The 143,852-nt window shown below is 37.1% G+C and overlaps 5 protein-coding genes and 3 long non-coding RNA genes across 18 annotated transcripts; 2 read left to right on the top strand and 6 right to left on the bottom strand.

The window, feature by feature from the left end:
• Window positions 1-26,343: 26,343 nt before the first annotated feature.
• On the bottom strand, window positions 26,344-34,438 carry LOC145652595 (uncharacterized). 2 transcript variants are annotated; one of them, XR_014118856.1, is made up of 2 exons: window positions 33,734-34,438; window positions 26,344-28,302 (listed from the first exon to the last, which is right to left on the bottom strand). It is a non-coding gene; the product is annotated as an uncharacterized LOC145652595 (long non-coding RNA). The 2 variants fall into 2 exon arrangements; XR_014118857.1 differs by having other exon boundaries at window positions 26,344-28,299.
• Window positions 34,439-38,733: 4,295 nt separating this feature from the next.
• Window positions 38,734-44,082, bottom strand: ptgesl (prostaglandin E synthase 2-like). 5 transcript variants are annotated; one of them, XM_027030470.3, is made up of 8 exons: window positions 43,827-44,082; window positions 43,641-43,738; window positions 41,784-41,978; window positions 41,635-41,690; window positions 41,329-41,481; window positions 41,017-41,217; window positions 40,579-40,693; window positions 38,734-40,064 (listed from the first exon to the last, which is right to left on the bottom strand). In XM_027030470.3, exons 3-8 carry the CDS (start codon window positions 41,847-41,849, stop codon window positions 39,942-39,944), a joined length of 714 nt encoding a protein of 237 aa, XP_026886271.1. In that variant the 5' UTR covers window positions 41,850-41,978; window positions 43,641-43,738; window positions 43,827-44,082; the 3' UTR covers window positions 38,734-39,941. The 5 variants fall into 5 exon arrangements, with proteins under 5 accessions (XP_026886271.1, XP_026886272.1, XP_081559496.1 ...); XM_027030471.3 differs by lacking the exon at window positions 43,641-43,738; XM_081703370.1 differs by lacking the exons at window positions 43,641-43,738; window positions 43,827-44,082 and adding an exon at window positions 42,541-43,632 and having other exon boundaries at window positions 38,734-40,060.
• A 1,549-nt stretch (window positions 44,083-45,631) lies between these two features.
• snrnp200 (small nuclear ribonucleoprotein 200 (U5)) lies at window positions 45,632-77,707 on the bottom strand. Its single transcript, XM_035536329.2, has 45 exons — window positions 77,319-77,707; window positions 76,852-77,015; window positions 76,564-76,735; window positions 76,199-76,391; window positions 75,918-75,973; window positions 75,176-75,271; window positions 74,820-74,972; window positions 74,584-74,683; window positions 74,218-74,354; window positions 74,008-74,088; window positions 73,704-73,877; window positions 71,245-71,382; window positions 70,880-71,035; window positions 70,596-70,766; window positions 70,313-70,506; window positions 69,966-70,089; window positions 69,733-69,882; window positions 67,556-67,666; window positions 67,287-67,418; window positions 67,000-67,188; window positions 64,898-65,095; window positions 63,217-63,369; window positions 61,833-61,913; window positions 61,657-61,740; window positions 60,575-60,681; window positions 60,192-60,310; window positions 59,850-60,004; window positions 59,541-59,730; window positions 59,261-59,434; window positions 57,289-57,449; window positions 56,912-57,139; window positions 56,449-56,640; window positions 55,987-56,165; window positions 54,901-55,052; window positions 52,854-52,962; window positions 52,649-52,757; window positions 52,366-52,555; window positions 51,978-52,142; window positions 49,975-50,096; window positions 49,751-49,894; window positions 47,472-47,648; window positions 47,232-47,392; window positions 46,911-46,992; window positions 46,708-46,800; window positions 45,632-46,544 (listed from the first exon to the last, which is right to left on the bottom strand). The coding sequence occupies exons 1-45, from the start codon at window positions 77,361-77,363 to the stop codon at window positions 46,395-46,397; spliced, it is 6,411 nt and encodes a 2,136-aa protein (XP_035392222.1). The 5' UTR covers window positions 77,364-77,707; the 3' UTR covers window positions 45,632-46,394.
• LOC113590364 (uncharacterized) lies at window positions 56,983-64,109 on the top strand. Its single transcript, XR_003412098.3, has 2 exons — window positions 56,983-57,077; window positions 63,709-64,109. It is a non-coding gene; the product is annotated as an uncharacterized LOC113590364 (long non-coding RNA).
• Window positions 77,708-78,509: 802 nt separating the features above from the next.
• Window positions 78,510-87,280, bottom strand: slc20a1a (solute carrier family 20 member 1a). Of its 3 annotated transcripts, none has more exons than XM_027030473.3 (12): window positions 87,220-87,280; window positions 87,019-87,090; window positions 85,348-86,101; window positions 84,822-84,962; window positions 84,346-84,431; window positions 84,155-84,251; window positions 82,213-82,332; window positions 81,409-81,621; window positions 80,723-81,179; window positions 80,152-80,337; window positions 79,292-79,376; window positions 78,510-79,093 (listed from the first exon to the last, which is right to left on the bottom strand). In XM_027030473.3, the coding sequence occupies exons 3-12, from the start codon at window positions 85,694-85,696 to the stop codon at window positions 78,929-78,931; spliced, it is 1,899 nt and encodes a 632-aa protein (XP_026886274.2). In that variant the 5' UTR covers window positions 85,697-86,101; window positions 87,019-87,090; window positions 87,220-87,280; the 3' UTR covers window positions 78,510-78,928. The 3 variants fall into 3 exon arrangements, 2 of the variants coding, with proteins under 2 accessions (XP_026886274.2, XP_081559774.1); XR_014118914.1 differs by lacking the exon at window positions 87,220-87,280 and adding an exon at window positions 79,489-79,878 and having other exon boundaries at window positions 79,038-79,093; window positions 87,019-87,213; XM_081703648.1 differs by lacking the exons at window positions 80,152-80,337; window positions 87,220-87,280 and having other exon boundaries at window positions 87,019-87,213.
• Window positions 87,281-93,747: 6,467 nt separating this feature from the next.
• On the bottom strand, window positions 93,748-98,194 carry vgll4l (vestigial like 4 like). 2 transcript variants are annotated; one of them, XM_081703879.1, is made up of 5 exons: window positions 97,997-98,194; window positions 96,144-96,267; window positions 95,781-95,976; window positions 94,848-94,926; window positions 93,748-94,674 (listed from the first exon to the last, which is right to left on the bottom strand). In XM_081703879.1, exons 1-5 carry the CDS (start codon window positions 98,061-98,063, stop codon window positions 94,349-94,351), a joined length of 792 nt encoding a protein of 263 aa, XP_081560005.1. In that variant the 5' UTR covers window positions 98,064-98,194; the 3' UTR covers window positions 93,748-94,348. The 2 variants fall into 2 exon arrangements, with proteins under 2 accessions (XP_081560005.1, XP_026886266.2); XM_027030465.3 differs by having other exon boundaries at window positions 95,781-96,018; window positions 97,997-98,189.
• Window positions 98,195-104,272: 6,078 nt separating this feature from the next.
• LOC145643278 (uncharacterized) lies at window positions 104,273-108,856 on the bottom strand. Of its 2 annotated transcripts, none has more exons than XR_004777130.2 (2): window positions 104,555-108,856; window positions 104,273-104,434 (listed from the first exon to the last, which is right to left on the bottom strand). It is a non-coding gene; the product is annotated as an uncharacterized LOC145643278 (long non-coding RNA). The 2 variants fall into 2 exon arrangements; XR_004777131.2 differs by having other exon boundaries at window positions 106,052-108,856.
• Window positions 108,857-112,400: 3,544 nt separating this feature from the next.
• Window positions 112,401-143,380, top strand: syn1 (synapsin I). 2 transcript variants are annotated; one of them, XM_035536423.2, is made up of 13 exons: window positions 112,401-113,291; window positions 126,936-126,993; window positions 127,589-127,680; window positions 128,015-128,171; window positions 128,532-128,621; window positions 129,965-130,027; window positions 130,193-130,335; window positions 137,322-137,396; window positions 138,037-138,139; window positions 138,237-138,368; window positions 138,975-139,056; window positions 139,469-140,057; window positions 140,733-143,380. In XM_035536423.2, exons 1-13 carry the CDS (start codon window positions 112,987-112,989, stop codon window positions 140,761-140,763), a joined length of 1,920 nt encoding a protein of 639 aa, XP_035392316.1. In that variant the 5' UTR covers window positions 112,401-112,986; the 3' UTR covers window positions 140,764-143,380. The 2 variants fall into 2 exon arrangements, with proteins under 2 accessions (XP_035392316.1, XP_035392315.1); XM_035536422.2 differs by having other exon boundaries at window positions 140,695-143,380.
• Window positions 143,381-143,852: the final 472 nt, after the last annotated feature.

Here is a 143,852-nt window from a genome sequence, read left to right as displayed (position 1 = left end):
AGTGTGAAAAAGGTAAAGAACAGTTTCTAAGTAAAGATTCTTCTTATAATGCACTCCCTTTTAGTCTAAAACACATTCTCTTGCCCTGAAACAGTGTTTAAGGTGAATACAAAGATGTTTCATAGTGTGAAAAAGGTAAAGAACAGAGTTTCAAAGTAAAGATTCTTCTTATAATGCATTCCCTTTTAGTCTAAAACACAATCTCTTGCCCTGAAACAGTGTTTAAGGTGAATACAAAGCTGTTTCATAGTGAGAAAAAGGTAAAGAATAGAGTTTCAAAGTAAAGATTCTTCTTATAATGCATTCCCTTTTAGTCTAAAACACAATCTCTTGCCCTGAAACAGTGTATAAGGCGAATACAAAACTGTTTCATAGTGTGAAACAGGTAAAGAACAGATTTCAAAGTAAAGATTCTTCTTATAATGTAGTCTCTTTTAGTCTAAAACACAATCTCTTGCCCTGAAACAGTGTTTAAGGTGAATACAAAGCTGTTTCATAGGGTGAAAAAGGTAAAGAACAGAGTTTCAAAGTAAAGATTCTTCTTATAAGGCATTCCATTTTAGTCTAAAACACAATCTCTTGCCCTGAAACAGTGTTTAAGGTGAATACAAAGCTGTTTCATAGTGTGAAAAAGGTAAAGAACAGAGTTTCAAAGTAAAGATTCTTCTTATAATGCATTCCCTTTTAGTCTAAAACACAATCTCTTGCCCTGAAGCAGTGCTAAAGCTGTTTCATAGTGTGAAAAAGGTAAAGAACAGAGTTTCTAAGTAAAGATTCTTCTTATAATGCACTCCCTTTTAGTCTAAAACACATTCTCTTGCCCTAAAACAGTGTTTAAGGTGAATACAAAGCTGTTTCATAGTGAGAAAAAAGTAAAGAAGAGTTTCAAAGTAAAGATTCTTCTTATAATGCATTCCCTTTTAGTCTAAAACACAAGCTCTTGCCCTGAAACAGAGTTTAAGGTGAATATAAAGCTGTTTCATAGTGTGAAAAAGGTAAAGAATAGAGTTTCAAAGTAAAGATTCTTCTTATAATGCATTCCCTTTTAGTCTAAAACACAATCTCTTGCCCTAAAACAGTGTATAAGGCGAATACAAAACTGTTTCATAGTGTGAAACAGGTAAAGAACAGATTTCAAAGTAAAGATTCTTCTTATAATGCAGTCTCTTTTAGTCTAAAACACAATCTCTTGCCCTGAAACAGTGTTTAAGGTGTATACAAAGCTGTTTCATAGTGTGAAAAAGGTAAAGAACAGAGTTTCAAAGTAAAGATTCTTCTTATAATGCAGTCTCTTTTAGTCTAAAACACAATCTCTTGCCCTGAAACAGTGTTTAAGGTGAATACAAAGCTGTTTCATAGTGTGAAAAAGGTAAAGAACAGAGTTTCAAAGTAAAGATTCTTCTTATAATGCATTCCCTTTTAGTCTAAAACACAATCTCTTGCCCTGAAGCAGTGCTAAAGCTGTTTCATAGTGTGAAAAAGGTAAAGAACAGTTTCTAAGTAAAGATTCTTCTTATAATGCACTCCCTTTTAGTCTAAAACACATTCTCTTGCCCTGAAACAGTGTTTAAGGTGAATACAAAGATGTTTCATAGTGTGAAAAAGGTAAAGAACAGAGTTTCAAAGTAAAGATTCTTCTTATAATGCATTCCCTTTTAGTCTAAAACACAATCTCTTGCCCTGAAGCAGTGCTAAAGCTGTTTCATAGTGTGAAAAAGGTAAAGAACAGTTTCTAAGTAAAGATTCTTCTTATAATGCACTCCCTTTTAGTCTAAAACACATTCTCTTGCCCTGAAACAGTGTTTAAGGTGAATACAAAGATGTTTCATAGTGTGAAAAAGGTAAAGAACAGAGTTTCAAAGTAAAGATTCTTCTTATCATGCATTCCCTTTTAGTCTAAAACACAATCTCTTGCCCTGAAACAGTGTTTAAGGTGAATACAAAGCTGTTTCATAGTGAGAAAAAGGTAAAGAATAGAGTTTCAAAGTAAAGATTCTTCTTATAATGCATTCCCTTTTAGTCTAAAACACAATCTCTTGCCCTGAAGCAGTGCTAAAGCTGTTTCATAGTGTGAAAAAGGTAAAGAACAGAGTTTCTAAGTAAAGATTCTTCTTATAATGCAGTCTCTTTTAGTCTAAAACACAATCTCTTGCCCTGATACAGTGTTTAAGGTGAATACAAAGCTGTTTCATAGTGTGAAAAAGGTAAAGAACAGAGTTTCAAAGTAAAGATTCTTCTTATAATGCATTCCCTTTTAGTCTAAAACACAATCTCTTGCCCTGAAACAGTGTTTAAGGTGAATACAAAGCTGTTTCATAGTGAGAAAAAGGTAAAGAATAGAGTTTCAAAGTAAAGATTCTTCTTATAATGCATTCCCTTTTAGTCTAAAACACAATCTCTTGCCCTGAAACAGAGTTTAAGGCGAATACAAAGCTGTTTCATAGTGAGAAAAAGGTAAAGAAGAGTTTCAAAGTAAAGATTCTTCTTATAATGCATTCCCTTTTAGTCTAAAACACAAGCTCTTGCCCTGAAACAGAGTTTAAGGTGAATATAAAGCTGTTTCATAGTGTGAAAAAGGTAAAGAATAGAGTTTCAAAGTAAAGATTCTTCTTATAATGCATTCCCTTTTAGTCTAAAACACAATCTCTTGCCCTAAAACAGTGTATAAGGCGAATACAAAACTGTTTCATAGTGTGAAACAGGTAAAGAACAGATTTCAAAGTAAAGATTCTTCTTATAATGCAGTCTCTTTTAGTCTAAAACACAATCTCTTGCCCTGAAACAGTGTTTAAGGTGTATACAAAGCTGTTTCATAGTGTGAAAAAGGTAAAGAACAGAGTTTCAAAGTAAAGATTCTTCTTATAATGCAGTCTCTTTTAGTCTAAAACACAATCTCTTGCCCTGAAACAGTGTTTAAGGTGAATACAAAGCTGTTTCATAGTGTGAAAAAGTTAAAGAACAGAGTTTCAAAGTAAAGATTCTTCTTATAATGCATTCCCTTTTAGTCTAAAACACAATCTCTTGCCCTGAAACAGTGTTTAAGGTGAATACAAAGCTGTTTCATAGTGTGAAAAAGGTAAAGAACAGAGTTTCAAAGTAAAGATTCTTCTTATAATGCATTCCCTTTTAGTCTAAAACACAATCTCTTGCCCTGAAGCAGTGCTAAAGCTGTTTCATAGTGTGAAAAAGGTAAAGAACAGAGTTTCTAAGTAAAGATTCTTCTTATAATGCACTCCCTTTTAGTCTAAAACACATTCTCTTGCCCTAAAACAGTGTTTAAGGTGAATACAAAGCTGTTTCATAGTGAGAAAAAAGTAAAGAAGAGTTTCAAAGTAAAGATTCTTCTTATAATGCATTCCCTTTTAGTCTAAAACACAAGCTCTTGCCCTGAAACAGAGTTTAAGGTGAATATAAAGCTGTTTCATAGTGTGAAAAAGGTAAAGAATAGAGTTTCAAAGTAAAGATTCTTCTTATAATGCATTCCCTTTTAGTCTAAAACACAATCTCTTGCCCTAAAACAGTGTATAAGGCGAATACAAAACTGTTTCATAGTGTGAAACAGGTAAAGAACAGATTTCAAAGTAAAGATTCTTCTTATAATGCAGTCTCTTTTAGTCTAAAACACAATCTCTTGCCCTGAAACAGTGTTTAAGGTGTATACAAAGCTGTTTCATAGTGTGAAAAAGGTAAAGAACAGAGTTTCAAAGTAAAGATTCTTCTTATAATGCAGTCTCTTTTAGTCTAAAACACAATCTCTTGCCCTGAAACAGTGTTTAAGGTGAATACAAAGCTGTTTCATAGTGTGAAAAAGGTAAAGAACAGAGTTTCAAAGTAAAGATTCTTCTTATAATGCATTCCCTTTTAGTCTAAAACACAATCTCTTGCCCTGAAGCAGTGCTAAAGCTGTTTCATAGTGTGAAAAAGGTAAAGAACAGTTTCTAAGTAAAGATTCTTCTTATAATGCACTCCCTTTTAGTCTAAAACACATTCTCTTGCCCTGAAACAGTGTTTAAGGTGAATACAAAGATGTTTCATAGTGTGAAAAAGGTAAAGAACAGAGTTTCAAAGTAAAGATTCTTCTTATAATGCATTCCCTTTTAGTCTAAAACACAATCTCTTGCCCTGAAGCAGTGCTAAAGCTGTTTCATAGTGTGAAAAAGGTAAAGAACAGTTTCTAAGTAAAGATTCTTCTTATAATGCACTCCCTTTTAGTCTAAAACACATTCTCTTGCCCTGAAACAGTGTTTAAGGTGAATACAAAGATGTTTCATAGTGTGAAAAAGGTAAAGAACAGAGTTTCAAAGTAAAGATTCTTCTTATCATGCATTCCCTTTTAGTCTAAAACACAATCTCTTGCCCTGAAACAGTGTTTAAGGTGAATACAAAGCTGTTTCATAGTGAGAAAAAGGTAAAGAATAGAGTTTCAAAGTAAAGATTCTTCTTATAATGCATTCCCTTTTAGTCTAAAACACAATCTCTTGCCCTGAAGCAGTGCTAAAGCTGTTTCATAGTGTGAAAAAGGTAAAGAACAGAGTTTCTAAGTAAAGATTCTTCTTATAATGCAGTCTCTTTTAGTCTAAAACACAATCTCTTGCCCTGATACAGTGTTTAAGGTGAATACAAAGCTGTTTCATAGTGTGAAAAAGGTAAAGAACAGAGTTTCAAAGTAAAGATTCTTCTTATAATGCATTCCCTTTTAGTCTAAAACACAATCTCTTGCCCTGAAACAGTGTTTAAGGTGAATACAAAGCTGTTTCATAGTGAGAAAAAGGTAAAGAATAGAGTTTCAAAGTAAAGATTCTTCTTATAATGCATTCCCTTTTAGTCTAAAACACAATCTCTTGCCCTGAAACAGAGTTTAAGGCGAATACAAAGCTGTTTCATAGTGAGAAAAAGGTAAAGAAGAGTTTCAAAGTAAAGATTCTTCTTATAATGCATTCCCTTTTAGTCTAAAACACAAGCTCTTGCCCTGAAACAGAGTTTAAGGTGAATATAAAGCTGTTTCATAGTGTGAAAAAGGTAAAGAATAGAGTTTCAAAGTAAAGATTCTTCTTATAATGCATTCCCTTTTAGTCTAAAACACAATCTCTTGCCCTAAAACAGTGTATAAGGCGAATACAAAACTGTTTCATAGTGTGAAACAGGTAAAGAACAGATTTCAAAGTAAAGATTCTTCTTATAATGCAGTCTCTTTTAGTCTAAAACACAATCTCTTGCCCTGAAACAGTGTTTAAGGTGTATACAAAGCTGTTTCATAGTGTGAAAAAGGTAAAGAACAGAGTTTCAAAGTAAAGATTCTTCTTATAATGCAGTCTCTTTTAGTCTAAAACACAATCTCTTGCCCTGAAACAGTGTTTAAGGTGAATACAAAGCTGTTTCATAGTGTGAAAAAGTTAAAGAACAGAGTTTCAAAGTAAAGATTCTTCTTATAATGCATTCCCTTTTAGTCTAAAACACAATCTCTTGCCCTGAAACAGTGTTTAAGGTGAATACAAAGCTGTTTCATAGTGTGAAAAAGGTAAAGAACAGAGTTTCAAAGTAAAGATTCTTCTTATAATGCATTCCCTTTTAGTCTAAAACACAATCTCTTGCCCTGAAGCAGTGCTAAAGTTGTTTCATAGTGTGAAAAAGGTAAAGAACAGTTTCTAAGTAAAGATTCTTCTTATAATGCACTCCCTTTTAGTCTAAAACACATTCTCTTGCCCTGAAACAGTGTTTAAGGTGAATACAAAGATGTTTCATAGTGTGAAAAAGGTAAAGAACAGAGTTTCAAAGTAAAGATTCTTCTTATAATGCATTCCCTTTTAGTCTAAAACACAATCTCTTGCCCTGAAGCAGTGCTAAAGCTGTTTCATAGTGTGAAAAAGGTAAAGAACAGTTTCTAAGTAAAGATTCTTCTTATAATGCACTCCCTTTTAGTCTAAAACACATTCTCTTGCCCTGAAACAGTGTTTAAGGTAAATACAAAGATGTTTCATAGTGTGAAAAAGGTAAAGAACAGAGTTTCAAAGTAAAGATTCTTCTTATAATGCATTCCCTTTTAGTCTAAAACACAATCTCTTGCCCTGAAACAGTGTTTAAGGTGAATACAAAGCTGTTTCATAGTGAGAAAAAGGTAAAGAATAGAGTTTCAAAGTAAAGATTCTTCTTATAATGCATTCCCTTTTAGTCTAAAACACAATCTCTTGCCCTGAAACAGTGTATAAGGCGAATACAAAACTGTTTCATAGTGTGAAACAGGTAAAGAACAGATTTCAAAGTAAAGATTCTTCTTATAATGTAGTCTCTTTTAGTCTAAAACACAATCTCTTGCCCTGAAACAGTGTTTAAGGTGAATACAAAGCTGTTTCATAGGGTGAAAAAGGTAAAGAACAGAGTTTCAAAGTAAAGATTCTTCTTATAAGGCATTCCATTTTAGTCTAAAACACAATCTCTTGCCCTGAAACAGTGTTTAAGGTGAATACAAAGCTGTTTCATAGTGTGAAAAAGGTAAAGAACAGAGTTTCAAAGTAAAGATTCTTCTTATAATGCATTCCCTTTTAGTCTAAAACACAATCTCTTGCCCTGAAGCAGTGCTAAAGCTGTTTCATAGTGTGAAAAAGGTAAAGAACAGAGTTTCTAAGTAAAGATTCTTCTTATAATGCACTCCCTTTTAGTCTAAAACACATTCTCTTGCCCTGAAACAGTGTTTAAGGTGAATACAAAGCTGTTTCATAGTGAGAAAAAAGTAAAGAAGAGTTTCAAAGTAAAGATTCTTCTTATAATGCATTCCCTTTTAGTCTAAAACACAAGCTCTTGCCCTGAAACAGAGTTTAAGGTGAATATAAAGCTGTTTCATTGTGTGAAAAAGGTAAAGAATAGAATTTCAAAGTAAAGATTCTTCTTATAATGCATTCCCTTTTAGTCTAAAACACAATCTCTTGCCCTAAAACAGTGTATAAGGCGAATACAAAACTGTTTCATAGTGTGAAACAGGTAAAGAACAGATTTCAAAGTAAAGATTCTTCTTATAATGCAGTCTCTTTTAGTCTAAAACACAATCTCTTGCCCTGAAACAGTGTTTAAGGTGTATACAAAGCTGTTTCATAGTGTGAAAAAGGTAAAGAACAGAGTTTCAAAGTAAAGATTCTTCTTATAATGCAGTCTCTTTTAGTCTAAAACACAATCTCTTGCCCTGAAACAGTGTTTAAGGTGAATACAAAGCTGTTTCATAGTGTGAAAAAGTTAAAGAACAGAGTTTCAAAGTAAAGATTCTTCTTATAATGCATTCCCTTTTAGTCTAAAACACAATCTCTTGCCCTGAAACAGTGTTTAAGGTGAATACAAAGCTGTTTCATAGTGTGAAAAAGGTAAAGAACAGAGTTTCAAAGTAAAGATTCTTCTTATAATGCATTCCCTTTTAGTCTAAAACACAATCTCTTGCCCTGAAGCAGTGCTAAAGCTGTTTCATAGTGTGAAAAAGGTAAAGAACAGTTTCTAAGTAAAGATTCTTCTTATAATGCACTCCCTTTTAGTCTAAAACACATTCTCTTGCCCTGAAACAGTGTTTAAGGTGAATACAAAGATGTTTCATAGTGTGAAAAAGGTAAAGAACAGAGTTTCAAAGTAAAGATTCTTCTTATAATGCATTCCCTTTTAATCTAAAACACAATCTCTTGCTCTGAAACAGTGTTTAAGGTGAATACAAAGCTGTTTCATAGTGTGAAAAAGGTAAAGAACAGAGTTTCAAAGTAGATGATTCTCATAATGCATTCCCTTTTAGTCTAAAACACAATCTCTTGCCCTGAAGCAGTGCTAAAGCTGTTTCATAGTGTGAAAAAGGTAAAGAACAGAGTTTCAAAGTAAAGATTCTTCTTATAATGCATTCCCTTTTAATCTAAAACACAATCTCTTGCCCTGAAACAGTGTTTAAGGTGAATATAAAGCTGTTTCATAGTGAGAAAAAGGTAAAGAACAGGGTTTCAAAGTAAAGATTCTTCTTATAATGCATTCCCTTTTAGTCTAAAACACAATCTCTTGCCCTGAAACAGTGTTTAAGGTGAATACAAAGCTGTTTCATAGGGTGAAAAAGGTAAAGAACAGAGTTTCAAAGTAAAGATTCTTCTTATAAGGCATTCCATTTTAGTCTAAAACACAATCTCTTGCCCTGAAACAGTGTTTAAGGTGAATACAAAGCTGTTTCATAGTGTGAAAAAGGTAAAGAACAGAGTTTCAAAGTAAAGATTCTTCTTATAATGCATTCCCTTTTAGTCTAAAACACAATCTCTTGCCCTGAAGCAGTGCTAAAGCTGTTTCATAGTGTGAAAAAGGTAAAGAACAGAGTTTCAAAGTAATGATTCTTCTTATAATGCATTCCCTTTTAGTCTAAAACACAATCTCTTGCCCTGAAACAGTGTTTAAGGTGAATATAAAGCTGTTTCATAGTGTGAAAAAGGTACAGAATAGAGTTTCAAAGTAAAGATTCTTCTGATAATGCATTCCCTTTTAGTCTAAAACACAATCTCTTGCCCTAAAACAGTGTATAAGGCGAATACAAAACTGTTTCATAGTGTGAAACAGGTAAAGAACAGATTTCAAAGTAAAGATTCTTCTTATAATGCAGTCTCTTTTAGTCTAAAACACAATCTCTTGCCCTGAAACAGTGTTTAAGGTGAATACAAAGCTGTTTCATAGTGTGAAAAAGGTAAAGAACAGAGTTTCAAAGTAAAGATTCTTCTTATAATGCAGTCTCTTTTAGTCTAAAACACAATCTCTTGCCCTGAAACAGTGTTTAAGGTGAATACAAAGCTGTTTCATAGTGTGAAAAAGACAAAGAACAGAGTTTCAAAGTAAAGATTCTTCTTATAATGCATTCCCTTTTAGTCTAAAACACAATCTCTTACCCTGAAACAGTGTTTAAGGTGAATACAAAGCTGTTTCATAGTGTGAAAAAGGTAAAGAAAAGAGTTTCAAAGTAGATTCTTCTTATAATGCATTCCCTTTTAGTCTAAAACACAATATCTTGCCCTGAAGCAGTGCTAAAGCTGTTTCATAGTGTGAAAAAGGTAAAGAACAGAGTTTCAAAGTAAAGATTCTTCTTATAATGCATTCCCTTTTAGTCTAAAACACAATCTCTTGCCCTGAAACAGTGTTTAAGGTGAATACAAAGCTGTTTCATAGTGAGAAAAAGGTAAAGAATAGAGTTTCAAAGTAAAGATTCTTCTTATAATGCATTCCCTTTTAGTCTAAAACACAATCTCTTGCCCTGAAACAGAGTTTAAGGCGAATACAAAGCTGTTTCATAGTGAGAAAAAGGTAAAGAAGAGTTTCAAAGTAAAGATTCTTCTTATAATGCATTCCCTTTTAATCTAAAACACAATCTCTTGCCCTGAAACAGAGTTTAAGGTGAATATAAAGCTGTTTCATAGTGTGAAACAGGTAAAGAACAGATTTCAAAGTAAAGATTCTTCTTATAATGCAGTCTCTTTTAGTCTAAAACACAATCTCTTGCCCTGAAACAGTGTTTAAGGTGAATACAAAGCTGTTTCATAGTGTGAAAAAGGTAAAGAACAGAGTTTCAAAGTAAAGATTCTTCTTATAATGCATTCCATTTTAGTCTAAAACACAATCTCTTGCCCTGAAACAGTGTTTAAGGTGAATACAAATCTGTTTCATAGTGTGAAAAAGGTAAAGAACAGAGTCTCAAAGTAGATTCTTCTCATAATGCATTCCCTTTTAGTCTAAAACACAATCTCTTGCCCTGAAGCAGTGCTAAAGCTGTTTCATAGTGTGAAAAAGGTAAAGAACAGAGTTTCTAAGTAAAGATTCTTCTTATAATGCACTCCCTTTTAGTCTAAAACACATTCTCTTGCCCTGAAACAGTGTTTAAGGTGAATACAAAGCTGTTTCATAGTGAGAAAAAGATAAAGAAGAGTTTCAAAGTAAAGATTCTTCTTATAATGCATTCCCTTTTAGTCTAAAACACAATCTCTTGCCCTGAAACAGAGTTTAAGTTGAATATAAAGCTGTTTCATAGTGTGAAAAAGGTAAAGAACAGAGTTTCAAAGTAAAGATTCTTCTTATAATGCAGTCTCTTTTAGTCTAAAACACAATCTCTTGCCCTGAAACAGTGTTTAAGGTGAATACAAAGCTGTTTCATAGTGTGATAAAGGTAAAGAACAGAGTTTCAAAAGTAAAGATTCTTCTTATAATGCATTCCCTTTTAGTCTAAAACACAATCTCTTGCCCTGAAGCAGTGCTTAAGTTGAATATAAAGCTGTTTCACAGTGTGAAAAAGGTAAAGAACAGAGTTACAAAGTAAAGATTCTTCTTATAATGCAGTCTCTTTTAGTCTAAAACACAATCTCTTGCCCTGATACAGTGTTTAAGGTGAATACAAAGCTGTTTCATAGTGTGAAAAAGGTAAAGAACAGAGTTTCAAAGTAAAGATTCTTCTTATAATGCATTCCCTTTTAGTCTAAAACACAATCTCTTGCCCTGAAACAGTGTTTAAGGTGAATACAAAGCTGTTTCATAGTGAGAAAAAGGTAAAGAATAGAGTTTCAAAGTAAAGATTCTTCTTATAATGCATTCCCTTTTAGTCTAAAACACAATCTCTTGCCCTGAAACAGAGTTTAAGGCGAATACAAAGCTGTTTCATAGTGAGAAAAAGGTAAAGAAGAGTTTCAAAGTAAAGATTCTTCTTATAATGCATTCCCTTTTAGTCTAAAACACAAGCTCTTGCCCTGAAACAGAGTTTAAGGTGAATATAAAGCTGTTTCATAGTGTGAAAAAGGTAAAGAATAGAGTTTCAAAGTAAAGATTCTTCTTATAATGCATTCCCTTTTAGTCTAAAACACAATCTCTTGCCCTAAAACAGTGTATAAGGCGAATACAAAACTGTTTCATAGTGTGAAACAGGTAAAGAACAGATTTCAAAGTAAAGATTCTTCTTATAATGCAGTCTCTTTTAGTCTAAAACACAATCTCTTGCCCTGAAACAGTGTTTAAGGTGTATACAAAGCTGTTTCATAGTGTGAAAAAGGTAAAGAACAGAGTTTCAAAGTAAAGATTCTTCTTATAATGCAGTCTCTTTTAGTCTAAAACACAATCTCTTGCCCTGAAACAGTGTTTAAGGTGAATACAAAGCTGTTTCATAGTGTGAAAAAGTTAAAGAACAGAGTTTCAAAGTAAAGATTCTTCTTATAATGCATTCCCTTTTAGTCTAAAACACAATCTCTTGCCCTGAAACAGTGTTTAAGGTGAATACAAAGCTGTTTCATAGTGTGAAAAAGGTAAAGAACAGAGTTTCAAAGTAAAGATTCTTCTTATAATGCATTCCCTTTTAGTCTAAAACACAATCTCTTGCCCTGAAGCAGTGCTAAAGTTGTTTCATAGTGTGAAAAAGGTAAAGAACAGTTTCTAAGTAAAGATTCTTCTTATAATGCACTCCCTTTTAGTCTAAAACACATTCTCTTGCCCTGAAACAGTGTTTAAGGTGAATACAAAGATGTTTCATAGTGTGAAAAAGGTAAAGAACAGAGTTTCAAAGTAAAGATTCTTCTTATAATGCATTCCCTTTTAGTCTAAAACACAATCTCTTGCCCTGAAGCAGTGCTAAAGCTGTTTCATAGTGTGAAAAAGGTAAAGAACAGTTTCTAAGTAAAGATTCTTCTTATAATGCACTCCCTTTTAGTCTAAAACACATTCTCTTGCCCTGAAACAGTGTTTAAGGTGAATACAAAGATGTTTCATAGTGTGAAAAAGGTAAAGAACAGAGTTTCAAAGTAAAGATTCTTCTTATAATGCATTCCCTTTTAATCTAAAACACAATCTCTTGCTCTGAAACAGTGTTTAAGGTGAATACAAAGCTGTTTCATAGTGTGAAAAAGGTAAAGAACAGAGTTTCAAAGTAGATTATTCTCATAATGCATTCCCTTTTAGTCTAAAACACAATCTCTTGCCCTGAAGCAGTGCTAAAGCTGTTTCATAGTGTGAAAAAGGTAAAGAACAGAGTTTCAAAGTAAAGATTCTTCTTATAATGCATTCCCTTTTAATCTAAAACACAATCTCTTGCCCTGAAACAGTGTTTAAGGTGAATATAAAGCTGTTTCATAGTGAGAAAAAGGTAAAGAACAGGTTTTCAAAGTAAAGATTCTTCTTATAATGCATTCCCTTTTAGTCTAAAACACAATCTCTTGCCCTGAAACAGTGTTTAAGGTGAATACAAAGCTGTTTCATAGGGTGAAAAAGGTAAAGAACAGAGTTTCAAAGTAAAGATTCTTCTTATAAGGCATTCCATTTTAGTCTAAAACACAATCTCTTGCCCTGAAACAGTGTTTAAGGTGAATACAAAGCTGTTTCATAGTGTGAAAAAGGTAAAGAACAGAGTTTCAAAGTAAAGATTCTTCTTATAATGCATTCCCTTTTAGTCTAAAACACAATCTCTTGCCCTGAAGCAGTGCTAAAGCTGTTTCATAGTGTGAAAAAGGTAAAGAACAGAGTTTCAAAGTAATGATTCTTCTTATAATGCATTCCCTTTTAGTCTAAAACACAATCTCTTGCCCTGAAACAGTGTTTAAGGTGAATATAAAGCTGTTTCATAGTGTGAAAAAGGTACAGAATAGAGTTTCAAAGTAAAGATTCTTCTGATAATGCATTCCCTTTTAGTCTAAAACACAATCTCTTGCCCTAAAACAGTGTATAAGGCGAATACAAAACTGTTTCATAGTGTGAAACAGGTAAAGAACAGATTTCAAAGTAAAGATTCTTCTTATAATGCAGTCTCTTTTAGTCTAAAACACAATCTCTTGCCCTGAAACAGTGTTTAAGGTGAATACAAAGCTGTTTCATAGTGTGAAAAAGGTAAAGAACAGAGTTTCAAAGTAAAGATTCTTCTTATAATGCAGTCTCTTTTAGTCTAAAACACAATCTCTTGCCCTGAAACAGTGTTTAAGGTGAATACAAAGCTGTTTCATAGTGTGAAAAAGACAAAGAACAGAGTTTCAAAGTAAAGATTCTTCTTATAATGCATTCCCTTTTAGTCTAAAACACAATCTCTTACCCTGAAACAGTGTTTAAGGTGAATACAAAGCTGTTTCATAGTGTGAAAAAGGTAAAGAAAAGAGTTTCAAAGTAGATTCTTCTTATAATGCATTCCCTTTTAGTCTAAAACACAATATCTTGCCCTGAAGCAGTGCTAAAGCTGTTTCATAGTGTGAAAAAGGTAAAGAACAGAGTTTCAAAGTAAAGATTCTTCTTATAATGCATTCCCTTTTAGTCTAAAACACAATCTCTTGCCCTGAAACAGTGTTTAAGGTGAATACAAAGCTGTTTCATAGTGAGAAAAAGGTAAAGAATAGAGTTTCAAAGTAAAGATTCTTCTTATAATGCATTCCCTTTTAGTCTAAAACACAATCTCTTGCCCTGAAACAGAGTTTAAGGCGAATACAAAGCTGTTTCATAGTGAGAAAAAGGTAAAGAAGAGTTTCAAAGTAAAGATTCTTCTTATAATGCATTCCCTTTTAATCTAAAACACAATCTCTTGCCCTGAAACAGAGTTTAAGGTGAATATAAAGCTGTTTCATAGTGTGAAACAGGTAAAGAACAGATTTCAAAGTAAAGATTCTTCTTATAATGCAGTCTCTTTTAGTCTAAAACACAATCTCTTGCCCTGAAACAGTGTTTAAGGTGAATACAAAGCTGTTTCATAGTGTGAAAAAGGTAAAGAACAGAGTTTCAAAGTAAAGATTCTTCTTATAATGCATTCCATTTTAGTCTAAAACACAATCTCTTGCCCTGAAACAGTGTTTAAGGTGAATACAAATCTGTTTCATAGTGTGAAAAAGGTAAAGAACAGAGTCTCAAAGTAGATTCTTCTCATAATGCATTCCCTTTTAGTCTAAAACACAATCTCTTGCCCTGAAGCAGTGCTAAAGCTGTTTCATAGTGTGAAAAAGGTAAAGAACAGAGTTTCTAAGTAAAGATTCTTCTTATAATGCACTCCCTTTTAGTCTAAAACACATTCTCTTGCCCTGAAACAGTGTTTAAGGTGAATACAAAGCTGTTTCATAGTGAGAAAAAGATAAAGAAGAGTTTCAAAGTAAAGATTCTTCTTATAATGCATTCCCTTTTAGTCTAAAACACAATCTCTTGCCCTGAAACAGAGTTTAAGTTGAATATAAAGCTGTTTCATAGTGTGAAAAAGGTAAAGAACAGAGTTTCAAAGTAAAGATTCTTCTTATAATGCAGTCTCTTTTAGTCTAAAACACAATCTCTTGCCCTGAAACAGTGTTTAAGGTGAATACAAAGCTGTTTCATAGTGTGATAAAGGTAAAGAACAGAGTTTCAAAAGTAAAGATTCTTCTTATAATGCATTCCCTTTTAGTCTAAAACACAATCTCTTGCCCTGAAGCAGTGCTTAAGTTGAATATAAAGCTGTTTCACAGTGTGAAAAAGGTAAAGAACAGAGTTACAAAGTAAAGATTCTTCTTATAATGCAGTCTCTTTTAGTCTAAAACACAATCTCTTGCCCTGATACAGTGTTTAAGGTGAATACAAAGCTGTTTCATAGTGTGAAAAAGGTAAAGAACAGAGTTTCAAAGTAAAGATTCTTCTTATAATGCATTCCCTTTTAGTCTAAAACACAATCTCTTGCCCTGAAACAGTGTTTAAGGTGAATACAAAGCTGTTTCATAGTGAGAAAAAGGTAAAGAATAGAGTTTCAAAGTAAAGATTCTTCTTATAATGCATTCCCTTTTAGTCTAAAACACAATCTCTTGCCCTGAAACAGAGTTTAAGGCGAATACAAAGCTGTTTCATAGTGAGAAAAAGGTAAAGAAGAGTTTCAAAGTAAAGATTCTTCTTATAATGCATTCCCTTTTAGTCTAAAACACAAGCTCTTGCCCTGAAACAGAGTTTAAGGTGAATATAAAGCTGTTTCATAGTGTGAAAAAGGTAAAGAATAGAGTTTCAAAGTAAAGATTCTTCTTATAATGCATTCCCTTTTAGTCTAAAACACAATCTCTTGCCCTAAAACAGTGTATAAGGCGAATACAAAACTGTTTCATAGTGTGAAACAGGTAAAGAACAGATTTCAAAGTAAAGATTCTTCTTATAATGCAGTCTCTTTTAGTCTAAAACACAATCTCTTGCCCTGAAACAGTGTTTAAGGTGTATACAAAGCTGTTTCATAGTGTGAAAAAGGTAAAGAACAGAGTTTCAAAGTAAAGATTCTTCTTATAATGCAGTCTCTTTTAGTCTAAAACACAATCTCTTGCCCTGAAACAGTGTTTAAGGTGAATACAAAGCTGTTTCATAGTGTGAAAAAGTTAAAGAACAGAGTTTCAAAGTAAAGATTCTTCTTATAATGCATTCCCTTTTAGTCTAAAACACAATCTCTTGCCCTGAAACAGTGTTTAAGGTGAATACAAAGCTGTTTCATAGTGTGAAAAAGGTAAAGAACAGAGTTTCAAAGTAAAGATTCTTCTTATAATGCATTCCCTTTTAGTCTAAAACACAATCTCTTGCCCTGAAGCAGTGCTAAAGCTGTTTCATAGTGTGAAAAAGGTAAAGAACAGTTTCTAAGTAAAGATTCTTCTTATAATGCACTCCCTTTTAGTCTAAAACACATTCTCTTGCCCTGAAACAGTGTTTAAGGTGAATACAAAGATGTTTCATAGTGTGAAAAAGGTAAAGAACAGAGTTTCAAAGTAAAGATTCTTCTTATAATGCATTCCCTTTTAGTCTAAAACACAATCTCTTGCCCTGAAGCAGTGCTAAAGCTGTTTCATAGTGTGAAAAAGGTAAAGAACAGTTTCTAAGTAAAGATTCTTCTTATAATGCACTCCCTTTTAGTCTAAAACACATTCTCTTGCCCTGAAACAGTGTTTAAGGTGAATACAAAGATGTTTCATAGTGTGAAAAAGGTAAAGAACAGAGTTTCAAAGTAAAGATTCTTCTTATAATGCATTCCCTTTTAGTCTAAAACACAATCTCTTGCCCTGAAACAGTGTTTAAGGTGAATACAAAGCTTTTTCATAGTGAGAAAAAGGTAAAGAATAGAGTTTCAAAGTAAAGATTCTTCTTATAATGCATTCCCTTTTAGTCTAAAACACAATCTCTTGCCCTGAAACAGTGTATAAGGCGAATACAAAACTGTTTCATAGTGTGAAACAGGTAAAGAACAGATTTCAAAGTAAAGATTCTTCTTATAATGTAGTCTCTTTTAGTCTAAAACACAATCTCTTGCCCTGAAACAGTGTTTAAGGTGAATACAAAGCTGTTTCATAGGGTGAAAAAGGTAAAGAACAGAGTTTCAAAGTAAAGATTCTTCTTATAAGGCATTCCATTTTAGTCTAAAACACAATCTCTTGCCCTGAAACAGTGTTTAAGGTGAATACAAAGCTGTTTCATAGTGTGAAAAAGGTAAAGAACAGAGTTTCAAAGTAAAGATTCTTCTTATAAGGCAGTCTCTTTCAGTCTAAAACACAATCTCTTGCCCTGAAGCAGTGCTAAAGCTGTTTCATAGTGTGAAAAAGGTAAAGAACAGAGTTTCTAAGTAAAGATTCTTCTTATAATGCACTCCCTTTTAGTCTAAAACACATTCTCTTGCCCTGAAACAGTGTTTAAGGTGAATACAAAGCTGTTTCATAGTGAGAAAAAAGTAAAGAAGAGTTTCAAAGTAAAGATTCTTCTTATAATGCATTCCCTTTTAGTCTAAAACACAAGCTCTTGCCCTGAAACAGAGTTTAAGGTGAATATAAAGCTGTTTCATTGTGTGAAAAAGGTAAAGAATAGAATTTCAAAGTAAAGATTCTTCTTATAATGCATTCCCTTTTAGTCTAAAACACAATCTCTTGCCCTAAAACAGTGTATAAGGCGAATACAAAACTGTTTCATAGTGTGAAACAGGTAAAGAACAGATTTCAAAGTAAAGATTCTTCTTATAATGCAGTCTCTTTTAGTCTAAAACACAATCTCTTGCCCTGAAACAGTGTTTAAGGTGTATACAAAGCTGTTTCATAGTGTGAAAAAGGTAAAGAACAGAGTTTCAAAGTAAAGATTCTTCTTATAATGCAGTCTCTTTTAGTCTAAAACACAATCTCTTGCCCTGAAACAGTGTTTAAGGTGAATACAAAGCTGTTTCATAGTGTGAAAAAGTTAAAGAACAGAGTTTCAAACTAAAGATTCTTCTTATAATGCATTCCCTTTTAGTCTAAAACACAATCTCTTGCCCTGAAACAGTGTTTAAGGTGAATACAAAGCTGTTTCATAGTGTGAAAAAGGTAAAGAACAGAGTTTCAAAGTAAAGATTCTTCTTATAATGCATTCCCTTTTAGTCTAAAACACAATCTCTTGCCCTGAAGCAGTGCTAAAGCTGTTTCATAGTGTGAAAAAGGTAAAGAACAGTTTCTAAGTAAAGATTCTTCTTATAATGCACTCCCTTTTAGTCTAAAACACATTCTCTTGCCCTGAAACAGTGTTTAAGGTGAATACAAAGATGTTTCATAGTGTGAAAAAGGTAAAGAACAGAGTTTCAAAGTAAAGATTCTTCTTATAATGCATTCCCTTTTAATCTAAAACACAATCTCTTGCTCTGAAACAGTGTTTAAGGTGAATACAAAGCTGTTTCATAGTGTGAAAAAGGTAAAGAACAGAGTTTCAAAGTAGATTATTCTCATAATGCATTCCCTTTTAGTCTAAAACACAATCTCTTGCCCTGAAGCAGTGCTAAAGCTGTTTCATAGTGTGAAAAAGGTAAAGAACAGAGTTTCAAAGTAAAGATTCTTCTTATAATGCATTCCCTTTTAATCTAAAACACAGTCTCTTGCCCTGAAACAGTGTTTAAGGTGAATATAAAGCTGTTTCATAGTGAGAAAAAGGTAAAGAACAGGGTTTCAAAGTAAAGATTCTTCTTATAATGCATTCCCTTTTAGTCTAAAACACAATCTCTTGCCCTGAAACAGTGTTTAAGGTGAATACAAAGCTGTTTCATAGGGTGAAAAAGGTAAAGAACAGAGTTTCAAAGTAAAGATTCTTCTTATAAGGCATTCCATTTTAGTCTAAAACACAATCTCTTGCCCTGAAACAGTGTTTAAGGTGAATACAAAGCTGTTTCATAGTGTGAAAAAGGTAAAGAACAGAGTTTCAAAGTAAAGATTCTTCTTATAATGCATTCCCTTTTAGTCTAAAACACAATCTCTTGCCCTGAAGCAGTGCTAAAGCTGTTTCATAGTGTGAAAAAGGTAAAGAACAGTTTCAAAGTAATGATTCTTCTTATAATGCATTCCCTTTTAGTCTAAAACACAATCTCTTGCCCTGAAACAGTGTTTAAGGTGAATATAAAGCTGTTTCATAGTGTGAAAAAGGTACAGAATAGAGTTTCAAAGTAAAGATTCTTCTGATAATGCATTCCCTTTTAGTCTAAAACACAATCTCTTGCCCTAAAACAGTGTATAAGGCGAATACAAAACTGTTTCATAGTGTGAAACAGGTAAAGAACAGATTTCAAAGTAAAGATTCTTCTTATAATGCAGTCTCTTTTAGTCTAAAACACAATCTCTTGCCCTGAAACAGTGTTTAAGGTGAATACAAAGCTGTTTCATAGTGTGAAAAAGGTAAAGAACAGAGTTTCAAAGTAAAGATTCTTCTTATAATGCCGTCTCTTTTAGTCTAAAACACAATCTCTTGCCCTGAAACAGTGTTTAAGGTGAATACAAAGCTGTTTCATAGTGTGAAAAAGACAAAGAACAGAGTTTCAAAGTAAAGATTCTTCTTATAATGCATTCCCTTTTAGTCTAAAACACAATCTCTTACCCTGAAACAGTGTTTAAGGTGAATACAAAGCTGTTTCATAGTGTGAAAAAGGTAAAGAAAAGAGTTTCAAAGTAGATTCTTCTTATAATGCATTCCCTTTTAGTCTAAAACACAATATCTTGCCCTGAAGCAGTGCTAAAGCTGTTTCATAGTGTGAAAAAGGTAAAGAACAGAGTTTCAAAGTAAAGATTCTTCTTATAATGCATTCCCTTTTAGTCTAAAACACAATCTCTTGCCCTGAAACAGTGTTTAAGGTGAATACAAAGCTGTTTCATAGTGAGAAAAAGGTAAAGAATAGAGTTTCAAAGTAAAGATTCTTCTTATAATGCATTCCCTTTTAGTCTAAAACACAATCTCTTGCCCTGAAACAGAGTTTAATGCGAATACAAAGCTGTTTCATAGTGAGAAAAAGGTAAAGAAGAGTTTCAAAGTAAAGATTCTTCTTATAATGCATTCCCTTTTAATCTAAAACACAATCTCTTGCCCTGAAACAGAGTTTAAGGTGAATATAAAGCTGTTTCATAGTGTGAAACAGGTAAAGAACAGATTTCAAAGTAAAGATTCTTCTTATAATGCAGTCTCTTTTAGTCTAAAACACAATCTCTTGCCCTGAAACAGTGTTTAAGGTGAATACAAAGCTGTTTCATAGTGTGAAAAAGGTAAAGAACAGAGTTTCAAAGTAAAGATTCTTCTTATAATGCATTCCATTTTAGTCTAAAACACAATCTCTTGCCCTGAAACAGTGTTTAAGGTGAATACAAATCTGTTTCATAGTGTGAAAAAGGTAAAGAACAGAGTCTCAAAGTAGATTCTTCTCATAATGCATTCCCTTTTAGTCTAAAACACAATCTCTTGCCCTGAAGCAGTGCTAAAGCTGTTTCATAGTGTGAAAAAGGTAAAGAACAGAGTTTCAAAGTAAAGATTCTTCTTATAATGCAGTCTCTTTTAGTCTAAAACACAATCTCTTGCCCTGAAACAGTGTTTAAGGTGAATACAAAGCTGTTTCATAGTGTGATAAAGGTAAAGAACAGAGTTTCAAAAGTAAAGATTCTTCTTATAATGCATTCCCTTTTAGTCTAAAACACAATCTCTTGCCCTGAAGCAGTGCTTAAGTTGAATATAAAGCTGTTTCACAGTGTGAAAAAGGTAAAGAACAGAGTTACAAAGTAAAGATTCTTCTTATAATGCAGTCTCTTTTAGTCTAAAACACAATCTCTTGCCCTGATACAGTGTTTAAGGTGAATACAAAGCTGTTTCATAGTGTGAAAAAGGTAAAGAACAGAGTTTCAAAGTAAAGATTCTTCTTATAATGCATTCCCTTTTAGTCTAAAACACAATCTCTTGCCCTGAAACAGTGTTTAAGGTGAATACAAAGCTGTTTCATAGTGAGAAAAAGGTAAAGAATAGAGTTTCAAAGTAAAGATTCTTCTTATAATGCATTCCCTTTTAGTCTAAAACACAATCTCTTGCCCTGAAACAGAGTTTAAGGCGAATACAAAGCTGTTTCATAGTGAGAAAAAGGTAAAGAAGAGTTTCAAAGTAAAGATTCTTCTTATAATGCATTCCCTTTTAGTCTAAAACACAATCTCTTGCCCTGAAACAGAGTTTAAGGTGAATATAAAGCTGTTTCATAGTGTGAAACAGGTAAAGAACAGATTTCAAAGTAAAGATTCTTCTTATAATGCAGTCTCTTTTAGCCTAAAACACAATCTCTTGCCCTGAAACAGTGTTTAAGGTGAATACAAAGCTGTTTCATAGTGTGAAAAAGGTAAAGAACAGAGTTTCAAATTAAAGATTCTTCTTATAATGCATTCCATTTTAGTCTAAAACACAATCTCTTGCCCTGAAACAGTGTTTAAGGTGAATACAAATCTGTTTCATAGTGTGAAAAAGGTAAAGAACAGAGTTTCAAAGTAGATTCTTCTCATAATGCATTCCCTTTTAGTCTAAAACACAATCTCTTGCCCTGAAGCAGTGCTAAAGCTGTTTCATAGTGTGAAAAAGGTAAAGAACAGAGTTTCTAAGTAAAGATTCTTCTTATAATGCAGTCTCTTTTAGTCTAAAACACAATCTCTTGCCCTGAAACAGTGTTTAAGGTGAATACAAAGCTGTTTCATAGTGTGAAAAAGACAAAGAACAGAGTTTCAAAGTAAAGATTCTTCTTATAATGCATTCCCTTTTAGTCTAAAACACAATCTCTTACCCTGAAACAGTGTTTAAGGTGAATACAAAGCTGTTTCATAGTGTGAAAAAGGTAAAGAAAAGAGTTTCAAAGTAGATTCTTCTTATAATGCATTCCCTTTTAGTCTAAAACACAATATCTTGCCCTGAAGCAGTGCTAAAGCTGTTTCATAGTGTGAAAAAGGTAAAGAACAGAGTTTCAAAGTAAAGATTCTTCTTATAATGCATTCCCTTTTAGTCTAAAACACAATCTCTTGCCCTGAAACAGTGTTTAAGGTGAATACAAAGCTGTTTCATAGTGAGAAAAAGGTAAAGAATAGAGTTTCAAAGTAAAGATTCTTCTTATAATGCATTCCCTTTTAGTCTAAAACACAATCTCTTGCCCTGAAACAGAGTTTAAGGCGAATACAAAGCTGTTTCATAGTGAGAAAAAGGTAAAGAAGAGTTTCAAAGTAAAGATTCTTCTTATAATGCATTCCCTTTTAATCTAAAACACAATCTCTTGCCCTGAAACAGAGTTTAAGGTGAATATAAAGCTGTTTCATAGTGTGAAACAGGTAAAGAACAGATTTCAAAGTAAAGATTCTTCTTATAATGCAGTCTCTTTTAGTCTAAAACACAATCTCTTGCCCTGAAACAGTGTTTAAGGTGAATACAAAGCTGTTTCATAGTGTGAAAAAGGTAAAGAACAGAGTTTCAAAGTAAAGATTCTTCTTATAATGCATTCCATTTTAGTCTAAAACACAATCTCTTGCCCTGAAACAGTGTTTAAGGTGAATACAAATCTGTTTCATAGTGTGAAAAAGGTAAAGAACAGAGTCTCAAAGTAGATTCTTCTCATAATGCATTCCCTTTTAGTCTAAAACACAATCTCTTGCCCTGAAGCAGTGCTAAAGCTGTTTCATAGTGTGAAAAAGGTAAAGAACAGAGTTTCTAAGTAAAGATTCTTCTTATAATGCACTCCCTTTTAGTCTAAAACACATTCTCTTGCCCTGAAACAGTGTTTAAGGTGAATACAAAGCTGTTTCATAGTGAGAAAAAGATAAAGAAGAGTTTCAAAGTAAAGATTCTTCTTATAATGCATTCCCTTTTAGTCTAAAACACAATCTCTTGCCCTGAAACAGAGTTTAAGTTGAATATAAAGCTGTTTCATAGTGTGAAAAAGGTAAAGAACAGAGTTTCAAAGTAAAGATTCTTCTTATAATGCATTCCCTTTTAGTCTAAAACACAATCTCTTGCCCTGAAACAGTGTTTAAGGTGAATACAAAGCTGTTTCATAGTGAGAAAAAGGTAAAGAATAGAGTTTCAAAGTAAAGATTCTTCTTATAATGCATTCCCTTTTAGTCTAAAACACAATCTCTTGCCCTGAAACAGAGTTTAAGGCGAATACAAAGCTGTTTCATAGTGAGAAAAAGGTAAAGAAGAGTTTCAAAGTAAAGATTCTTCTTATAATGCATTCCCTTTTAGTCTAAAACACAATCTCTTGCCCTGAAACAGAGTTTAAGGTGAATATAAAGCTGTTTCATAGTGTGAAACAGGTAAAGAACAGATTTCAAAGTAAAGATTCTTCTTATAATGCAGTCTCTTTTAGCCTAAAACACAATCTCTTGCCCTGAAACAGTGTTTAAGGTGAATACAAAGCTGTTTCATAGTGTGAAAAAGGTAAAGAACAGAGTTTCAAATTAAAGATTCTTCTTATAATGCATTCCATTTTAGTCTAAAACACAATCTCTTGCCCTGAAACAGTGTTTAAGGTGAATACAAATCTGTTTCATAGTGTGAAAAAGGTAAAGAACAGAGTTTCAAAGTAGATTCTTCTCATAATGCATTCCCTTTTAGTCTAAAACACAATCTCTTGCCCTGAAGCAGTGCTAAAGCTGTTTCATAGTGTGAAAAAGGTAAAGAACAGAGTTTCTAAGTAAAGATTCTTCTTATAATGCAGTCTCTTTTAGTCTAAAACACAATCTCTTGCCCTGAAACAGTGTTTAAGGTGAATACAAAGCTGTTTCATAGTGTGAAAAAGACAAAGAACAGAGTTTCAAAGTAAAGATTCTTCTTATAATGCATTCCCTTTTAGTCTAAAACACAATCTCTTACCCTGAAACAGTGTTTAAGGTGAATACAAAGCTGTTTCATAGTGTGAAAAAGGTAAAGAAAAGAGTTTCAAAGTAGATTCTTCTTATAATGCATTCCCTTTTAGTCTAAAACACAATATCTTGCCCTGAAGCAGTGCTAAAGCTGTTTCATAGTGTGAAAAAGGTAAAGAACAGAGTTTCAAAGTAAAGATTCTTCTTATAATGCATTCCCTTTTAGTCTAAAACACAATCTCTTGCCCTGAAACAGTGTTTAAGGTGAATACAAAGCTGTTTCATAGTGAGAAAAAGGTAAAGAATAGAGTTTCAAAGTAAAGATTCTTCTTATAATGCATTCCCTTTTAGTCTAAAACACAATCTCTTGCCCTGAAACAGAGTTTAAGGCGAATACAAAGCTGTTTCATAGTGAGAAAAAGGTAAAGAAGAGTTTCAAAGTAAAGATTCTTCTTATAATGCATTCCCTTTTAATCTAAAACACAATCTCTTGCCCTGAAACAGAGTTTAAGGTGAATATAAAGCTGTTTCATAGTGTGAAACAGGTAAAGAACAGATTTCAAAGTAAAGATTCTTCTTATAATGCAGTCTCTTTTAGTCTAAAACACAATCTCTTGCCCTGAAACAGTGTTTAAGGTGAATACAAAGCTGTTTCATAGTGTGAAAAAGGTAAAGAACAGAGTTTCAAAGTAAAGATTCTTCTTATAATGCATTCCATTTTAGTCTAAAACACAATCTCTTGCCCTGAAACAGTGTTTAAGGTGAATACAAATCTGTTTCATAGTGTGAAAAAGGTAAAGAACAGAGTCTCAAAGTAGATTCTTCTCATAATGCATTCCCTTTTAGTCTAAAACACAATCTCTTGCCCTGAAGCAGTGCTAAAGCTGTTTCATAGTGTGAAAAAGGTAAAGAACAGAGTTTCTAAGTAAAGATTCTTCTTATAATGCACTCCCTTTTAGTCTAAAACACATTCTCTTGCCCTGAAACAGTGTTTAAGGTGAATACAAAGCTGTTTCATAGTGAGAAAAAGATAAAGAAGAGTTTCAAAGTAAAGATTCTTCTTATAATGCATTCCCTTTTAGTCTAAAACACAATCTCTTGCCCTGAAACAGAGTTTAAGTTGAATATAAAGCTGTTTCATAGTGTGAAAAAGGTAAAGAACAGAGTTTCAAAGTAAAGATTCTTCTTATAATGCAGTCTCTTTTAGTCTAAAACACAATCTCTTGCCCTGAAACAGTGTTTAAGGTGAATACAAAGCTGTTTCATAGTGTGATAAAGGTAAAGAACAGAGTTTCAAAAGTAAAGATTCTTCTTATAATGCATTCCCTTTTAGTCTAAAACACAATCTCTTGCCCTGAAGCAGTGCTTAAGTTGAATATAAAGCTGTTTCACAGTGTGAAAAAGGTAAAGAACAGAGTTACAAAGTAAAGATTCTTCTTATAATGCAGTCTCTTTTAGTCTAAAACACAATCTCTTGCCCTGATACAGTGTTTAAGGTGAATACAAAGCTGTTTCATAGTGTGAAAAAGGTAAAGAACAGAGTTTCAAAGTAAAGATTCTTCTTATAATGCATTCCCTTTTAGTCTAAAACACAATCTCTTGCCCTGAAACAGTGTTTAAGGTGAATACAAAGCTGTTTCATAGTGAGAAAAAGGTAAAGAATAGAGTTTCAAAGTAAAGATTCTTCTTATAATGCATTCCCTTTTAGTCTAAAACACAATCTCTTGCCCTGAAACAGAGTTTAAGGCGAATACAAAGCTGTTTCATAGTGAGAAAAAGGTAAAGAAGAGTTTCAAAGTAAAGATTCTTCTTATAATGCATTCCCTTTTAGTCTAAAACACAATCTCTTGCCCTGAAACAGAGTTTAAGGTGAATATAAAGCTGTTTCATAGTGTGAAACAGGTAAAGAACAGATTTCAAAGTAAAGATTCTTCTTATAATGCAGTCTCTTTTAGCCTAAAACACAATCTCTTGCCCTGAAACAGTGTTTAAGGTGAATACAAAGCTGTTTCATAGTGTGAAAAAGGTAAAGAACAGAGTTTCAAATTAAAGATTCTTCTTATAATGCATTCCATTTTAGTCTAAAACACAATCTCTTGCCCTGAAACAGTGTTTAAGGTGAATACAAATCTGTTTCATAGTGTGAAAAAGGTAAAGAACAGAGTTTCAAAGTAGATTCTTCTCATAATGCATTCCCTTTTAGTCTAAAACACAATCTCTTGCCCTGAAGCAGTGCTAAAGCTGTTTCATAGTGTGAAAAAGGTAAAGAACAGAGTTTCTAAGTAAAGATTCTTCTTATAATGCACTCCCTTTTAGTCTAAAACACATTCTCTTGCCCTGAAACAGTGTTTAAGGTGAATACAAAGCTGTTTCATAGTGAGAAAAAGGTAAAGAAGAGTTTCAAAGTAAAGATTCTTCTTATAATGCATTCCCTTTTAGTCTAAAACACAATCTCTTGCCCTGAAACAGAATTTAAGTTGAATATAAAGCTGTTTCATAGTGTGAAAAAGGTAAAGAACAGAGTTTCAAAGTAAAGATTCTTCTTATAATGCATTCCCTTTTTGTCTAAAACACAATCTCTTGCCCTGAAGCAGTGCTAAAGCTGTTTCATAGTGTGAAAAAGGTAAAGAACAGAGTTTCAAAGTAAAGATTCTTCTTATAATGCATTCCCTTTTAGTCTAAAACACAATCTCTTGCCCTGAAACAGTGTTTAAGGTGAATACAAAGCTGTTTCATAGTGTGAAACAGGTAAAGAACAGATTTCAAAGTAAAGATTCTTCTTATAATGTAGTCTCTTTTAGTCTAAAACACAATCTCTTGCCCTGAAACAGTGTTTAAGGTGAATACAAAGCTGTTTCGTAGTGAGAAAAAGGTAAAGAAGAGTTTCAAAGTAAAGATTCTTCTTATAATGCATTCCCTTTTAGTCTAAAACACAATCTCTTGCCCTGAAACAGTGTTTAAGGTGAATATAAAGCTGTTTCATAGTGTGAAAAAGGTAAAGAACAGAGTTTCAAAGTAAAGATTCTTCTTATTATGCATTCCCTTTTAGTCTAAAACACAATCTCTTGCCCTGAAACAGTGTTTAAGGTGAATACAAAGCTGTTTCATAGTGTGAAAAAGGTAAAGAACAGAGTTTCAAAGTAAAGAATCTTCTTATAATGCATTCCCTTTTAGTCTAAAACACAATCTCTTGCCCTGAAACAGTGTATAAGGCGAATACAAAACTGTTTCATAGTGTGAAACAGGTGTGGTGGAAATTCAGCAAACAAGGAGTCAGATGTGGTTAAGAAGATTTTATTGAGTTATTAGTTTCAAAAAATGAGCGTGCCTATTTGCTTCGCTCCCCTTTGGGTGATTTCCCTCCCCTTATATAATAGCCGTAGCGTTCGAGAGAACGAGGGAGGGTTTGCTTCTGCTGAGACCAGATAACTCCTTGGAAGGAGTGTATTTCTTCAAGGACGTTCTCTAGGGAACGTCCTGTTCTTCTAATCTTATGCTAAGCTTTCTCACGCTTTACAATGATAGAGAAAGAAACACAACAATATTTCCTTCACACTTCCCCCCTTTGATTCTTTGTCAATCATCAACATCATCTAGACTTTAATTTTCAATGAATAGTGCCTGGAGGTCATTAAATTCCTCAGAATCCTCATCCACCCCCTCTGGCAGTTCTTGCAACAGTTGATACTGTACACGAGTAAGATTAGTCACCCAGGTGACACAACAATTCATAATACATGGCAGGAAACACATAACCATCAATACGACAATGAGCACAGGAAAAAGCACCGTCACTGCCCAGTGTCCCCACGGGCCCAGCGCCGAGGTGAACCATGAGAACCATGAATTGTCTGCTGGGGACGGCTCCTGGATGTCCTGTTTCATATGTGTAATCAGGTCTGTTATATTATCATAATAATCTGGGATGTGAAAACAACATGATACATTTATCTTCTTACACACCCCACCTTCCTCGGCTAGGAGCAAATCTAAGGCCATTCTATTCTGCAGGACTACTTGGCGAATCTGGTGCAATTCTTGGTTTAGGAGTGTAAAAATCGTCTCAGTCCTATTGGCCAGAGTTAGGACTTGCCACGCTAAACCGTTAATCTTATTCAAGGCTGCAGTGGTGCCTCCTCCCAGAAATATAGACCAACCTATTGCCGATGCAGGGGTGGTCCATGGGTCGGCCAGGGTATAGCCATTGTATTTAGCGGGGTGCTGCATGCCAGTGCCTCGTTTATGTATGGTGTGTGCATGTGCCCCACATAGTTTGAAAATAGACACTGGCGGGGTTAGGAGTACTGGTGTGCAACATCCTGACCACTGGAACTCATAGTTCTTTCCAGTTTTCTTCCAATTACTGGCCTTGGTAATGGGGAGGGTGGAGTAGGTTTTTGCCCCACATGCCCACATCATTGCCCCTTGTGTAATAGGGTTGACTATACTGTTGCATCTCCCACTAAAGGTTTTTGTGGCATTCCTTAATTCATTTCTTCCCTGAATGGTACAGTTGTGCCCATCCTTATCTAATGCTATATAATTCACCTTACACTCGGTATGTCCTAGATAAGGGTCAGTGGGTTCCCCCCCCTTTTGAACACAAGCACCAGTCCCCTTGAATATTAGTTGTATCAAAAGTCATATCGGCTAAATGCATCTTTGTCGTAGTCTCGCAGACATTATTTCGATGTGCCACTTCTGCCCTCCCATTACCCGCCCAGCCGGGTATTTTCATTGAGCTTATGATTTCTCTAGATAAATTATAGAGCTGTCCTGTTAGCCTATTTAGTTCACATGTAGTCTTATTGGTCATCTGGGTCGCCATGTCGTGGGTGATGGGTATGGGCGTCCATGGCACCTGAAAGGGGTGACACACTAGGCAAGACTGGTTTGGCTTGGCAGTGGTTGCCGTCACCAATGCCATTGCACAAGCGATATTGCCTTTGCATCTTTCCTCTGGCAGGAGTTGTCGTCCCGCGATCGGGGCGAGAGTAGTGAGTAGGATAGTGACAAACAGAGAATTCATCATGAGTCCTCAGGTCATTCTGGTGCCTTCTTGCAATGAGTGTGGTGTATCCACGTTGCTCGTCCGTCGGTTTTGACGGCGGTGTTAGTCGTCAGCAGCACTTGGAATGGTCCTCTCCACCGCTTCCTTCTGAAGTCCTTTATCAGCACCCAATCACCTGGTTGGTGGGTGTGGAGTATCCGTCACCTCGGGAAGAACTGCCTTCACCTGCTTAGACACATGGGAGAGAGATTTGTGCAGAGACACAGTACTGCAAAAGTGATTCATTGATCAGGTTAGTACCCCAGTCCGGCGGACCCACCCCCATGTTGGGAGGCCGTCCAAACACTATTTCAAAAGCTGATAACCCTGTTCGTGCCTGTGGTCTGGTTCGACATTGCCACAGGACGAGGGGAAGGCATTTTACCCAATTCATGCCCGTTTCCTGCGTTACTTTAGCTAGACCTCCTTTAATGGTGCCGTTTGTCCGTTCTACTGCCCCTGCACTAGCAGGGTGGTAACTGCAGTGTTCTCATATCTACCCCTAGGTATTTAGTCAAAGCTTTTAGTCCTTCATGTACGAAGGGTGTCCTATTGGTCACTGGACACTCGTTGTGGTAACCCCCACCGGGGAATAATTTCTCTCAATAGCGCTTTTGCTACTGCCTCACTATCTTGTTTTCCCGTTGGAAAGGCCTCCACCCACTTACTAAACATGCACACACAAGCATGTATCTCTTTCCTTCAGCTGGTGTCAGTTCTACGAAATCTATTTGCCAATGTTGAAAAGGCTCACTAGGCGGCAGGTGTCCGGCGGGTGCGTGTTTGGTATGATTGTCTCCGTGTGGTGTGTTTTGTGCACATACCAAGCATCGGGAACAAAATTTACTGGTGTGTGTGTGTTTATTCCTGGTGCATACCAATATTTTGTTATACTTTCCACTATCCCCCCTTTGCTCATGTGACTCCTCCCATGAGCAATCTCAATTAGTCCTTTCATGTAAGCCATGGGGAGACAGGGTTTGTTTATCTCTGGGTGTACCCATATCCCGCCTATTTGTTTGCACCCCCCTTTTTTCCATTTCACATAATCTTGTGGAGTAGCTTGTTTTTGGATATCTTTGGTTGTTATCCTGGTTCCATTATCTATTTGTGCCATTTGTGTATGGACTTGTTGTGTGGCTGTGAGTTGAGCTACTTTGTCTGCATAAGCGTTTCCTCTCGACACAGGGTCCCCTGCTTTTGTGTGTGCTGCACATTTTATGATGGCCACTTTCTTTGGTAGTTGGATTGCTTCCAACAGTTCTGCTACTAGGCAATGGTTCTTTATCTTTGCTCCTGAGCTCGTAAGGAAGTTACGATGTCTCCAAATAGCCCCAAAGTCATGTGCCACTCCCCACGCGTACCGGGAATCGGTCCAGACGTTCACGGTCTTATCTTGTGCTAGTTTACACGCCTGTATGAGTGCAGCAAGTTCAGCTGCCTGCACTGAGTAATTAGATGGGAGTGATTCTGCTTTCACCACTTCTGTGTGTGACAGCATATGCTGCTCGATTAGTGCCTTGAGAGTCACGTTTAGCTGAACCGTCCACAAACAATTCCAGGTCCGCATTAAATATTGGTCCCTCCTTTAAATCTATTCTGGGGGATGTTGCAATTTCTACCACCTGTTGGCAGTCATGGGGCTCTCCCTCCTCCCCTGTAGGCAATAGAGTGGAGGGGTTTAGAGTTGTGCATCGTTTCACAGTAACATTTGGCATGTCTAGTAAGGCAGTGTGGTATCCAAGCCATCGCTGAGTGGACAAATGTGCCACTTTTTGATCTTGCAGTATTCTTGACACTGCATGAGGCACATATAGGGTAAGCTTGGCGTAGCCTACTATGTCTCTGGAAGCCACTAGTGCCTTCTCGGCGGCTGCCACAGCTCTTACACATAAAGGTAGGCCTGCTGCGACTATCTAATTTTCCTGAGAAGTAGGCCACCGGCCTTTGTTTGTCCCCATGTTTCTGTGTCAATACACTTGTCATATATTGCCCTTTAACGTCTACTGTTTGTTCAAATGATTTGTTTGGGTCTGGAATGCCCAACGCTGGCATGACTTGTAACAGCTGTTTCAGTGTTGTGAAGGCCGCCTCAGCTTCCGGCGTCCATTCCGGCTGTGAGGAATTTGACCCTTTCGTCGGTATTATATCTCTGAGTGGTCCCTCATGTTCTGCATAGGATGGTATAAATGTCCTACAATAGGAACACATTTCTAAAAAGGACAACAGTTGTTTTTTCATCATGGGCTTTGGTATAGTCAAAATGGCATTCACTCGGTCTTTAGTCAGCATGCGCGTTTGTTCAGTGATGTCATGTCCTAAAAAATGCACTTGCTGCTTACAAAACTGTAATTTGGATTTGGATGCCTTGTGGCCTTCCCCTGCTAAATGATGTAGCAGTGCCACCGTGGCTTGTTTACACGCTTCTCGTGTTCTTCCACAAATCAAAAGATCATCAACGTATTGCAGCAAGGCTGTTCCTTCAGGGAGTTCTAAAGCCTCTAGGCTTCGATGTAAGGCGGCATTGTAAATAGTTGGTGATTCACAATACCCCTGACAATCTCGTGAATGTGTATGGCTTTCCTTCAAAGGTAAAAGCAAACCAAAATTGGCTATCCTTGTGCACAGGTACGCTAAAGAAAGCGTTGGCCAAATCAACTACACTGAACCACTTACTGTCTGGTGGGATCTGAGAGAGAATGGTGTGCGGGTTTGGAACTTCTGGGGCTCTAGGGTGTACTGCCGTGTTGACAGCCTGCAAATCCTGCACAAATCTCCATTCATCTCTCCCTGGCTTTTTAACTGGGAAAATTGGAGTACGTACTGGTGAGTCTGGGCATGGTACGATAACTCCTGCTTGTTTTAATGATTGGAACACAGGCCTGATGCCCTCCACTGCCTCTAGTTTTAGAGGGTATTGGTGCTGGCGTGGTCTGTAATCAGATTTTGGGGTGATGTGGACAGGCTCACATCCTTTTATTAAGCCCACATCATTTTTTCCCTGTGCCCATAATCCTGCAGGAACTGTTTTCAATTCCTCCTCCTCTTCCTCTGAGAGGGCAACAGAGGCTGCCATAATTACTATATTAGGACTTACAAGCTCAACCCCCCTTTTACAATTTCGCCTATACGGGGTTGGCATTTTCCACACATCTATGCTTGGGCTGTACATGACTTTACACTGGGGTTCTTTTATCCAATCAGTTGTGCTCAACATGCGTTTTGTCCACAACCCTACTCTCTGCCAGTCTGGATCAACATGTGCGCTAGCCAGCGATGCATGAGGTGCTGCATGTGAGATTGAATATAAAGATTTCTGTTTAGCTGAGAGCTGCACCACTCCCGCAGCCCACTCGCAGTCCCATGCTATAGCTGTGATAATCAGACTGTCACTGCCCCCCCCCCCCCCCCCAAGTCAAATTTTTGTTCAAAATCAACATCAGATCCCTCATGGACCTTCATTGTACAGTGAATAGAATCACTTTGTTTAACTGTCAGCTCACCAGGTAGCACGTTAGTAACTTCAGTCATGTTAGTACTTCCCCAGCAGTGCACTGCAATTCATACACGTACAAAGGGACTCCTGCCTCTAGCTGGACTCCCTGTGTAGGTGTTTCCCACATAACAAATAACCCCTCTGGGTTGCTGCTAATTGTGCACCCAAGTTTACACATTAAATCTCTAGCCAACAAATTAATTGGACAGGTTTCTGACACCAAAAAGCTGTGTTTGAATTGGCTGTTTCCTAAACTACATTGGAGAGGCTCGGACATCCTTTCATCAATGGGATGACCCCCTACTCCGATTACTGTTATCCCATATCCTGTTCTCATTTTACATTCTATTAATCCTTCTTTTAACACTGAGTGGGTGGCACCACTGTCAACCAAAAACCTAACATTTTTTCCCTCTACTTTCACAGTTACTTCGGGGAGGCCTCTTGGCCCTTTACTAATCTGCTGCAATAGTTGGTAATTTAAATTTGTTACTTCCCTTTTGCCGTCTTCACTCAGTGGTCTGCTGCTGTCCTGCCTCTCCACCGCCCGTCATTCGTGGATAGTGGGATCCAGGTCTGTGCCCCCGCTATAAGAGTTCTCCTCCTCTGTGCAATCTCTGGCGAAATGTCCAAGCTTTCCACAGTTGTAGCATTCCTGCTCTTTCATCCACTCGTTTTTCCCTCCTCTTCCTTTGCCTCTGCCTCGTCCATGGCCACGTCCCCTTCCACGATCGTTTTCTCGTCCGAGACCTTTCCCTTGGTCTCCCACCGTCTGGACTAGCGTTAGCATTGCCTGGTGCGTGGTATCTGCTCGTTGACGCTCTCGTTTGGCGTCTTTCTTTCCCAGGATCGTCTCATGATGCTTGGCGTGCTCCTCAATAGTAGATAGGGGAGCTCTACTATAGCCTATGCAGTTTTTTCTAATGAGATCGCTGATGTCTTCTCATATTCATTAGGAAGCTATTTCTCAGATGAGCTTCCCACGCACCTACTTCTCCGGGTCCTGCTGCTCGTTGTGCTGGTGTGTCAATGCCACAATGGTCAGTGTGGACACGTGTCAGACGGACGAGAAAGTCAGCGATGGGTTCGTCATCTTTCTGTTTGCATGATGCGATCACGTCGGTGTTGATGGTGGTAGGATAGGCCGTTTCCACCCTTTCGATGAGTCCTCTTATCTCTCTGTATGGGCCATTTAGGTCAGGTTGGCCTTGGGGCGGTGCATTCCACTCCGGCAGATGGAGACGGACATCTCCATTCCCCCAGTTTCTGTGGATGCGATTATACTGTGGTCCGAGTCGAATCATCAACAACCGTCTCAGTTCAACCTGTGTTGGTCTGCAGGACTGCACAAATGCCATCAGTTCTTGTCCGAAGCGTCGTCCGCCGATATCACCTGGCTTGCTCAGGCCGTCGGCCGCTTTCATGATGTCGTCTGTAGTCCAGTGACGGTGGACCATAATCACTCCCTCAGGTCCTGACACTTCCACCATCGGGAACTGTGGGGCATAGCCTACCTCAGGCTCTGTGGAGGACTCTGCAGGGGTGTGGCTTGGGGTACGATGAGCCACTGGTGAGGTTATTGCCTCCAGTTGTCGCCTTAATTCGTCATATGGAGACGGCTTTGGTCCTGGTTGGGGATAAGGAGGTGGATTTGCTAGCGCTTGTGGTTGCTGAATCAGCTGGGGGGCTCTTGGTGGGGCGGCATCGAGGTCAGGATCAGCTAAGGAAACACACTGAGATACTTCGTTATTACATTTCTTTTGCCCTTCCTGTTTCTTCTGTCTTTTCTCAGCTTCTTCTAACCACATTTTTGCCTTTTCTAGCATATCCTCACTGTTTTTGTCAAAATATTTCCGTGCTTTCTTATCAGCTTCTCTAGGTTTGACCTCGACTCAATTTTAACAGGTATGCAACACGCAGCGTCCCTGAGGTATTAAACCCATAATGTTTAATCCAAAACGGGACATGTTTGTTTACATGTTCCCCATAATCTTTACTCATTTGAAAGAATAGGCTACTGGAGAGCTTGTCCTTACCGAACTCACTCCTTACTATTGCCTGCACCCATTTTTTTTTTTTTTTTTACTTTTGGATTCAGGCAACAAACGAACAAAGGAAACTTACCTACTCTCTACAATTTTCCTATTTTTTTTTTTTCTTATTATCCACACCATCTACCCCCGATATGGATTAGTTCCGCTCCAGCAAATCGTGCTAGTATACTGAGTCCACTCCTTTCCCTGCGGGGTGTTGTCGGCCCGGGCCCATTTCTTACACTAGTACGTCTACTCAGTGTGCCTATTCTCTTAGGCTGGCGGAGTCCCAGACTCCGGAGTCCTCTAGACCCTATTTTTAAGCCCTAGTATCTCATACTATGCTACTTTACAGACCCACCCCAGGGTAGACTCAGGCGGATCACTGTCACTTTCTTCTAGGATTAAATTACTGAACTTCACCACTTACTTTCTGTTCGTTAGATCAGGCGGAGCACACCACCGGAGTCAAGCGGGACGTCACTCCCTGGTTAGGTACTTTCCGGTATTCTTGTGGGTTTCCCTCTTCCTCCAGCTCAGTTTTCTCTCTGAGGAGCGTCCTCGAAGTTTAGTCACCGCCGCTCCGCATGGTGCCTCTCGCTGATCCTGCCGACTACGCCAAATTCTGTGGTGGAAATTCAGCAAACAAGGAGTCAGATGTGGATAAGAAGATTTTATTGAGTTATTAGTTTCAAAAAATGAGCGTGCCTATTTGCTTCGCTCCCCTTTGGGTGACTTCCCTCCCCTTATATAATAGCCATAGCGTTCGAGAGAACGAGGGAGGGTTTGCTTCTGCTCAGACCAGATAACTCCTTGGAAGGAGTGCATTTCTTCAAGGACGTTCTCTAGGGAACGTCCTGTTCTAATCTTATGCTAAGCTTTCTCACGCTTTACAATGATAGAGAAAGAAACAACAATATTTCCTTCACACAGGTAAAGAACAGATTTCAAAGTAAAGATTCTTCTTATAATGCCATCTCTTTTAATCTAAAACACAATCTCTTGCCCTGAAACAGTGTTTAGGTGAATACAAAGCTGTTTCATAGTGTGAAAAAGGTAAAGAACAGACTTTCAAAGTAAAGATTCTTCTTATAATACACTCCCTTTTAGTCTAAAACACAATCTCTTGCCCTGAAACAGTGTTTAAGGCCTTTACAATGCTGTTTCAATATGTTTAAAAGGCAAAGAACAGAGTAGCAATGTAAAGATTATATTTATTTTGCACTACATTTTACATTTTTTCCCTTTTAAACATATTGAAACAGCATTGTAAAGGCCTTAAACACTGTTTCAGGGCAAGAGATTGTGCTTTAGACTAAAATGTAATGTATAATAAATATAATCTTTACAGTGCTACTCTGTTCTTTGCCTTTTAAACATTGAAACAGCATTTCAAAGCATTGTAAAGGCCTTACATTTTATTCTAAAGCACAATCTCTTTCCCTGAAACAGTGTTTAAGGCTTTTACAATGCTTTGAGAGGCTGTTTCAATGTTTAAAAGGCAAAGAACAGAGTAGCAATGTACTTATTGCAAATCATACTACAGATTGTTTTCACTTAAAATAATTTTAGAAAGATTTCTTATCATGCTTTACAATTTAAACTAATACACAATCTCTTGCCCTGAAACAATGTTTAAGGCGATTACAATGCTTTGAAACGATGTTTCATAGTGGGTAGAAAAGACATAAGAGTTGCAATTACTTACAATGTGCAATTTGCAAACTATTTAAAAGATCTTGTTGCCACTGGCATAAACTAATTTCACTTGAAATACCACACACAACAGTTTGCAATACACTGAAAAAGTCTAAAATTCAATAACAATGCTTGGAAACAATGTTTCATAGTGTGCAGAGAAGAAATAATAGAGCTGCAAGTACTTATTATAAGGTGGTCTCAAACCCAGATCAGCTGGGTGATGACACCAACAGCCTAGTGGGTGAGCAATCATGCTCCAACAACACGGGGGCCTCTGTGCAGAACAGTTAGATCTTGGATCAGGTAAAACAAAAGGAAAAAACTAAAACACCACACTAAGCGTGGAAAAGGGGAGATCAAAGGACATCACAGGAAGAAGTGAGAACTCCGATGCACTGGGCAAAACCAAACTAAAACTTCCCAAAAAGAACCAGAAAACAGGGAGGAACTTGAATGGCTAAGGGAAGCCTCAAGAGGGAACACTGGAGAGGAGGCGTGTAAAAACCCAGACACCCTCGCAGCACAGAAGTAAGTTGTAGCACAAGGGGGAAAACTAGAGAGAAGAGGGAATGTGTAAAAACACAAACAAGACCCACAAGGGCTCACAGACCTCAATACCAGAAGTTACCAGCTAGGCACTTGGCTCAGAACTTTGGCAAAAACCCAGCACTAAATAACCTGGTCACTGGGCTTATATAAGGTCTAGACCAGCTGTTGGGTATTAAGCCTGATTAGTGGTGTGCCTGACTTGAAGCCTCCCTCTGGTGGCCAGAGGGGGCCTCGGCCTGGTACCAACCCTTACAGAAACAGTGTACAAGTCGATTAGAATGCTTAGAAACGCTGTTTTGTAGTGGGCAGAAGTGAAAGAATAGAGGTGCACTTGTAATGTGCACATTGCAAACATGTTAAAACAGCATGCTTTTCCATGCATAAACTATTTTCACTTGAAATATGTGTTACATAGTGTTTTCATATCATGAATTAGATTTTGCTTAAAACAGTATGTCTTGCACTGAAACAGTGTATAACTCAATTACAATGCTTGGAAATACTGTTTCATAGTGGGCAGAAGTGAAAGAAAAGAGGTGCTATTACTTGCAATGTGCACTTTGCAAATGTGTTAAAACATCTTGTTTCCACTTGTAAAAACTAATTTCACTTGAAATATGTTTTCTGATCATGGTTAAAACAGTATGTAATACAATGAAGCACTGTATAAGTCGATCTCTGATCTCGCACTCAAAATTCTACACTTGCTTACTAGATTCACTGCCCACATACTTTCTTAAGAAAATCCCACCTGAAGTAATTGAACCTTTACTAAATTTAATAAACTCCTCCTTGAACTTTGGCTACATTCCTAAATTATTAAAATTAGCAGTAATCAGACTACTTATTAAAAAATTTAACCTCGACCCATGTGAGCTGTTAAATTGCAGGCCGATCTCAAACCTTCCATTTATTTCCAAGATCCTAGTAGCTCAGCAGCTAAGCTCATATCTGAATCAGAACAGGATTCATGAAGTCTTTCAATCAGGGTTTAGGCCTAATTACAGTACGGAAACAGCACTAATTAAAGTAGTTGATGACCTGTTGTTGGCGTCTGACCAGGGTTATGTCTCTTTGCTTATATTGCTGGATCTGAGTGATCACAGCATTTTACTAGATAGAAAATGTGGTTGGGAGTAGAATAGCACTTTCCCATTATAAATCTTATCTAACTGGACGCTACCAAATGGAAACTTCTCAGCATACAACAAGGTTATCTATGATGTCCCACAAGGATCTGTTCTATGGCCTTTGCTTTTTTCTTTATATTTCTTTATATATAATGTTGTCTAGGTGACATTATACATAAACATTGTACTAGTTTCCACTGCTATGCTGATGATACTCAGCTATATGTCTCAGCCAAACCAGAGGACATATATCAGCTTAGTATTATTGACAAATGCATAAAGGACATCATGTTATCTTAGTTTGTTTAATAATGTTTTCCTTTCTTTATTAGTTACTAATTTCTTATTGTTAGTGTGTATTCATCAGAATTTGCTCATCACACCTAATATCAAGCTGTCACGGTACGGCCTCTCCTCCCAAATGTCTCCCTGTGTGTGTGTGTGTGTGTGTGTTTAAGTGTGAATGTTGTTGATATTTGAACCCTGTTAGCCTGCAAGCCACGTAGTCATCCTTGTTGTGTGTTGCAATAAACATGTCATTGTGTTTTACATGACTTGCCCCCACATTCTGCTCTGCCTCCTCGCATTACAGAAACATGGACCGCCAAAGGTCCATGCCGGGAAAGAAAAATAAGAATAAGAAGGGGAAGAAGGTGCCCAATGAGGACAATCCCTCCATGAAGGCTTGCAGTCCCAGAGCTCAGGTGCCTACACCTAAGCTTCGTAAAGGTAAGAAAGCAGCATCACCAGTTTCCACCACCGAGGCGGACAAATCAGATGGCGCGTCTCCGGATGCGCGTGCGCTTGAAGCCAGAGCAACCGTCGCCACACAAGCCAGCAAAGGAGGATCCTGTCCAGCTGGGGAATCTCAAATCTACCGTGGTTATGTTCATATAATTCACCTTTTGTTGCAACATGTACTGGATCATTAACAGTCTGATTATGCATGACATTCTGCACCAATTTGTATGTGAGAGATAGTGTGTCATCTTTGTGACAGAGCCTGACATACTCAGCAATCACTAGTAAATGGTGATGCCTCCTTCTGCAGTACAGCCAAAGCACAGGCCATATTGCCATGACATTGTGATATCATGTCTTGGGCTGCTATGGGTGTGTTCTGGGACTATACGTGTAGTACATATATTTTTAAAAAAGAAGACATTTTGTACAACTGTTTATTAATGAAACGTGTGGTCCATCACATTACTTCTTTTGTAGGGACTGGAGGAATGTGACAATGACTTTATATAGAACTATAACCAAAACATGGCAAATACAGAATTCTCAGCTGCATAGGACAGTATTCAGTATGGTCAAAATCTATACTATACTAGCTTACTTTCACACACAAAAAACTTTAACAATGTAAACATTTATTTAACAAAATGTATTGTCCATTTGTAAAAATCATATTACAAACCAATTTCACAAATTTGGCACAGTAGCCGACATCGTGCTTAAATGTGTCTGAACTAATGTAGCAATATTGAAAAAACAAACAAGATTCACTTATGCATTAATCTTTTGTTTTCGTATTCTTCCTAGGAATCAAACCCCTCAGGCTCCAGAGCTCCGTTTTCTTTGTCACTACTTTCCAAAATCGCTGCAACTTCAGCATCTGTAAATGTTTAGCATATTTTTGCGAACCAGCTAGCTAGATGTCAATAGAACAAGGAAGTAAATGTTTCTGAAAATGAAGGGTAAATCCTTAGAGATTTCATGATTGTTTATTGGTTAGTTTCATGCAAACTGACACACATTCAATCACGGTGATTAGATGGAGAAGACTTGAGTTACACACGAACACAGGATATTAAAGTAAAAAGATAAAATTCACAAGTTACAGTTATATTAGAACATAGAACATATGCTTAAATAGTACAAAAGTAACAGTTATAATAATTACATAACTCTAATTAAACTAACTGTGAAAGCAGCACTTATCCTGGACTGATATTTTAATGAAGAAATTATAAAATCTAAATTACATAATTGTTTCCACCCCAACAGTAATCTGACCATTACCTTGTTGGCTCCAGTATTCTGTATGCACATGCTGAGAGGCAGATGACGTGCATCTTAACCTATATCTAATCTCTCATAGGCAATTAACTCTTACTAATCAACAAAACTGACAGGGCAGACTCTACAGATTGAGGAAGTGTTTGAACCATATTTCTGCGTTGCATTAAAGCAAGGATATTAATAAAAACATTTAGAATGGATCACTAAAGAATAAATAAAGAATAAAGAAAATAATAGATATACAGATAGCAATAAACAAAATAATCATTTCCAGTTTTATTTTTAACATTGTATAATCACACTAGCACTAAGGACTTTATTTTTTGCATAAATCAAGATATTTAGAGTGTAACCAATGCTACATGCATCAGTTTGTCCGATGTTTTGTTTCACAGATATATTTAGTCAAAGACTGTTCCTGCATACTCTTCTGTAAAATACTAAATGAATCCTTGTTTTTTTTTTTTTCTTTTTGCAGCAAGAAACTTTTCATAGGCATTAGAATCAGTAAGGTAGTCATAACCCAGTTTGCAAGGCACATATTAAATCTATGCCTTAGACATATTTTCAAGAAAAGTCACTAGGAGAATAATTTATCATTGTTGAGGCAATGCTACTCGATGGAGGAAAACTGAATACCATTCCACATACCAACAGTTGGCTATTGTCACTTTACAACAACAGAAAAAAAAAAAAAGGATTCAATAGGGGTACAATAAGGGTGTTACCTGACATGAAATTAAGGGGATTGCATTTGTAAACCAGGAGAAACCTTCTGTCTTAAATTCAGCATATGGTACATTGAATTACATTGCATTTGACCCTGCTTGTATCATATGCCACTAATTTCCCATAAAGGAAAGGTCTCAAACTCGAGTACTTGAATTAATTTTAATTGCAATTATGATGTACAGTTTCCTCCATGCACCTGTACCATTTCTTTACTTTAGTGTTCTCCATCATGTCGTTAAATGCTTGAAGACCTTCCATAACTCTTAGAACACCAAACACTGCCTGTGCAAAAGAACAACATTAAACGCTGTTCAAATAATGAATGTAAAATTCTCATTAAGCATACAAATATATACTGCAATAAGTGTATGGTTTAGTAAGAGCTATGCCTTAGTAAGAGCCATTTTAGACTTACTTTTTCCATACTGAAAGTAAACAAATAAAATGTGGAAAGTTCACACTCTTGCATCAATAACAATCTGAGTCATCTCTATACATTATGGATTATTATTCAAGATAAATTTAATCAAAACTAAATCTCAAAAGGGTTTTTGTAATTAAAATAAAGGACAAAAAAGTGGAAAAAAAAGTCATAGCAACATACAAAACTAAATCAATAAATAACATGCAGTGCTCATAGTGACACTGGAATGTCAGGTGAATTAAGCATCACGTTCTAGTAGGGCAAATTTCAAGCGGAGCATTGCATTAGTGTTTGTCTGTACATTCTCTATGACCTTAAATGATCTTTATCAATCTTAAATAATTCCTCTCTCAAACAAGCAGAAAATCCTACCAGATCTGCAAGGTTGGGATTATCTCCCCCCATGAATTTCTTCTTTCCAATGGCTGCTATCCATTCATTGACAGCCTTATAGAGGTCCTGTCTCACATCATCATGTAGGTTATGTCTATGTTATTGAGAAGGGACATGGAGATATAACAGAGTCAATAACCAAGGACAATTAATAATACAAATAGAACCTACTAGTGTTCTAGAAGAACTACTCTGTCTAGTTATAAGTTCAAAAATTTGAATTATTATTATTATTATCATCATCATTATTAAGTTGCATTTATATAGTACCAATAGAATTCATGTACAGCACTGGAGTAGGCATCAGCACAATGATTATCAGTTTTACTGATTAACACATCAGAATACTTAAATCTGAATAGTAAAAGACACCAAGATACTATCATATTTAAAGTAAGTGATAAGTATTGCTCTAACCTATTTCTGAGCCTTTTTGAGATGATCCACATGGCAGCTGCTCCAAAATACTTGGCAAAAAAACCTTCAAAAGTGCCAAACTTGCCTTCACTGACTATGTAGTCAAAGGAAGCTAGAGCCTCCATTGGCGTGCGGTATACATTAGGAGAAATAAGGTGCACAAGCCAATCATCTGCCCATTTGCGCCATTTAATTTCCTCTCTGAAAATAAATATAGACATCAAGTAGCCAGGGTATGGAATGTGGTCTATCAAACATAGTATAAACTACAACATGTCTGCAGTCCTGTCCATCATCAACCATGATACTTACTTTCTGGAATCTTTTTCCAGATACATTTTCCCACTTTCTGCATCATCCACCATCACCCAGTACTTGTTGCCGAATTCTGTCACCTCTTTTCCAATGTCAGTTTTTGCTTTCATTTCAGGATAACAAGCAACAATCTGTGGAATTGTCTTCTCCCTAAGAAAGGGTTTCAAGATTGTAACCCCTCACATATATTATGAAATTCGTTTTTGTGTGTTTTCTACAACAGATTAACCCAATTTTTGCAGATGTTTATCATAAAATTTAATTCAGATTATAATATCATGCAACTATGAAGTCTATACTTACTTGCTAATCAGGTAGGTCATCAAAACACTAACGATGACAGATGAGTCATTAAGTTGCTATAGAAATGGAAGAAAGAAAAAAATATTGACATTGGCCGTTTTTGCTTGTTTTGACACATTGCAACTCAAAATACTAAAAGAACTACTTACTATTTTTCCATTCACCATCAGGATGGGCACTTTTCTGTAAGTAGACCAATTTATTTCCTGCCGCATAACAGGATTAACTTCCACAATTTCATATGGAAGCCCATGGTAGTCCAAAAACACTCTCACTTTACTGCAGAATGGGCAAGTTTTGTACTGATACAGTGTCAGCTTAAGATCTGTTCCAAGATCTGGTACCTATAGAAGGATAAAAATTGCAGCTGTTAGAACAGTCTGGAAGCATGTCTGAAAAAGGAGGCTTAAAGAAAACTCGAACTGACACTTCAAGAAACAAAATCTTTCTGAGCCACTGAAGTTTCATGCTTTCTCTACTATAATACAAATAACTCATGATGGGTTTAATAATTTAGCACAGAACACCTGCAGGGCAGGAAAGTCTCCAAGACTGTAGAAGGGTAATACCACACTACAATCTGCCTACACGTCAGTAGTAGTGATGCCAATACTTATGCATATATACCTAGCCTACAGACGCAAGAAGCATTGAAAAATACTACGAAAGAGAGATGTTTAGAAGCTGTCTGTAGGCTTATATCCAGTGTTCACATGACGTAAACCTTTTTTTAGTGGGTTATATGGAAAATGACACCTTTAACTCTTGAGAAACTGATATTCATGAAACTGTTTTGTATCAAGTGCACAGTCAGTTAAAGTAGTCTAAAAATTATTATTATTGTTATTATTACTATTATTATTATTATTATTATTAACAACAATCAGAATAATTATTATTATCTACCTTAGACTCTTCTGCAAGGTGCCGCTGAAAAGTAAGGTTGATTGTGTGGTACAATCCGAACCCACCACCGATGAAGAACGCACAACCTAAAACTTGTCCGCCACGCATTAGTGCAGGTCTACACTGCAAAAGTTTAGATCTTAACCTTTCACCGATAGTTCCATAACTCCTTCCTGGGGTTCGTAGAGAGATCCGTGTAGCACATATGGCTGCATTACCTGGGCGGCAATATGGGGTCTCATAAACGATTCTACCGACCTTGTAAATTTTTCGAGCACAGGCCGCAGCCATTTTGGTTTTATAGAAAAAAAAATGAAAAGGGTACCGCTGCAGCTCTGAGCACTAGCAGAAAGGGTAAGTGTGCCGGGTATCTGCTAACTATATTTCAACTGCAGCCAATGAGATACTAGATTTTTTTTGTCAATCACCTTTTATTAGCCAATCGACAACAGAAGTTACTTGTCTATTATTTTCCACGATAGCCACTCATCTTGACAACTCTTCTACAAGAAGGCGGTTACTGCGGTGCAAGTGGTTAAAAAGCTATCGTGTGAAAATACTGTGAAAGGTCAGTAGCCCTGTGAAACACCGTTGAAGCAGAATTTGTAGGTGTATTTTGCGAAACTGTATAAACACTTCAAACTACTGTGCCACTTAGTTTGTACTGTAAAAAAGCACGAATGTATAATATATTTTCATAGAAGGCTGCACTAATGCAATGCCCAATGCAAATAATTTTTCGATTGTGGCAGTCAAATATAGTGCAACTACTGAACCAATTGACAATTTTAATACAGTTGTCACATGTTTTGGTTCCTTCTTCCAATGAAAAAGCACTCCGAAGGAAATGATCGCATGTGATTCTATATTTAAATTATTAATTTTCTCTAGTACCTAAAGTGGAAAAAGCGTAACTGTCTCGGAAAATTGGGTCGCCCAATTACCTAGTAGGCTTCTGGCCATGCGTGAACAGTACGCCTCATGAGGCCTTTTACGCCGCGTTCGTAGGTTTACTCGGTGTATGGAGTTATACCTTTTTTTTTCTTCTAATCTTTCAACTAAAGCGCTCGTTTTACATAGGGGGGTGGTAATGTAATTACCAGCGTTCCTCTATGATTTTAGTCCCGTCCGAATGCGCAGTCAGTCATTTTTACCGACTGGCCATTCCCGCATCAGTAAGATTACGGACTTTTACATTCTGTAAAACGAACCATAAAATCATTTATATGAATTCCACAAAATAGATTTTATGAATCTCAAGTAGGGAGGCGGCTGAGGAAACATACAGTTTCGTTGTGCGTTGCACAGATTTCTCAGGTCGTTGAAGTCTGTAGCAAACCTCTGGTGTTGTAGCTACCATATCCAGAAGCCAAAAATCTCAGAAGCACGATGTTTCTGGCAGCTTCGTGTAGCATCGCCTATAGCCTAAAGACGTGTTATGAAAGTGTAACCTGCTAAATTTCAAACTAAAATTTAATGATTACTATAAATGGGTTATAAGACTGGTTGTCATCCTCTACTTTATCAGTGGTCACAGGACGCTGTTGGCTGGATATTTTTGTCCCCCAGGGCTCAGTATTAGCCCTAGCCCTTTCTATGACCTCATAGTTTCCTTTGAGAGCTCCCTGGTATCACCATCTGAATCTGCTCATAGCCTGGGCATAACTTTGGACAACCAGTTGTCATTCTCGACTCATATTTCAAATCTGACCTGGTCTTGCAGACTTCTCCTTTGTAACATACAAAGGATTCAGCCCTTTCTCTCGCAGGAAGCTGCCCAGGTCCTTGTGCAGTCTCTTGTAATCTCAAAGATAGACTCCTCCAACTCGCTTCTTGCTGGTCCTACATGCTACATGCTAGGTTAGGTTACTGAGGTCCCCTAACCAAGGGCTTTTAGGACTAAGTGAAAATTCAAGTGTGACCATGCCTTTCCAAATTCCTCCAACATACAAAGCTCTCAACAGTATCCAGAACTTGTTGTATAATACTGTGGACATCTGAATCTGTCCTGATGTAAACTCATTGTAAACTAGATAAGGGCATTGTGAGTTAGCTATGGTATCCCAATTAGTTCCTATGGTCTTACTAGGTGATTTCTTTGTTGTCTCAGGTAGTTCCTAAGATGTTACCTAACTAGATTTTGAAGAATTTTGATCTTGGATTGGATTCTTTTTGAGGTCATCTTTCAAAGTTACGTCTGTGCTGTAAGAACTTAAATAATTGAACCTAATCAACATTGCCTCCAACAGCTCCTGTGATGTGTTATATTCTGCCCGACAACACCGGCCTATGTGATAAAAACGCTCCAGTTTACAATTTTTAAATTATACACTGAAAATAAAAAACAATACATTCAGTGGTGATTCTAGAAGTTTCTATTTCTGCATAAAGTTGACCAAAAACTTCATAAGACTGTCACATAAGTCCAAGAAGTAGTTTAAAGAGAATCAAACAAATTAGAAAACACATTACTCAGTCATTCCTTTATTGAGGGAAATTATTCAATATTATACATCGGAGTGGCAAAGTTGTGCAAACCTTTGCTTTCCGTATCTGGTATTACCCCTTGTGCAACAACTGCAACTAAACATTTCTGAGGATTGTTTAGACCTGCACTTCAGCTTGGAGGAATTTTAGCCCATTCCTCTGTACAAAATTGATTCAACTCAATTATGTTGGTGGGATTCCTCCCATGAACTGCTGGCTTCAAATCCTTCCAAAACATTTCTGCTGGCATAAGGTTACTTAAAAAAGACCACTCCTGGGAAAACCAATACTGGCCTTTAATTTCCTCCATTTGAACATAACCTGTGTGCCTGTGGATCACCCACTCACACTTGATAGTCATCTCATTGAAAACATCTAACTAAAAGCTCATCTCGAAATTATTTGCTAATCTTAAAGGTTCATATAGTTTTGGCAGATATGCAATATTAGATCATTTCCCCTCAATAAATGGGTCTAATTTGTCCCATTGGTTCTCTCTACTTTTAGCTCTGGTGTGACAATCATATTTAAATACAGCCATTTTTAAAGGGTTCACAAAGTTTCAAGCACCGCTGTAAATAATAAGTGGACTAGAAACCAATAATTGTAGCCCCAACACAAATTACCCATTTTATTAACACATTTAGGTACATGGTCACAACACATCTACAAATCTGGTATGAATAGCTATAAAACCACAGAATTTCACCATATGAGTCCACGGAGAAAATGAGATGTGTGTGTGTGTGTGTGTGTGTGTGTGTGGGGGGGGGGGGGTTAAAATGGGTATAGACTGGGAAAATAGGACAACATGCAAGAAACCCTGGACTTCATAGTGCTAATACACTTATTTTAATTGTAAAAAGTTTTCTTCCAAATGAACATCCATGACACAGAAGTAGTAGTTTCGACTTTAGATCAAATTAGGACAACTTACCCACTTCCTGACGTAGCATAAAAGTTGTTTTGTTTCTTCGGAAACGCAAATTATATTGAAATGTGACATGTCTAAGCATATCGCACCCCCCCCCCCCTTTTCTTACAAAATTGGACAGATCCTTTTAGCCATCAACCAAGATCATACATATACAAAGCAATTATAGAGACAGTCAAAATCAATTGTTAATTTATAGGTTAATGTTCATTTTCACACAATTTGTCAAGAGCGATTTTTATCACATTCCTTGCATTTTTTCACTGAGCAAAACCAACAAAAAAGAAAAATAGAAATGAGAAAATATGTCTAAAAAATGCTATGGCTTGCCACATATTTAGAATTATGCTCATTTCACAATAATATGAAATATGAGAAAATCATTCTGCTCATTAATTGGTTTTAGCAGTCTCCAACATTGATACCTTTCTGATCAGTCTGAGTCACTATCTCTATCGCTGTCAGCCTCTTTGATGTCCACACTGAATTTGTACTCCTGGTCACAGCCCATGTATGCATCACTCATGAAATACAGTGTATAGTTATGGACTCCAACAATAGGTGCCACAAAGTCCAGTTTCACCTGATGAAAACAAAGATTAAAATTAATTTTTAAATTAAAAAGAGGCGAAAACCCTCAAACACAACATACCCATGTCTCAACCCTTGGAGTACAATACTGGATCACAAGTTTAATATTTGGCCAGTGTATTGTTCAATCATAGATAAAGTAAGTGTAAACCAACCTTGGCTTTCTGCTGCAGAGTCAACCTCTTAATGGAGATGAGACTGTTAGATTTGGGGTCCCCAATCACAACCCACCAGCCCTCTTCACGCTTCTGCACCAACACAGAGTGGCCAAACAATACTTTACACATTAATTTCTCAAAGAAAAACATAGGGGCCAAAAATAGTACTGCTGTTCAGTAGAGTAACAGATTTTACTTGCCTGAGGAAAGAGTGGAGCAATCACAGGTCCTGTAACCTCTTCCTCCCTCTCCAATTGCACTTGAACCAGCACTGGACTGCCACTGTAAATTAAGCACATTACTTTAGCTTTTCCAAAACTCACTCATGCAATACATACAAAGTCTATTTTAAATATGGTGAATATTTTGTAAAATGACATTCTTTAAATTCTTTTAAAAATGCTACTAGTGTGAATGCAGGCTCAGACAGAGGAAGCAAGCTCCTGTCCTGCATAAAAAAAGGTCACTGACAGCAGGGTTGACTAATGAAATTGCACGAACAAAAACACAGTAGTACTCACCTCTTAATATCATCTTTGTCAGCCACTTCGTAAGACAGCTCAATGTTGGGGTAGCGGTTACAAAAACGTGCCACGTCAGCCATCTGAACATCTGACAGTTGCAGAAGAGCAGTACGGTCCTCATCCTCCATTTCCATGATATCAAAGATACTCTCCACACCCTACAGGAAAAACAGTAAGACATGCAAATCCACAAGTAGTAAAGTCCCCACACCACCAAACCATATAGCTGTTTCTAACCTTCTCAGTGCAGCGTTTGATGTGCTCTGATGTGAAGTGAGGCAACTGCTTGAGATATGAATCTTTAGACCACATGGCCTGGGTCACCATTTGAGCCAACTCCATAGCAGCCAAAGCAGGACTTAGCCAACCATTACTAGACAGCACATCTACACAAGCCTGGATTAGACGCACAGCCTGTAGATACAAACAAAATGGGGGGGAACAGAAAGATGACATCCATTTCTGATAACATTAACAGATATAACCAGATGCAAAGTCCAAGCAAACATTTCACAAATAAGACCTGTCAATGACTGGTATTAAAACACTTAAAACAAATGCTCACCAGTCTTTGGAGACTGAATTAACAAGGTATGAACAAGCAGTTTGGCAAAAACAGCAATGAATAAAATTTCACAGAAGTTGTGCACTACAGTTTCTAAAAAAGCAATTTAGCAGTCATATTATTCACATTTGACAAGACTGCAGCCTATAGCACTCACCAGTGATTCAAACCAAATTTAGCATGCTTCCACAACTTGAAACTCCATACAATGCATTCCATTTTGGTGACAGTCTGATACCCATAGCCAAGTTTTAGCCAGATCTCACCATTTAGCCTTCTGGAGGCGTCATGGGCTTAATTCAGCAAAACACCACCAAAGGGAGATGCCTGTATGACAAACCCTTGGGAAGAGCTTGTGATGTGGTTTCTGGTATGAAGTGAGTGGGCTGGGCGCTATGTGAAATTTTACTGGTTTTGCACAGAATATTTGACATCCTGGGAATAATTAAAATATTTTTTAAAATAAAGTCTCAGGTTACTGTAAATCTTTACAGTAATGCAAAATGAGGAAATGCAAATGACATCTATTTGGCTATCAGTACCAAAAAAAGTTATGACCAAATCATGTACTGGTGCGATTGGCTGCAATCTGAAGTACTTGACTGAAGACAGTGGCAGCCCAGTGGTTAAGGTACTTGACTAGGAAGGCTGCCAGTTCAAGTCCCACCACTGACAGGTTGCCACTGTTGGGCCCCTGAGCAAGGCCCTTAACCTCAATTGCTCAAGTTGCATTCAGTCATAACTAAGTCGCTCTGGATAAAAGTGTCAGCTAAATGCCATAAATGTAAATACTGGATTGGGCAAAAATTATAGGCCTACTGCAAAAAGTTTCATTTTATGCAATTATCAAAATGTAAAATGCAGATTAAAAAACAAAACAAAACAAAAAAAAGCTTCTTTTGCTTTTATCTAAAAATAGATCCATAAATAATGTTGAAAAGGTGGAAGTACACTTGAGCAACATTTAATTTTTAGAAGGAGCACAACAGTAGTGCACCCCGAGGCCAGTTCTTACCAAAATGAGTAGATGTCTTCAGAGCACAGACAGTATGCATGGAAGTGGATTAACACGACAGTGGGTGAAAAGTGAAGCCACTGTATCTGATGCTCTCTAGTGGTTGGCTGCAGTACAGCCTTCAACCCTGCACATTTCCATGCTAGTGAATGGCTCAGATGCAAATTTTCAAATTATACACATCTAATGTTTGGGGGAACTGTTCTATAAACTCCTCTGGTGTGTTAATCTCTGTCAGAATATATTTATTATGATGAATGGGTTTTACTTGGTGAGATTTAAATATATTTAAAGTGTAGCAATGAGATGACTGACAGCTAGTATTGGTCAAATTACAGGCAGCTGACAACAGCAGCTATACTAACCATTGCATGACTTTTTATCCTTTGAATGTGTTAACTGACTGTTCGCCTTGACAATTCTCAAGTAAAACAAGCCATTGTTCAACAGAAAACTGTTCTAATAGACCCTCAGTGTTAAGTTCTTTGCAGTGTCAGAAAAATAGTAGAAAAAATGCAAATATGACAAATTTTGTGCAGGACTAGTTTGCAGAAGTAGGTTTTGCATATAATGCAAATTCATTAAAAAATTCATCATGACAAATTGAGGGACAAAGCCTCAGAATTCTGAGTCTGTGACCAATATGGTTCAGAAGGCATGTGCTAACATTTAATATTTTGCATTATATTGCTACCTTCAGGCCAATAAGGGTGTCTGTATTTGAGTGCAGTTTCATTTCACCTTTCATCCAAGTTTTCTGCTCCTGGACCTCATGGTTTGGTCTGCATGATTGTGCAGATGGTTTCTTAAACTCATTTAGTCTCATGAAACCAAACACTAGAGAGTCCAACATTATGTGCCTGAACTCAAATAACCGCCCAGTTAATAAAAAGGTTTTCAGTGCTGTTAAATATTTGGGGTCTTTATCTCCCTCACCTTGCTGAGAATCTCTTCAGTGTCAGATTGAAGTTCAGCACTTAGCTGCATGCGAGAAAGATGGGCCTGCAACAGCAAGTTTGTCTTCACGTGCGGGTCATTAAACTTGGGATTGTTCAGCTTGTGAGGCACCTTCTGGGCCAGCTACAAAAAAAAACAAAAACATTCAGTACTGTCTTTAAAGTGAACCATTATAAGTTTTTGAATTTCTGCATGTGATGCACCTGACGAAGTAGGGTATCTTCGTGGTGTCTGATGGGAATGTTCTTGTACTCAGCAGCATTTGAGATGATCTCAATCAGGCCACGAATCTTAGTCTTGGCATTCAGAGACATGCTGAATAACTCTGTCAGAAATAAAAACAATCTTCAGCCATGTCTCAATCCATAGCATTTTGCATCATATATGCACCAACATCATGTGCTCTTTCAGTTCTTAAATACTACCCATTTTAAATTCTAAAAATGAGGCAGCATTATATGCATCCTTTAAAGCTGAAGTAATCCCACCCTGTAACAATAAGCTTATTTAAATAATTTTATTCAATGTGGTGAATAGATGAACACAAGTCATCTTAAAAAGTTTTCATTACAAGCATATTAGCTATTCTGTGGCTCCAGATATATGGGGAGATTTTGGACAGTTACCGTTAGAGAGAATGTTTGACTTAGCTATTTTGCCTGCAGGGTCATTTCCCCTCTTTCCGAGCAGAAAGCTTTGTAAAAAGCAAAAATGACTCGTGATGTAAATACTAACTAGCCCAACTCAGAAACATGTCTTTATGTACCCTTATGTGCACCTCCAGTTAAGTTCATTGTAGCTACACAGTATTTTCCACTGGGCAGGCACAAACCTACTAAAAGTGTTCAACAACTTACTAAAAGACAATTTTATCTTCATTATAGCGTTATTGTTAAAGGCTAAACAATTTTAGCTTCATTGCTATTAGGCTAAAGGTTATGCTGGGGAAATACTGCAAGCACTGTAATACTGTAATGAAAGTCTATTCTCTCATTTATACTTACAATTTGCAATCAGAATTACAAATTATTCCAGAAGTGAATGGATAGTGACTTATGACTGTGTGCATTTGGAGAGGTTTTGGTTACTTTGGAGATGTCTTGGACGCCTAGAGAATATACTGTGCATCTCCTGAGAAATTTCATGTATATGCTCAAAATTGTTCAATTTATATGACAAGACCCTGGTGAATCAGGAAATGTAGTGCATGACTGAAAATGAATCTTCAGCATCCAAATACACATTATACACCCCAAAAATAAAAGGTGCTTTTTGTTTTTCTTCTGCATTAGATGAGCTCAAATAGAACCTAAATGATGGAAATGTAAGCCTGGATGTGAATGGATGTCTTGGCCCAAGTGTCTACTTTATTTTGAATCCTGAATGATCATTGTACTTTGTGTACAATTTTAGATAACTAGTGTTAAAGTGAACAAGTACAAATTGTTCAAAAAGGAAGGTGCACTAAGGGTAATCCAGCTCATATCTAGAGGTTGCTAAAACAATCTCTCCTTTCTCTTTTTGCTTCATCCCTTGTCCCTTTATTAGGCAGCTATTCTCAACCAATTCTCAATTATCTGTTAGGTTTCACTTGGTTGCCTGTTAGGATTGTTATTCTAGTGAACTTAATACTCCTGGTCATTAATAGAATTCTAGTCAATGATTATTGCGCATGTTTTTCCTATCTATGCTTATTCAAAAAAACATACTTGTATCTAACAATATATTAAAATTATTAAAACCACTACAAATTCAAGTCTAGCCTTTGAATGACTGAGTATTATTTAGGTGGAAGACCACAACACTAATGATGCCAGTGTGACAGTGACATAGTAGTGGGTATTGTTGAGCAGAGTTGCTGGAATTTTTACACGTCACTGTTGGATTGCAACAATGCATTACAGCACCACATCTGCCTTCACTATCACTTCTGTATTGGGAAATACCCAGCCACATAATGTTAAGTCAGAAGTAATATAACTATGGCCAGTAATGAAAATGGGAGAGAATGGGTGAACTGTGCAAGCCAACAATTAAAAGCTACTTTTTGTAATCTACAAAATAAAGATTGATAAAGATCCGCTATAAAGATTCTGTTGCAAAATGCACCTAAACACAACAATCTAATGAAGTGGCCACTGAGTGTACATACAAGATATGTGCTTCTAAAGTGGCTGGTGTATGGAGAAATACTGATCTTTCTTACCAATGGTGGTATAGTTAATGTAGTAGTAGGCTGCAATCATGCCCAGATTGAGGGGAGCCACGTCCATCTCATCCTCAATACTGATGCACTTCGACTGCTCTAGATCTTGCAGTGTGTTCTCCACCAGCTCTGATAAGTGGTCAGACAGGTGCCTGTGAGACATGCCTGCCATGGCAAAGGCATTAAAAATAGGGAAGTAATAAAGGTAAATACATAGGTAACAAATCCATGATGTGCACAAAACTGATGAAAAAAATGCTGATATTTTATAATCAAGAACTGTATTAAACACATTTGTTTGTTTACTAGAGCACTGCATTTCTGTTGTTTAGCCATCAGCTCTGATTTTTTATTTATTTATTTATTTATTTTTACAGCAAAGTCTCACCCTGCAAATTGTAGTAATTAGGGTTCTGGGTCATGCGGCGGTAAAGGAAAGTCCAGGTCAGATAATCCACAGCATCCTGCTTGTTCTCCACCGTTTTGGTGACAATCTCAGCATTGAAGTGGTCATGTAGACAGTGGTCCAAGTGAGATTCAACCGGCAGAGGCTCATAAAGGAATTTCTTAAAGAAGTCCTTAAGGAAAGAGTGTCAGGGGGATGTAAATTGGGAAAATTATCCAGAACTGCAAAAAGGAAAAATGTTTAGTGCTTGAGATCTTGGCTATACCTTTTTGGAGCCCTGGCACATGATGACACAGCGCCCCTCATCATCCTGTAAGGGGCGATTGGCCTTTCCTACCATCTGTAGTACGTCATAAATTGGGTAGTCAACATAACTAAGGAGATGAAAGAAACATCCATTCTGTAAATTCAATGAAGAACTATGCCAATTTGTTTGCCTATGGAATAAGAAGTCGTGCAGAAATACACACGCATGAATTTTGCCATTGTAGTATTGCGTGTCCATGACGATCACCAAGTGGGCAGAGATGTTTGTTCCCCAGCAGAGGGAACGAGAAGCCACCACAACCTGAATGGCACCTTTTATACAAAAGAGACAAGTTACACAAGAATGCTGGTATAAGCCAGTAGTCTCAAAATGTTAAGAAGTGTTCCCAATACCACGTCAGCTACTGCCGTTATAACACACTATTTGTTACCAAACATGATCTCAGATTTTGCAGGTTAAGTACACAGTTTCCAGATGAACCAAACATTTCGGACAGAAGTCCTTCATCAGATGTGCAAGCAAAGTGCCTCTGAATTAGTAGTAGGAGCCAGTTTATATAGGAAATAGTAGATCTTTAGAACCCCATGGAATGAATGTTATGATTTAAAGTTCCAAGAATGTAGAGGAGTTTGAGGTTTCCTAATTTAATTGATGTGATAGCAACAGCTGGATATGCAAACATATGTCAATGCCGTTTCCTTTTTAATACTAATGGACACTGCACTTTGCTTGCACAGCTGACAAAGGACCTCTGTCTGAAACATTGTTTTGTGTGTGTGCGCGCACTATATATATATATATATATATATATATATATATATATATATATATATATATATATATATATATATATATATATATATATATATATATATATATATATATATATTTTTAGGGGTGGGACTTTAACACGTTAATTTTGATTAATTAATTAGAAATTAGAAAACAACGAAATAAATTTAACGCATTTTAATCACACTTTTGCACCGTGGAACGTTTCTCAGTGCACGAGTTCCAGGCATACAGATTATATTGACGCACAATGTGATGAGCATGATGGAGATGATGGAAGAGGCTACGCTGGTGGATGGGAAATTTAAATACAAGAAACTTCCAGATGGAAGTACAAACAAAAATGTTGTTATTTGCACTTTATGCAAGAAGGAGTTTGCTCATCACAGGAGCACTTCCACCCTTCGTTACCACTTCAACGCAAAACATGTTGGGGCTAGCGCGCAGGTCAGTAATGTTAACTTGGCTGCTAAATGTGATAGTATTCCTAGTACGAGCAAACAGTGTCGCCAGTCAACACTTGACCACATGTCGGGGTTCACATTCAGAAACAAAATGTCAAAGTCCACGTCAGACAAATTGACCAATTCACTGGCGAGATGGATTGCTGTGGACTGTCGACTGCACTCTGCGGTCGAAGATAAAGGGTTACAAGAGACGCTGCAAATTGCGTCAGCTGATGCAAGTTACGAACTGCCGTCCAGAAAGGCAATGTCCTTCCCTGCCCTGGCCAGATATTTTCTGGCCAGTCCTGCCAAGTCTGTTCCTTGTGAGAGACTTTTCTCACTTGCTGGTAACATAGTTCAGAAGAAGAGGGCAGCATTGACCTCTGAAAATATCGAAAGGCTAGTTTGTCTCTGTAACTGGCTGAGGAAGCAGTAGATGTTATCATAAGGCCAATGGGTTTGTTACTGACTTAACTAAATGTTGATCAGATTGACATGCTCCATGTTGTTGTTGTTTAATTTTGGGAGTTTTGCTCAGGATATTGGAAGAATAAGAAGAACTGAAGTCCATCAGAGGATGTTTTTTAATACCATTTTAGATGATGGTAGACAACATTTTATCCATTTTATTTATAATGGGAGCAGTTGAAGTCAATCAGTACTTTTTGGTCAGAATTTCCAGTGTTCTGAAAACTGTTTGCTCTATGTTTTCTGCACTCATCTGTTGGTCTGTGTAGTAGACTGGTGGGAAAATAAACAAGCTTAAACTTCAAAATCTTATGTTCATTGATTCAATCATCATCCAAACTTAAATTAATATTTCTCATGTTAAATATTGAAATGTGATTAAATGTGATTAATTTCGATTAATTACAAAGCTTCAAATTAATTAGATTATTTTTTTAATCATCAAGTCTCACCCCTTATTTTTTTTATATATATTATATATATATATATATATATATATATATATATATTTTTTTTTTAAATAAAAGGTATCCATATTCTTACCTGAGCTGAAAAGCTGCTCGACAATTCTGCGTTCTGTGGTTGAGAGCCCCTCATGCAGGTAGCCTACACCATTAGAGAGCGTCTCCTTCAACGTTGCGTCAGATAGCTTCTCCAGGAATGGGGCCAGGTCCTTCTCAGAACAGTGCAAGAACCTACAAGGCAATAAAGAATAATAGAGTACTGTTGAGGATATAAAAATATTTTGTAGGGTACAAATTACCCAGGTGATCTAACCAGATGTGGCCATCACAGTCATCATCTCAGCAAGTTCAGAGCATTTTCTCTGTTTACATATTTTGTAAAATTCACTTTAAAAGGTTCTTACATATAGCAAGGTACCAAAATGTTTTATACCAAAGTTTTTCACATCTCAGCTCTTCCTAATGAGAATCACTTGACCTAGTACATGCCAAAGAAATATGGCCCTAAAGCTGAAAATATGATCAATATATGATCAGATGCGACAAACATGCATCAATACATCAAGTTTCATGTATGCAAATGAAAAATGAGCATTACAATAACTATAGCCAAAAATGGTCTTAAAAAACAAAACAGAAAAGTCTAATCTGCACATATTAGTGATCAGTATGGCCAAAACATACCCATTTTTTTCCACTTAGGACTTTCACTCATCTATACTGTTCTTTCACATGCACACACAAAGTTAGTATCAATCTGCTGCACTTTCAGCAACTGTAAACATTTTGCATAACATTTTAGCTAGCTACCTGTTGATTGAACAAGCAAAGGTTTGTGACATGAGGGGTAAATCTTTAGTAATTTCATGATTATCTATGAGTCCGATTCACACAAATTGCCACATGAATCCACCAATCACACGAGTCCCAAGTGACATGAATGACATATGGGCATATTTAACCTCTCTTCATTGACCCTTAACTCCTACTATTGACAAAATTGAAAGGCGGATTCTACAAATTCAGGCAAGGTTTGAATCATATTTCAGCACTGAACCACAAACATTAATAAAAACAAACACTGAGAAGCATCAAAGCAACAGATAAGGAGGAAGTGGGACCAATGACGTGACTGCTAGCACAAACTGGGGAGCTCTCAACATACCTCTGTGGGATTACATCAGCAGCACAGAATGTAAGGATATCAATGGCAGTGAGGCGTGTCTGACGCCGAGAAGGAACAAACACCAAGGTTGGTTTGGTAGGAGAGTGCTTCATGATGGCATGGTACACAGGTTTAGCCATAGACAGCAGACGGGTCTGTGTATGACTCACATTAAAGCCCTGAGAAAAGTGAAGGAACAGACAAGGAAAACAAAAGGTAAAAAGAAAAGCAAACAGGTAAACAAATGAAATAATTTGCAATTATTTAAATAAACACCCATAAATAGGTTGCTTTAAAAGTAAATTAAAACTCAGTTCACTCAATGTGGATATGACAGCAAGTCCTTCCTCTGGAATTTGGATGTGCTTACAATTTCAAGAATTCTAGAAAGAGTTTCATTTCACTGCGTGTTATACTGTGTATGACTATGTATGTGACGAATAAACCGAACTTGAAGAGTACCTGAATGTGCAGCTCCAGTAGCACAGGTCTGACATTGGGATGGAAGTTGAATGTGGCAGTAGTGCTGCAGCCCAGCCAGTGGGCTACATCTTTAGCATTGGACAGAGAGGAGCTAAGTGCCACAATGCGGATGGGCCGCTCAATTTGAGAGGATATGTACCTCATTCTTGAGCATATCACTTCCAGAACAGGCTAGAACACAAATTCAAATAGAATGAACATTTACTGAGAGATCTTCTTCTGCAAGAGGTGTTATCACAAAGGAGCTTTGCAGAAATCAGGTTTACAGAGAATCCAGGTCCAGGCTCAAAATGAGCAAGTCACAGGCAGCGATGGCAAGGGGGAAAAAAAAAAGCTCCCTAAGCATTAGAGGAAAAATCATGAGTGGACACAAGGGAACCCATTCTCCTCTGGTTGACACTAAATGGCAAACCAAAAACAATGAATAAATAAATGAGCTTACCCCATTTTCTCCTCCAATGAGATGAGTCTCATCCACAATGAAGAGGCTGACATTTTGAACATTTTTTCTCTGTTTCCAGCGGCGTGACAGGATGTCCCACTTTTCTGGGGTGCTGATGATGATGTCTCCTTTTCCCAGTAGCTTGAGATCAGTACTGGTCTCTCCAGTGAGTATGACCACCTTCTTATTCAGAGCATCTTGAAACTTCTGGTGCCAATCTACAAACACCTATACAGGATAAGTATTACAAACATGTTCAAATATTAACCTATGTAAAGTGTGATGGTGTTGATTATTGGGTCATGAGATTAATAGAGATAAATGGGTATAACTAATGATATTTCCTATATATTATTGTAGTACATCTTAGGGCATACCTGCTCAGCTAGAGCCTCCACTGGTGTAATATAGACACAGCGTCCTTCTGTGTTGTGCAGCAACATCCTGAGAATGGCAAACTCTGCACAAATTGTCTTCCCACTGCCAGTGGGGGCTCCCACAAAAACATTGTCATCACTGTTGTACACTGCATTGAACACTGCAAGGACGGAAGAAATGAAATTGACTCATCTGGGACAGAAACTATTGGACACCTTTTATACACTTTGTTGTGGATTTGATTTTGAACAGACATAAGACTCATTTTTACCCATTAAGTAAAGATTGCTCACCCACAAATTAAGTGAAACTATGCTTTTAGAGTTTTGAAAACTAATTGAAAAAAATAAAATCAAACCCTGAAATCTCTAAGCCTACATTCACACAGCAGGTACAAGTGGCACAATTCCAATTTTATCACGAAATCAGATTTTGTGCTCGACTTTTTAATGATCTAGATCTGACATTAGTCCAAAGAGATCACACACTGAACTGAGTCACATCTGCAAAACATCAATTCTTCAGGTAGCACACTAAAGAGGAAAACAGCAACAGCCACTAACCTAAAGATATTACTCATCTTAATCTGAAAATGCTCGTATCAACCTGCAGTAGAGGCTGGATGCAAATTTGGAAACAAATCATGGAAGCATGGAGTGGTTGCAATATGTGCCTTCTAGTTTTTGGGTTTTTTTTGTACAGAAAAACATCCCAAATTTCTCTGAGGTTACTTCTATGAGGATCTCTACAGACAGTTCCTTGGACTTCTTGGCTTGGCTTTTTTTGTGATAAGGTCCTTCAATTTATACTGCATTATGTCCAATATATTCAAGTTGCAACAGGCAGACTCCAGTTCAGTTCTATAGACATCGCACAGATAATTAAGCCAGAAACGTAACTGACCACAATTTATAGTGCCACAGCAAAAGGTCTGAATTTTCTGAATGAGATTTAAATTTGTTTTTTAATCAACTTTATAAATGCTCTAAAAACATGTTTACACCCAATTATGGGTAGGGCCCTACCAAATGTATGGCTATGAAAACGGATTCGCAGACCGTTTCCAGTGAAATACGATTCTGTGAAATGCAGGAAACTTTAAAATGTTTTTTTTTTACTAGTTGCATGCAGAATTATATGCCAGACCTCACTTTTTTCTGTTGCTATGGAGACCAGTCTGAGATTAACACATGGAGGATTTATGCAAAAACAGTAAGATAACATTATACATTTTTGACCCGTGTTGAAAATATTTTTCCAAGGGAGAGTTAGGAGGCGAAGATACATATTTATTAAGACAGGGACTATGAGCACTTATAGACCCAGTCTAAGTTGACAGTTTGTGCAACTACACTTTATAGTATACAGATGTTACTCATCCCTACTGGGAAAATGTCTAGGAGTTCAATGTCCAGTAAGAGAAGAGGCAAGTACTCCAATCAATAGTAACACAAATATTGTATTTTAGAAGTTGTTTGAGGCTTAACAACTTTCTAAACTGGGATGTGTCTGGCACTGCATATCAAAATTCAGCGATATTACCATGTTTAAACATAGACAAGTGTTGTTTTAATCATCCCATTGAGCGAGAAAGCCTTACACCACCTCCTGATGTTCAGTGCTGTTGGTTAAGATTGTCTATATGGCAGGCTAGCGTGGTGAAGCATAATTACTATTGTAGATATGCAGTTAAATATGTTAATAAATACTGAAATGTAGCATGCATCTTAAAATATATATATATTTTTTTAAACCTAGGGCATTAATTTATGTGAATCTAGTAGGGCTTTATTATGGGTGATTTGATGGTAGGCTGATGGGTAAAAATGATATCTATTGAAAATAAAAATCAAATTCACAATACCTTGCGCAACAAGTAGAGGGTTTAACACCTTAATCCACTGCATCTAAATGTGTGTTTTGTGAAAGTTTATACTGGTGTAGGTTTGTATAAGTGAGCCTGATCCACACCTTGGGTCTGAATGGGGTTGAAGAAAGGGAACTTGTTTTGGTAGAGGCTCTCAAAGGCAGCATTTCTCAGGGCAGATACAGGCAGAGGCTGCAGGTCTAGGAGCTCGGTTGGAGGAGGATACTTCTCTGGGAGGATCAGGTGTCGGAATGATACTGGGAGTTGAGTTTCACATGCTAGATGAGTGACATCAAAAAAAAAATTTCACAAGGAATGTGAGTTAACATATTTGAGTGTGAATGACAAAGAACACAGATACATGTAAAGCCTCTTGTAACTTACATAGCCATCGGTCTGAGACCACTCTGATGAAGTACTGTGGAGGTAATGGCTCAAACACAGGCACAAAGAATGTAACCAAGTGCTCATCCTGAGCATACTTGGCCTTGAGCAGAAAATACTCATGGTGCAGAATCACCTCACTGTCAACATCCTCCACCAAAATCCAAAATGCCTCTGATGAGCCATGCACCTGAGAAACATTTAAGAAAAATAAATAAAACCAGATCTTATATCAATAAAATGAGAATCATAAAGATGCCAATGTCTGTTTTTGTATATTACACAAGGTGTGGTATAAGCCAGACTGACCTTGTCATCCCATTGGAAGTCTGGTGTGATTGTGAGCTCCACCTTAAGTGTGGAGCGGGTAATGGGCTGCAGGTGCACAGACAGGTCAAGTTTGGGGAATTGGTGTACATACTTATGAACGGTTTTCCCCATCTTTGGCATGCGGATCAACTCACCTGACAGAGAAGAAGTCACATTAAATGCAAGTAATTTGATAGAGGAAAACGTATGTTACTATTGATCTGGAAACTTTGTGTACTTCACTACAATTTTGAAAAGAAAAATAAATAAAATGTGAACACACATACATACAAATATATTCAAAAAACACACACTTAAAAAGATACTAAGTATAACACCAACCAATTTCATTGTGGTTCAGATCATACAGACGCTCAAAGGGGAAGCTCTTTTTCTCAATCTTCTTAATGACTTCTTCAGGAAGTTTACGGAACTGACGCAAAGGAGACATTGACAGCCACCTGAGAAAAAAAAATAAATTGTGGCTTAGATAAGTCAAACCAAATCTATTTATATAGTGCTTTTTTACAACAGACGTCACAAGCAACTTTACAAATGTCCGAGGCAAAGCCCCCAGTGAGAAAGCCAAGGGTGACTCAATGGGGGGGGGGGGGGGGGTACCCCAACCTCCTCTGGCCGAAAAGTATGTTCACAAATGTAGTAAACTCTTCCTTTTCAACCTGATTTTAAATATTCAAATAAAAAAAAGATTCTAAATTACTTACATCCTTTTGTCAATCATCTTGCAGAGATTCATTGTCTTGTCCGTGAGCTGTGCCCAGCCACGGCCCAGAACAATCTCAAAGATAGCCCTCATTAGCCGACCAGCACTCTGTACACAAAGTGAAATTATATTTGATCCAAGATAGTATGCAGAAATGACAACATTGCTCATCCATCATTTATTCTCTTGGACATCATAGAAATGTGTACTCAACTGCAATGTTTACTCTTGCATATTTTACTAACTGTCATGTCTAATCTAATCACATTTGTGATTAAACAACTGAAACATGCTTGGATCCATCACACTTTCATCAAATAACGTTGCTTGCTAGTTAACATTAGCTAGATAAAAATGTGACTTTACAAGCTGGCTGTAAACCATCTGTAAGTGTACAAAACGTACCAACACATTTAGTTATATAGCAGATGGTCTAAATACAGCCAGTGTGTAGCTACTTTCACATGCACTGGACAATACATACTTAGCATACTTTCAATGACCTCTATTCTCTGCAACTACTGGCAAACGACGCAGGTTGGAAACAAATGCAGCCGGTGCATATGCATCGCTCACTGCTTGTTGCGCTGATACTGATAAACTGAAATGTGGCTATGTAACTATGTACATAACATTGTACATAACTATGTACTAGTGCTGGATAATAAACAGTGTCACAATAAAATGTATGTGGAATAACTAAGCTTTTGACATTCTAACTTGATATGGATAGCTGTAACAGCAGAAATAAAAATGACAACAGCCAATCGGTCAGTTTTGGCTTGTATGTCAAAGTATACAGGTATTTTCTACTGCAAAGCTTTGTTTCACCTATATGAGTGATCATATTTTTGCCACATCGCCCAGCCCTACTATGTACATAAAATATTAATCTAAGTAAACAACCCATGTGTCAGTTCAATACTGCCGGTATTTATATAGGTACAAACACATTCATTCCACAGTATAATCTTGCACCCCTCCATTTAACTTAAGATATTACAATACAATGAGTGTTGGAGCAGGGAAATTGAAAATTAGATCCTTAAAGGCATTAATAAAGAGTTCATATTGTAAACTTGCCTGTGTGACATAGACCATGTCAGCCATTAGAGCAAAGCCCTCCAATTTGAGCTGGGAGATGTATGCTTGCAGTAGAACATTTATCTAAGAAAGAGACCGCAAACTGTAGTTCTAAGAGAGTTCACATCACTAATAAGTGTCAAAAAAATTCTCTCGCAACATGTACACCGCCCAACCTTAGCACTTGGCTCCTCAATGCTTTCTTTCACTGGGATGGGTACCCTCTCCAGAAGCTTCTGAAGCTCTAGTTTCTCCTCCTGTCAGAACAAAGATTATTATTTCACATATACATTTTATGGATAATTTAATGTAGTGCCTTCAACTAACTGTCAGCCATCGACAGAATGTAGCCACTGCTGATTAAGTTGTGGCTTTTTTCTTTTTTTTTAAACAGTCGGCTAAAGTGGCAAATGAGCAACAGTGACCAGCCATGAAGCTGTCATCTATGCATCATATCAACTGCAGAAGTTTAAAATTATTTCTTATTATTCCATCAGCCAATGGTAGAAAACTAGGAAGTAAAATTACCATCCAAACTGAAAACCTGACAAACCACATGGGCCATAAGGGCAAAGCTCGCCAATTTGAGCCGGGAGAGCTTATTTTCTGGCCACCTGCATCATGCATTACTGCTTTTAGTATATTACTTATAATATAGAACAGTAAATCACTGAATTTCTTTACTAGGTAACTGCTTTTATTTATTTTATTTGATCCTTTCCCATTCTTTAGGAATGATCAGTGGGAAAGAAAGTCATCTTTTTTATACACAGATATACAGTTTTTTGTTAACGCATGCTGCAGCTCCAAAAGAAGTTACCAGCCACTGGCCAGTCACCCTTGTTTTATTTTTTAAATTGTATTTTTTCACTAAAGGAAACCTTAACCCACAGGTCAGGGGTTAAATGGTGACTAGTGAGGTTAACATGGGACCCTACATAATGGTGCACACACGCAGAAAAAAAGTACCCCCTTCAGGTTGGTAATGTGAACATAGCCTTAAGTTTTAATTCAATACTGGTTTATTATGAGCATGGCTTTTCCCACAATATAATATTCTGCACAAAGCAAAATCTATATGAACAGGTCCACTTGAGTCCTTATTTTTCTGTGGCCAATTTTAGATCTAATGTAAAGTTCTTTGCAATATAGCATACTCCTCATGATGGCATATCACGAACCTGACTCAGAACTTAAAAGTACATCATCCAGCAAAGCACAGTGAGTATCAGAAGCCAGCCGATAACAAAATCTGAATAGCATGACAATGAAAAGCTACACTTGACTGAATCCATATGAGTCAAATGGAATGCAGCCACAGGAATGCATTAAAAGGAATGAAATCCAATCATTTATAGGGCTGATCAGTGAAAAATTGTTTAGCGCTGCTTTAAATGTCTTAAATGAGAAGAGGAACAGAGAGGTCCATTTTGATTTCAGTATGTCTTAAAAATCCAGTGAAAATGCACCAGGGAATGCTGCTTATGACTTTAAAGAGTTAAAAAGCATAAAAACTGAATGAATGCAATAGAACAGTATTCAGTATAGCAATGCAAGTACCTCTCTGACAGTGATGTTCCTGAACTCTGAGGAGAGAGAGAAGACCCTGAAAAGCTCAATTTCACTCAGCGTAGGCTTCAGCAGTTGGTTGTAGGTCATTATGGAATCATGGGTGATGTAAAAATGACTGGCAATGCGGCCCAAATCAGTCACCTATGGAACAACACAGCTTAGAGACTTTGGCCACACACACATCCTTCTTGAACAAGACACAAATGAATAAACATTAAAAGAAACATTTGACTGAATTTTGTGAAAATTAAAACACTCATATATAGTGCAATCTATATACAGTACATTTACGTCCCCTCGCCAATCATTTAGGTTCCATTTGAGCTCACAAGTGAGTTGTATACATTTGTAGCTGAGGGAGCACTGCTTGTCAGAACAGCTGTCAATCACTCCATGTGCGTCTAGTAAACACTTGTGAAGTAAATTGATTACTTTGGCATGGGTGCAGAATCAGGTTAAGTCACTCTTTTTGTACTGCAGGAGGAAACCAGAGACCACGAAGACGCAGACACAGGGAGAACATGGAAACTCCATGCACCAGAGACTCAATGTGCCAACAATCAAGCCACCATACTGATTTTTCAGAGTGTACAAGGGATGTACACTTCTGTTATATACTGCATTCTTATACATCTCAGTCTCCCTACTTGTATCATTATATTCAGCTCTACCTGAGTAGCACAGCAAGGACCAAGTCATATCAAATCTTGTAGTGCGAGTACCATTGTGGCAAGTAGTAGGAAGTAGCTATGTACAACAGCCAAAGAGAATGTGAGAAAACTCAAGCACATGTCCAACTGATGCATGTGAATATATAACTGTCTTACACTTGTGTATAACTTTCTTAATTAACAGTCGAAAATTAAAGCTTTAAAACGGAATCATTTGTGTCAGTATGATCTGGGAAAGCATTTGTGAAGAGAGATATTTTTTCTTTTCAGGCATTATGCTTTTTTTGTATGCCTCAGTCATAAGCATCAGAGGTTTCATTTTAAACACTGCTCAACTGTTGAATGATATGAACAAATGGGCTTAAATTAGTCGAAAAAATAATTGTACATGTTTCTATAAAACTTAATAGCCCTATTTTGGGGTCTCACACACACACACTTTTTATATATATAAATAATCAAACATTTTATTGCACTATTTACTGCCAGCTCTCTAACGAATAGACATTCCTTGCTGCCACAACTCCTCCACAATTTCCTTTGCTTTTTTTCTCCCCCTTGTTTCTGTATAAACTAGTGCAGAAACAACCACTATAGCCAGTTTTTCAGGTTTCATCTTGACATAACTACAGTTCACATGTGTATTTTCTCATACATAAATAAATAAGGTCACAGCACAGGTGATATATTGTGTAATCTGGTACAATGATTGAGATTTTCACATGGTGTCCACTTGGCATTAGTTGAATACCAAAGGGTCATTTAGCTACAATGGTAAATTTAATAATAGACTATAATAGAAAAAGCTACATCTATTCTGTTAATAGTATTGATAATAGTTAAAAGTGTGTCTTAATTTTCTTCATTAAAATTCTGAAGCATAACTTGCTGTGGTACTACTTCAGGGTACATTCTCCAATATCATAGCACCACCAACCCTAATCTACAGTATAACCCTGTATTTGCAGTATGCTGCAACTGTTTAGACTAGGACTTGCCTGGAAGCTGCCAGTCCTCTTGTCATATTTGATCAGGTTGTTCTTCTCCAGTACAGTGGCAGCAGTATGCACCAGGTCCATTCTCCGTCGCTCCAAAAGGGGGTCTGCACTACGCTCATCATGAGAAACTCCATACAGTGTGGGGTTTCGCAACATTCGCACATACAAGTAAGTGTAACCCATCCAGTTCAGTGCATCCTGAGATCAAAAAGGAGAACATGTGCATAAAATCAGGTGTATATGGTTCTAAAGTTGCAACATACATTAATAACTAGATTCTCACACAAGCATTCAGTGCAGTCCTTAAGTATTTGAACTGACATTTGAGTTAGGAGCTAGGCCTATAAGAACTGTGGGGGGGAAAAAAAAGAGCAATGGGATACTCAAAGGAAATTCCAGCACTAAATGTCAAACAAAAAATTTACCACCACCCACATTTTATTGGGTACACCTGTTCACCTGCGTCTTAATGCAAATATCTAAATAAGAATTACATGGTACCAACTCAATTCATTTAGGCATGCAGACATGGTCAAACCAAGCACCAGAATAGGGAGACAATGTGATTTAAGTGGCTTTGAATGTGACATGGTTGTTCGTACAAGAAAGGCTGGTTTTAGTATTTCAGAAACTGCTGATCTACTGGGATTTTCACATAACCACCTGTAAGGTTTACAGAGGATTGTCCGAAAGAAAAAATATCCAGTGTCTGGCAGTTCTACAGGCAATAATGCCTTGTTAATGCCAGAGGTAAAAGAAGAATGGCCAGACTAGTTTGAGCAGATAGAAAGGCAACAATAAGTCAAACTTGTTACAACCGTGGTAGGCAGAAGTACATCTCTGAACGCACAACACGTTGAGGCTTGAAGATGATGGGCTACAGCAGCAGCAGACCACACTGGGCGCCAACCATGTCAGCTAACAACAGGCAACTGAGGCTTTGCACTGGCTCAGCAAAATTGGAAAAATATTGCCTGGTCTGAAGAGTTGATTTCTTCTGCGACATTCTGTAATTTCTTTGGCAAATACCCCTCATAGCGCTAACTAAAAAATACCTCTCATAGCACTAAAAAAACAATTATGTTGAATCAACGAGGACTACTAACATTACTCATTAGAAAAAAAATTATTGATTATATAATCAAAAGAATATCTTTCAGTTTTGATCAAAAACAAATTAAATTTCTCGACCTGGTCAACTTTAATTCCCTACAACAGTAATCTTCTAAACCCATCTTGAATTCGACACATCCCTTTTAAGAGCTATAAACCCCCCAGAACAGCCACCAATATTTAATAATCTACCTGGTATGTTTCAGAATAATTTGTACATATACAAATATTCCATATAACTGTCTTTTCCACAAATGCATACACACACCAAGTAATGATGCTAATTATCTAAAAATTCTTTAAAATGTTTAAATGCCAAATATGTATACAAATTATTTCCCCCTCCATGTCCTCCATCTTATTGAAGATATTATGCAGTCAATATGTTTCTAAAATAGGTTTTATTAATAAAAAAGTACTATGGGTCTTCCAAAAGGACCTTAAAAAAAAAAAACTAATAAAAAAATAAAACTAAATTTAAGACACACCTATTCATTCAATCAACACTACCACACCTATATTAACAACTAAATTACACTGTAATGCCAACTACCTGTATCAGTTTATTAAAAAGTAATATTTACTACATGTTTTTCTTGTACATTTGTTTTTCCTTCTTCATGCTTTATTAAACTTCTGTATTTTAATTCTTTGTAAAGCAACCATTCTTTGTAAAGCAACCAAAAGGCGCTATGCAAATATAATGCATCAGCAGTAGGTTCTAATATTTTTATGGTGACTAACATTGTGTCTAATGGGTGATTGTCTTTTGATGTAAAATTGTGTATTTCATTGTACAACAAAGTACTCAAAGATTGTTATACAAATAAAGATGTTCCTACTAATTTTAAGACTTAATTTTAAGATTCGGAATTATGTTTAGATGTATAAAAACAGCCAGGTTTTTGTTATTTTATAGCCAAAAACAAAACTATCAAGATTCTGCTACCTGCAAATGGCACTATGTGCCTCAGGTGTGGGAGCCCTACCTTAGTATTCTGGATATTGCCCAGCACAATCTCTGCATTGAGCATGTCGGGCAGTTTGCCCACCATCTGGCTCTCTATGGGCAGCTGCTGGTTAAGCAGAGACAAATAATACTGCAACTCTCCATGAGATGTGATCAGAATTCCCTCTCCTTTAGTGTCGTACTGTGGCCGTCCTGCACGGCCCAGCATCTGAAATACAGGAATGGCATGATACAATGCAAGAAATAACCAGTCAAAGAACATTTGAAAAATAATCAATTAATTTTAAGTCGGAGTAAGTGACCAACCTGCAGAATATCCAGAGCTCCAAGCTCAGTCCATCTGCCTTTCTCTGGGCTGTACACCTGCGTGCCTTTGATGATGACAGTGTGTGCAGGCAGGTTGACACCCCAAGCCAGTGTAGCAGTGGACACCAGCACCTAAGGTAAAAACCTTTGTAGAACTTTAAACAAGCAAGACTAATAGTCTACACAGGATTATCAAGTTGTTGAAAGTGACAAGGATTAAGTTCTGTCTAGGCTGGCTATAAAATAGTGGAAGAGATCACTTTACTTACCTGAATGTGTCTATCAGCAAATAGATCCTCTACCAGTGTCCTGTCCACTCTGGTCATGCCAGCATGGTGGATAGCAAAGCCATATGGCAAGAGATCCTTCAGCTCCAGATTCTAAATAATTTATCGGAAAAGAAGTTTAAATTGTAATCAGGATCCACTTGGGCTTGTGGCTCTCCAGTAATAAAATTTATTCTGGTTTTAGACCCAACATGCACAACTTTAACTATGCTGTCAAGATATGTGAGCATCAACACTACAACTCTGCAATTTGCATATAATGTCTAAAGGCTGGCTCATTAGCATGGCTGCAAAAAAAAATGCATACTTGTTAGACTAATGATTACAAAATCACAGCCCTTTTGGATTAACAGACTAATCTAACAGATACTCCTAGTCTTGCGCTCACTCACACACACACACACACACACACACACACACACACACACACACACACACACACACACACACACACACACACACACACACACACACACACACACACACACACACACACACACACACACACACACCTGATCCATCCAAGTTTCAGTTTCAAATGGTAGTTCAATCTGGTTTAGTGGCTAGAGCAAATTATAGCCATACAAATCACATTTGGGGATTTGGTTTTCCTTTCATCATACTGACATTTACTCTCCACAGCTGTGCGTTTTTGCATTGTTTTGGCCATTCTATATAAATCCAAATTCTATATAGAGCCAAACTGGTCACTTAAGAAACCATTGCTCAGTCTGCTTCTTAGTATGGCCAAAGAATACAGGAAGGATACCTTCTAAGGATACTCAAAGCTTAAAATGCACAAACAAAACTGACCTTAATGTTGAAACACTTTTGTGCAATGTCTGTTTTGCTGGCATACAGTATGTGCGCACACACACACACACACACAAAAAAAAAGCATCTGACAAATCTGTCTCCTTATGCTGGGTTCAGTGTACACAAATTCAGTCTGATTTTAACACAAGTTTGGTGTAATATCCATCATGGGGCCCAATTATGAGCATTGGCAATGAGGAAAGGGTGTGTCAGGGGAAAGTGTGTCATAATCGAAGAACACTGAACGCCCCACGAAGACCTGATGAAAAGTCCAGCATGTCAGAAATTAAGATTCTCATGTAGTCTGACAACTACAATCTTCCTTGACATGCTCTTGGTCACACATATGTTAACACAGCGAAGAGAAAGAGGAATGCTGCTGCTGGTGATTTCAGTTATAGTGATTATGAAAACACATGAATTTAAAACGCATCCATGCATCTTCATTTATCAAAGTATGTAATTCCCAAAAGGCAATCATTTTTTTCCTCCACCAGTGATTTACATACATGGAACCTGGAAGCCAGCTGCATTTATATAATGTTTTAGACGTTATTCATTATCTCTCGTTCTTTTTAAAAGGTTAGAGAAACCATGCTGTTCTTTTCATGACAAGCAGGAACAGGTCCAGCTTAATTTTTTCTTTCATGAACACAAAACTGAAAGGATCACACATGGCACTGACCCCAATACATATTACAACAGCTCATATTGAACTATGCAGGTTTATATTTAAAGGGGTTTTTTTTGTTTAATATTACAGCGCATCAATTGCTCCGTCACAAATGAGTTTAGAAACCTTGTTCCACTTTTTTTCCATAAAAAAAGTCATTTGTGTTTCTGTGGTAGTTGTAATTCATTTAAGAATCACAGGGTGTCAGTAGCAGTGAGTTGATTCTCACTTTCCAATTGCTATACACATGAGCACAACTCCAAGAGCTTTGGTTCACTGTATCTGAACTAATGCAGTTGTATCTGCATTCATTTCATGAATTTGAACGCATAGCCACTATGTATAGTTTATTTTATTGTTACTTGCAATCACAGAATAACACTATCCACAAAATAATGATCTGTGAAATCTGATGCATTGTATTATGTACATCAGTAAATATTATAGCAAACGCATTGTTGATTGTCTCATGTTTCAGTTTCACCTTTCCTTGTGATGTGAAGAAACCTGTGGACAAGAGCTAATCTGCCTGTCAAGTTGTATATAGCGCATATAAAGGGGACAGAACAGCAATAATTATCCAGGTTGATACAGCATAATTGACAGTCCATGATGCTGGTGATCTGAAGTGTGTAGTGTATAAGTGTGCTGTGCAACAGTTACGGCTGACCTTGCACTGCTCTGCTTCAGTCCTCAGAACCTCCGTAGATGCGGACCCCTCTCGGAGGAAGAGTCCGAGGGTGTCTTTCTCTAGACACATATCTCTGATCGCCCGTGCAGTCTTCCCGGTCTCTTTTCGTGAGTGTACAAACACCAAAACCTGACAACCACAAGCAAGATTTTCTTCTTCACATCTAGGCTTCATCCAAATACTCTAATAGAACCTTTGTAGTATTCAGTTACCTGGTTCTTTCCAGCATGTTCCATGATCTTTTCATAGACAATCTCATTCATGATCTGAAAGCGCTTGATAGCCTTCTTCTCTGTGATCCCCACATATGTCTGCTCCAAAGGCACAGGTCGGAAACTGCACAAAAGGTAAAAAAAAAAAAAAAAAAAAAAGAGCAAAGAGAATAAGAAAATAAAACCACCAAGTTAATACCAAATAAAGTATTTCCAAATTAACTATATACAAAACGTACATATAATTTTACCTTCTTTATGAGACCCAGAGCATTCAGACAGTTCTTCCAGGAGTGTGTTAATACACATCCCCCTCCCCCCCAATCAGCAACTAACAGCACCCTTACCTGTTGTCAAAATAGAACAGGCCCTTAGCAGGATCTACACGCAGACATGTGGCAACATCCTCGTAGTTTGGCAGTGTTGCACTGAGGCCAATGAGGCGCACATCTTCCTGGGTCAACTCCACATTCCGTATAGTACGAGCGATGAGAGACTCCAGCACTGGCCCACGGTCGTCATGTAGCAAATGGATCTCATCCTGCAAATGAAAAAAGACTGGAGTCTACTGCACATCTTTACAAGACCACTGTGCAAATATTAAATGAATGCATTCCAAAGTTTACTTACAATAATTATGAGGCGCACTAATTGGGTATATGTACGGTCCCCTCCCTTGCGGGTAATGATGTCCCATTTCTCAGGTGTGCACACTATGATTTGGGTGGCGTTTATCTCCTCTTTGCAGAGCTGGTGATCTCCAGTCAGCTCAGACACTGTTATTCCATAACTTGCCAAACGCTATAAACAACAATCATTACAACATGGGAAACTATTAAAAAAAAAAAACAACATCAGTATAAAAGAACTGGTAAAGACTAGTTTCTTTAACCTTCAGTCCTTGCCACTCCTACCTTTCCAAAGCTGCCAACCATTTCCTGGACCAGTGAACGCATAGGAGCAATATAAATTATTTTAAATTCATCTACATTGATGGTGCCATCCATATTGATGTGCTTGCCAATCTCTCGTAGCATTGCCATCAAAGCAACATTAGTTTTACCAGCTCCCTGTGAGTCAAGTAGAAAGGTAATAAAGTTAGAGAGAAAAAGAAAAAAAAAAAACACAAAAAAAAAAACACAGCAGATACAAGCTTGAAACAAATGCCACAAACAATAGCAAACATTGACTGGGTAAGTTGTGTCTACATTTAACTGCACTAGGAGGACTTCATCTTCAATGATTTCTATTAGATATAAAAGAATGCTATGGTCCTTACAGTGGGAGCACACACCAACAGGTTGCCATCAGTTTCCATCGAGGTTTTGAACAGTTTACTCTGGATGCGGTTTAAGGTTTTAAACCCTTCAAAGGCTGCCTGAGCATATTTTGGCATCTTCTCAATAGCTACTAGTGTCTGAAAAAGAGTAACAGTTTGTAATAGACTGGAAAAAAAAAAAGTGATCTGATTGGACATACATATTTGATAAATTTTCAAAAGGTTATATATATGGCACGTAGAATGAAAATGTAAGCACCCAAACAGTGAAGTCAAAATAGTTTTCATTCCTCAATAAATATGAACATGCGGCAAAAGTACATGAGATTTTTATTTAAAGATATTTTAAGCCTTGTTTTGTTAAGTTACTTGTGTTAGATTCCAGATACCGGCCGCTTATATTCCAAAGAAACTTCACAGTAAATACTGTTAACATGTAAATTAAACACAGAAAAGAACATTCACTCATATCATTGGACAATGGAGAGTACATCAGCAATATGAGGAAAGGCTGGAGTATTCTCTACCAACTGTAACAAGGTCTGACTTAACAATTCTAATTATAAATAGGTATTATGGAAACAGTTGATTAAAACAGATATATGGTAGTCTTAAATGCCTCCTGCCATGGCATGGGATTACAATAGAGCAGATATCCTACCTGAATGTGGATTGAAAAGGTAAAAATACTGAATCCAAAATGGGGAAGATTTGCACACACTGGTTAAAGATGCCATTTTAGAGAGTGTTTGTTGCAATATAATAAACTTAAACATACACATTTGGGGGGAGGGGATCATGGCTAGATATTACAGGCAGACCCTACAAATGAGCAAATCACATTAGTCAACAGTACAACATCCAAAAACCTGAACTCCTCAAAAAGCAAGAGGTCCAGATTGGACATCAAAAAACAGTGGGCCTTGGTACAGATGGTGCTGCTGTGATGGTAGGATGACAGTGTAGGGACATGGTTTTGGATCTTGACAACATGAAAAAAAGTAAATAAATCTGAATTTTCTGTAAAAATCTGTCTCAAGTAGTTGATGGTCTATCAAGCATGTTTAAATCATATTGATCCAAGGTAGTGGAGTTAATAAAAAGGTCTGTACAGGCAGTAAGCACTCCCCCATGTCTAGAGAGACCTTAAAAGTCTCAACAAAAGTCTCCCAGAAATCTTGGGGGTACCCAATAACTCATACACTTAGAACTAACGTAAAACACCACAGAAATGGGCAGTGTTAGCTAAGTGGTTAAGGTACTTGACTTGTAATCGGAAAATTGCTGGTTCTAGCCCCACCACTGCCAAATTGCCCCTGAGCAAGGCCCTTAATCCTCAATTGCTCTCAATCATAATTGTACGTCACTTTAGACAAAAGTGCCAGCTAAATGCCATAAATGTTATCCAAACAATTCAAGGCTTGCAATGGAATTAATGTTAACTGCTGTCTGTTAAAACTACTACGATTTCATCTAATAATAGTAATGTTTTGATGTATTCAAGTGCTAATATGATTGCCAGGGCAAAGCATGCTAATGGCCTGACTGACCATAATCAGCTGTTGTTTACTGTCTCAATTTTTAGCGGGCTAGTGTTTAAATGAACCAATAATCAGGTACCAGGTACCAAACCAACTAAAAGCAGTGTTTAGAAGAACTTTAACAAACTTAAATATCATATCATACCAGATATGATGTATAGGGAAGTCTTGGTGGACAGAAAATATAGCTCCTGGTGAAATAAAGGTGTTCAGAAAGGAAGCTATTGTGGACAGGGAGATAAACACAGCTTCTGGTGTAACTGAAGTGTGCAAAAATGCAAAATACTGTGTGAACTGGCTAACACCACAGCTATGTCAGTTGCTGACTGCATAGCATCAGGCCACAGTGTTATAGTTAACAACAACAACTTGCCTCTTACATTTCCTGAATGGCAACAGCCTCTACACAACACACACACACAAACATATGGACACTCCACTACGCTCACAATGATTAGGTGTTAAGAAGGTGCCAAGAATACAGTCATTGTAACAATTTAAATGAAAATCACTTGTCAGCCTGGAAGACTGTCCTTTAATCTTGGAAATGTAATAGGCACAAACAGTTTATCCATAATTTTAGCTTCACTATATAATTACTCACTCAAACATTTTATTGTGTACGTTTTGCATAAACTATTGATAAAAGGAGGGAAACCAAGTGAATGTAAAACCTTTTTAGAGATATTATGAACAAAAGCTGTGGGTTAAATTGCACTAATAGCTCTGTCAAGCATTACACCCAAAGCTCAGCCAAGTATACTAACATATGCTTAACTAAAACAAGGCCTCCAAAATACTTCAACAATCAAAACTGACAAAAATAAATTACTTAAATGTATACACAAGCTGTAAATCAAATCCTGCACGTGACAGCTTTGGATGATTCTTAAATACATTTATGAATAGAACACGCACCTCATCCTCAGCAAATGGCTTAGGTTTAAGGGCAGGTACATGCACCTCCTCGTAGCCTTTTCTTTGTTTACGGAAGGACCCATCAGGCAGCTGGCAGCGCTTATTTGCCATGAAGTGACTTCCTTGAGTAAAAGCAAGGTCCTCCAAATCCAGCATCTGCCGTGCTGCCACCGACTGAAGAGAGAAGAGGAGAAAATCAACACCTACTTCAGTTAATCTATACAAAAAGCAAGTTATCAAACTATTATATAACCAAAACAAAATGGCAAATGTACAGTAGTCAAGGTTTAAACTTTGACTGTACCTCTCCATGATCAATGTCCATAGACTCCAGATCATTGTCTACTCGAGACTTTCTTACTCTTTCTCTCCGTGATCTCTCCTCCTGCAAAATAGTTTTGTTAAGAATGTAATGTTACAGAGCAACGCTGAATATTACTTACGATTTTTTGGCATAAAAAAAAGATTTATTAATTATTACCAAGTATACATTAAGCAAGATAAGAGTGCTCACTCGAATAATGTCCTCTTTCTCAGTTTCCTGCAGCTGGTAAAGAACTTTGGACAAGTCCTGATCTGCTTCCATTTTGCTGATGATCCTTTCTTTCTCTGCCTCACTCTGAGCACTGGCCAACATGGTGCAGTAGAGAACTGAAAGGAGGCACAAAACAATTGCAAAGTGTCCAGGTCAGGTCACCAGGTCAATTTTAAATGACACTTTACAAATACCTTACAAAGTTCTTCATAACAACAGTGAACAATATCAAGAACCACCACTAAATACAGTTGTAAATGATTATAAAAAGGTCAGCACTGACATATCTAAACCATGTAAATAGCATGGAAAAAATTAATGAGAATGCGTTTGCAGGGCACGTACTCATGCGTCGGTGTTGGCGTAGAACTTTGATGAAGTCGAATGTGTTGAAGCCTAGCAAGAGTACCAACTGATTTTCACATTCTCGGTCATCACTGGCAGTCTATAAACAGGAAAATCTACAAGTTAAACCTACAAGTAATATATGGAATTCAAAGCAAGTAAACATGAAGCACTCTGGAAGAGGAAAATAAGGCTTCCCAAAAAGCTCCAGCAATGAGCATAAACAGTCTCATCACCTTGAGTATCTCCAGTACTTCATCTGCTTTCTTTTGAGACACAATGGCATCATCGTAGAAACGGCTGAGCTGTCGCTGAAGCCAAAAAGCATCGATGTCTCTTGGGTGAAGGTCTTTCTTTTTGGTCATCATCACATCTCCTGCACTTCCCAGCTACAGAGAAAACAGTTTGAATAAAAGGTCCCCAGGATGGGATTAAAACTAGCAAGACATCTTTCTTTTCATGCTCAAACATAACCTAAGAAAAGTATCTGAGCCAAAACATTTTATCTACTAGAAGAAAATTATAGCAATTGGTGACCTCCCAAAAACTTTATAATTATTATTTTTCACCAGTTGGACTAAAGACGACTTACATTAGCAGAAAGGGTGCATCCCACATCTGCTTCCTCACCCTCACTATCATCAGAGCCTTCCTCCCGCACCTCTCCATACTGGTCATCATCACCTTCCTAAAAACACATATGCCAGACTTTGATACTCCATATTTTACTTAAATGTAATACGGTAACAACTTCTCCTTTACATGGGAGGTTCACTTCATTTCACATTTGACACCTTCAATGATTTCCATTTTCATTTATGGAATTTAGCTGACGTTTTAATACAAAATGACTTAATCATGGCTGAGTACAACTTGAGCAACTGAGGGTTAAGTGCCATGCTCAGGGGCCCAACAGTGGCATCCGGCAACCTTCCGATAAGTCAAGTAGTGAAAGTTAACCTGTCCTTTAACTCTTAATGGAAAACATCCATGACACATCTCATGTTGTTGATTTCCAAAAGAGCCAACTAGCAACAGAAAACATCACCCGGTAATACAATTTACGTTTTTATGATAATCAAGAACTAGAGGAGTTTGTCAACAAAATTGTGTCAAAGAGCATTTGATTATAAATTAGTCTTTGGTGGTGGGGAAAAAAACCCCCTCAAAACTACAAACTGACGAATTGTTTAACATTCAGAAAACATTCAAGGCAGATCTAACAGGCATCCGATGCAATTTTGGGTGAACGTCCATTGTAATAAAATGATATAGCACAATGTATTCCATACATAATGTGTAATAAAAGTCCCACACAGTGCCCCCCCACTCACCTCCTCATCTGATTCAAACTGCACATTTACTCCATATGTTTCATCTATATTATCATCTGTTGTGGGGGGAAAAAAAATCACCACTGTAACGATTGCATCAGTCTTGATACAATATAAATAGCCTCACCACAAAGTAAGCATAATTAAAAACAAAACATTAGACCAATATTAATATATGGACAAAGTTATGAACGTACATTTCAAATCATTCAGAAAGCTTAGTGGTGCAACAGTTACGAGCTTCATTTTACACATGGCAGTAACAAGGTTCATAGTTTTACCCATATTTTGGAGCTCCTTATCTCCTCCATAATCTGTAATCTTCTTGCCCAGGTTGACCAAGACATGGTAACGCGTATCATCTGTAGAGCCAAGCAGCTGTTCGACTTCTCTTCTCCTTTCCTTATCTCTCATTTTGTCATTCTTTAGGACAGCTAATACCTCATCAGCAGCACCACACAGGATGTCTCTTGGCTAAGACAGACACAAATGCTTCATTTTTAAACTCTTCTACTACTAAACACAAGCCGCATAATTTCTGAAAATTTTCTGAATATTTCTGCCAACATCTATTACTATTTATCTAGCAGCATTGAGGAGCAAGCTGTTTAGACAAAGTGCATGTCACTGTCAATATTGGAAATACCTGGTCTCCGAGAGCAGCCTGAATGAAGCTGAGGAGGATTTCATATGTCTCTCTGGTCTCTTTGGTCTTGGGTTTGTATACAATGCCCACCATCTCATCAATACCCTCAGACAGCAGTGTGAAGCCTTTCATTTTATTAATATCATGTCTGTCCTCATCCCTTTTTCTTCTCCTACATCACACAGGCATAAGTTAAGCACTACAAGAAAAACTTGTGCAAAAACCTTCATTTTGTTAACATTTAGAAGTTAAAAGTCATTTATACCTCTACTAACAAAATATACTTACTTTGCCCTCTTCTCTTCCAACATTTGAGGCTTTGTTCTTTGACTCTTGTCTCCCATTTTGGTTCCCTCCAGCTTTCCAACCAGTGACAAAACCTCGCCCGTGGGCTCATCTCGCCGAGTGCGGTCGATGAGAGAGCGGTCGGCTTGCAAGACCAAGTTTGAGTTCTACGGTGCAAAGACAATAATACAACACTCAACGACACACAAACTCCCACGAACGTACGCAGTTTCTTGCATTTATTTCTAACAAGTACAACAATTAGACCAAACTGTTAGAGTGCTTATTAGTTCTTTGACGAAATCCAGCAAAAGAGCTGCAAGTTAGCCAGCCAGCAATTTTACATTTTCGTTTAGCCCAGTAGCAAGTTCAAAGGCTCTAGCAAAACGTGCGCCAAAACACAGCAAAAAGACTTAGCATGATGAGCTAGCCTAGGTAGATACTGACAAGTCGTTACTTGTAATACTTACCGCTTTATATTCATACTGCAAGCTACGCGCTGTAACATCTGCCATACTTCTATTCTAAAAAAATATAAAAAACTGAAATCCTAAACCCAGATACAACTCAAACACTTTAATTTAGCTAGCTAGCTGACTAGCCAGCTAGCTAGCTAGCAAATAACTTGGCTACAATGTTAGCTGTATTCGGACACGTTCAGCTAAGCAACTTTATTTTGCACAAACCAAATCGTTGTACAAAACACGTAGATCGCACCGACAGTCGAGGTGGTAGACTGGGATCTATAATAGAGCACTCAAAATAGATATGCAATATAACAAATTCCGTTGATTTTAGCCAGCTAGCTTTGCATGAAACTAATCAGTTCCAAGCGTGCAAAACGCTGCTACAACGACAGGCATATGATGATAATTTCCGGCTCCAGGCATTTCCGGCTGTAGGGGGAAATTATCGACGCCATGTGGCGTGGCTGTCTCTCAACAAGAGACTTTTTAGAGTTAAAACAAATCCACACGTCGTGCACGTGAGTGAAACACCTCAAGACGAGATTCACACCGCAGTGGTAGTTAACATAGAACATAATATACAAGAAATATACAAACATGTGACACTATATATATATATATATATATATATATATATATATATATATATATATATATATATATATATATATATATATATATATATATATATCACGTTTGTATCACACTGCGGAGCAAGCAGATTTAGCGGCAATACCAACAGTTAAACTGATATTCATTAGCAGTATGCCATTTTTCATAATAGACTTCTGTACAATTGAACTCCATCCACTCGATATCCATTTATGCTTGGGTGAAAAAAACAATCTAAGCTTAGTAAGCTTGGTAAGATTGGTGTCATGTCAGACAGATCCAGGATGAGGGGAACATGACATCTCAAGTGGGACCAGGAGCAGTCTCTGGTTCAAAAAGGGCTGCAGGAATGAAAACCTGTAGCCATACCAGCTCTTTGTGGGTAGGACTGACTGTGTCAATGTCAACTGGCTCATTCTGTATTTATATACATGAATGAGAGAGATTCAAAATTGATTTTGATGAAGGACTTCACTACAGTTTTGAATCTCTCTCTCTCTCACTCTGTGTGTGTGTGTGTGTGTCTCTCTCTCACACATACACACACACACACACACACATACATCAAAATATAGAATAAAACAACTTTTCAAACATTAGTTTTTATTGTCATGCAAGCGTAGATTCATAAATAAAGCACTGCCTTATGATGGCCTAAATCACTTGTTTGTGGATACATTTTTATGTGTGGAACTCCTAAGTGCACTTAATGTATAAGAATATATACACATTCTCAAACGTCAGGAATCATATAGCTATAATGAAAATTAGATATACATTGTCATGGAGATAGTTCTACTAGAAAACCCTATTCAAATATAATGATGCACATAAAATAAATATCTAAATCACAGATCAAATATGTCTACCTAATCACATATTGCACATCAAACAAATTTTATAGTCATAATGAAAACCAGAGTTTTCTGGAAAAAAGGCCCTCTTTTGCACATACAGTATTTCTTAAAAGCATTTAAATGAAAACAGCTCTAGGGAACCTTTTAGTTTACTGGTAGAAATGCATAATAGAATAGTGCCATAATGGCAGCACTAATAAGACCAGAAATTGGCACAGTCACAAACCAGGCAATAAAAATATTCCGAAACAAATGCCAGTCAACAGACTTCCTGGAGCGAAGCCAGCCCACAGCCACTACAGATCCAACCTGTTAATTTAAAAGCACAAAGTGGCAGAGACAAATACTATGTAGCTGAAAGCAACATACACAATTTAACCCTTAACTACTCAAATTTACCAATGGCAGATTGCTATCAATTAAGTAATTGATATTCCATGTTTCTGAAAACTAGTGCTCTAGTGAAAACTAGCCACTGCATATTTCTGTCTGAATATGACAATTCACCTTGCAATGAGTGGTGCTGACTGGAAGACCAATGTTGGAAGCAATCACTACTGTCACAGCAGAGGCCAGTTCAATGCTGAATCCACTATAAAGAAATGATTACAATATCAGTCATTTTGTGTTTTACACAAAGGTCCATGAGAATTATATTAATATTGACAAACAAAACAAAAGACAAAAACCCAAATATGACACACAGTGGAGCCCTCAAATGGTTCCCATGGTAATTGGAGCACTAAGGGATGTGACCGCTAGACTGGGAGAGTGGCTCCAACAGATCCCAGGAACAACATCTGAGATCTCAGTCCAGAAGAGTGCAGTCCTGGGAACGGTTAAAACTCCATGCAGGACCATAGAGCTCCCAGGCCTCTGGTACAGTGGTACAGTACCTGAGCTTATAGGAAAAAGAGACTACCCAGAAGAGGGAAAGTGGGGAATTTTATATTTTTGATTCCAGGTGAGTAACTACAGTGTACTTTAGTAAAAGATGCAGAGATGGTCAAGATTGCAGTGAAGTACGGAAGTACACAAGGTTTCCAGGAAACAGGATGTTTTGGACCTTCCTCAGCTGTGCAAGAAAAATGCTTCTGAGGACGTAATAAATGCTTATTACATTATTTGACACTCAGTAAGATTTCAATTAAGAGATTAATTTTGTGGTTAATTATTCAGTAACATTTTATAATTTTAGGGTTAAGATTTTTCCTATTTCTTAAAATTGCATGTATTGAAGTGCAATCTAATGTCAGCAATATAATGGTTAACAGCCACCCTGCTATCTAAAAATCAGTATTGGCATCAGCACTGGCAAAACCTATATTCGCCAACCACTATTCGAGTGTAATTGTGTTACCTCTTACCTAGAAGGGGTAATGGGGGTCAGATCTTTGCCCATAGTTTGTATAACTCTCCGGCCCCAAACCCACAGCCCAGTGCAAATACCCACTCCCCCATAAAGGAGTAGCCAGAGGGGTGTTGGGGCTTTAGAAGCTACAGAGGCACTTTCATACACCAGCCAGAGAGCTACTAAGGGTCCTATTGCATTGCTGGAAAGGGAAGAGGGAAACAAGGGAATTTAATAATTATAATGTATTTATGGTTTTGTATGCTCATAAATGTATATAAGGTGCAATTTAGTAATGCCAGTACCAGTGACTAGGAAAATAAATCCTTGTTTAACTTTATATGGTTAACTGCCATATTTACCTTATATGTCTTAAACAGAACAGAATTTCTAAACAGAATAATTTAGGCAGTGGCCTAGGTTTCATTTCAACAACACCACTCACATCACCCAACCTAACATATTATTTGAGTAGTGTGAGCAGGAATTACTGGGAGGGACACGTCTCACCACCCCCTTCAGAACTATGTCTATGCATTTAGGATTCCTATTGCTAAGTGAAAAGCTTACCAACCAGAATTACATACCTGACATCATTCCCCCCATGAGCAAAAGATCCAAAGCATGCAGTGAGAATTTGCAGAAACTGGAAGAGCATTGACACCTCTGGTTTATCAATCTCTAGCTCATCCACATCCTCTTCCTCTAGAGGGTCCTCTCCACTCTCTCCATCACCCAAATCTACAGCTAGAGCATCAACACCAGCAGCATCTAACACTGCTGTACAGTAGCTGTTGTAACTATCCATGCGTGAACGCCGTTTCTCTCCAGTCTCTCTAAATCCGTGGATACCATAGATTGCCATGGTGTAGGATGTGTAGCTGTTGTTGCGGCGGATGGGTTTATCGTCACTCTCACCCATGCATTCACCCATCTTAGTGAGATGCAACTTGAGCAACAAATCTTTGTAGATGCCAGAGTCTTTGTGCACTGTATGGAACTGACTCCCATGCAGCTCTGCAATTACTATTCCTTCATTTAGCACTGTAGTTGGCATACAAGTTAAGATACATTAAAGAATATCATCTTGCACAAATGAGCAATAAAATATTACACTTTTTTGGCCATTACATTACATTATTTTTTTTAGCAAATTCGGCAATTTTACCTTAATTAAATTTTGATTTAATATTTGAAATAAGCAAGATATTTGCAAAAGAGCTAATTTAAAGTTTTAAAAGAATCTCATTTTCAGTTACTCGAGGAAACTGACCATTGCTGCACTCCAGGCCTTTACTGTCAAAGACCTTAGTATCAAGGTCACCTTCTTCTGAGCCCCCAATGTCAAAGGCCACATTCCTATCAGCAGGAGGTGTGCAGGGAAGAGGTAAGTAGGACTGAGGTGTTATATGATGTTCCACTGGTTCATCTGTGGGGGTACTCTTCTCAACCAGTGATGTATCACCATGATTATGTGTAATTACACCTAATGATAAGAAATACAAAATTGATTCCATTTTGCAAACTGAACGATTATGTGATATTGAGCAATAAGAGGTGCAAATGTTGAGAAGAGTGAGGTTTGTTAAGGGCAAATCCATAATCAGTCATTGGGACGGTCAATGATAGAAAAGCCAGAGTAATCAGTCATAGAAACAAAACTGGAATACATAGCTAACAACCAAACAGAACACAAAAAATAAAACATGACAAAGAGAAAGCAGGAATTAAGCACACAAACATAGAACCACACTGGTATGGAGAACACTGGGACATGGCACATAGTACTTCCAACAAAGTCCTTCACTATACAATGATCAGTAACAAGACTGGGAAAGCGTTTAAATACAGTGTTTAAATACACAGACTAATGAGGTCTAATGTGACACAGATGAGAACAATAAGGGGTGAAGACCAGAAACAGAACCAAAACAAAGGAACACATGGCAAGTTGCTAAGGGAACCACACCACCAGATGAAGGGAACCTATTTATAAAAATTCTATAAAACAGAAGATTAAATAAGTTTAAAGAAGACAACAGAGGTTAAATGAGAAACAGATGATGCTGAAACATACTTTTCATCTTCTTCTTTAAGCGAGGACACACGACAAACCATACCACCAGAGCAGTCAGGAGAGAACAACCCAGTGAAATGAAGAGAGTGCCCCACCACGGTATTCTGTTGAAGCCCAGCACTGTTCAAAAACAAGAGGGAAAGATGTTTGAAATCCTGGCAAGTCTAGGCTTTCTGTGCTCTGCAGCTATACAGGGGCGGAGCTTGCATTTTCAGTATATGGCTTCAGCTAAAAAAGCCTAGATACAAACTACAAAAATTGTATAAAGCCTATATGAACATAAATGTACATATTTTCAGCAAATATCTGTGCAATCATGCAGTAAAAATTGATGCTATTTTATAAAAATAGATAACAGTGTGGTTATATGGACATTAATGTGTTTATCTTATTTTGTTGTTCAACCAAAAATGTTTTTAATGCGACACCAAGCAGTACTTGGACGTGATTTATGCATCAGGCATATTCTAATCGACTCCTGAAAATGTGCGGCATGGTTCCATGGAAACAGCCCATTTAGCCTAAGCAGCATGTTTGCAGGTGTTTGTACTTTAATGAGTGAAAGTAGAAATGAAAATGATCAGAAACTCATGCTTCATGCAGAAATTCATGCTTTCAAACACTGCACAAATACAAAAATAGACATGATGATTAGATAATGATTAGATAAACGACGCTATTAAAAATCCAAACCTATCAGCACTTTTATCCAGTGGCAGTGCTGGCACAATATTAGACCTGCAAGACCTTTATCCAATATTAGACCGACAAAACCTTTATACAAATGTCTTGAACCATAATGCACTTACTTGCCTAAAAGGTATGTTTCAAATTAGAACTTAACTGTCATCAGTCTGCATTAACCTCCATACTTGAAGTCAATTTACACCTCAAGAAGTTTATTGTCTGTTAGAAATAATTAAACAAAACTCCCCTAAAGGGTGCAAAGAAAAATATTCAGTATATAAACTGCTGAATCTATTTTTACCAATGTACAACCATTTTTCAAAGTTGTGAGTCATATTTAGTGAGGATGAATAGGAGTGAATTTCTGGTGAAACCAAGTTTCAACAAATTTTTTTAATTTCCTTGAAGCAGGACAGTCCATTCTAGAGACAGTATCAGGCATGTTCATGTGCATGGTACAGCAGATAATGAGAGAAAGTAATTCTCTGCTGTTTAATGATTAGAAAATGAAGTCATTAACTGTGAGTTAGCATGTTTTTACTTAAGCCTATCTCTCTGTGTTTTGAGAATGTGAACATAATATATTAAGTTAGATGTTATATTGCTAATCTTACAACAATTTTACAAACCAAAAAACAGATGGAAACTATTGGACAGATTTGGTTGGAAATCAATATTATTTTTTGCTGATTATGATAGTCAAACTTTGCTCTGATAAATATCACCTATGGCAAATATTAGCAAGCACCTAATTTGTCTGCTCATGGCTTATGATCTTGGTAACATCTTTTTAAAAATGTGTCCATTATGTGTGTGCAACTGTGTGTCTGTGCACATGCAAGCTAAAGAAGAAAATATGTGAATGCAGTAGGGGGAAATACTGAAAGCTATATTGATGTCTGTGTGATACTTTTTGTATTTTGTGGTTAATAATTGCTGACAAACAACAGCCCTCTCAATTAGGTCAAACTTGCAAAGTGAGAAGGTCAAAATGACCTGCTTAATAAACATCTCTCAACCAAACTAAAGTCAAGACAAACAAGCTGAAAACATGGCAGAAGATTAGGAGTGGGAAATACCTGCTGAATTACCAAGAGTCAAAAGAATATGAAATGACAAAGACATTCACCATTGTCAGACACAAAAACATACTATTCAAACTGGGTTTAAAATATTCAAATAACTTACAAAGGTATGTCTAATGTGAGCATGGTTATGTGTGCATGCATGTGCATATGTGCAGGACTGTACTTACTTGGTGCTCCAGTGAACATAATGGAGAACAGATTCATTCCCATGGTAACAGCATAGAATACAGGAAGGGCTTTTAGACCATTGGGCAATGGGTCATCCTTGAATGCATAAAATAGTCAATGTAAATCACAACCAATATTTAATAAAACTCCATATTTGCACATAAAAATTAGCAGTAGGTTTTTATTTTACCTTATTTAGGATAAACTTTCGGACAAAGTAAAAAAGAATGGCAGACATGATGCCTGACAGAAGAGGGGAGAGGAACCAGGAAGAAACTGGAGAAACATAAACAAATAAACCCAAAACAAACTATTAAAAACTCTAAGTTTTATTGTGTTATATTTATTAAAATAATTTGAAAATGGGATGTTCTGGGTATATTTCTATATAGAGATCATGTTATTAGATGATCTCAAGTTTATTAAAACTCAAAGCTGTGTGTCCATAAACTGCCTAAATCACCTGATAAATTTAATGCATGTAAACACTTTTCATATATTTACATTTCTATCTGCAGTCAAACTGTATTGTTCCTTAAATAAAGATATAAGTAACAAACAAGATATCTTCAAATTAAAGAATTAAGCCTTGATTTGATCTAAAAGTTTATTGCCATGATATATTTTTAAAGTAGGTTAGATAAAGGCATATTAAAAATGTCTTACCAATATGGAGAAGTTCCAGCCATTTTACCCCTTGATAACCCCTAGCAACTATGGAAAAACCAATAGTGGCCCCAACAATACAATGTGTTCCAGAGATAGGGAGCTTCAAAAATGAAGCCACCAACTGCCAAACAGCTGACCCTGCAGTATAAATACATGTTTTTGATATATCAGTTTGATATAAGGCACATTTGACAGGATAAACTTCCAGAAAAAGTAAAAGAGAATAGCAGATATGATGCCTTAGAGCACAGGGGAGATGAACCAAGAAGACACTGAAGCAAATATAAATGAATTAACCCAGAAAAACAAGATATTAAAAAGCGAGATGAACTGTTCTATGATGTTGAATGGTAGCAATTAAACAAATATATGAGGAAAAAGTAAATATACAAACATATGTCTATAAACATATGAAGTTGGTAGCTATTGTGCAATAGGGAAAACCTAATTAACTTTGGGTCAAAAATTTAAAAATAAAACAAAAGTAAATAAATGCAATTTAAAATTATAAACACTTTCTTACCAAACATGGCACTGATGGAGCCAGCCATTAGCAGTGGCTCAGAGCCATTGTACATGTGAATGTCAATGATGCCAGATCGAATGGTCTCACTGACTTTTGCCCCCAGAAGGATAGCACCCAATGTTTCAAATATGGTAGCAAGGATGCAAGCTTGACGCAGTGTGACTACTTCAGAGCCCACTGCTGTGCCAAAAGAGTTAGCCACATCATTGGCTCCCACAGAAAATGCCAAGATAAAAGCAATGATGAAGCCCAAAACCAAGAGCCATAGAAAGGGAGACATATCGGCTTTGGTGACTAAGGTTGCTGTGGTAACAGCTACTAGTGATGCTACTGTGGTGGACTCCATTGCAGTTATTTGAATGTACCTTTCATCAAACTGCTATGATCTAACTTTTAGTTATTAAGATATAAATATATATGAATGCATTACAGAATTTATGCAACATATGGGCAAAATAAGATATTGTTTAAAAAAGGTTAATATATAGTCAAAATACAGATAACAAGGTTGGTGATTTACAAAAAAGTAGTTTATATGAGGGAACTTTAAAAATGTAATATCATTGTCAAACTAAAGAAAATCAGCAATGCCCTTTTCCTTTCATCTCTCTGTCTGGGAAATGAATGGAAGTGGCAAAAAGCACATGCTAGCTGCATATACTAAGCTTAGCTTTTGCTTTGTTTTGGCCACATACAGCTACACACACAGAAAATGCCATTGCAGAGGACATCTTATGGTGAACAGCAAATTCTGAAAAAGAAAGAATTGAGCAGAAATGTGGCATTTTAAGTAGGCCACAACATTATAAAACAGAAAACACCAAACACACAAATTTGCTTTTTATATTCTAAGGTTATTTCAAAGTAATTCCAAAATAATTTCTTCCTTGGCAGAATATTGCAGTTAACCATTCAGAAGGCAATATATTAAACATTACATATCAAACATATATGCAGTTGTAAAATGAAAATGGTTCATCAAATATGCTGAAGGCCCTCTGAATGAAACATTCTCTTTCTTTGAAAACCTTCTGTACTTCACTGACATTTTGGTATAATAATAAGGAAATTTGGTATACTACTACTACTACTACTACTACTACTACTACTACTAATAATAATAATAATAATAATAATGAAAATAAGGCATTTTCTTAAACAAAGAGTGGTTTTCATTACCAGCAAAACAATTTTAAGTTTTTGCCATTTGATTCAAATATGAAAATATGAATCTTGCTATTATTAATCTTACTATTATTCACGTAGGTAAGTAGCTGTAAAATAAACAGTGGGCCGATGCCAGGATATAATTTGTTGAGGGGAACACTTTTTCACTAACAGTTTTTTTTTTTTTTGAAGGTGTGAAGTACAGCGTTGGCGGATTAGATAATTGTCACGAGACATAAAATTGGTACTTAATTTGAAAATGACAAGAGTACTGAAGTAAAAGTGTATACGTATCTTACTAATAACAATATTTTAACAATTTTGCATAGACACTGTAACAGAATACTGGCCTACTGAAATAGGTATGTTCTTTTGAGTTGTAGTGACTTTCAAGTCCCGTTTGCGCACCCTCTTTTTGCAAAGAAGGTGTTAAAGCACTAGAAGAAGCTCCGATAGGTCAAAGCACAATAATGTATTAATTATAGCAAGTAGGCTACTCACCAAGGGCGTTATCGGTGTAAAAGGTACATCGAAATGTTCATCAATCACAGAGTGGCGCCAATATTTGAAACGCTAATTTAAACAGAAATACAGCCTATAAATAAACAAAACACAGCTATTGCAAAAGAAACTATTTTAATTAGTGTAATTGCCAAACATTCACTCAAAAATCTACTCGGATATATTTTCATGTGATCTTACTTGGCTCCCTCATTAGCTCTGAGGCTCTGTAAATATCCAAGGCTGATTTTATATGTGTGTGTGTGTGTGTGTGTGTGTGTGTGTGTGTGTGTGTGTGTGTGTTTTGTTTTGTTTTTTTGCTTCAGAGGAGGCGGTCAAACGGCTGATTAGGACACACCTCCGTAGCAATGTGGGTTGTTTGAATCACAGGAAACAGCTTTTAATATTTAGCTACTGGTGAACTATTTTTAATGTGCTTTTTCGTAGTAGCTATATTTATATGTTTTCAATGTTCTGTACGGTGAAATTGTTGTAAGGTGCGCCTATGTATTGAACTGAATGATTTTAAAACAAAACATTTTCTTAACATTTGCCTATTTTTTAAATAAAACATTATAGCTATATTTCACATAAATGTTAAACCTCTGCTTACAATTAGCAGTTTCCTTAAAATAGTTTTAAGAAATCTTCATCAGTTTTCCAGTGAATGTCCATGGCCACAATAAGAGAATATTATTATGTCTTGAAGTGAGAGAGATTTAAAATCTAACATAAATTAAAAACAAGCAAAAATATAATATAATATAATATAATATAATATAATATAATATAATATAATATAATTATTTTGTGATGGAAAGTTATTCTTGCAAAACACTGCATAAGTACCAACTTCACAAACACAATATTTTTAAAATATAAAATAAAAAAGCTGATCCCTCAACATCATCAACTTTACGCACAAAGAGGAGATGCTACAATGCACACAAAATTGCTGACAGCCTTACACTGTGTAATTATTATTTACAAGTTACCTTGTCTTGAGGATGGAAAAGGTTTGTTCAGCATAAAGTTACCGGATTCAATTTCTGGAGAACTTTTTGTACTCCCCATTTGAAGGGAATAAAGAAGAACACCAGGGAACATATTGTTTTAAAGTTTAAAATGTTATGAAATTTGTTATCAATCCACAATCCTCAGATAATGCTCGGAAAGAAACCCACTTTTTGTATGTCAGTGGATTTGTTGTGTTGCTTTAAAAAACTGATCACTGGAAATTATTTTAAGATCTCTTGAAGTTCATATTTAACTCTGAGGTAGCTGTCTTTTGGATAAAGAGATTACACATTTGTTTTCAATGACACCTCTTACAAGAGAGTAATAGTTAAAGAAATAATGAAATGATTACATGATTACATGATTAAATGATTAATGATTACACAGTAGAAGACAAATAACTCCAGTGCTAAATCCAGGACATTTGCATGTGGACTTAAAGCTATGGAAACTGGCAAGTTGGCTAAATTAGCTTGATGTTATGTTTTTGTGCTATTAAAATTCATTCTGAAATATTGAATTATATTAGAGCATAATTTACCAAATATTACACTACTATAATATTATACTACTGAATCTCATACCTCAATAAAGCTCAAAATTTTGAACTATTGCATTATCCAGCTATTAAATTGAGTTCCAGTGAAATCAAATGTATGTGGCTTGAAGAACTGTTAATGTTTAGTACTCATTTTCTCCTTTGTTTCCTTTAAGAACTTTTAGGAATGCCAAAAATAATTTCCCTGCCCATAAGCATACAGTGGTGGCATTGCTTGCTTGTGGCCACATCTCTAACCCCATATTTAAGGGTCACATCAAAACAGGAAAAGAGCTTTCAGACTAAACTGTTTTGTTTTGTTTTGTCTCACTCACCTGAGTTTACCTCTGTTAAAGCCTTGCCAGTGAGATGCAGAATGACAAGACACTAAAAAAATGTTTTCTTTCAGTTTGTCTAAGGCAAACATATTTCTGAAATGAGGTCTGTGCAGCATAGCAAATAAATATGGCATAGGGATTGGTGCTATGCTGCACAGACCTCATTTCAGAAATATGTTTGCCTTAGAAAAACTGAAAGAAAACATATTTTTTTAGTGTCTTGTCATTCTGCATCTCACTGGCAAGGCTTTAACAGAAGTGTAGATTTTATTGCCTGTTTTCACTCTCAAATAACCTCACATGATAATTAAACAATTTTGCCCTATTATATTTTTACTTGTGATTGTTGAAATAACATTTTTACATTACTTTAAAAAGTTCACTAAATAACTAGTTTGCACATCTGCATTTCCCCCACATTTCTACGTCCACATGTTTAAATCCTTAGTTTAAACCTGTTATCTACAAATATACTTAATTGCACAAGGTGCAAAGGAGCATTTAGCTTGTTTGTTTATCAAATGCAGTAGGCATTGTTAAACATAGCATTGTTGAGCAGTCTAAATACATCATTCCCTAGACTACCGTCTGTCCAATGCAGTTTCATAGAACCTTATATAATTATATAGACAATCCACACAGCAGCAAACTAGAAAGGACAACTTTACATATTAAGGAGAGGGTGATGTTAAAATTCTCCTCTACCCAAAACATCACTTACATAAAATAGTAGTGATAATGTGAGAATAATTGTAGGAGGGATTAGAACAGATAGTGATAAATGCATTGAGGAGACAAGTCAAAGAAGTGTTGTCCAAGTTTCGCTGAATTATATATACAATGCAATCTGCTGAGAAGAATAGCAATAGTGCATTGTAAATATATAATCAAAAAGCACAGAAAAAAAACATATGTACTGTGAATTTCTGTTTGGTCTCTTACATAATAACATCTTACATAATATTCTGTACATAAGACCACACACAGACTAAAAAAGCAAAAAGGAGAAATACACCTGCAGACTTCCCATAGAACACAACCTTAAGAAATGGCAAACATGCTCATGGAGGTAAGAAGACAAAACTCAGAAGCAAGCTTGAACTTGCTAAAGGCAGGGAGATCTCTGCCTTGGAGATATTTCCCATAGGCTACAACCTCTTGATCAGTGCCTCTTTTCAGACAAGACCCTTACACTGCATCCTAGAAATGTATTGTCCTTAAATAAAATCTATATACCCTTTCATTAAATTGAACTATAATGTTTTTAATAAATGACGGGTGTTTATAAAGTTTGCTAATCGTCTTAGTCCCATAGTTAGGTTTCACAGTAGGGGATTGATGTGTGCAATGTTATATGAGGAAGCTGAAGCCATGAAATAGATCCATATATTTTACTTTATTGCCTCCAAACTAAAGCAGACTATTGTAATGCCAAACATTTCCTGACTCCTGATAAAACTATTGCACAAATTGGAAGATACAATGAAAAGATGCAGAGCTCCCCTAAAACAGTAATATTGGACTGGAAAAAAAAGTAAATACAGATACATTTGAGATAAGAGAATTATTTACTTTAACTCTTTTAATGCTTGATATTGCATTCAGTAACTACATCAAGAAATTGCAGACACAGTTGCTATGATTGCTGTATCCAAATTCATTATTTTAATGCTTCACATTTTTATTAGCTTCTGAATTGCTTGTTTTTATATTATAGACAGTTCTTATGACACCATTACGGTTTATATATGATAAGCACCATAGGCAAAACCTTGGTTCTGTTAGTAGGTTACAGTTTACACTGTCTATATAACCTAGACTGTAATATTTAACTTAAATGATTTAAGGCTAATGGGCTAACTCATGGCTATTCAGTAACTGCTACCTTATCTTCACTTTTAGAAATTACTTCAAAAGATCACATGTGTGCGAGCAATAGCAGCACTGAGAGTAAATACAGATTTTTATTCTGTATACCTTAATACTGAAATACATTACATTTCATATAATGACCACTAGATGGCAATAACCTATCAGTCATTATAGTAAAAAAACATAAATTTCAGTTGCTGAACCTACATTTGAAATGTCATAGTAATTCACATTGATAAGGTGGTGGTCTATTTTCTATAGCTTTAATGCTTCTTCTGTGTAAAAGGATAAACATTTTATTGTACATAGTTACATATTTAAAGGGTGCCATCTTTATACAGAAAGAGAAGACAGTTGATTTAAATCTGTGTAAATATTCCCATACTTGATTTTCCAGATAGATAAAACAGCTTGCAAATCAAGAACTGCAAAGGCAGAATTCTAAGTGAACGCTTCTGTGCTGCCACAATTAGACAAGACACAACATGTAAATGAACCTGTGAAAAATGACTCCTTCATGAGAACAGGCTCTTCTTTGGTCCTCCCTTATTCCTGCTCTACTTATTTCTAACTCCAAGTAACCCTCCCTTATCCATACTTTCCTTAGCTCTGTTCTCTTGCCAAACAGGATCTGTAGGATCCTTCACAAGCATTTCTTAGGAGAGAGGAATGTCTGTGAGTGTATGTATGGGTGTGTGTGCATCCTGGAGAAATATGAGGTCTCTGTTTTTTATGGAAAAACAAAACTAGCAATACTTGTCTACAGTAAACACAAGTATTTATCTCTCGCTCTCTCTCTCTCTCTGTGCGTGTGTGTGCATGTGTATATGTGTGCAGTATGGATATGAGGTGCATGAACTTGCTGGGGCCTGCTTATGCTGTTTCACTTCTTCATTGCACCCCCATCCCCCACTGAACCTCATTACATCTCTCAGAGCAGGACTTGAAAACTATAACTCATGCGTCATGTCTTTTGTGTATTGATTTCTGTGCCAGTGGCCCCTGTCCATGTGAATCAATCCCACAGATGTTGCCTGGTCTCCTAGATAATGTGGCCTTCAGGTTGGGAGAAGAGCTGCCAACAAACAGTGTGTCATCACATTAGTTTGTCTAGTGCTCTGACATACATGTCTGCAGATACTCTGAAGGTGGGAATTTTAAGGTTTGGTTGAAGATAGTCTCAAGATTTCATCCTGTGGAAGTGAGTCATAGTAATTTACTAGAATCCAACAGGGAGTGTTTATTGGGGTTTCAAATTAAACACACACATATATATAAATACATTTATATATATATGTATGTATATATATATATATATATATATATATATATATATATATATATATATATATATATATATATATATACATACATATATATATAAATGTATTTATATATATGTATATATATATATATATATATATATATATATATATATACACATATATATAAATACATTTATATATATATGTATGTATATATATATATATATATATATATATATATATATATATATATATATATATATATATATATATATATATATGAATATAACTTTTTTTAAAGAATGGCTGAATACCATGCATAATCATGTGATACAATCTATGCTAAAATAAAACACATGTAAGTATAAGTGGTATATGTATAAGTGGTATATGTTTATGTTTTATTATAGGAATCTTAAGGAAGGCATGTGTCTGTTAAGATAATTTCTAGCTAATGACCTCTAGACCTGAAATAGTTAAAGTGATGACTCAGGAAAAAGGGATGTGTTTCAACAAATGTACACTTTGACATGTGAAGAAGGTGTGGCCTCTGCAAACTGGCTTGTCCTCCCATCAACAAGATTGTTTCAAACACCTATAAACTATGAAGTTTTTGATTATTTCTTAATAAGGCTTGTAAGTTAACTATTATATCACCACAAAGGTGATATTTTAACTTAGTGAAAGCCCCTGAATGCTCTCCTTCTGTCCATGTAATTACACATTAGAACAACATGATAGACTACAGTATGTATAGCCTGAGGGGCAAGGCTCGGTTGCAGCGAAGCTGACAAGCAAGATTTGTAGTGGGGCAAAGTGATGGTAATTTCAGTTTTTAGACACAAATAATAGCAAGATGATCCATCCAGCTCCACAGACCTTGCTTCTACATTGCATGTAATGATTAGTATCTTTTTTTACAAAAACAAACCACAAACTCAGTAAAAAAAAATACTGAAGCAAAAAAATAAGTAAGATTAATTAAACCATTGCATATGCACTGGCAGGTTTACAATCAAATAATAGCAGTAGTAATAGTAACTATTTCTTTCAGTTCAACTTGCCAGTAAATTAATCACCGTGTAACTGGATTGGACAATGGTGATGTCATCTCTAATCTGTTTTTCATGTTCTTTAGAATTACCCAGAAGTGTCCACATTCCAGGAGGTCATCATGTTACAACACCACCTCCAGTGCTAAGCAATGAAGTGGGAGTTATTTTTTCACTAAGTAACAGGAAACCATCACAAGAACAATGCAAACTGAGCCTAGAACTAGAGTTTGTCGGTGAGGAGACTCCTTTGAACCTTTTCAGTTGTTCTACAATATTCATATGCCTACAGTTATTTGTTCAAACCAGTTTTTACTGTGCCTTCATATGATTGACAAGTTCTGCCTATGAAATTTACCTGCATTTTGTTTGTTTTTGTTGTGTTTGTGAACAATTTGATTGCCATTTCTCCTGTCCGAATAAGGTCATTCTACTGATAATCAAAGGTTGTTTTCTTTCTCTGTAATCTGTAATGTCTGCATGTTTCCATGTTTTAGTCTGTTACCACCCCTTTTTTTTATCTAAAAACACAGTGTTACTTTAAGCAGGATCTTAGGATTAAAGTTAACTCAGTTTTGTATGTAGTGGATGACAATGTGTTATGGAAAACATAAAACTTTATTTTCAATAAAATGCTAAACAAAATCCTGAATGAACAGACTGAAGTTTATTTACAAATATTTACAGTAGCTGATCCATAACTCATCTTGAAATCCAAACAGAAATTGAAATGAACAGATGTAAGACCTACTAATGCATTTGATGTTTTTTCTTTGCATGGTACCACTACTGGAGTACTGGACATAAACACATAAATACACATTTAGTATTAGAATACAGGCAAATACTGCCAAATGAAATGGTATTATTTATAATCAGTGCAATCAAGAACCATAAACATTCATCAGTGGCACATGATGTAAGGCATGGGAAAAAAACAAAAAAACAATAAAGCTTAACCGATTTGACCTGCTCTAACAGTACATAGCCATCATGAAATTATCACATCCTTGAAATTAGGACATAGTATGGTTAGCTCTTCCAAAGAAAATCCCCATGTAGAGACACCCAAACTGGTAGCGATTCAGCACCAAAATGTTCAATATTGCTTCACTATCCCATCACCCTGTCATTGAACACTCTGATTTTGGCATTTTTGTACAGCAGGCAGTGGTTATGCATAGCATGGTTCTTTGTATAAGCCTTGTGCACTGAAGTCCGTTCAATCAAAATGTTTCTCCAACAGTTTCATTTCTCTGACCACAGGCTGGGAGTGGTTGTGGTTGGGCTGACAGAATCTTTGCTGACCTGTATTGGATTCTGACCGTAGCAAGGTGAATGGACGAAGGTTGGACTGCTAGGTGGAGATGAAGAAGATGATGATGGTGATGAAGAAGAGTTGCAAGAAGAGGATGACGCTTTGAGCTGAAGCCACTTCTCTCCGAGGGCTTTGGCAAAGTGATCATCGACAGACACACTAATGGAGAGCTGCTTGGAGGAGCCCTTTTGGTAATTCACTCCAAGACTCCTCTGGAAATGCTCCTCAACATGGTCATAACTGCGCTGTGTCATAACTATGCAGAGGAAATCAACATAAAATCATGCTCAGAACAGACCCCAAAACAGATTTAATACCGTATTATTTGTAGTGCTTTGATTTTTAATGTTGTAAATAAGCTGCGAGTGAAGAGAAATGCTATGAAGGAAAAATGTAAATCACAGACTGCTAAGTTTTAATGTAACATACCACTGGAATGACTGCAACAGACTTCAGCTTTGTGGGCTGACTTTATTGATGAGACACAAGTGATTACTGAGGGACGAACCTGCAAGACACACAGTGATTAATGATTCATTAAATACTACAGTACAGAAAAGACCAATTCTTTAATAAATGTTTGAACTCTAGAAAATGAGTGCAACACTAAAACCAAAGTTAACAGACAGTCAAACCAAGCAGATTCAGGTCTCAAGAAAGCATATTCTAAAGGAAGAGGATATCAAAAACATAAACATAACTTAAACCCTATGAATTTAGATTTTTCAAAGCTCCAGACTGCTCCTTCAGTTCTGGTGCTATTAGCAGGTCAACAACAGAAGTGGTGTGTTGGGACTTGTTGACAGCATTCCTCCGCCCATTGCTCACATTTCTCCCTGAATCCGGCTGGATTGCATATCTAAGACAGGCAGAGGCCTGTTTGTGCCCTCAGAAAGACTCGTTCAGGAATATGGACAGCCTTCCTGCATTCTGCTGCTACTCACAGATAGTTGAGATAAGTAGACTTGAGTAGGCCCTGGAGAGATTCTGAGAACTGGGGAGCTATACTACGTGTGTTCAGCAGCCTTTGCTATAGGTTGGGCAGGGTTGATGGCACATGGCCCAAATTGTTCTTTTGGTTGTTGGACGAGTCCTTAAGTTATTTGTGTAGGAGTGTAAGAAATCAAAAAGGACAACATTTAGGTTCTTGGAATTCTCTGGAATGCTGTGAAGCTTTTCTTCTGTATCTTTTAAAATGCCACTTTTATTTATATATATTTATATATTTTTATTTATATATTTTATGGCAATGTTTTTGCTGGGTAAAAAATTGGATAGTCAAAGTCCACTTTAATGTCACAGTAACAACAAAAATTAAACACATTTGTGATGTTTAGCAAAGAACACTTTGGAAACAATTACCTGTATGTGCCTCACTGCAGTTGTTTTGCTTTTATCCTCTGTCTTCTCTGGCTCCATGCGGGGTTTCTTGATAAGGGCAAGAGGCTCATCCATAACTGGTGCTGAGTGGACTGGGCTAGGAATGAGGTGAGTGGGGCTGGCTGTGGGGCTCCAAGTAGAAGTAGGACTTTCTGGCACACTGAACCCTGATGGTCTCCTAGCAGTAATGGATAGGCTCTTACTCAGAGCCCTCTCTCTCCTGGAACACACAGACTGTTAATCTTCAGGAAACTATAACTTTTCTATCAGTGACAAAAATTGGTTGTAGCATTTGATAAACTAAAAAAATTACTATAACAAATAGCTGATGCTCTTTTGGTGTACCTCTCCTCCAGTGTTCGCCCTCGTTCTGAACTGTGCTTGCGCTTGAGTGAATGAGCAGGGATTACTCGGACTCTGTCACTGGTCATATGGCGGAATCTGTCCTCACTCCTCAGGTTAGGCTGACCTATGAGGCAACATCATAAATAGAAATTTAATGAGGAAAGTCACAAATATATTAATTGGTGTGTAGGTGAATTAACTGACACAGGTAGGCCTCACAGTCATATCACATGACCAGGCACTGTTTACAGGGCCAAACGGTGAAAAGGAGTGGCAAACACGTAAACAACCATCTTACTGTTAATCTCTACCATTTCATCACCACCTGTATGACTTAATTGTGGGAAAATGTTGCTGTGCCACCGTTAAATGTAAACTCCGTTAAGCAGCAGAACAAGATCAACTGGCTTTTAGTACTACTGTGGAACCCAGCTGATTCACCACTAACGGTAAATGTCATTCACATACAAAACACAAAAGCAATATTTGTCACATGAAAACACATTAAACTGCCTGGAAACAAACTGAAACATTATTAGCCATTACAGACATGTTTGTTTCTCCTGATGGCTAAGAACTTGACATTTGTGAAATCAGACCTATGCCATGTCATAAAGTGTAATGTTTAGATCATGTGTTTACTCAACATCATGACAATGACAGGAGGCAGGACAGACTAATCCAAACATAAATTAAGCAAAGATGGTCTAATGCGAACAGAAATAAATTTATGGTGTAATTAATATACATTAGTCCAATTCTGCTAGGTCTACAACACTGGCAACTTTTTCACACTTATCATACAAACATTGAAAAAGGTATCTTGGACAAATAGTTCACAATTAGTTTAGAAATCTCAATCATTATATAACAGAGATATGAAAGCTTTAAATTATCACTGTGGCGTATACAATTCTCTGAGGCATTTCAATTACAACAGAGCTGGTATAAAGCACACTAATGTCAACTAAGAGAAACCTTTACATGAGATTGGCAATAATATTCCTAAAGGCCAATAAAGCTCCTCAACTTCTACAAAAAAAAATAAAATAAAATAAAAAATTAGTGAATGAATGTGGTTATTTTTTACAGACCTTTGAGGGAATGTAATCATATCAAGCATTCAACACTCTAAAAACGCACAAGTGGTTTGGGTAATGAGCAGCATTGTTGGTGAATTGAATGTACCCCCTCTCCCTCACACATACAGACATACATACAAAGCATATCCCCTATGCAGTGGAGTGTGACAAGATGACACGGTCTGGCAAAAGACAGGGGACCGGGTGTAAACCACACCTTGCAACTTGAGTGGTTTTCTAGTGCCTGAGGGAGGGTTATTTTTCTTGATTGCTCAGACACAAAAGCAGACCCTCCTAAGGGCTTCTTCCATCACTTATAGTCATTACCCAATAAGTCACTACCCAATAATTAACAAGCCTCTTCCACCTGATACATCAGCTCCAGTGGTATAAAATGAAGAAACCTACAAAATGACTATAAGTGAAAAATAATCTCACTCTCCTCCACTTTTAAAGCTAGAACAGCATCAACATGGTTCTTTTTTGTGCAGTTTACATGACATCAATTAATGAATTGTGGGTTTAAGTAAAACATCTTAAAATAGCTTAAAATCTTATTTGTGTTTTATGAGGCAAGATATCTCATTTCAGTTACACCTACTGCTGGGCTCCTGTTACACACAAATGCACCAGGTATTGGTCTTATTTTTCACTGACAAATATGAAACACAAGTTGCTGGTAGAAGATCACCTGTAAGAAAGCTGCTAGTAGAAGACCTATTGAAGACTAAGTAACTAGTAGAAGACCACAGAGCACAGAGTGATAATTACCCTCAAGGATGTAAACTTTGAAGCCACTGCTCATCCGAGTGATGTAATGGAAATTAGTGACAGCCATGATTCCAGATCCTTACTTTCTAGTGGTTCAGGCCCCCTTGGCAGCTGCTTGCAAGTGAAATCTACCTGGGCTGTTTGCTAGGACAACTGAAATGTGAAGCTCTAACCTGCTTTGTATCAGGACTAAGGACCTGTGCTATGTGTTGTTCAACATCTCCCTCTGAGTACCCATTGGCTCTTTCAAGTCCAACCCCTTCTCCCTACCTCCCTGCTCTTTGTCTGCTTCTGTTTCTAAGACATTAACTTCCACAGGTTCCTTATGGGAGGAGCCGGTTGAGGGACTGTGAATTTTCTCTGTTCTCCCCTCCCCCTTTCCAGCATGGAGTCAACAGAAACATTTACCTAACTTGCTTTGGTAGAGTTATATTTACTATGTTCGGAGAATATATATTTGGCATATTCACTAAAGTGGAGAAAGATGCATGCAAATGCTGCTTTGAAATCTAAGTGTACAATTCCTGTATTTAACTGGATTTTTTAATCCACAAACAAGTCCTGCTCTGTCTTTGGTTCCATTCTAAGACTCAGCACCTGTCATCAGCCCCTCCTTCAGGGCTAATCTAAAATCTCGCTTGACTGCATTTTTTTTTGAGTGCTTAGCCTGCCTGAGCTGCAGTCATTCTACCAGCCTGCCCATACATGCAGCTCTGTGTAAGTTCCCCTAACAAGGTTTTTTTCTTTGTTTCCTTTGCTGAACAAAGGCTTAAAGCAAAGAAAAGATAGCTGTGCTTTATGTGTGTAATTCTGCCTAAGCATGCTAATGCATTTGGATCCATAACCACACTGTGTCTCTCTCACACGCACACACACACACACACACACTTAGGACACACAGTGTGAACTCATTAACCCCATTGGGGAAAATGTATAGAAATTATTTGAAAATATAGTAAACTCAAATAAGGTTTGAAGAAGATAATATTGGTGCCTGTCAATCACCATCTTTATATTCTTCAATACACTTCCTATCTGGTGCAGTTAATGCATTTTCTTTGTAACCTAATGAATGTTTTAAAGCCTTTTTCCTTATCATTACACTCTCCATTTCAATCAAATTAAATCAAAAGACAATTAAACTTGTCCCATACTGCAAATCTGCCTAAATTAATATCTTGCCCAGCTGCCATACATGTGGTTGTATGCCATCTATTGTAAATACATGTCAAACATACTGTCCATCATTAATGGTTTTACTGTTTACTATGTCAGAATGTTCAATGGGGATTTATACTTTATTGCAGTAATCTATATGCAATAACAATATCTATGGATAATCAAATTACTCATAGACATCCGAATAAGAAAGAGCTTTCAGAGATAGGTGAAGAGTGATTTAAGTTTTTTGTGTACCGTATGCATACTGTATTGTGCAGGGTTTTTTGGGGGGTGTGAGGTGGGGAGCAATATGTATATCTCTCTGATGTATCTCTCTCATAACCTCTCTCAGTTTAAATAGCATGATATATAACCTCAGTTTATTTGTAAACAGTGACCTCTTGAGTCTAAAGTCTGTTAACAATAGGTAAGCAAGATGCTGTAATTGATGTAATCAACAAAACATTTGATGGTTCTGTGATTATGCCCCAATATTCTAGAAATGTTATGAGTGCCGTATCCCTCTTAAAGCCTTTTTTTTTAAAACAATTTTTGACTTTTCAGATTCAATTAAAGCTCTTTAGACCACACTCTCCCTCATTACACAAATACACATCACCTGATTCCAAATCAAATCAATTTTTTAAATAGCACTTTTTACAACAGATTGTGTCACAAAGTAGCTTTACAAATGTCCAAGTCCCGGCCCCAGCCCCCAGTGAGCAAGCCATGGGTGATTGTGGTAAGGAAAAACTCCCTAAGGCATGAGGAAGAAACCTTGAGAGGAACCAAGACTCAAAGTAGGGGACCATCCACCTCTGGCTGGCAACGATCACAATAGTAACAATTTTAAGAGAAAAATAAATAATAAATAAAATAATTAATAATAAAAATATAAATGATAAAATGAAAAAAAATGCAATTACTGTCTAGTCCAGTTTTCTAGCGGTCCTAGTCTTGTCCTGATGGTGTGTACATGTCTGAAACCCATTCTGGGGTGGTGGGAGTAGCCAAGACAGCTGAGACAGGTTGAGACTCAGTAACAACCTGACATCAAGGGTAGGTGTACCTTGGCAGAAAGAACAACGATAAATACAACTATGAACATTCAAACTTGGAAAGGAAGGGAAAACAGAAACGGGTTACGTAAGATAAATAAAACCTCCAAAACGAAAACAGTTAACAGAACTAAAAAGGAAAGCCAGGCAATACTTGCGTACATGAACGGGGAAAGGAAACCTAAACGGAGCGGAGAGAATACGATAGACTAGGGAACAGCGGAGAACTAAACAGAGAGCGGGGAGCACAAACGGGTAGATGCTAAACACATATGAGCGAGGGAAAACGAGAGCTAACTAAACACCGAGGAGCTAGGACAAACGTGAACTTTGGCGGGGGGAACCCACAAAACAAAACAAAACAAAACAAAACAGTCTCTCTCTCACAACCTCGGTTAATGAAAGCAGACCTGCCAATCTATGCATTTTGCGTAGCAAGTATGCATTTTGCCATCAAAATATGCTGGTGGTCACTAAGCTATAGTTGTGCACTTGCAGTACAGGAGAGCACTGATTACTTCAAGATTGGACTACTGTGATGCCTTGCTATCTGGCTGTACCGTTAAGTGTCTAAACAAGCTTCAGCTAGTTCAAAATGCAGCATACAGAGTTCTTAGTAGAACTAGAAAATTTGATCACATCACTCCTATTATAGCTACTTTACTTTGGTTCCCAGTCAAATTTTTTATTGATTCTAAAATATTTCTAAAAACCTACAAAGCACTGAATGGTCTTGCCCCACAGTGCCTTAGTGCATTAATATCTTAGTGCATTGCGATCCACCATGTCAGCTTAGATCAAAAAGTGCCATTTATATGTTTTACTGAACAGCAAATAAACACAGGACTTGCTATTCTCTTCAATTAATTCTTGAGTCTGCATCTTTATTTTTCTATTTGAGTGTACTTACTAATACTACTGGAATTTTGGAAAAATTAAGGAACCACATTAATATATGTTCCTCTATCAATACATATGTAACACTGCAACAAAAGACAAATATAGAATCCAACTTACAATATAATTACTTTCTTACTACTACGCACTGGAGCCTAGTGCGTTGCTAAGGGTGTGATGTCACTCAAGTGGCTGAGGTATTGTTATTATTTCTCTAGCTAGTTAGCTGTCATGTATAATCACAATAAGAAACAATGAAATTGTCCTTTTCAGTACTAAATGTTGCCTCTCCAACAACTTAGCCTGCCATCTACCAGTCAAGAGCTGAGTCACCCTCAGTGTCTAATGTTGCATTGTGTATGGCTAGTACTCAGTATGATTTTTGTTCCAAAAGTAAAACAAGTTTTCAAATGTACTGCTCTGTTTGCTACTAAATTTTACTTTGTGTTACTGAACTAAACTACCAGAACTGGCACTACCTGGATCAGCTAGGCAAGGTAGTGTACCTGATATCTATCTCCTTAGCTAGGTATTTAGGCTATAAAATGTGATACATCTAACTATAAAGGCACTTGAAGTGTACATACATTAATATTTAGTAATACATCATTAGTCAAATGATCTCACACACTGTAGTAGGATGTCAGGGTTACAGTTCAGACTGTATTAAGCCCTTTCTGACAACTGAACACTTCAGAGGGCGTGTGACTAAAACCAATACCTTAAAAGGTTTTAGTCCATTTTTGCAACTCAGAGTATGTACCTCTTCTTTCTCTGACCAGGTTATAGTGGCTTGTGCTGGATAAATGTCAGCAGCTCTGCATCCTTGAGTCTTTGCTTCATCTCACATCTGAAAAGATCATCACCAAGCATCAACAAAACTTGTTCTTTTAGCACACTCTTTTCCTCTGGGACTTTGTTGAATCTTAGTCAGCTTCTCCTGTAAGTTGTATGCATAGGAACAAACAGTATTTCCTGGCATCTGTTTTCTGTCACAAAACTCTCAGTCTGATGCTGATGGGAACTTTGTAACTATAGGTTTGACCCAAGGCACTGAATATCTCAGTCACTGACTGTTCTTGTCCTTTCAACATGAACTTCACTGTAACTTGTCTTCTATTGTAGGTGATGTTTGGCAAACATATTTCACTTCTTTTCTGGGACTTTTATTGCTTGGAATAAGGCTATGCTTCATTGCAGGCCTGACCAGTCATCAAAACTGGCAAACTGTTTGCTTAGCTCTTCTAACTTAGATTGACATTAGCCTCCAGACCTGGGACATGAAACCAGCTTAAACTAAGTTGTGTTCTGTCCATGTTCATGATGTCAAACTTTGTGGGTGGTGTTTTTATCTCCACCTCCCAGAGGATTTGTATAAATTCTTCACCTAGGAAGACAGAGCAAGTGACAAGTTGTAAGTCTCCATCCTTGATACGAACAAAGTCACTGTACTCACCAATTTAAATATGTTTCAATTGTTTGTTTATGTTTCCTGTGTTCCAGGCTCTACACCTCCTACTTGGATTTCCCTCCCATTACTATTTGTGGTGTGCCTGCCCAGATAAGATGAGGGGGCTTTTCCCTCTTGCTTTGCTGTTCTTTTGCTTTGACTGTGTGACTGAGAGTTTGCGTCTCTATGATTATTGTCGAGTGTGTTCGTATGCAGTCTTGCTGTGTGATTGTTTGTGTCACTTAGTTTCTATTTGTTATTGTGTTTATATTACAACTCTGTTATTTCGACCTTGGCTTTGTTATACCATTTACAATGATTGCTTTCCCCAATCACTGGACCTGGTTGCCATTGTAAATATCATTGTAGTGTATAACATTTATATAATTGTAATCGTAGGTGGGAAGTAGGGAATTGATGCCTTTTATTTTGCTCCCTGAATTTTGTCTACTGTTTATAGGTTTAGGGAATCAGGGTAGATTTTTGTGTTTTATTTGCCATTTTTGGTTATGGGAATGTAAATTAGCTGTCACAATTGGCCACCCTCCTAGCATTAATGTTTCCATGGTTTCCCTGTCTGTTTGTTTGGTTTACTTCCATGTTGTTATTCCATTCATTAGTTTCATTTTCTCCGCCCCTTATGATTTGCACCTGTGTCTTGTTTAGTGTTCATTAGATCATGTATTCAAGACCTGTGTTAGGTTAGTGCTGGTGATGTTCATTATAAGACCGTATTGAAACTTGTATGCAATTCCTAATCTGTGTTGGGTATAGCCGCTGCGTGTTAATCCATCTTTTTTCTCGTTTACAAGATTCTTGGTTTCGCTGTTATCTCTAGTTATTTGTTCTTATCGTTGCTTGTTTTTGTTGTAGCCTGCTTCCATTTTTTCAGTGTTTTGTTTCGTTTAGTTTAATCTTGTATTCAGATTGTTTTGGTAATTTGACCCTGAACCGTTACGACGACGCTGACTCTGGATTTGCCCATAATAAATCTTGCTCTTCTCCACACATGCGTCCGCCTTACCACTCACCATTACATTAGCAACTTCTTGGTTATAGTTGCAGTTTTGTTTATAATTTTTCCTTCTCAACTCCTGCATCTTATAATGAATAAATAACTCCATTACCCATTATCCCCCGTCTTGCTGTTTTTACGATCCAATACCTAGACCACGTTAACAGTTAACATTAATCCCACACTCCCTAGATCTAGCAAGACAGAGAAGAAGCCCCAAATCCGAGGTAAACATGTCACAAGTGATATATTAGGTTTAAAATTGAAACAAATCTATTTATTATTACTAGAAATTATAAATCAGGCTAAAGAGACAATTGTTCAATCACATCCAAAATAAGTTGCAAAAATGTTTTTCATGACAGGGTTCTCAGTTGAAGGGAAATATTCAATTAACTCTTTAGCTGATACAGCAAAACACATACAAAACAATAAGGTTCTATATAGTGTGATGTTTTGAAAACTCCTAAATATGAGGTAAAACTATTAAATATATGAACCTGTAGGCTTTGTAACTATAATTGTTACAATTGTATAATTGTTAAGATCATACTGTTAATGCAAGGAAATTTTATGCTGTTGATTCTCTCTGCATTGTGTGACTTCCCCCCCAATTTTCTCTGCTTGGGTGTACGCAGAGAGTAAATGCAAATACATGGCTTTGTCATGGTAGTAATCTCACAAGAAAAAGAGAATCCAATTGCATGAGGTCTTTATTGGTTTGCAGAACTGGCTGCTTGAATGTTGACCATGTAAGGACTATCAGTGAGTTGTCCAGAACGAAGTCAATGCAGTCCAGGGTTTATACAGCTGAACAGTCTGGGAAGCTCTGGGAAGAGTTAGGCTGAAAGCTTGGTCTAGGAGGAAAACAGACTTCAGTAACCACAAAGATCAACAAACAGGGGAAATCGCTCAGTATACTTTATAAGAACAACAAATACTTTGTGTTGAGGAAGTGGAAGCTTGGGAAGGTGAACCTGATAGGAAGGGAGTTGATGATCAGATGTGGCATGTTAAAAATCAGGTGAGCTTGACTGGACCAGATGAGATGCATACCCAGCAGGTCTAAGTGGGACTGTTTTGAGAGGTGCTTGCAGATAGCTTAACAGACTTTGTGCATCTATCAATGCATCTGATTTATTCACCCAGATATGTTTTATACTGCTTTAGTAAGTTAAAAGTTTTTTTATTGGTTCTTATGTCTTGAAACCATTTACCTAAAAAATTATGCATTAAAAATCTGAACAGAACACTAAATACAAGGCTTGCAATCTGGCTACATTGTCAAGGGATATTTCATGTACGTGTGCCTTAGTATCTTTTTCTATACATAACATTTTTAATTTGCAGTGGAAGTTGAGTTACAATTTGCACTTGTTAATTGAGCATGTAATATGATTTGATGCACTGGAATCACTTTTATAGTAATTTGTGGTTTTGTATGCACTTTTTTGAGAAATACTATTCATATTGTATTCCAAAGATATTCCAAAGAGCCCAGGTCCTTTTTTTAGAATGGTCTGGCTCCACACTAACTGTGCTGGGTCATGCCTGCATAATGTGACCCCTCTTACCACATCCTTTATAGTGCTGATGTACTCCACTGCTGAATAAGAACTTTTGCACCTAAGGCACACCAGATCCATATTTGTGATCAGACATCATGTGATAGAAATGGTAGTTTATCATAGGTAACTTCCCTCCTCCAGTCCCTGCAAGTCTTCCACATTTCTGTTAGCTGACTCCATAACTCCGTCTGTTTCAATATTTTCTCAAGTCAAATGCAGTTCAGCCAGCAATATTTTCAAACTATGATCATTATTAACCCCACAGAGTATCCTAAAGCAATTTTACAATGACTATTCATCTAAAAAAATAAATAATAAAAACAATTGCACTATACATACAAATACTATACATAAATACATCCAACCAATTTGCTAGATGGCTGAAGAAAGAGGCAAAATCCAGACAGAGAGGGGCTTTGATCTAGCTTTCCCAGTACATTTGTTTTATTCATCCAGAGCATTCTGTAACATCTGTGGTTAGTACTAGCACTCAAGTATCCTGAGTACGCCCTCAAATACACAATGCAGAGCAGTGGAGACCGGCTCCTCTATAGGCACTTTCCTAGGCTCCAATATGTATGTGTTGTGTTTCTCTCTGAATGCTCTAGCTCCTGACCATTTATGCCTGCTGCTCCACCGAGTTCGGTTTATGGGCCAGTCCGGGTGTGCCGTCACACAGATTATGGGACACAGAAGTGCCTACTATTGTGAAGTATGGCAGCCTGGTGCTCACTGGCTATCGAGTTGTACATTTCTGAATTCTGCCTTTGTTTGTTTTGCTGGACTTTGAGACTGGTTTGCCTTAATTGTACCTTTGTCATTATGGCTCAGCCTTGTAACAATGCTCTCACTCCCTCACACGGCCAGCTATGTTAAAACATCACTTTTTTAAGAAACTGCACTCACGTCTATTGAGCATGAGGCCACTCTCCCAATCTGTTCAGCACTTCATCTACTTTGTTGGTTTTTGGCTTCAGTTTTTCCCCCAGTATGTCCATGGTTCCCCGAAATAAGGTGGGGCTAAAAGACACACCAACTGCTAAATGACAGTAGGTGTACAGGCTCATGTGTTCACTGTTACATAATTTCAGCATCCTTATCCTCCGACACAATTTGTTGGTATGCCTGGCTCATATTCTACTTTTTGCTCCGGCTAGATCAGATAGCAGATCCTCAATCTTTGGGATTGGGAACTGTTTGAGGTTGGAGGCATTCTTAATGATTTATAATTCCTGCAGATACAGCTCCCACATGTGTGACAATAGGTTGTTTTGGAGCTGCCCACTCTCAGAACTTAATTGTTTCTATGATTTTGTCTCTGAGGAGATACTGGAGCTCTGTTTCCACCATGGCATAAGACATTGGCCATGGTTTGAAAATTTGGGAAGAGCAAAGCAAAAGTTTATTTATAATAGTACTTTTTACAACAGCTGTTGGTCACAAAGCAGATTTACATACGTCCAGGTCCTAGCCCCAATAGAGCAAGCCAGAGGCAACAGTGGTGTGTAAAAACTCCCTGATGCAGAGAGTAACAACATCAAGAGGAACCAACTCCACAAAATGGTAACATGCCTCTCTGGTTGAGACAACAATGACATTAACAGTAGATAACAAATGTGAAAAGGAATAGTGATGTGAATGATATAAATGTAACCCCTCCCTAAAGGGACCCTCATCAAATAGGGGGAACGTATCATTTCGTGTTAGATCAATGTAAGTTAGCGCGGAGCCTCCAAAAATGTGTCTACTTTAATTATGTTGATAGTAATAAAACCTTTTAAACCCCTCGTGCTTAGTGACCAGAATGACTCACGGGTTAGTAAATACCCCAAACGACACTTAATATAAAAAATGCACATATATTTCTGCACAAAGGAAAGCAATGGCGAAATAACAGAAGCAAGTCACACACAACTAAAACCGATTCAACGTATGACTGAGCAATGCAGTTACATATTAACGTCACAAGTGGCGGGGGAAAACAACAAAAAGAAGCAACATGCAAAACAATACACCAATACTAATATTTATCTTACCCTCCGAGGCTTCGGTTTTAAATTAGTCAACTGAATAAACACGGAAAATTAGCAAATGAAACGCTCAATAATAAATAGTCACTACAGCAAATGCAACCGTGAACCAGAATTGGGCCATGTCCAGTTTAGCACGTGGATGTTCACAAGCGTTTGTATTATAACTCGTTAGGGCCCAAAACGTTGGTACATTTGAAGAATGCCGAACGAAGTATTTGAGAAAGACGGAGCTGCTTGGTCCGGTACTCACGAGTCCCTGACACCTATAGATATGAGCCATAGCGTCCGCAACGTGCAGCTATTTGCGTCTTTTCTCAGCTTCTCACACGACATAAATGCGATGATTTTTGTTAAGACTCTGGTCCTCCTTGTACATCCACACAAGCAGCAGGGTGGAGAATTCAGTTTTCTTCGCTGAGAAGTAGCCAGTTCAGTGGTATAGCCTGGAGCTGTAGTTAGCTCTTCAACCGAATACGGCTAACTCGTCACAGAACCGAAACAAAGGCACAGCAGAGAATATACTTTCACGCTAACAAACACCGTTAGACTTTAAAGCCAAGGGGAGTAGTTAGTTTTGGCCTATATACAGCGTATATTGAGTCTCCGACAACCGCAACTTCTGGGGTACATTGCATCTCTCTCATTCTCTCATTCCAGCCCAAAAACCTTCCCAAACGTCCCAGTCTAGTCCCTCCTCCTAATCACGGATAGGTCAGCGACAATGTCGCTCAAGCCTAGCAGCCATCTGATTGCTCGCCTTGGTGAGAGACCGGCCGAGCCAGCAAGAAAACTGGCGCGAAACTCGAAGAGTTCTGGGAAGTAGAGTATTTACCCAGTATAATAATAATAACAATAATTATAACAATAATTATAACAATAATTATAACAACAACAATAATAATAAACAACAACTAAAAATAATACACAAACAATACGGGGTTCCTTTCCCTTTTTAGGGTCCCTACATAAATAAAAATAAATAATTGATAATGCTGTGGCCTGTGAATATTTGAGGCCCTAGTGGGTCACTCCTTTTACATATGAGTAAAAGGAACCCAGGCACGTCAATTGAAACCATGTATTTATTTTTTAACGTCCAGCTGTACTCATACACTTGTATGTATTTAGTACACAGAAGCTAGGGTACACAATACGACATTGGCTGTTTGGAAATAAAAAGCAAAACAAACAAAAAAAAGTTACAATGATCGTTGGCCTTTTGTGCCTGTACTTTGTCCACAGGTGCTAAACTGCAAAACACATAGGCTGAACACTGGAACTTATCTGTGCCCACTCACTGTAGCTACACAAACAAACAAAACAAAAAAGGAACATCTTCACTTTTCACTGACCATATACAATTATTCCCATTTCCCTTATTACAAAATCGTCAAAAACTGGATAAAAATAAAACCACAAAATGGCTGCCTTACCGTTGCTCCTAAACGGATAAAAAGGTTAATGGAAGGCTAACCTGCTACACTGATGTAAAACTCCCCATGCGCCAATACGCACCTTCAGGCGCGCGCACACACAAAGTCATTCAAGAACCATTTTGTTACACGGCTAAAACAACTCTTAAATCTTTAACGTGTTGATAAAGGCATAATCCAAGATTTCTTCACCTTTTTCTCACCACTTACAAAATGGCAGCTAGAGTAAAATTTTCCTTGTTCGTTTTTTAGTATACATGTTAATCCCGCTTGTTATCGCGATGCCACCACCTGCTGGACATTTTTGTAGCACCATCTTTGTGTAGGTACAACTGATAAATACCCGGTTACAATAACCACATGGAGACAGAATAGAAGGGACAGGCAAATTGGGGGAATTATATTGACACTGATGTCTCTAAATTTGAAGTGAGGACGTGAGATGGCAATGGCGTGGTTAATTTTGTCTATCCAGGGTCAAGTCTGGTGGAGGGCCAACTCAGGGAAGGTTAAGGGTTTCCTTCATCAGGCATGCAGAAGCAAATGACCTCATGGTGGTGGAGAATGGTCCAGGGACAGCTGGGCTGAGAGGCTAAATCTCAGTTGGATTCCACTTATAGGGACTGGAATACTCAGAGAGAAGAGAAAGATAGGCAGTAACAGGATGGAAGTATAGTAGTATATATGCAAACAAAAGCATATATAAGCATAGTACATATCACTGGATGTTAGCTAGAGGATTATGCAAATAGATATGATTGAACTTGGGTTTAAGGTTTGAAGGTGTATCAGGGTCCTATTCTGAGGTAGGGAGCATAATCCAAAGGTAGGGGTACTAGGGCAGGGACAGCCTGGAGAAAGGACAGAGGCATAGGATAAGATGAGAAAATTAAGAGGGTAGACAATACAAAGAGAAAGCAGTAGAATCAGTTAATCTCTAACCAAGTAGCAATAAATGTAGAAACATATTTAAAAATGATGTGTACACGTTAGAATAAACTATGACGATAGCATTGTGTGAGCACAATATGCTAGCCAAAGACTTGCAAAAAGGTAAATTTTCAGTCTAGTTTTAAATACTGAGAGTGTATCTGAATCCATACTGAAGTAGGAAGTACATTCCAAAGTTGTGGTGCCTTATACAAGAACGCTAGGCTACCTGCTGTGATTTTTTTTAAAATTCGAGGAACAGTCAGCAGGCCAGCACCCTTGAGCAAAGGGAACATGCAGGCTTTAAGGTTCAATAAGTTCTCTTAGAGATTTATACATCAAAAAGAGTATTTGAGTCAATATGGAATTTAACTCGTAGTCAGTATGGGGTGGAGAGAGTGGGATTAATATGATCAATTGTTCTGGTCGAGTGAAAACTGTCTGCTGCATTCTGTAAAAACTGGAGCTTAGTTCCTCCTTGAAGAGCTTATTTAACATTTCCATCAAGGTTTCACTGCAGGGATCTGTTTAGCTGTCTGGATCACTATGGCAAACTGATGTATCCAATCTTAGCCCATTAAGCTTGGTCCTGTTCTCTATATGAAAATTATTAGTAGAGACTTTGCCATCTTGTCATTTCACCTTTACCTCTGTCTTACTTTGAATCTTTATTCATTTACCTGTGCATGTCTTTAGCATCAGACTGCAGCTTTATAAGTTAGATATAGACATCTGCCAAAGTTTAGTCTTTGTCCATTACTGTCATTCCAGAGCCTGTATCTATTTTGAATATCACCTACATACAATTTATGTTTACTTTTTGTGTGAGCAATGCTCCACAATATAAACTGTATGCATCCTCTTCAGAGTCTTGTTCCCCTTCTTCTTTTAAAAGGTAAACTCTCTGGCTTTGGTTCAACCTTCTTAGCTTACACTGACCTTACAGAACCCACCCAGTCCCCAGGATAATGTCATCATAATTTCAGTCTTGCACAAGTTTACTTAATTCAGAGACATAGCTGGCCACATTTTCACGATCTTTAAGAGGTCTGTAGTTGAACATGAATCTCTGTACAATTTCCCTTAGGGGTTTAAATATGCCTTGAGCAAGTTAACTAGCTGCTCAAAAGTCTTTCCACATACTTTTGTGGCTTCTTCACACTTTTCATTAAGCTATCAGTAACAGGACCAACACAGTTTATCGAAGAGCCAGTTTTCTTCTCTGCATCAGTAATATCATTGGCCTTGAAAAAATATTCTAGCATTTGGCAATACTCTTCTCATATTTGTGACTAGGAATCAAAAGATGTCACAATTCCTACCATGGCTATTGTCAGCTTGAACGCCCTTGCTACTTGTTTGAAGCTCTTGGAAGCCCAAATGATTTCTGCTTGACTCTTTTGTTGAAAACGTAGTCATAGGTTTAACCTTATTGCTAGTTATGTGACATACTATATGTTGAGAATCATCAAATCATCACACTGTCCAGAATCAGGATGCAGCTTCTAAAATTGATTTATTTTTAACTCTGACCTGAATGAACTGACTAGCTATCCTACAACCTATATTGTTACCATGCTCTCCAAAATAAGGTATATACTGCTACCCTGTGTTTCGGTACAAAATAACACATAGCTACCTTACTAACAAAAGAACAGTTCTCTACAAATATGCATAATATAAGAAATATATGATTCATGGTTTTAAAGTGCTCAAACTGCTCAGCCTGCATATTCAAAAAAGTCTAGGTAAAACAGATCAATTCTATGTAGATCTTGTTGATTCAGATAAAAAGAAACCCTCATAGTAGTAAAAAGATAACGGTCAATGCATATAAGTTACTGTGCTAACCTGTAGTCTATCATGTGAAATTTACTGAACAAACCTGTAGCCTATCATGTGAAATACGAAACAGCATGTGAAACAGCCTATCATGTGAAACAGCAAGGTTGTTAATAGTCATTAAAATATCTAAGAGGGGTCTAATTACTTGTTAAAATTCTACATAATCGCTTCTTGAAATGAAGGAAATGAGGTGCAAAGTCAATTTGATCCTCTAGAAAAACTTTTAGAAATGTTCCTTCTGCAAATTCACTTAGAGCTCAGCTTCAGCTCCAGCTCCCCTGATGTCAGCTTGCATCTCACTGGATACAGAGATCTGAGTGAGACTAGCCATGTCTAATGTTTTGGTCTATATGTGTTAATTTGGCCAGTTCCTCATTTACTGTATGCAGTACATGGTATGCAAATGTATTTTATACATGTTAATATTTATTGCCAGTTTCTTCTCTTATATTACTACTGTAACACACATCTGGTACTTTAAGTCTTCTAGTTATAGTCAGGTTCAGAAGTACATCACTTAGGGGCTTTCAGGCTACTGGATATTGTATGACACTATATAAAATCTTTTTTTTTTTTTTTGGAGTGAGCTGAAATGTATTTTGCAAGATATTTCATGTGCTTCTTTATCATCAGGGTAAAACAAGACTATCACAGTCTGCTCAAATGAAGCATTTAGTATTGTTCACTGTACTTGAACAAAGAGGCTTCAAAGAACTGGGTCCATGAATTTTCTCAGTCAAAGAAATGAATTTTCATATAGGTAAAATGTTTATTTAGGCTAGTGTTGAGCCAATAGTTAACTTCACTACATATTTCTGTGAATAAAAGCCAACAAAACTGATTTGCACAGGAAAATATTTCTGATTTTTTGAGAAAACAAAAATAAATATTGTAATATAAACAATGAATTTACCATGCTAATGGTATATGTAGTTCTGCCCGTTCATGCAACATCCCTCTTTTCCGATCCATGAGCATCACCCTAACAACCAAACCAAATAAGATGAGCTAGAGAAAGAACGGATGTTGAGTCTGAGACGGGATAAAGGAAAACACTAAGCGGATTCTGCTGGTAAGGATTTGGCAGTGGGCGTGATAAATATTCTGGAGCTTCCGCGACACCTTTGCTTACAAGAACCCGAAAGAAATCACGGTCATTCTGATCAGAGGACGACAAGAGGAGATCCTTACTCATGTTTACGGTTTTTTTCTTTGCTAATCTTTTCGCTCAGTATTTTGTTATCTTAAAAGTACAGCTAATTAACTGATGTAGATCCACCTGCCAGAACTGACAAAATAGTACGATCAATTAAAAATGGTCCTTTAGAATAAGCACTGCAGTCCGGCTTTTTAACACCTTTATTACGTTTTATGCTCGTGAAGCAATACACTAGAATCTTTGCTTCTGTGAAATCGACGACTGCAGTAAGGTGCAGCTTGAAGAATCTACGGCGTAGGATAAATCTTCAGTGTCGTTCATTCAACTAATTTTCGATGGGGGAGTAGCACAGTAAATATAGGATCCTTTGCAACATCTGACGATTAACCGAATATATAGTAGTTTAATTTACTCCTCCTATCGTCTCAGTTTATTTTCACTATGAATTACCTGCGACGTCGACTATCGGATAGCAATTTTATGTCCAACTTGCCAAATGGCTACATGACTGACCTACAACGCCCCGATTCGCCTCAACAAAGCCCTGCCCCAGCAGTATCGCCTGGATCTCAAGAGAGGCGGCAGCCTACAAGTCAGTCTACAGGAGCCGGCTTTTTCTCCTCCATCTCCAATGCTGTCAAACAAACCACCGCTGCCGCCGCAGCCACATTTAACGAGGCTACCGAGAGAGCGAGCGCAACAAATGCAAAGATTCTGCTAGTTATTGATGATCAGCAGACAGACTGGTAAGATAAATACTAAAACATTAGTCCCCATTTCTCCTTCCCCTCTTATTTTTTGACCGACCTTTGAAATGACTTTTGAATGTTATTTCAGTTTTGTGTGTGGGTGTGTGTATGGGTGTGTTTGTGAGTGTACTGTATAATGTATGTACGTATGCATTTATGTCTTACGTCTACAGACGCAGACTACTTTATTCAACAGGCAACAAGACATGGGGAAAAATACATGCTTATATTTATAATCCAAAAGAACCCATTCATGCATTCATGAGCGTAGACAGAAGACTGGAATTTAGGCCTAGGCCTAACTAGCGTTAAGGTCAACCCACTGCTAATGGAGATGCAAATGTATTAAAACTAAAAAGTGTCTATTTTTTTGCTACATTTAAGATGCAGTGCGTGTATGTGTGTGTAGTAGAGAAATATACAAGATCTCAGAGAAACAAGATTTTCATTATCTGTGCAAGCAATATGCTTCTTACTCTTCTTCCAAACTTGGCACAGCTGATGGTCCTCTGTCTGAAATGTCTTGTTCTCTGGAAAGCAACAGTGCCTTTTGAGTTGCAAAAAATGGGCATGTAACATTATAAAGATTCCAAATACACCAAAATAGAATTTAAGACTTGCATCTGTTCACTTACAGACAGAACTCAGTCAAAGCCTCAATTTATACAGGCCTCTTGAGCAGGATTTTCATGTTTGAGATAAAACTGGTCCCATAAGACAACTCCCTAGAGGCACCTTATTTTGGACACACAAGTCTCTGCAGGACAGAGTACTGAGTACTAAGCTCGATGGTTGTGTATTAATGGATGTGTCAAAGTTGGCATGCCAATAGGAGTGGACAGCAAAGTACGTGGAACCATGCACATAGTTTCTGAAAGAATGGCTTTAAGCATATTGCTTTAAGAAATTGCCTTCTACAAGATTAAATACACTGCCTGGCCAAAAAAAAAAGGTCACGCATACCAATATTTCATTGGACGCCTTTAGCTTTGATTACGGCACGCATTTGCTGTGGCATCGTTTCCACAAGCTTCTGCAATGTCACAACATTTATTTCTGTCCAGAGTTGCATTAATCTTTCCCCAAGATCTTGTATTGATGATGGGAGATTTGGACCACTGCGCAAAGTTTTCTACAGCACATCCCAAAGATTCTCATTGGGGTTCAGGTCTGGACTCTGTGGTGGCCAATCCATGTGTGAAAATGTCTCATGCTCCCTTTCACAATTTGAGCCCAATGAATCCTGGCATTGTCATCTTGGAATATGCCTGTGCTATCAGGGAAGAAAAAATCCATTGATGGAATAACCTGGTCGTTCAGTATATTCAGGTAGTCAGCTGACCTCATTCTTTGGGCACATAATGTTGCTGAACCTAGACCTGACCAACTGCAGCAACCCCAGATCATAGCACTGTCCCCACAGGCTTGTACGGTAGGCACTAGGCATGATGCCTCTTCTTACCCTGATGCGCCCATCACTTTGGAACAGGGTAAATCTGGATTCATTAGACCACATGACCTTCTTCCATTGCTCTAGAGTCCAATCTTTATGCTCCCTAGCAAATTGAAGCTGTTTTTGCCGGTTAGCCTCACTGACAAGTGGTTCTCTTAAGGCTACACAGCTGTTTAGTCCCAATCCCTTGAGTTCCCTTCATATTGTGCATGTGGAAATGCTCTTATTTTCATTATTAAACATATCCCTGAGTTCTACTGTTGTTGTTCTGTGATTTGATTTCACTACACGTTTAAGTGATTGCAGATCACAATCATTCAAGATTTCTTTCCGACCACATTCCTTCCTCAAAGATAATGTTTCCCCACTGTCCTTCCACTTTTTAATAATGCGTTAGACAGTTCTTAACCCGATTTTAGTAGTTTCAGCAATCTCCTTAGATGTTTTCTCTGCTTGATGCATGCTGATAATTTGACCCTTCTTAAACAGATTAACATCTTTTCCACGACCACAGAATGTGTCTTTCAACCTGGTTGTTTAACAAATGAGAAGCTACTCACTGCATCAGTTAGGGTTAAATAACTTGTTGCCAGCTGAAACAATCACCCATGCAGTAATTATCCAATGGGAGGCTCTTACCTATTTGCTTAGTTAAATACAGGTGGTGAAACTTTTTTTTTTTTTGGCCAGGCAGAGTATAAACATATTTAATTTTGCTTTTTAAAAAAATAATTCTGTAAATATACTTTAACTGGTATGCTCAAAAAAATAGTATACTCTATACTCAAAAATGAAATCTCACTGAAATCTTTCATTTTTCTTTCATTCATGTTACTCCATTTTACTGAGTCAGTCTTGTTTTAATGAAACAGAAACCTTTTCAGGATTACTCAATAAGTGTCTGCTTGGTGAATGGAATCTTATTGAGTAAAACACATGACTTCACACTGTCAGTGCCCAGCATGAGGTTGCATTAATTTAATTTTGAAGTCCTTGGATATGTGGGTAAGAAAGTCTTACAGTAACACAATATACATAATACCTCTGTCCAAAAACTGAATGTGTTTACTTTTGAGTATGATTTCTGAATTTTGACTGACATGGCAAGAAAAGTTAGCAACATGTACTAGCTAAACTTATGATGATGGTAGATATTGGTATAAAATACTAAAAATAAATGTCAGTTAATATAGCTATCTTAACAGATATGATTAATCTATTGCTAGCTAGTAGCAATAATTAGCAAAGTTGCTTGTGCATGTCTCATTAAGAGGAATGTTAGTTGATGGTATCTTTTGTACTATACTGCTGAGCAGTTATGAGCAGAAAGTTATGTTTTAGTGGCATATCCTTAACGTGTTCTGTAAACATGAGCACTACTCACATTACTGGCTGAAAAAAGGTTTTGTGAGTGGCCCACATTATTCTCTTCACTTCTTATAGAACTCATGACAAGTTGCTAGGCTCATGGGTTTCCTGCCCAGTGATTTAAAATGCAGTCATGAAATGATACAGGGTACATTTTTGGGGCTGGACACTTGAAGACAGGTACAAGTTATAACTATAGACTGTATATGAATCAATAGTATGCCTCCATTGACTCACATTCTGAATTTTTTAAAGACATTTTTGAATGGCTGAAATGGGAGTTGCCATCGTGTGTGGACTTGTGCAGTAGATGAACGTGCAATAGAGACTGTAGGTTGGACATTATCCACCCAAATCCTGGCCATATTTGTTAGTGCACACACGCTCTCTCTTTGTGCCCGTAGCAGACACACCACCACAGCAAAAGAATACATTCTCTTATACATTAGTGATTCTTGATCATCCATAAACGGTATGCATGAAGTGAATAAATGAAATTCTTAATTTCATCTATTGGCTAAATAAAAAAGATAAACTTACATTAAGTCCCCTAATTACGAATGGACCTGTCGGTACCAGGTGAGAGTGTGCTTGGCGTGGTTGTTGCTGCTGCTTCTTGCTAGATCTTGTACTTTTTTGTTGCTGTTTTTTTTTTTTTTTTTTTTTTTTTTTTTGTTTGTTTTTGTTTTTTTCCCCTGGATCATAATTCTGGATGCCATTTTTTGGTTTATATCCTTCTTTTGGTCTCCTGTATACATTATATGATTCTCCCCACAAGTGTGTTCAGCACCAGTTCTGTGTGTGTATCTCAACCTTACCTGCCTTCCTGCTGTGAGCTCTTACCAATAAACTTCACTTTGGCTGCTTCTTTATCGGGTGAGTTTTTAATTGCTCTTTAAAGTTGTTGGCTGCCAGATACTTAGATACGTTTGGTTGCTATGTGCATCATTACTGTTCTTAGGTTGGTTTTTGGTTGGTATAGTAGGATGGCTAATGTAGCATGGTGAGTAGGTCCGAGTACACCGACCATAGTCTTTTCTACCAATACGTACTGTTTCTTTGCCAATAAAGATCTGCCATGACCTTTTCTAGTTGTATGCATTACCTTTTTTCACTTTTTTGTTTTGGACTGTGGTTGGTCTATGTGCCTCCCACTGCTGGGCTATGGTATTCTGGTACATGCCATCACAGCTCTGCAGCCTTTGTTCCTGTTATCGTCTGGAGTCTTCTACCTGCATGCTATGCCAGTCACTTGGCCTTCTTCGCCACCCCCGATATATTAATCGCTACTACAGATCTCACTTCTGTACATACCACTCGTTTGACTCTGCAATTCCTGTTTTCTGGACAAATGGATAACACCAGCGAACTTCCCCCCCCATTAACTTTGATGTTCTTCATCCTCTGCCTTGCCCCCTTCCCAGGCCCCTTTAGAACTAATAAACTTAACTTTGCATTGCTCAACTGTTGCTCCCTCGTGGATAAATCCTCCATATGCCACGATCTCATTGTTCAAAACTAATTTGATTTATTTTTTCTTACTGGGGACTACTTGCATCTCAATTTACTAACACCCTGTATAGCCATAATTATTTGGCTAAGACCAGAACCCAGGGAAAAGGTGGTGGGCTGGCTGCTGTCTATAATAACACTCTTAATGTCTGTAACTGTCATGAGGTATCCTCATTTGAATATTTGGCTTTTTTCCTTACCCTTACTGTTTTTGTTAATCTACCAACCACCCAGAACATCCTTGGACTTTGTCAGACTTCAGTGAATTCACTCTGGCCAGTTCTGTGTGTTCAGTGATGGTAGTGTTGGGGGACTTTAATACCCATGTGGACACTGATTGACTGTTTTTCTCTGACTCAACATGCTGATTTTCCTACCCACTCTCATGGTCACACGCTAGATCTAATCTGCTCCTCTTGTTTATATATTACTTCTGTTACTGGATTGCTAGTTGGTATTTCTGATCATAAACCATTTGAAACTACTGCTAGCATCTCAGTCACTCGGCCATTCACTAAATTTCTCATCTCTACTCCTCTCCCCTGATGTCTGTTTCAAAAGTGTCCTCAAAAGATATTCCCTCTATATATAATGCTTCCATCTCTGAGCTACTTGAACAAAACAGATGAACAAAAAACAGTAATGGTAAGGAAACAGTTGGCTTCAACACTAAATATTCAAATGAGGATACCTCATGAAAGGTACAGGCAGAAACATTGAGTGTTATTATAGACAGCAGCCAGACCACCACCTTTTCCCTGGGATCTGTGATTAGCCAAATAATTTTGCTCACTGGATGTTAGTAAATTTAGATGTAAGTAGTCCCCAGCTTGCTGCCAAGTCTAAAAAACAAAACAAAACCCATGAACATGAGATTGAGGCACATGGAGGTTTTATCCTTGAGGGAGCGACAGTTGAGCAATGCAAAGTTAAGTTTATTAGTCCTAGAGTTTTCCCAAGGGGTCTGAGAAATGGTGCGAGGCAGAGGGTGAAGAACATCAAAGTTAATTTTCTGGGTGCAGGGGTAGGGGTGATTTTGCAGATGTCATCCATTTGTCCAGAAAACAGGAATAGCAGAATCAGAGGAGTGGTAAGTAGAGCATGTAGGTAGAAGACTCCAGACGAATGGGAACAGAGGCTGTGGAGTTGTGATGACATGTACCATCACCACCCAGTAGTGACAGGCAGTTAGGCCAGCCACAAACTGTGAGCTGTTGAGTCAGCTTCCTGTGCATTCATGACTTTCAATTTTCAATCCATTCACTTCTGGGAATGGCAGAGGTTAAACGTTTCAGTGTAGCCACTAGAGGGGTGTCAGACACTTTTCACCCGCTAACATCTACTTTACTTGTATGTACAGTCTATGGTTATAATAGAAAATGGGTGGTGTGTTTGATATATTATGTCATATTCACATCCTGACTAAATCTGAAGACAGGTGATACCATGAGAAAAAGAATTCGATCTACACTGGCAAAATATTTTTGAAACAGAATTATGGACAGTTTATTTTATAGAGATAGCAATTGCATTTGAGGTTGCAGTTGATGAAGCTTTCGAAAAGAAGATTAAATATGAAGATTTGGTGACTGAGGTGAGTGAATGTGGGTGACAAGCACATATTAGGCCAGTAGAGTGAGGTGCTAGGGGATTTTTACCTAAGTCTGACACATCCTTGCTGGTGTAATTTTGAGAGTAGTCAGTGGCTATGGATGAGGAGATCACAGGCTAGTTGGGGAAATGTGCCATAAAGATGGAATGGCTAAGGTGTGTTTGGTGTTTCAGGTATGTAGTGGACTGGGTAAATGGGTGAAGCCCACATGGCACTGGCAGTGGTAGCTCAATGGTTAAGGTATTTGAATTGTAATTGGGGGGTTGCTGGTTCAAGCCCCACCAATGCCAAGTTGCTGTTGTTGGGAACAAGGTTCTTAACCCTCAATTGGTCAAATTGTGCTTAGTCATAGTTGTACATCACTTTTGATTAAAAAATGCATCAGCAAAATGCTATAGTTTCATATGCAGTTTAAGACAAACTATCTTCACTCATGGGTAAATATTTTTCTATGCATAGAACGAGACCATTGTTAAGATTATTGAGATTTTTACAGAGATGTATAAAACTATTCTGGTCTAAAGCTAATCCTTTCCTCTAAGCCTATTTGTTTACATCATTCAACATTATTCAATTCGTCAGAAAAAGTGAAACCTAGGGTGTCTGGTATGACTGAGGCTAAAAAAAAAAAAGCATAATGTCCTGAAAGTCAAATAATGAATCTCACAAATGTCACTGAGCTGGGGCAGTGAGCTAAAAAAAAAAATTAAAATCTGCCACAGCAAAATTGTGGCCAAAATCATGTAGTGTGCACATGGCATTAAACAAGTTTATTAAGTGATATATCTGTGGTTTCAAAGTGAACTTGGTGGGGGCGGGTAGGGCTTTGGGACTGGAGACCTTACTGTTAAGCCTTTCAGATGTGTTGTGGGCTTAACTCAGTGAAACTCCAATGAAGAGAGGTGCCAACCTGACGACCCCTGAGAAGAGCTTCAGTGGAATATGCTTTTGGATGTCATTTCATATTCCCATAGTAATGTCATCTGTGAGGTTTGACTGTATTCTTACAGATATTTCACCATATTCACAATCAAGACACACTGGTTTTTATCCCTGAGTTGTGAGTATTAGCCTGTTTACACTGTGCATGTTTTTTATATCCAGAATGCATATGGACTTTCTTTGGCTGGATTCTGTTTACGCTTTTCACAAAAATCCATCTCCGGTGTGACCAGATGAGATCCAATCTTACTTTCCTGCAAAAAAGCATACCAGCCCACACATCGTTTCCATTTTATTTGATGAAACCTACTGTAAACATGATTTGCTCACAGGCCTTTTTGCATAGTGTATTATATGCTGTCAAATATGGGCAGAACCCAGCTACAGCAGGCAATGAAGCATCTGCTTCGGCACAGAAGCTTTGTTTGCCAGCTGCTGTAACTTCTGCAGTCAGCCAACAGACATTTCTGGTTGTATAATTGTACGCAGATATAGAAGATGCATTCTTTTTACACTTGTATTAAATGTTGAGTTCTTTATATTTACAAAGGGCTTTCAGATGTGGTCTCCCACATGCCAAATTATGTAGAAGATGGCATATGCAGAAGTGAGTTTCAGTGGATTATTATTATTTTTTTTTGGAACGGACTGCTGAAATAAAATAACTATAATTAAAAGAATAAATCACAAACATTCAACAATCCAATACCAGAGAGGCTACTAAGTAAATTTGAACTTAAACATTAATAGATTGGGTTCCACTTTTCCACTTTGCTATGAGCATTGAATTTGGATGCATTAGACTATAGCTTAAAGTCTATGGGGCTTTGATGCATGTTGGAATCTGATGCAAAAGGGCACCTGACATCATTACAATAGTTGCTCAAATAGAAGGATGTTCGTGATAGTTGTTGAGGGTCATGCAGGGTAGCACTTATTAAAAGGACAGTTTGTGGAATTGCCCATGAGTAAATGGTGTTTTGCTATGGCTGATGCCACTGTTTAAAAATGAGGAGGAACTAGTCTGGCAAATTATGAAACATATTTAAGAGATATTTGTTTATTTTATTATTGATTTAATTAGACCCTTTCATATTTTACGCAAACAATATCCACACTGACATACCATGTGGTGCCTATCATAACAGAAACAGTCTGGGATAACACAAAAAGTCCAAAGATCTATATCCATTGTGGTTCCTTATACAATACCATATTCGGCAGCAGATGAAAACAGTAAACATGGTATAATAAAACAATTATTACAATAGATTTGCTTCTAAAAGCTAAAATTAAATGAAATACTTCTGAGGAACAACCCCATGCAAAATCTTAGATTTGCATAAGGTATATATCAGTGCAGCTCTGTTCTGCACTTTTAACCATATCATTATTTTATAAAGAGACAATTCCAAATATGTTGTTACTGAGAGATTTCAAATAACCTTATCCAATTTATTTTGAGAAATTATAATCTGTTTTTAATGAACTTTGAATACCATTGTACCACGAACAACAGGCATAATAAAAATATGACTGTGCCAAAGTCCCTGACAATGTAATCATTTGTTCTCCTATCTAAACATTTTGAAATTCTAGCAAGAAAACAAATCCTTTGATTTATCTCAGTTAAACCCCTATCTGCCTGCTCCTTACCTGAAATATACTTATCTAACATATATCTTCAATAATTAACCGTATTCTTAGCTTCCATAACCTTATCCCCAATGACCACACTATAACCTAATTAACTTTTTCCATGTTCCAAACAAAATTGATTCAATTTTACCCAAATTAAGTGGCAATCTATTCTCTCTGTGTATTGTCTTTTTCAGAACAATGAGTCCACTGCATACTTTGAGAGTAAAGTAAGAGTTTTTCCCACAAGGAAACGTGTTTTAAAAACTAGCCAAAACTTCTGAAACTTTATCCAGTAATGATTTAGGATTTTGGTCCACATTTTATTGTGCACAGTGAGATTTGAAGCAAAAACAGTTTTTAAAAACAAGTTGTTGGGCACACAATCTACTTCAGAAACACAACGAAGTCTTTCACCAATAAACATCTATTAATCAAAGTGTGAACAATCCTATCTAAAGGTGGCCATTTGTATCAATGTTTTGAAAGACAATATTAATTTTGCCCAGAATTGTTGATGGTAACAAATGGCATGATAATTGCACATAGATCAGTTCATAGCCTGCCAGATTTTGTAAATGTGTGTTTTGAAGGATAAATTGCCGTTTATAGTGAGAAAGCTAAGTGCACGATACAGGGAGCACTATGGGACTTTTGAATTGGATCCATCTACAAGGGATGTTTGATTAAATTGAGTTAACTGACAGATAGTTATCTCCTTTACAAATCTGGAATGCTTCGGTTGGATGCATAATTTCTCAGGTAGTTTAACAGAATAGTAATTCCGCATGTCTGCACATTACAAAGTAGAAAATTGTTAATTCTTTTTCAGTTTTTTTTTTTTTTTGCTAAACCATTCCTTTATTCTACTTTGCTTTCTTCAGAATAAAAGATGGATGTGACAACAGACATGACAATGGTTCTAACAAAGCTTCAAAGCTTCGGCATGTTCTTGCAGAGAACAATGCTTTGAAATTAATTCTACCTTCTGGAATACCAGAGACTGTAAAATAATTTAATACTGAGATTCAGATACTGTAGAGTTGACATCACTCACACCATCAGTCTCAGAATTGAGATCTCAAGCCTGGCCAACCAGTTTCATCATTCTCCAAGTCACCTGAGAGATTCAACTGCTGAGAGCCAAGCCAGAATACCTGAGCAATTGCATTCTGAAACCAAGCCCAGAGCTCAAGTTGCATATCTTGGAGACCTGGGTTGCAGAAATAATCACGTACAATAGTTCCCCCTTCAGAATTTCAAGTAAAGAATACCACAAGGATCAAGCACCACAGCACATTTCTCACTCTGTTAAAACATTTAGCTAGCTACTTGAGTGGAACACAACTGCAACTTTGAAATGTTTTCGTTATTCATGTGTTGATAATGTGAAGTTCAACTTTAGTTACTGACTAACAATCAATACTGTTAGTTATGGTAGATCCTGCAATAAGTAATGCCAATAACAAACTTTCTAGAAAATAACATCTAGCTAATATATTAGTTACATCAGCTGTTAGTGTTAGCTGGTGCTAAACAATTAAAGAAACACACAACTTAATTTTAATACTTCCATTTATCTTGTCTGTAGTTTTTTCAGGTATTGTTCGTATCAATCCCCCTTTAAGTCAATTTTATTTAAACTTAAATTACAATTACAACTTTTCACTTTTTTGAATGTAATGTTCATTTACAGAGATTCCATATTGTACTCTATTTTACAATGGTGTACAAAAGAAGATTTTTACAAAACAACACATTAACAGCAGTATATTACTGTAATAAACCATTTTGTGCTTTCTCGATTATTAAGACAGATTCTAGATTGAGTCGCAGCAAAAAGAGGGAGTGTTGGGTGGGTATGTTTGTAAACAGCTGAAGCTATTATTATGTAGGATAAATTGAATAAAAACACTAACACATGGAGTGGAATACACGGATGGGTATATTGCAAAACAGTACAAAAGACAAACACACACTCCAGTACAGACATCACGCATGCTAAAAACAACAAACAAAAATCCACACTAACTGTACAAGTGAACCATACCTGACCTGCCCCGACACAAAAGGCAATCCCATACCTTCCTTACTACACACAAAACATATACAAAAGCCCACACCCAACACAAATAGTGACCAACCCTACACCTAGTGTGACTGTAATATACAATGGTGAACACAAAATGAAACAGAATATATACAAAGCTATACGATAGGTTATATAGACAATAATATACACAAGTAACAGTACGAGAGCGTCAAACCAAAACTCGCAATCCAACACACAAAACTCAGTAAAACAAAATATCAAATATCAAACAGCAGACAGTCAAAATGAGATGCAAATGAGCACTGGGCTAGCTTGATCTGCAAATTCGAAGGCCTAGGACTGAACTGTGAATTGGACACAAAGACAGCCAAAACACAAAATGGAACTGAAATAGTCAGAAGGACACACACAGCATTCATGTACGTTATGTTATCCATATACTTGCATATATTAATTAGCCAGGCTTAAATTACTGACAAATCAATTTGGAATTTATCATCAAGCAATGCTATACACAGATTTGATGTGAAGCCAACCATAGATAAGTTGGTTAACTAGCTAACATTTACATATTAGTCTTTTTAAAGTTTAATATCAACATTGTTACCGAGAAAATTAGCTAGTAAAAAGCCATGGCCAGTCCACTCCTCAGGTGTGACTGATGGCAGTTAATGTTAGTATCAGCGGTGCAGTGCAAAATACTGGGGTCCCAATGCAAGAGGCAGGGTGGAGGCCTTTTAAAAAAAAAATCTTATTTTTACAATACCCTCTTGCCCAACCCAATACCAGTGTTTAGTGTGTATGATATCTTAAATACTCACTGCCTTGATAACCCAGCTGCACACTGACCCAAGTATTTGAATGTTGCGAGTGCAAGTACTTGAATGTTGAAATTACTTAAAATGCTCATCCCTACTAGCAGCCATGATAAATGAGTTAAGATCAGCAAACCTTATCTAAAGCTCAATGCTTACCTCTTCAGAAGAACATTAGCCAACTTGGCATCCATCTTCATGTCCTTCTGGGCTCTATGCTATCTTCATTTTTCAAATCCAATATTTACTTGTGTTTTCCTAGTTGCTCCAAATTTGAAGGCTCTCCTGAATAGGACAAGGGCCTCAAAAGATAATAAAAGGTTATCTTGCCTCTATCTTAATAATTATTTCTTATTAGTTTATAAAGCATTATGGCCTTTTCAAATAAATAAATACTACAGTAACACTATAAATTATATCAGTTATGTTACTTGGGAACCATGCAAACCAATAATCAAAGAAATAAACAGGTGCAAGCTTTTTTAATTGTCTCCATCATGCAATAATTAAGAAAAATGTCAGAAATCAAGAGTAATGAAGTCAAAATCAGCGGCATTGTGTGGGGTAGGCCTTCAGGGTTTAATCCCCAAACGTTTCCATGGCAGCCCTGGAAGAGGTTTTCTCTCAGCTTTATTAAAACAGCTCAGTTTAATATTACTGACACTTTAAAAGTTACACTACAGTATCAAGCAGGAATGGACCCCTCTCCTTAGACCCTCTCCTGACTAAGCATAAAGGCAGGAAATAAAACAAATGGACATACAATTTTTTCTTCCAAAAGCCAGATAAAGATGGGGGTATGGTGGAGATTTTCACTTCAGGTTATCGAAGGACAAGCATAATTGCTAATTTACAGCGGTAGCTTGGCTAAAAATGACTTTACTGTTAGTGAATGTGATAGTGTTATCATGCACTCTACTTGAAGGCTTTGCTAAATGTAATAATATAATATTCTGGTCTGTTCTCCTCAGACAAAATAATTTTTTAAACCAGTGTTGTGCTTAATTACTGCTGATAATATTGAAACCCTTCACTAACGTTACGCTCTGTTCTAGAGGAAAAACCTTTCATAGCTAGTCTCAAACCATTGGGGGCTCAAGCCTAGTGACATCCCTGGTCAATTGTGAGAAATAAACTTTCATTTAAGCAAACCTTAAAATAAGGGAGGATCGTTTACATAGGAATGCCCTACTTTTAATTAGGAACCACTGGCATGCCCTTTCAGTTTACAAAGATAATGGGATTCATCATTATAGGAACAAAGATGCGACCAGTTCTGCAGTTTAAGATCACATCATGAATCTGACAGACTTTTCCTCAGAACCTTTCTCAAACTCAAACTTAAGAAAAAACATATTGATTATTGGGGAATGAAGTGCAATATTTTCAGATGTTTGAGGTGGCTGCTGAATACAAATTCAACAAGTTCAATTACAAAACCTTTTTTGTAGTATACATTGTGCTTATGATCAGATAATGGTCCCTAAACTGTAGTAAGGATTTGTTTTGTGAACAGCCTCACTGAAAGACTGGTCATCTTCACATATATCTACGATTACTTTTTAGGTAGCTGCTTTTGACAGGTAAAAGTATAATTTAGACTATGTAGCTTGGTAGGTCATGAAGGTCTGTCTACATACAAGGTAACAAAGAAGCTAGGATTTCCCAATGATTTTTTTTTTCTAGTACCCTGAGATTTTGTGACTTTTGATTTACGTTATATGTATATGTTGCATTATCAGACACACCCTTAGCAGAGTCTGATGCAGAACCTGACCAGTTATTACAGTCTTGCTGACAGTTACAATGGAGTACCTATATCTTGATGGTTTTGGTGATGTTTAGATTTGTGGTTATGAAATTGACATTTTGGCTTAAAAGTACAGTGCAATATATATAAATATAAATATAAATATATATATATATATATATATATATATATATATATATATATATATATAAAATTATATTTATATATTTTATATATTTTTATATATATAATTGGTTTCGCTTGACTGAAAAATCAACAGAAATTTTCTGCTTATTTTATCTATTTATCTCAAGTACAGCTGATCAGCTGAAATGATTCCAAATTTTGTTTCTTTAATTTTTACACTAGAGCTATAGGGCTAATAATAATGGAGGCTTATGAGCAAAAAAAATGCCTTCAATTACTGTTCAAACAATGACCGAATTTTTTATTTTTTTTCCATAATTGAGTCTCTCTGCTCTTTTTTCCTCCAATTAGGGCAAAGATCTTTAAAAGCAAGAAGGTTCATGGTGAATTTGACATCAAAGTGGAACAGGTGAAAAATGTTTCCATTTCAATTATGTGAATGCTTTTCAAATAGATGGTTTTGACAGGATTGTTCTTATTCTCTCATAATTAAAAATGCTCAGTTTGATTTTTTTTTTTGTTGAGTAAATCTGTAAGGCATTAACTATGGGATCTCCTGTAAAAAAAAAAAAAAAAAAAAAAAAAGATGAATAAAAGTTCTTCTCCACTCCAGTTGGACTTACAAAATATCCTTCTTTCATTGTTTTTGTTGTAGATTTTTAAAAATGCATTCTTACAGTGAAATCTTCCATGATATGTCTTCTATTACATTATGAGCAAGAAACTACCAGCCACCCCACACACAAAAAAATACATAGTATATAGTACTAAGCAGCAAATTACAGAAATCTATGACTAGGGCTTTAATCACCTTGATTGAGTCCTCTGGAATCATAGAGGCCAATTTTTCATAATGAGATTTATTGTTGTTAGCTAAACATCAGTGGACATAGTTGTTAGTTTGGTATAATTACTGTGATCATATTCATGCATGTGATCAACGTCCTAATCATATGCATTAATATGCTGTTTAGTGTTAATTACTGGTGTTGGTTTTCTTCAAGGCTGACTTCTCTGAGATAAATCTGGTGGCTCATGCAACTGGCAGCTATAGTGTGGACATTGAATCTATCCGTGGTGGTGGCAAGATCACAAAGTAAGACATATGTAGAGTCATAACTTTGTAAAACTTAACAAATTCAGATTTCTGAAGAATTACAATGATCAAAACAAAATGTTTTTAAATAACATTTACGTATATTCACATATAAGCATTGTACATTAAATGCTTATTGAACTTTTTTGTTGCGGTGTATAAAGCAAAAACAGTAGCATTATACATTTTGTAGCATTATACAATTATTGGCTGCAAATATTGCAGCATTAAAATTTCTTTTGATGCTTAATTTGTGAAGTGAATTACAAAATGTCAAAAGTACAGGATGTAGGCTTATTCATTAGTCACAGTTCATATTTGCTTGGTTCTACAGATGTTTCAAGCCAGATTTTGTACTGGTGCGGCAGCATGCTTTCAGTATGGCCAAAAATGGAGATCACAGGAACATTGTGATTGGTCTTCAGTATGCTGGCATCCCCAGTGTCAACTCTCTGCACTCTGTCTACAATTTTTGTGACAAGCCTTGGGTGGTAAGTACAAAATCATGCTATATATATATATATAATATATATATATATATATATATATATATATATATATATATATATATAAATATAAATGTTGTTTATTAGGGATCATTTGTCATTTAATTATTTTTTATGTTCCTGTGGGTAATGTTTGGAACAGTTTATTAACTCATTTAATTGAGTTTCTAAAACACTTTGGATTTTTATGTAATGAATCGTATGTAGTAATATTGGGCATGTTATATACAAAAAATTACATCCTCCACATTTCTGTAAAGTGTATATATGATTGTGTTTTCATATCTGTTAAAATTGCATGACAACATTTGTATGTTTGTCGACACGCATGTGTGCATCTCATAGTTTGCTCAGATGTCCAGATTGTACAAGAAAATGGGACCAGAGGAATTCCCACTGATCGAGCAGGTTTACTACCCAAACCACAGGGAAATGGTGAGCATACTACCATCTGTCTCCTCCTTTCCTGGCCCTGCTCAGTCCCAGAGCCTCTGACAGTTTTGTAGGATCCAACACTGCAGCCATCATTAACTGCCTGCAGCTCACCATTGTGCATGAATGTACTATCCTTAGATGAGAAATACACATATACATGTTATACAGATATATGTCATAAATCAATGGTTAATTTAAGCCCATCCTTATTATTTCCTGAAAAGTTCTTAGGATATAGGAGGTTGGGGTAGTTGCTGTTAATTTACAGTGCTACACAGACACACATAACACAGTCCTGTACCTCCCTGTTAATTTACAGTGCTACACACCCCTATACTTCACTGCTCCACGTTAGGCTTTAGAAGCATGATGTGGACTGCTCCAAATTTTTGTACCATTTCCTATTTGTTCCAGTAATGTTTGAATATCAGTTAAACATATGTGTTACACTGAAAGCTAGGTCAGGTCTCAGTGGATGTCAGTATATCAGGATATATATCAAGTATTTTATTTGAAATATAGGTGAATGTAATCTTCAAATATTTTTTAAATAAAAAACCTTTTTTCCCCTAAACATATCAAAATTATGAAATGAAAAATAAATGTGTTATTTAGGAACTCAAGTGGTAATTAATAACTTATTTTTGTAAAAATCCTAACTGGGTTCTGGCCATATAATAAATAAAGAACTGGAAATAGAGTAGTAGAAACTTACTTCTGTGGTTGTGGTTATATCATGGTGTATGGTGGTTTCAGAGGCCTTGGAACGTTTTTAAGGGCATATCCTAACATTCTGAAGTCTCAGGATATTTTAGGGAAAATCTGTTTGTTTGCTTCTGTTAAAACCATAACTTTAGAAACAAGCTTTTGCAATAACCAACCTAGAAAATATATGGTAAAATGAAGAAAACGCAAAGTAAAGGCAAAAAATACAGAAGGATTGGGAGTTATAGTACATGGTACAGTATTGTGGCAACCTCATCAGACAAGGATTTGTGCTGGTCTTGGCAAAAGAAGAGTAATAATTTCATTAAGATACAATTATTTATTTAATATATTTTTAGGGAAAACACTTTTAATTAGTTCAATCATTTGTTTGTTTCTTTTCTTGTTCTTAATTTGTTAATATCATGTAATTTTCTGGGTACATTAGATATATTTGTTAAAAATGTTTTCAAAATTTTCATCCTTGCTCTCTGCTACTTTAAGGGAAGAGTAACATGCAAACTGTTGGTTTTCCATTTTTTTGCACACCATATGCAAACTGTTGTTTTGTTTTGTTTTTTAATTTAATGTATAACTACTAAAGCTGTATTTACTGCATGCATGTCTTTTGGTCACAGTTAACTAGCACCTGCTTTCCTGTTGTGGTGAAAATGGGCCATGCTCATTCTGGCATGGGAAAGGTAAGAATATAGCATTGGTTTCTTTATTAAATCCATTTACAGGCAGTATACTTATTATTATTATTATTATTATTATTATTATTATTATTATTATTTAGAGGTTTGTGACATGTCTGGCTAGCTGGATGTTAAATTGTATTTTTCATCTCAAAATGTTTGTCACAGGTCAAAGTAGAAAATCAATATGATTTCCAAGATATTGCCAGTGTTGTGGCTTTGACCAAAACTTATGCCACTTCTGAGCCTTTCATTGATGCCAAGTATGATGTTCGTATCCAGAAAATAGGTGACAATTATAAAGCCTACATGTAAGTACCTGTCTATGTCTTAATATTATATATGAATAGTGCTGTACTACATATTTGTTTATTTAAATGTTTAAGCTATAAGATGTTTGGTACTTTATGTACATCAACTTAATTAGAATTATACATAGTTTTGTATCATGACACTTGAGTACTATATAACACACTAAGTGTTTGTAGGAGTAAGCTGATGTACAATAAGAATTTCATTATATATGAATACTCAAAAAATATTCAATACAAATATTGAATAATGATAAACCAAACTAAATTATATTATTATTAATATTCATTTGTGTGTGTGTGTGTGTGTGTGTGTGTGTGTGTGTGTGTGTGTGTGTGTGTGTGTGTGTGTGTGAAAGATAGATAGATAAAACCCAAAATTTCAGTGTTTTGTTCACTGAGCAAGTTGGTTATCACTTTTGCCTTGTGACTTGGTGCTCTGTCATGCTGGAAAAAGCATTGTTGTTCACCAAATTGCTCCTGGATCATTGGATCTTTGAGAAGTTGCTCTTGGAGGATGTTTTGATCCCATTCCTTATTCATGGCAGTGTTCTTAGACAAAATTGAGCAAACCAACTCCCTTGGACGTGAAGCAACCCCACACATGAATAGTCTCAGGATGCCTCACTGTTGGTATGACACAGGACTCATGGGAGCACTCACCATTTCTTCTCTGGACAATCATTTGTCTGAAGGCGGCTTCATCAGAGAAAATAACTTTACCCTAGTCCTCTGCAGTCCAATCCCTATACTTCCTGCAGAATGTCAGTCTGTCCTTGGATGTTTTTCTTGGAGAGAAGTGGCTTTTTTGCTGCCCTTCTTGACGTCAAGCCATCCTCCAAAAGCACCTGCCTTCTGCCATTCCTGAGCAAGTTCTGCACTGGTGGGCACCCGATTCTGTAGCTGCATCCTCTTTAGGAGACGGTCCTGGTGCTTGCTTGTCTTTCTTGGGCACCTTGAAGCCTTCTTCACTGCAATTGAATCTCTTTTCTTGAAGTTCTTGATGATTTGATAAATGCTTGATGTAGGTGCTATCTTATAAGCAGCAATGTCCTTGCCTGTAAAGCACTTTTGATGCAATGCAATGATGACTGCACGTGTTTCCTTGGAGATAACCATGATTAACAGAAGAAAACTGCAAGCACCACCACTCTTTTCAGGCAACCAGTCTGGTCTTCTAATCCGTATGACAGTGATATCAGCTGCCTTGTGCTCTTTAACACTTTCTGCTGAGCTAATGAGAAGATCACTGAAATTAGGTTAGCAGGCCATTTTGTGGCAGGGTTAAAATGCAGTGACTGGAATGCAGTCATTTTTGTGATTAAGTTCATTTTCATGGCAGAGAATGACTTTGCAATTAATTGCAATTCATCTGATCACTCTTCACAATCTAGAGTTAATGCAAATTGCCACCATAAAAACTAAAGCTGCAAACTTTGTGAAAACCAAAATTTGTGCTAGTCTCAAAACTTTTGGCCATGACTGTACATGAATCCTGAACAGGCCCATTTCGGCCCCTTTATTTGTTATCATGTTCATTCTTTGTTCACTTAACTCTCAACACGTGCAACAAGCAATCTTAGTTGATCATTTAGTAGACCTGTTTTATTTATTTTTTAGCTACAAGGATAAAAGTGATGGATTTTTTTTTTCACTTGGCTAACGGCGATTAGCCTCGGATATTCAGGTTAGCTAGTTAAGAAAATGACAGAAATAGATTATCATCCCATTTCCGACACACTGCATCTCAGGAGTACACCTACTAAATCGACACGGTTATCCTGTTATCCTTGAAAGGGTCCAGCTTGGAGATGGCCAGAAGACCATTCCCTCCATCAACTTATCAGAATGTAATACCAAGACACCCAAGCTAAGCAATCCAACTGTGGCATGGTCCAAACCCTTGACAAATTTAAAAAAAAAAGGCCCTGTAAGGTTTGAAAAACTCCATTAATATATTCAGTGGTTCACACAACAATTGGGCATCAAAATTGCGCTAGTACCTGTTTTTGCAGAATAATCAGTCACTATTAATCCCCTCCTGTCTCAAGAAGTTATTTAATCTTTTGTTTCTTTTGTTGTTTTAATCATTTCACCACAAATCTTGTTTAGTTTTTCTGTTATGTTAATTGTCAGTTTGTTATAGCTTTTTACATTTTTTTATTTGATACCTATGGTACCTCAGCCCATTTTATTATTTAATGCATTATCTTATTTTTATTGTTGTTACTCAATAAACATTAAATCAATGATAAAGCTTGTGGTCTCACAAACACGAGTCTCCAACTGAAGTATTTAATGAAATGAACAAAAAAAACGAAACTGAACATAAAACTGTTCTACTAATACGACCTACGAAGAGCCAGTGTAACATCAGTGACTGACTAAGGTCAAACAAACTAAACAAGCTTAAATAACAAACAAGTGGTATGTGCTGGACATCATTAACCACACCACCTGATGGAGTGTTAAATAAAACATGAGTCAAAACAAACACAGGAATAACACAAACAAATGTCCATGTGCACCGATGGTTGCCGGTAGATAGCAACAGGGATGGGGTGACATGTTAAACAACTTGTGACTTCTATGAGTTAAGGCTGAAATAATATTTATTAAAATCAATAAAAATTTCCTGGAATCTGGGGAGGTGCCCAATTCATCTTAACAATATAATAATTTAATTTATTGAAATGTTACAGCTATAATACAGCTACAGTTACCTAGCTAGCCAGCAACAATCCATTATTCATTTCACACTGCTACTAGCCTAATGGCTACAGCTGTGGGTTTATATCCTGAAACAACTTATTTTCACGGTTCACTGGTCAATGCTGTTGCTGCTGAAGCTAAACTACTTTCAGTGGATGGTGGCTGAGGCTGACTCCTCTTGAAAACCATTTTTATGTCCATAGTTATCTATGGACACATGAAACATACATGCAAGGCAACAACTGCCCATGGCAATATCAGGGCAGACTTGTATTTGTGGATATTTTCTTAGAAAAAAAATTTTGCTCCACTGATTTGCTGGTCCAGTCAGAGTCACTGAACTTACACAAAGCTGAATTGTTCAAACAAACAAACAAAAATACGCCCTAAGATTGATTTGGGGTTTATGAGAAAACCTTCAGGTCTTGAACCTCAGAAGCCATTGCCTCACTCCACCTATGCATGCATGTTTGAAGTGGAAAGCAATATAGTTGTACCTGGATTACTTTTCAAGGTGAATTGTATTGGAATCTGACACAATTTCAGTGTGTTGTAAATGCAAAGCTCTATACAGTGTGAAAACAATATATTAGTTTTTGTCATTCTGTCATGTATTTTGCAATATAAACTGAAAATAATATGTGTCTATTGCATTTCATGGTTTTCCACTGTTGTAATTGCATTTCTGTTTGGCATGAAGAGGTCATACAAATTGGGGGGTTGTGGAGCAGAGTGCGGTTGAGCCCAGCTGAACTATTTGCAAATGAATGTCAAAGTACAGAAGTCCAGTGCATAGTCTGCTGCTTAGCGAGAGCCTTGTTTCAATAAGATAAGAGGTTCATCACTGTACTTAACCTCCAAGGGAGGATCAGACAGCTCTGGACTGGGCAGTAAAGTGTTAGTTTCTAGTGACCTTTCCTCCCTGACTCCACACTACATTTGCCCACTCTAATGATCTCACCTTACTACTACTGTGATGCATGCAGCATCAGTACAATGCAGTTGGTAGACAAAACATAACAAGCATTGTAACAAACAGCCCTGACAAACTGATGGTTTATTGTCATACTTGTTGGGTAAACTTGTTGGGAGAGGGAAAAGAAGTGGTAAGAGAAAACAGAAGCTCCCATGGCTTTCCCTTTGCCAGGTGTCAGAGATGCAAAGCAATGAATAAGTTCACTTACCTGGGTGCTGAGGTTGACAAGTTACTAAATCTACCTCAAAAGCTCCTTGAGCATATTGCAGAGACATTCACTGTGCTGGTGGTGTTGACCCAATAACCATCCCTGAGCAGCTAGAGAGTCTGGTAATGAACCAGAATATGCCAAAACATTAGTTATCTTCTGTCATGCATGGGAGTCCAAAGTGGAGTTGCTCAAAGATTAATTTAAACCTGGTTAAATATAGAAAAAAAGTGAAGTCAAAAGGCAGGCTAAGGTCATAAACAGGAGAACTAAACAGACTAGGCTGAGGCAAAACAAAAGAGCGAGAGAATCAGAGAAACTAGGCTTAAGGTCAAACCCAGAATGCAGAAACAAGCAGAGATGACAAAATGGCTTAGAAATAGTAGAAAACACTGAGCAAGACTTTGCAAAAGACAGGAAAACACAAAAGGCAGTCCGAGGAAACAAAATGCAGGTGTAATTGATAGCTTAGCAGTAGGGGATTGGGAATGAACAGGAAGATTATGGGGCATGTAGTCCATGGCAGTGAAATAGTATAAGTAAGCAAGCAAACCAAGTCATTTTTGCACACAGGCATGTTGCAAAATGTTTTATCTAGCATCAAATTAATTTGTTCGTAAACAAAGACTTGTAGAATTTGTGCTAGTGAGCTAATATCAATCAAAAAAATCTAAATTTATTTATATAGCACAACAGATGTTGTCACAAAGCAGCTTTACAAATGTCCAAGTCCAAGCCCCTACTGAGCAAGCCAAGGGCAACAGTGGCAAGGAAAAACTCCCTAGAGTATGAGCAAGAAACCTTGAGAGGAACCAAGATTCAAAAGGGGGCCTGTCCTCTTCTGGCTGACAATGGTCACCACAATAATAAAAATTAAGATTAAAAAAAAAAAAAAAAAAAAAAGCAATTAATGTATAGTTCAACTTTCTAGAGGTCCTAGTCTTGTCTCAAGGTGTGCATGTGTCCAAGACACATCCTGCAATAGAACGTTCATTAATGGCAACAGAGAAGTAGTTGGCTAGGGTGGCGGTGTGGTGGGCTACAGGCAGGTACATCAAGGGGTGGTGGGAGTCGCCATGGCAGCTGAGATGGGTAGAGGCTCAGTTACATCATGACATCAGGGGCAGGTGTACCTCGGCAGAAAGAAAAGACTAGATTAGGCATGTCCAGGTACGAGGGTGTGTAAACTATAATGTACAATGATGGACTCTGGCAGATCTAGCTATGGCAGCATAGCTAAAAGGATCGCGCCAGAAGGAACTACAGGCATGAGGGCAACCTGGAACATCAGCACTCCACTGCTTTCAATCAACTTGAGTGACACAAAGTTGGTGAAGTGACAGCATCATAACATCCCAATTTACCATAACTCTCAATACCCATGGACCCTCAGAACTACACCTTTACCTAAGATGGGAAGTAGTTAATAAAATAGGTTTTCAGCCTAGCCTTAAATATTGAGACTGTGTCTGAATCTCAAACATTTACAGGAAGGTTATTCTATAGTGTGGGAGCTTTTATAGGAAAAGCCTCTTTCCCCTGTGGTGGATTTTCTTATACTTGGTACTAGAAAAGAGGCTGCACCTTTTGATCTAAGCAGACATGGTGGATCGTAATGCACTAAGAGTTCTCTAAGGTACTGTGGGGCAAGTCCATTCAGTGCTTTATAGGTTATTAGAAGTATTTTATAATCAATATGAAATTTTACTGGGAGCCAATGTAAAGTAGCTAAGACGGGAGTAATGTGATCAAATTTTATAGTTCTAGTAAGAGCTATGGCTGCTGCATTTTGATCTAGCTGGAGCTTGTTTAGGCACTTAATGGTATAGCCAGATAGTAAGGCATTAGATTAGTCCAATCTTGAAGTGACAAATGCATGGACTAGCTTTTCTGCATCATGTGAGGAGAGCATGTTCCTAATCTTTGAAATGTTCCTAAGTTGGAGAAAGGCGGTTCTAGAAGTATTATTTATATAAGCTTCCAATGAGAGACTGGGATCTCTAAGAACTCCAATGTCTTTAAATGCTAGGGAAAATGGGAGACCACTGAGGTTCATTGAGTAATTAGACAGTGAGGGCCTAGCTGTCTCTGGGTTTAATAGAAGCACCTCTGTTTTCAACATCCAGTGTCTGATGTCCTTTATTCATTCATCAATAATACTAAGATGATATATGTCCTCTGGTTTGGCTGAGACATATATCTGAGTATCATCAGTGTAGCAGTGGAAACTGTTCCAATTAGGGCTGGTCCCCTAATCCCAACAACATTTTTGAGTCTATCTACTAAAATGTTGTGATCTATAGTGTCAAATGCTGCACTCAGATCAAGCAATATAAACAAAGAGACACAACCCTGGTCAGAAGCCAACAACAGATCATTAACTACTTTAATTAGTGCTGTTTCTATACTGTACTTAGGACTTAAGCCTGACTAAAAGTCTTCATGGATCTTGTTCCAATTCAGATATGATCTTAATTGCTGAGCTATAGCTTTTTCTAGGATCTTGGAAATAAATGGAAGGTGTAAGATCTGCCTGTAGTTTGACAGCTGACATGGGTCGAGATTAGAGTTTTTAATAAATAGTCTGACTACTACTAATTTGAATGATTTAGGAATGTAGCCAAGGGTCAAGGGGGAGTTTATTAAATTTAGGAATGGGTCAGTTTCTTCAGGTAGGATTTCCATAAGAAAGTGTGTGGGCAGTGAATCTAGTAAGCAAGTGGAGTAGTTTGAGCATGAGATCAGAGATGTAAATTCTGGCTCTTGGATATGTGTAAAGGATTCTAGAGTCATTTTTGGCTTGGTTGTTCTGATCTCTAAGTAGCTGCCAGATGTCATGTTAATGGTCTTAATGCTATTTCTAATGTTCTTAATTTTCTCATTAAAGAAATTCATGAACTCATTACTACTGTGTGGTGTTGTTTGCTGAGCATTGGTTTTATTCCTAGTTAGATGTAGAATTGTACTAAAAAGAAATCTAGGAATATTTTTGTTATTTTCTATAAGGGTCGAGAGAGAACCCGTTTAAGCAGTAATAAGTGCTTTTCTATACTTGAGAAGATACTTAATGTAAGATGTGTGGTTGAACAGGAGAACATCTATCTCTGGAAACTGGAAGACAAACACAGGATCAGCCATGTTGGAACAGGTAGCCATGTCTGATAGGTGAGATTCCCCTGCTGAGAGCTATTAATCTCCAAACACACACATACACAGGGCCATGTAGGTTTAGAAAAAAAACAACAAAAAAAACCAAACCCTCTCTCTCTCTCCCTCTCTCTCTCTCTCTCTCTCTATATATATAAATCTGTTTCAAGAAGGGTCAAATTATTGGCATGCATCAAGCAGAGACAACATCTAAGGAGATTGCTGATATATATATATATATATATATATATATATATATATATATATATATATATATATATATATATCTCTCAATATCAGGTAGTGGCTCAAAGGAATGAGACTATAATGCACAAGTCAAAGACAAATGTCCATATTTTTTCATCTTAGCCATCTTAATTATGCCTTGATGTACATGGATCAGGCTCACCATGCGTATATACATGCTGTGTGTGTGTGCACGTGTTTGTGCGTGTGCGTGCGTCTGTGTGTGTGTGTGTGTGTGTGTGTGTGTGTGCGTGTGTGTGTTCTGTGTGTGTGTGTGTGTGTGTGTGTGTGTGTGTGTATACACACGCATATATATAAGACTTGTGCATTATAGTCTCATTCCTTTGAGCCACTACCTGGATTGATGCATTCTGTGCAAAGAAAACATATGTATTGCTTTTGATGCCTATAGGTATCGTAAGTGGGTAGACTGGTGTGCTGAGGTTTTTGGAGGACTGGATATATGTGCTGTTGAAGCATTACATGGCAAAGATGGGCGAGATCACATTATTGAGGTAAGGGCTTACTCAAAATTTAAGTCTTTAGAAAGAGTGAGTATGTGTTGTCCCTGTAAACATTGTACAAAGTGTTTTGTGTGTTTGTGTGTGCTAGGTGGTAGGATGTTCTTTGCCTCTGATTGGAGATCAGCAGGAAGAGGATCGGGCCTTGATTGCTGACCTGGTTGTGTCAAAAATGAACCAGGCTGTCCCAAAAACTTCAGTTCCCTCTCCAGTCCACTCTCAGGTTAAAAGAGAACACACAATCTCTAGCAACCTTTCATTCTGTTTCTTATACACATATTCTCAACATCTTGGCTGCTAAGATGTTTCATTAACATATCTATGACTGGGATGTATAAGTATAACTGGCTTCAGTGGCTATGTGTTTTGGGGGTATATGCAAAGATATAGAATATAACCTTTAGATACAATGGGGAAAATTAATAATAAACCTACCATGAAAATTATAGACTGTTCATGTCTTTGTGAGGGGGTAAACTTACAAAATCGGCAGAGGATCAAATAATTATTTTCCCCACTGTATAGAATATAGCTTTTAGATAATGAATATAACCTTTAGATATAAAATATAATATTTTGTTAACCATGGCCTTTTTTCCTCAGAACATATATTTTTTAGTACATCTATTTCATATTTAGGCCCACGTTTATTGGAAAGCATGCTCTTGCACACTCAGTTTGAACCTCTACACCCTAATTTGAACTTTCCTTACAAGCTCCTTAACTGTATTTTCTCCAAAGAATGTAGACTATATGTGAAATCTATAAACCATACCCTTCAGTAAAGTGTTACCAAACTCCTAGCTTTTTTGGTTTCTGCCGTTGTTAGGCTTCAGCCCAAAAAGTTATTTCACCTCAAGCCACCTCTCAATTCAAAGTTCCGCAAGCTCACCAGCGCCTCCCTCCACAAGGTAAGGAACCGCAGTGATGCACTGACAGGACTAGAGTGCTGCTATTAGATATTTGGCTGTTAGTGGGAAATAATAGTCAAATTATTTTGCCTAATGGTGTTTGTGTAAAACAATTAAAAATCATCCAGATTGAGAGCAATTATTGTTTTGGTTAGTTGACTACATTTGTGATAAGGGATTACATTTGGGATAAGTGATAAGATTTGTCAATCTGACTTTTTTGTTTGACCATTTCTTTTAATTTTATTGCTGGGTTAGGAGAGTAGTCAAAATATCCAACCAACAGTTGAAAATATCCAGCAAATAGCTGTCCTGTGATCATAAATTCATCACTGAATATCACAGATGTCAATTTTTCATGATGGATTTTGCCCAACATATTTAGGTCAAATTTCTTATTAATTTTTATCAGGTGGGCCACAGCAGGCACCTGGTGGTTCCTCTGACCACCAGAGACCTCTTTCCCAACAGCGTCCCTCTCCTCAGGGACAGCCACCTTGCCAGTCCCAGACTGCATCCAGTCCTAATTCACAGAATTCCCCAGCCCAGCAGACTAAACAATCCAACCTTGCCCAGCAACGGCCATCAAGCCAGGGGCCCCCAGGCCAGCAGAAGGCCCCCACATCCCAGGGCTCTTCAGTGCGTAGCTCTGGTGGTTCTCAGAAACCCCAACAAGGACCCATTCAGCAGCAGCAACAAAGACCACAGTCAGGAGGTCAGGGGCCTAAACCGGCTGGAGGTCTGCACCAGCAGAGGCCTCCACAACAGAAGCAAGGCCAGCCAATGAGGCAGGCTACCCAGGGGGGCCCTCAGCCAGGCCAACAGCAGAGAGGGCCACAGCAGGGTGTCTCCAAACCCCCTACTACCCAGCAGCCACGACCCTCTGCACAAGGGGGGCAGGGTGGACCTGGGGGGGTGCAGCCGCCAGTGCAGCAGAAACCGCAGCCTCCACAAAAGCCCAGTCCTGATCACCCAGCCCTGAGTGGATCCCCACAGCTCAAGTAAGGGTGCCTGACTATAGCTCTGCTACACTGTGCTAATTTAAAGTAAACCTTTAAATGCATGCATCATCATCTGAGGAGGAGGAGGATGAAGGACACAGCCACCATATATTAAAAGCACGGTGGAAGAATGAAGAGTACTATGCCAACAGCCTGCATGCTAAAATGTTCGTCATCCACCAGAATTTGTTTTCGCAAGAAACTGCATTTTTCTAAAATGCAACTTTGCACTTTACATCTTTACATCTTTACGTCTTTTTATACTTTTAAAGTGAGCATCATTTAATATTTCCAATTATTCCTCAATTAACTCCTGAGAATGTAGAGCCTGGTTAAAAAAATGCATACAATACTTGCATTATAATTTTTGGTACCTTTATTTAGATACATTTGAAAATATACCTTTCCACTTGGGATCCTGATTGAGGAATACTCAGACTGAATAAATGATGATAAAACCGTGCATGCTGTTACAATGGGATTTCATTTAGCATAATGTAAACAGTAAGAGCCAAAACGCCAATGGAGGGAAATGAGTCCATTCTCTACCCTACCCCTGTACAATCATCTTCATGGGTTTGTTGCATGATTTTAATAGCCTCTTCCTTTCCTTTATTGCCATTCTTTCTCTCTTTAGCAAATCCCAGTCTCTTACCAATACATTCAACATTCCAGAAATGCCAGCGGCCCCACGCTCAACTCTTAGTCAAGACGAGGTGAAAGCCGAGACCATCCGCAACCTGAGAAAATCCTTCGCCAGTCTCTTCTTAGTGGAATAGTCACACACACTCTCAACACACAATCACTCCAAGAAGACAGGCTTTGGAACAGAAAGACAGATGTTTAGATTGTTATGTACAGTCATATATTTACCCTTCATTTACTTAAAATACTTGCATCAACAGATATACACACATTTGAAGACCTGAAATGCATGGCTATATTCAGCTCACACAAAGGACCAAGGATATCAATGTCGTTTAGTATTTGCATGGATCATTGATAAGTGTACATCCGATGTAACATTTTAATTCAAGTCAATGTCTGCTCAAATAAAGATTCATAAGATCCTACACAGAGAAATTTTGCAACACACTCAAAGAATACAGCTAGGCAACGCACTTCATCTGTTTCTTCCAGAATCTTTTCCAGTTTATCTTCTGACCACACACACACAGGAGCAAAGCAATATCATGGATTATTCTGACACCATTTGAATGCTTTGGAGTTTTAAAGGCACTCTTTGCTGCCAAAAATCTTTTTTGGCGAAGGTAAGAGCTGAATTTCAGCAATTTTAGCAGATCTTGTTGGAAAATTCACATCTCTGCATCTCTGAGTACTTTATAGTCAGGGGCTTCATCTTGATTGGTTTTCATAGGAACACTGTGACCAAAAGATTAAATGCTGAAGAAATGCTGACACTTTGTATGTATGAGCACAGTTTGGGGTCTTTAGTAAGCCATTGTATCAATGTTAAACTAAATATTTAAAAATGGACAGGCTTTTGTCAAGTGTGAAACTAACCCTGCTGCTGTTAGCACTAGTAATGTCAGTGAAACTGCATGTCAAGGAACTTGTAGTCACACACATCCCTTCTAGCCCTTGCTTTTGTAATTGTTAATATGCATAGATAAAGTAGGTGTAGTCAAAAGTGTTTAATTTTTGTGACCAAGCTGTAGCTGCCTTCCCAATATTCCCTGTCCTGAAACATGTAGTTAATACACCAATTTAAACCCTAATCTGGTGAACATGCCTTAGAAAGAAAAAAATCACTCTTGTTCAATTGCACAGATCTCAGGGATGTTCTAGAGAGTCACAGATTAAAAAAGTGTCTATGATCTGGTCTTCCAATCCAATAGTTCATATATCACTGATTGATGATCTTGCAACTATGTTTGCAAGTAAACACTGTAATGTGTGAGAAAACGCATGGTTCAAAGCGCCGGATGGTTGAAGCATCTACAATATATGTCTCAAAAGAACACTGCACAGTGTTACACAAACTTAATATTGTGTCAGCCATTCTGAGACCCTGGACGTGGTTTTTGAGATTAGGCAGCGTCTTAAGTGCTGGTCTTTCTTATGGGGCCACAGTCAACAGGATGCAACAGCCAAGGAATGCTATTACTATAATGAATGTTCTTGCAGATTAAAACAATATCCTTCAAATAAAATGCCATAGGATTTAAAGAGCTTAAAGAGCTATCCAGTAACTGTAACAGGATTGCTCCATTTTCTCACATAGCTCTCTTGTTTCTGTAGCTGAAACTCATGTAGTAGGCCAAGGCCGTGTCTTCCATTAGTGGACTGAACACCAAGGTGATAACCCCAGTAAATCCCCAGTCCCTTCTCTGCTTCCTGCCACCAGCCTGTTGTGTATCCACGATGATTCCTTGTGCCAGTGATGCATTAGCTTGTAAATGTTGTACCGTAATCTGTCATTACCAAATGTAAGTGCTGTACAGATTGTCACAACAAATATGGCAAATGAGAAGTTTTCTTTTTGTCCATTAGAGTTGACTGTTACTAGTTAAATGTGTTAGTCAAGTTCTTGTAGAAGTCTTTTTAGAATTATTTGAGTTAGGTTTGTGAATTCATTTTTTCTTATTTCTTTTTCAAAGCATTTATTTTTAAATGATTTACATCACATACATAGTTTGAGGTTATTTTGCAGACAGTTTGTGATTGTTTTAAATATGTTCATATACATATGAAAATGAATTGTTTGGTTCGGCGACATTAAAGAGGTGTGTTAGATCAGATTCTATTGATTATTAACTGGTCTGTGTTCTAAAACAAAGGCATGTGAGCAGGTTTAAGTATGGCTTGGAGGGGCATATATTGATGCACTATATTCATCAGAATCATGTGATCAGTTGGTTCCTCTTTCATCCCTTTTCAATGTTTTAATGCTCAACTTCAGCTTGTGTTCCAAAACATTTGTTATGACTCTTAATATTTGTTTGTCATTCCATTTATACAATGCCTCATTGGAAAGTACATTTTACATATGGTGTTGTCTGTTATTAAAGTATATTTATTCAGCATTGTTAAGTTATTTGGGATGGTTTTATGCTGTATTGACTGGAATGTCTGTGAGATTTATTGTCTACTGATGCCTGTAAGTTAAACAAAGTAAAAAATATATGAAACAATTTAATATAGAGATATTAATGAATTTAATTACCATGGCAAAAATGACAAAACATTGTCTACTAGGCCTAATCATGCAACTTAGATGTTATTAATGTATCTTAATAATTGTGTGAAATGACTATGCTAACAAATTGTGCACATGTTCAATAAAGCAATGAAGCAACTAAGTGCCTTTTTTATCTTTGATTTTTTTAAAAGCACACAGGGAAAGATTAGGGTGTTTGGGCTTTGTAATGCTACAGACTGGAATCAGATGCCTGTAGATGTAAAATGAGAGCCTTTTATTACAAATGGGATATTCCAAAACCGAAGTCAAAAAACAGACTAGAGTCAAAAGCTAGAGTGAGCTTATACAATACATACAGATAAGATCACCTTTTGAATCTGAACAAATCAGCCTTAGGCTACTTAAATGCTGTGCATGTCTCCATGGCCTCCAATAAAATAAAATTAAATGGTTTACTTACTTCATTAATGTACAACTGAGTGCTGGCCATGGTGGCACTCAGTGAGATGTCCCTTTAGTTGGGATGTCCACAATGCAAGTTTAACTTGGCATTGTTGTTCCTAAATCCCCAATTAGCTAGGTTTAAAGTTTCAAATAGAAACTAAAAATGCAGACTTCAGAATTATTTGAAG

The sequence above is a fragment of the Electrophorus electricus genome, chromosome 20 (genome assembly GCF_041902795.1).
Source record: "Electrophorus electricus isolate QZ-2024a chromosome 20, ASM4190279v1, whole genome shotgun sequence".
Classification (NCBI taxonomy): Eukaryota; Metazoa; Chordata; class Actinopteri; order Gymnotiformes; family Gymnotidae; genus Electrophorus; species Electrophorus electricus.
The sequence above is the reverse complement of the archived record's forward strand: the minus strand, read 5'-3'. Positions and strand labels throughout refer to the sequence as shown.

Bases quoted from the DNA above. Each gene is read 5' to 3' on its own strand.
- ptgesl (XM_027030468.3), bottom strand. From the start codon at position 42,831: ATGGCTGCGGCCTGTGCTCGAAAAATTTACAAGGTCGGTAGAATCGTT. The intron at 41,979-42,540 runs GTAGATAATAAT...ATCCTTCTATAG, and splicing joins ACCTTGCAGAAGAGTCTAAG to GTACCAGATCTTGGAACAGA. The intron at 40,694-41,016 runs GTTAGAGCAATA...TCAATAACATAG, and splicing joins TCAAAAAGGCTCAGAAATAG to ACATAACCTACATGATGATG.
- snrnp200 (XM_035536329.2), bottom strand. From the start codon at position 77,363: ATGGCAGATGTTACAGCGCGTAGCTTGCAGTATGAATATAAAGCG. The intron at 56,641-56,911 runs GTAAGCTCATTT...TTTGTGTTCTAG, and splicing joins TCATTGGAGGAGAAAATGGG to CCTGTTCTGGAAGTGATATG. The intron at 47,393-47,471 runs GTTAGAAACAGC...TTTTTCCTGTAG, and splicing joins TCAAACGCTGCACTGAGAAG to GGTGTGGAGAGTATCTTTGA.
- slc20a1a (XM_027030473.3), bottom strand. From the start codon at position 85,696: ATGGAGTCCACCACAGTAGCATCACTAGTAGCTGTTACCACAGCAACC. The intron at 81,180-81,408 runs GTCAGTTTCCTC...TGCCAACTACAG, and splicing joins AGGCCTGGAGTGCAGCAATG to TGCTAAATGAAGGAATAGTA. The intron at 79,377-80,151 runs GTAAGAGGTAAC...ATTTCTTTATAG, and splicing joins ACCCCCATTACCCCTTCTAG to TGGATTCAGCATTGAACTGG.
- vgll4l (XM_027030465.3), bottom strand. From the start codon at position 98,063: ATGGCTGTCACTAATTTCCATTACATCACTCGGATGAGCAGTGGCTTC. The intron at 96,268-97,996 runs GTAATTATCACT...GTTGCCTCATAG, and splicing joins CAAAGTTTACATCCTTGAGG to GTCAGCCTAACCTGAGGAGT. The intron at 94,675-94,847 runs GTATGTTACATT...TCCTCTGCATAG, and splicing joins CTGTTGCAGTCATTCCAGTG to TTATGACACAGCGCAGTTAT.
- syn1 (XM_035536422.2), top strand. From the start codon at position 112,987: ATGAATTACCTGCGACGTCGACTATCGGATAGCAATTTTATGTCCAAC. The intron at 130,028-130,192 runs GTAAGAATATAG...TGTTTGTCACAG, and splicing joins CTCATTCTGGCATGGGAAAG to GTCAAAGTAGAAAATCAATA. The intron at 138,140-138,236 runs GTAAGGGCTTAC...TGTGTGTGCTAG, and splicing joins GGCGAGATCACATTATTGAG to GTGGTAGGATGTTCTTTGCC.